Genomic DNA, 144,179 nt, shown 5'->3' with positions numbered 1-144,179 from the left:
GTGGATGATTTGTGAGGAGAATAGGCTCCAATTTATAGATTGGAGGAGGCCAATGGAGGGCCAAGATTGATTTCCTTATGGAGGGTTGAGATTGATTTGAGATAGAAGGCATGGATCAAGGGTGCCTTGGGAAAAAGGGGGGAGAAATTTGAATTTCAAATATGAGGAATTAAAAATTCCAAAATAAGGATGCATTGAGGGATTCAAAGAAATTTGAATTTCTTTGAGAGACTCAATGTTGATGTGACATGAGTGGGAATTAAAAATTGATGGATAATGATAAGCATGATTATGAGAGATTCTAGAAGGATTAATTAGGCTAATGAGATTAGGAAAAGTGATTTGTAGGAATCACATGACTAGGTTAATTAATTAGAATTAATCAACTGAGTGGGTTTAGAGAAAATAATTATTGGAGGGGACTTTAGAAGAATAAGGGAATAATTAACTTATTTGATAAAGTAATTATTGGACAATAGTGATAGGATTAATTAAATTAGATTTAATTGATTTTGAGAGGAATAAGGATAACACAATTAAATTAATTAATTGTGTTGATAGGCTTAAATTAATTAAATATTAATTTTAGGTGTCTACATATAGGTCAATTGATTAGATCATTTTATGGTGTGTGAAATATAGGAGAATGTAATGATGTTTTGTAATGCGAAGATCATGTATATGAGGATATTTATGTAATAGGTTATTCTGGTAAGGGTTAATGGTTTCAGAACTGGAACAATCAGACCTTAACCGGAACTGTATTTAGGCATAGGAGATGTTATCATTGCAGTTCACTCATTTTTCTGGATTGTTGTTTGGATTTGTATGTAGTCAGTGAGACTCCTTTTGTGATGAGCAGTGTGCTCTAGGTTGTAAGCCTTCTTGCATGTGTAGGCACCCATATTAGGTAATATCTTTTCATATGGCCAGTGGATTGATATTGTGGGGCACAAATCCCACCATGGTTTTTCCTCTTTGAGATTTTCCATGTATAATTCTATGCATTATGGTATTCATTTGTGTGATTGGCTTATTGATTGCTTTACTTCTTTCATTTATATGTATCGGTTTACTGGATTGTGAATGCATGTTATAATATGGTTAAAATTGAACATTTTGGTAGAACATTGATTCACCCCCCCCCCCATGCTCTCATTGTTCTTGGATTCCAACACAGGTGACGCAAATGTGAACATTTTAACGGTCACAAGTAACATACCTCTTCCTTATGAAGACAAAATAGATGGAGTCGTCCATCTGAAAAAGAAAGAGGGAACCTTTGCAAGGTGGCCATTAAAATATTTGCAGAAAATGATATAGTTGAATATGTTTATCATGTTTCTTATTGTTTTATGGAGTACTTTGAATATTTTGAAAGAGTTGGAAACTCTTAGACAACTTTTGACATTTTTTTATTATATTTACATATATACCCTTAGACATATTTGACATCTTATAACTTGATTTATATAAAAATATTTGCATTATATTTTTTTATTGCAGATTACCTTGTTTGTCATGATGTTCAATCAATATTTTAATTCTAACATGTAGCTTGTTTGTATATGTAATATTTTTATTTTCTTTAATGATCTAGTTTGAGTTTAATGTTATATTATTTTTGCATTATAAATGTTGGCCATTTGGTGGAATTGATTATGTGTTGCATTGATGTTTTTTCATTGATGTCAACACTAGCTATTTGGATTCTTTACCAGTACCCTTCTGGTCCTGGTAGGTTAAGTGGTTTCTGGTTAACTTGGATCTAGTATGATCCAATAGGCTCTGGTATAGTCTGGTGATAGAATTGGCTTGTTCATGATACTTATACTCATATTTGGTTAGTTGGTTTTGGTCTGGTGATTGGATGCTATTCTGCTTACTTAGAAGATTGGTTTCTAGTTCTGGTGAGGGTTTCTGGTTTCGGTGAGGCTTTTGGTGGAGATCTTTGATGAATTGCATAAGTGGTGTTGGTGCAACTTCTGATGGAGTTTTAGGATGTTGTTGGTGATCATGTTTGAGACTTGGCGGTTGAAGATCATTGCTAAAGCGTGTGGACCTATACTTGGTCCCGATTGATCTAGGTTATGGACCGGCTTTAATGTAACATGTGGATAGGACCTGTTGTTGTATTTCTGGGAAGTCTTATGTGTTGATATTACTTGTTTGGTCTAAGGTCGACATGGTTTGTAATTATGTAATCAGTTTATTGTCTGGTGGCTGACCTGATTGTTTATGGTCAAGGGTTTGTATAAATAAGATGTAAGATCTCATTGTAGATCATCATGGTTAATGTAAAAGTTCATGGTCAAGGAATATAATGTGCAAATAATGTAATATCATTTAGGCAGAGGATTTGGTCAATCATTGGAGATTGAATTGGGTTTATGTAAGAGGATTTAGTCCTTTGGTATTGAGCTTAACCAGAACTGTACTCTGGCATAGGAGATGCTATCTTTTGCAGTTCATCACTTCTCTGGATTATTGTCTAGATTTATATGTAGTTAGTGAGGCTCCTTTTGTGATGAGCAGTGTGCTCTAGGTTGTTGGCCTTCCTGCAAGTGCAGGCCCCTTCATTGTAATTCACATACTTACTATAGAAGTATTATCTGACTGTGGGTAGGCTTCCCACCGTGGTTTTTCCCTTTACTAGGTTTTCCATGTACAAATCTTGGTGTTGTGTGGATGGATTTATTCTATGATTATTGCTTATGCTTAATTGATTAATTGCTATTCTGGTATTATTGTTTTGGGTTCTCGTATTAAAGTTTAATGGTTGAATATTCCTGTAATCTATGACAATTGATTCACTCCCCCCCTCTCAGTTGTCTTTCGGTTATCTGAATTGTCTAACAATAAAATGATTAAATATACTACCAATAAATAAAAATGATTAAATATACTACCAATGGATGTAAATATATGACTAAAATAAAGACTAAATATATGACTAAAATAATGACTATGATGACTAAATAAATGACCATTTAACAACAATCAAAGATTAAATTAATGACTCAATATATAACTAAATTAATGACTAAATAAATCACTAATATGACTAAATAAATGACCAGAAAACAAAAATCAATGACTAAATTAATGATTAAATATATGAATAAATTAGTGACTAAATTAGTGACTATCATGACTAAATAAATGACCAGATAAAAACAATCAATGACTAAATTAATGATTAAATATATGACTAAATTAGTGACTATCATGACTAAATAAATGACCAGATAACAACAATCAATGAATAAATTAGTGATTAATTATATGAGTAAATTAGTGACTAAATATATGACTAAATCAATGACCAAATTTATCAATCAAAATAACCAGTGGTCACGTGACCAAATTGATTTATGACTGGCAATAAACTACCAATGGTCACGTGATCAAATTTAGTCATTTATCTATAATTTTTGGTAGTTTTTTTAGTCATATATTTATGTTTTTGTCCTAGTGGTTTGAGCCTAGAAATCATCCCAAGTACCTACATTATAGCCAAATCCATATCCATCACTTACTCATTTCATCCATCCATCTTGCATCGATCAATCAATTTCCCACTCACCATTATTGTGCAATTTTGGAGAGCCATCCACAACCAAGCAAAGGAGCCCATCCAATCAAGTCGAGCAATAGGGCGTATTCCACTTCATCATTCGCTCAATCGGAGGAACAAGAGAGATCTTCTCTTGCAAGGTATAAGTTAGTTTATTTCTTTCATTTGGTCTTATATGCTTATTTGTGTTTAAACTAACCCTCTAACACCTTGCTCGATTTACCTTGGTTCATTTTGTATCCTTGATTGGTCAGGACCAAAGCATTGGCACCCTAGTCCTCAAGGACCAAAGTGCCCGTAGCTAGTCCTCCTAATCAAGGCCCATTTTGGGGCCTATTAATGGTCATTTCAAATGAGCGGGAATCTTGATCTCATGTTGACTCATGTTGGAAAATTAAACTATTTTTCGACCAAGCATGTATAAAAGGAGGTCTACCCCTCTCATTTTGATGTACACATCCACTAATTCAATCTGATCAATCTAGAATTCATTCAAATTCAAGTGAGCAAGCAATCAGTCTTCTTTCAAGTATTGGACCAGAAGTGAAGTCAAGATTCAAGAATTGGAGATGGCATTCATGTTCTATGTCTTATGAAGACCACATCAAACCCTAATTCCTTGTGAAGACAAACAAGGCTTCATAAAAAGGTATAACGTTAGTATTTTAGACATTTTTAGCATTTCCCTCAAAAGGAAATTGTTTTCATTATAGTACTTCATTTACATTTCAATTTTATTTCATGGATAATTCCAAAATCGAGGTTTGACATAAGGCAAACCCCTATTCCCAGCCATTTTCCCTTCTCTACTGTGTGTAGGAACATGTACAAAGCTGCAATTCTCAGAATTAGCATTATTTATAGAGATGGACAGATTCCCCTTTGGACAACCAAAAGTGTGGAGGACCAGAGTGACGGGCAATCATATCCCAACAATTTAGGATGATCTTTTGGGAACAAATCTGTACACTCACATATTGCTCAGATCTAGGTTTGTGGCTTTGTTCGACAACTATAGCTCATTGTTTATGCATAATTGCTTCAATTTACACACATTTACCCTAATTTTAGCATTATCAATTAAATCAATTCAACTTAAAGGGAAAGAAGAGGTATATCTAGATGATTGTGGCTCATTGTTTATGCATAATTGCTTCAATTTACACACATTTACCCTAATTTTAGCATTATCAATTAAATCAATTCAACTTAAAGGGAAAGAAGAGGTATATCTAAAAACCCTAGAATTTGATCAGAATTTAGATCTATCAAATTCCTCTTTCCCCAATGAAGTGGTCCCTAAGCAAAAATTAATGGTTTTACTTCATCATTGGATGAAACCCTAATTTTCACCATCTACATTTTTGGTGAACCAAGCATCTTACATCATAATTTCTTATTTATTTTTTTAAATCTGAGTGTTTATGCATTTTCAAATTCAAATTTACATTTACAAGTTTAATTTTCCATTGAATTAAAAAAAATTAGATGTTAGATTCACAAAAACCCCTAATTTTTAATTCTAAAATTGAGCTTGTGGGTTGTCTAATTTAGATTCATTATTTCAAATCTGATTATTTCTACAATTTAAAATTCAAATTTACACTCATAGATCTCATTTTCAATTGAAATACATAAATTTAGTGGTTAAATTTACAAAAACCCTAATTTATAATTATAAAATTTATTTGTGGGTTGCATAATTTATCAAATCTATTTTCAAATATGATCTTTATATGCTATGCTATGATTTAGATGCATTTATCTTTAAAAATCACAAATCAACTTTCTTAATGAATTGGTTAATCAATCATTTTAACAAAATTGTTTAATCACAATTTTTAAATTTCAAATTCAAATTTCCCTCCTTTGTGCATGAGTTTTACTACCATTAGTCCTAGTTATAATATTCTTGTGAGAATAAGTTATAGAATTAAGTCTTCCAAAGGTTTAATTACTAAGGATATGGAGCCTAATTTGCATAACTTATTTCATGAGAATGTTTGTGGATCCTCTGATCCAACAAATGATGTCATTTATCCACATTCTTTTCATAATTCTATGATGTGTATGAATCACTAATTGGGGTTTTCGTTGATCAATTGGAGAAGATTGACAATGAATTTGAAAAATCTTCAACAATGGATGAGTTAATAATATGCAAAAAGTGGGGCAATCCCATTGATTGAAGGATTAAAAATAATCGTTTAAAGTGATAAAATTGGTGTTGATTTGTTTTGTGGCCTTTCTCATATTGCTAGCACAAATATCATGCCTATGAAAATTTGTGTCGAAGTACTTGGTTATACTCAAGCTACTAGTCAAGTCAATCATTATATTTCTATGCCTACATCCTTGCCTAGTGTTCCTACTTTCACATCTTCTATCATGACTACTTCCACACAAAATGTTAATAATACACGTGTTAGTCAAGGACACAATTTTGTTAATCAAAATTATTTTATACCTCCTTCCATGAGTCTTCCATTAGTGACCCAATCATCTCTCATACCCAAATATCACAGTGTTCCACCTCCTTACTCTCAACCTCAACCTACATACAAAAATGTTACTCCTCCATCACAATCCAATATGTCTAATTTCAATTCATCCACTGAAGCAACCTAGCCCAAACCGTTTCATCCTTACAACAACTAGCTTCCATTACCGATCCAAGTTTAATGTGCCCACATTTGATATAGCGAGCCCATTATCTGATGATATTGTCAATTTTATACCTCATAAACATATGGAAACCCCTCAATTGGAGCTTTACAATGGAAAAAGTGATCCCCTAACTCATGTGAAAACATTCCAAACTTTGTGTAGTGACTTTTCTCATGACCAAATACTTATTCCTAAATTGTTTACTCAAGACTTTAGGGATAAAGCTTTGCAATGTTAGTGTTCTTATTCTATTACATCATTTCAAAAATTAGCTAATTATTTCATTCAAAAATACCAAAATAACATTGGTCCTAAGGCTTTTTTGACTAATTTGATTCATTGTAAGCAAGGTGTTAAAGAAAAAGTGACTAATTTTATTGGTAGATATAAACATTTGTATTCTCAAATTGCTTATCAAGTGCCTAATCATGATGTTAAAATAATTTTTATTTCTAATTAAAAAAAATACATTAGGGATAAGCTTCTCTTTTCTAAGTTACTTCCTTTATGCAGTTGTGCGGAGTGCTTCATAATTATCAGCTTCAAGTGGGTCAATTTGAGTCATCTTCTTCAATGGCTCTGATTGATAAGAATGCAAGCCCTCAAAAATATTTTGTGAAGTTTAAACAGAACAAGGGATACATCAAGTTCAATGACAACGTCAATACTCAAGTGATAGCCACAACATCAGGTGTGGCCCCTTTGTCCAAATACTTTAGAAAAGAATTTACTCCTCTTTCTGAGTCTTTACATAGCATAAAGACACAATTATTAAACAAAAAAATGTTGAAACTTCCTCCCATTAGGTCAAATGATACATCCAAACCTTTTCCACCTTATCATAATCCCAAAGCCTTTTGTAAATATCATCGTCAACCTGGAAAAAATACTGAAAAGTGTTATACCTTAAGGAGTAGGATTCAAGACTTTATTGATAAGAATACCATATCAGTAGCTGGTGTGAATGACACAAGAAACAAATATGTAGCTCCTCCTAATCAAAATCTTTACTAATCCTTTGTCTTCTCATTCTACTAATGTGGTTGAGTCTAAGCCTCTTACATATTCTCCCAATGACCTTGGCCTTGATTCTAATAATGTGGTGAATCTTGTTGATAAATCTAGGTGCCTCCAAAGGACCTATGCATTACCGTTTATCCTAGTGAGACTATTGATGCACTTGATGGCCCACTATATATCACTATGAAGATCAAAGACAAACTCTCATGAGGAGTTCTCATTGATCCAATGTGTATGGTGAATGTAATAACTAAATAATATCTTTATACTTTACAATTGCATCAAGTAAAATATGATAAATCTGATATAGTGGTTAAGGTATATGATAGTATCTCTTGCCCTACTATTGGTTCTATTACTCTTCCCATTAAGGTTGGTACTAAGTTCTTAGATGTTATTTTTTCTATCATTCTTACATCAGATCAATTTCGTGGGAAGTTGGGACATCCTTATCTCTCTTCCATGAAAGCAATCCCTTCTATTATTCATAAAATGTTTATAATTACCTCATAATGAAAAAATCATAACAACCAATCATAACATCTATCATCCCATGGTGAAGCATGGAGATGTTAACCTTGATTACATTTGGCCTAAATAATTTGAGCCTCTTAATCCTTGAAGTGGTGCTCTTTTTGTATCTTATAAAAAATGGAAGAATGAGATGATCTTATCTTTGAGTAAGCCTAGAGATCCTAGACCTATTCCTCCTCCTCATGATGGACCTGGTCTCCTTCCTACACCTTCTATTTCTCCCATATATGTTGCATTTGTTCCTCCTACATCTTACAAATGGAAGCACTTGGCATCTCCTATCATTGAACCAAGTAGACCTTCTCCCATTCATCCTTCTTTAGAGGAAGATAAGAAGTCCATGTCTATTGATCTTAAACCTCCACAACCCTCGGCTAACACTAAAAGAAGTTGTCGTGGGAGAATACATCGACAAAGATGTCGTGCTAAGGCTCATGAACTCACTTCTCAACTATTTCCTCCCCAAAGACAAAAAAATGTTGACTTAGTTCCATGTGTCCAGCCTTCACCTAATCCTAGGGAGGAAGTTCAACCTAATTCATCAAGATTAAAAATGCTTAAGAAAGATGACAGTTCATGTTCTATTCGTATTAGAGATCCTATTTTTATTAATCTTGATGGTGAAATGGATGAAAATGATGTTCATGTTAATGATTCCAATGATGAATATGAACTTGTTGGTGTTGACAATGATTTATCTAAACAATTTTTAAAATCATTAACCCTAGCTCCTAGTGATAAACAAAGTGACTCGTCATTAGAGAATGGTCCTTGTTTGGACCTTGCAATAGATCCATCTACCATGCTCAAATTTTCTCCTCTTGCATCTTGTCCACCTTGTCAAAATAATGTTCAGTAAGATTGGGAGGTGGATGACTTGCTTCATTAGCTTCATTTGTATCGTAGACTCTCTCTCTCATCTGTTTCTTGTGACATTCCTCTATTTGTATCTCCCTTCTTCTATTTGTTGTCCCTTGTGTTGTCTACTTGGGGATGGTGCAAAGCATCAGGATCTCTTTTGATCTCTTCCATATTGACTCAAAAGATAGATATTCCCTTCCTCCATTGTGGTTCTACTTCCTTTGGGGAATGAGGTCAATTCAATGCAAATATATTTCATGATATACATTATTTATCATAAAATCATACTAACCATAGAGTTAGTAGAACCCTTATGTGTTTTGTGACCATTATCCTTTGATTTGTCCTTTCTTGGGAGCATATCATTGTGTTAATGTGCTTTTATTTGGATGCATGCTACCTTAAGAAATTTCTCCTAATAAGGCATATGCAATTGCTTTAACATGGGGGCATATACTTCGCTAAATGTTTCACTTTGTGCACACACTTTCACATGTCTTGATACTCAAGTTACTTTGCAAACTAAGTCTTTTTCTTGTATTTTTTTTTCATGACTCATAGTAAGCAAACCTTACTAGGCTAGAAGTCATGATTCTCTCTCTCTATTCTCTCGTATGATGTCCCTTTTATCTTGATGTTGAACTAGTGAGATCCTAAAGTCCCTTGGGGGCTTGGTGTATCTTGCCTCTTTGATGACTTGATAAAAGTTTTTCAATGCAAACCTTTGTACTTTACCAAGAGAATTCTTAGTCTCATACTCTTGCTAAAGTGAGGGCTAAATGTGGCATTCTAAATTGCACTCCCTTACAATTGTGTCCTTGTTTGGACTCTCACCTTGACATTCATCTCCCGAGGCTTGATTGGATCCTTGATTCTACTCACATCATGCACCAAACTCATTTTTTTCAACATGCACACTCTTTCCCCCAATTTTTTGTGTTTCTAATTGGTCAAGACCAGAGCATTGGTGCCCTAGTCCTCAGGGGCTAGAGCACCCACATCGTGGTCCTCCCAATCAAAGCCCATTTTGGGGCCTCTTTATGGTCAGTTGAAATGAGTGGGAATCTTGATCCCGTGTCGGCTCATGTCAGAAAATTTGTTTTTCAACCAAGCATGTATAAAAGGAAATCTACCCCTCTCATTTTGACATACACATCCACTAACTCAATCCGGTCAATCAAGCATTCATTCAAATTCAAGTGAGCAAGAAATCAATCTTCTTGCAAGCATTGGAGTAGAAGTGAAGTCAAGGTTCAAGGATTGGAGATGACATTCATGTTCTATATTTTATGAAGACCACATGAAACCCTAATTCCTTGTGAAGACAAACAAAACTTCATAAAAATGTATAATGGTAGTGTTTCATACATTTTCAACATTTCCCTCAAAAGGAAATCATTTTCATTCCAGTAATTCATTTACATTTCAATTCTATGTCATGGTTAATTCCAAAACCGAGGTTTGACCTAAGGAAAACTCATATTCCCAACCATTTTCCCTTCTCTACTATGTACAAGAACAGATATTGAGTTGCATTCTCAGAATCAACATTATTTATAGAGATGAACATATTTCCCTTTGGACGGAAAAAAGTGAAAAGGACGAGAGCAACGGGCATTCTACTCCCAATTATTCAGGATGACCTTTTGGGAACATATCCAAACACTCACATATTGCTCAAATCTAGGTTTGTGGCTCTATTTGATGACTGTAGCTCACTGTTTATGCATGATTGCTTCAATTTAAACACTTGTACCCTAATTCCAACATTATCGATTAACTTAAAGGGAAAGAACAGACATATCTAAAAACCCTAGAATTTGATCAGAATTTAGATCTATTAAGATTAGATCTATCAAATTCCTCTTTCCCTAATGTAGTGGTCCCTAAGCAAAAATTAGTAGTTTTACTTCATCCGTGGATGAAACCCTAATTTTTCACCCTCTACAAGTTCTTGCTCCACTATGCAATAATAAATTCACCTTAAAAATGGCTATCCTCGTTAAACACACCCCAAGACTGAGAGGGGGTTGAATTAGTCTTGCTCAGTCACTTAAACTTGATTACACAATTCAATACCAGCTTAATCCCAATCTTATCAATAGAAATGAAAGATTAAACAATGAACACCATACACAAGATAACACCAAATTTATATGGAAAACACAAGAAAGGAAAAACCACAGTGAGAGTTAACTCACATATATGAATAAGATTAAAATATGTGTTTTAGGCACATTGGCAAGGAAGCTCACTACTCTTGAAAGGACTTGCAGGTTGAGGTGATCTACCTCAAGGCAAGATACAACGAACTTGCGAGTGGACACTCATTGCCTCAAGGAAAGATACAAAGAACTTTCTAAGGAGACTCACTATCTCTGAGCATGATACATGAATATATGAATCAAGATGAATAAGCCATCAACAACTCTTCTTCCATCAATCTCCTTTGAATGTAGTTTCTCACACAAGAAACCATTATGCAAATTAGCACTGATACTTTTTATAGCATCCTAAATTGTACTCACCTACAATTTTGTCCTCACATAGGCCTCACTTTCACATTTCAGTCTCCAAGGCCTGATTGCAATGTTGATTTTTCTCACATCATTTATTTATCCTCAATTTTCCTCATCTTCCCAATTCTCCCCCCATTCGGGAGTCCTGATTTCTAAGACCGGGGTGTACCTTACCCTAGGCCTCTTAATTAGGCCCCAGATTAAAGCCTCATAATGGTATTACTAATGAGTGGGAATTTGGATCCTATGTCAGCCTACTCCAAAAATTTAATTGAATTTTTGGACAAACAACTATAAAAGGAGGTCTACCCCTCTCATTTGAAGCTAACAAAATCAAGATCTTAGTTACACTCTAGCAAATCCAAGTGAGCCAGCAATCAGTCATTCATCAAGCATTGGAGCATAAGTGAAGTCAAATTCAAGCATCGATGGCATTCATGATCAATGTTTTATGAAGACATCCTACATGAAACCCTAAAATCTTTGTGTGAAAAAAAAAACTTCATCAACGTAAATATTATGGTTTCAAGCAATACATTTCAGATTTAGTCTTTCCCTCAAAATAAAAGTACTTTATTTCAGTGTTTCATTACATTTTTCAATTCAATTTCATGGTTAATTCCAAAATCAAGGTTTGACCAAAGGAAAACCCCTATTCCCAACATATTTCCCTTTCTTTCTTTCTTTCTATGTGCAAGAAATAGGTGTGGAGTTGTACTTGGGAATTCTAGTAGAGTCAATAGTGATGAACAGGTTCAGCTTTCAACGACTAAAAATTCAAAGGACTAGAGTAGATCTATGCTACCTAGTCCAAAAAAATTAGGCTGAACTTTTGAGAATAGGTTCTAGACATCTCCTTTTTCCTAGATCCAAGTTTGTGGCTCAGTGAGATATTTGTAGCTTACTATTTCTATCATTTACTTCAATAATTCATATTTTTTTCCCTAATTTCACAATTACATTACAAATTCAATTAAGAAAGAAGATAGTTAACCCTAACCAGTTAAATCCAATCAAAATCTCAGGCCTTTCCCCATTAGGTTTGAGCCTAGATCTATTGGGTTATTTACTTGTTGGAATCCAAGAACACTAAGAGGGGGGGTGAATCAATGTTCTACTAGTATAATTAATTTTAACCTTATTAACAATGCAATTCAGTAACTGGTAAACATTAAAGAATATAAAAGCAAATAGAAATGAAGCAACCACACAAGCATACACCATAACACAGAGATTTATACATGGAAAACCTCAAAGAGGAAAAACCACGGCGGGATTGGAGACCCACAATATCTATCCACTGGCCAGATGAATAAATATTACAATAGGGGCCTGCACATGCAGGAAGGCCAATAGCCTAGAGCACACTTCTCATCACAAAAGGAGCCTCACTGACTACACACACCACATATGGAGTTACAAACAAAATTTTGAACTCTAAGAGTGCATCTGCTATGCTAGATGAGTTCTGGTTAAAGAACAGTCTATACCGCTTTACAATGTGTCCTTCCTTACCGGTACCTTTCTTTACTTCCCAAACCTCTAAACCAAAATCCAAGATCGACTACAGAATATTACATTCACATTCTGTCGATCAAGATTTCTCATACAACATCACATTACTATATCCCATTAACTTCTTATGCATCCTTTTTTATTACCAAAATAACCTAACTGGACTGACTTAAATACCCTTCCCAAACACAAACATAAATACCTTATGTCGGCTTACAAAGATGTTACAATTTATTTGCATGTCAGTCTCAGCAAAAATAAATTCATTAAACTTCAAGATCGATGCCTTTGATCGTTGTCATGTAGACCTGCCGAATCAATCTCCTATGTCGGCCTCATATATCGGTTCCTAGATTGTTGGTTTCCCTTTCCTACTCATGTCAGTTTCTTGTGTGTCCGATGACTGTATGTCGGTTGCCAAACAATGAATACCGGTATCGGTTAAGTGACCAACCAAAAATGGTGTGTGTTGCCATCAATGACAACACAACTAAGCCAGATGAGTGTAAATTGCCAACAATCTCCCCCTTTGGCTTTGATGGCAACACTCATGTGAAAAATGGATCACTGAAGTGTTGTTTCGGTTCCCTACCAAAAACTTCAAAACTGATCTCAAAAACTGTTGGAAGATTGCTCCCCATGAGCTATACATTACTTCTCATGTCCCTAGACATTTTTCACATCAAACTCTCCCCCTTTGACAACAATGCCAAAGTCGGGGCAAATGAATGAAAGAAATGAAATTATGTACAAACCAAAATGTGATTACTGGATCTAGATGTACTTGAAAATATCTGGGTAAGAATTCTGCAAAAATCCTAAATATGCATCCCAACCCATCTTCAATATGCTCAAAATAGATACAAAACCATTAAGACTATATGCATGAAGCTCTACTTCTAATAGGTTTGTCAGAGTAGGTTTATTCATTAACCCTATGCTTTCCCTCTTGTGAAGTAACAGAGTGTTCAACTGAGGACTCACCAAACCTCTTAATTCTCTTGCATTCCATATTAGCCTATCCATGTCCTTCTCTAATCCATAAATCACAAACTCTGTAATCAAAATATGACCATCAATGGTACTAGTCAGTGTCTGAGTACCATCAAAACTATTAGCCAAAAGATCTAACCGAGCGTTTTTTGCCTTCAATTTCACTTCAAGGTCCGTTGTTAGTTTGTCGGTATTAGTACATAACCTATATATGTTGCTAAACTCATTTAGAGCCACATCAATCTTTGATATCTCATTTGTCAGCTTGTCCTTGTCAAATGAAATAATGTTGTCACAAATGACTTTCCAGGCTGCATTATACCGCTCAATCAACTGCCGGTTTGATACATGTTGAAGAGTTTTAAACTCTTTGGAAATATGCTTAGTCAAACCTTTCAGTTTACCAAATGGACTACCAATCTGATCTACCTTATATTCTGATGCAAGTTGCTGCAAAACCGGAATGAGCTGCTCAATAACTTGCTTGTATTGAGTCCCTTCCTTCCCTAACTTCTAAGCTGCAACATACATCAACTCAAAACTGCTCATCTTCTAAATATTCTTTTGTGCAAAATCAACTTGACCGGATGATTCAAGTGCCAACAATGAATGACTATCCAAAATCTTCCAAGAAGATTCAACCTCAAGACTTGCATCGGTGGCTTCTCCACTTGGTGCAGTAATCTTTTCAATCTTAACCTCTTCAGTATGTACATTTGGTGTCGAAGGTTCAATATCCTCAACTTGCTTATTTTATGTTTCCACATCAATGATCTCTATATCCTGAATGATCTGTTCTGGTGTATCCTGCTTATCTTGTACAGTATCAATGTTATCTACAGGTATCTCTATATTAGGTACAAGTGGTTCTATCAAAGGAATATCCTCAGTTAGTTTTTGATCCAAAACCGGTGTATTCATTCCCAATATACCTTTCCCCTTATCATCTACTGGGATATCTGCAGTGTTAGACATTTGAGAGACTTCCGGTGATATAAAGAATCCTGGTTTATCTACAAAGAATTTTACCCAAGCCTCATGTGTCTCCTTAACTATCTCATTCACTCTACCTACCATGAGACTCACATGTCAGTGTTTGCTTCAGAAAATTGATTTATTAGAAAACTCTAAACACTGTTGCATCTCTTCATCAGTTATAGCACCACACACAATTAACAATTTATGTATCTTTATATGTCTATCCTCTTCAACTGCAAATAACCTTCTAGCATCTAGTTTACTATACAAATCTGTCGGTATCTGGTTTTTTCAATCTCTAAAAGTGCCTTCTTATATATATCTAAGTATAACAAAATTGGTTCCTCTATCTCCTTTTGTTCCTTATCATCCATATGTACATAGTAATGTTGTATATTACTCAAAATTCTATCTATAGTGATTTGATCAATCAACTCAGCAACTGAAAGAGGTGACTTCAATACTCTTATCGGATTCGAGAGCAATATCTACATCTGATTTATTCTTCTTGTCGGGAGTAGAAGTAGACTCCTTAACCGATTTACTCTTCTTTGTGGGCTTCCTCTCCTTTGAGATTTTCTTTGGTGTTGTCGGAGGGGTAACCTTCACTTTTTGCTTCTTTATTTCCTCAGCCTTCTTCCTTAGTATCCTGATAAAAAATTTAGGAATCTGTGAGGGCACAACATCAGTGTCAGAACCAAATGTAATAGGAGAAATATAAGTCTATGGTTTCTTCCTCTTTACTACACCCTTGTTGGTTGTTGCTACCAGTGAAGCCTGCAGTGTTGTCGGAGATGACCCTTCAGCTAGTCCAATAATCTACTTTATCTCAGTGGACATCTTTTGCATAGCTTCCCCAACTTTCTTGATCTTTTCTTTCCCTTTTCTTCTTACTGAATCCAATTTCAACTTCAGTTTCTTTTTTCTTAGCAGTACCAAAGGCTTTCTCTACTTCATCTACCAAGGCATCAATAAGAGTCTTGGCATACAAGTCCAAGATCTCAGCATCTACCTCATAGCCCATTTCAGATATCTAGATCTTCCTAGGTTGTACTACCTCCATCACTGTTTCATCCTTTTTCACCATAAAACAGATTTCAGTTGAGTACATATCTACAATATGTTTTGGAAATCTTTCTCTCTTCTTCATTGCCTTCTAGAATGATTTGAAATAACCCCAAAGAATGGAGTCCCTATCCTTTTCATGTCCCATATTCCTTATAGAATCTTTGATTTATTTTGCTACCGGTATATCAAATGCCCATTGATTCTTACCGGTTCTAGGTAACTCATTTAGAAAGAAAAGCATTAAACAGACAACAAGGTTGTAATACTAGAAAGTACCCTTCTTCTCACCCTTAATCTTCCCTAACTTTATTATCAACTCATCACACATCCATTGACATGGATCTAGCTTTTCATTCTCCTTAATCATTTTGTGAGCATAGAAAATGCATGAACTGGAAACAGATTTCAACCGATTTGATTGGGTTACCTTGTAACTGATGATCATGCTTGCAAATTGAACTACTTTGTCTCTGATAGTACTGATTCTCATGGACCGGTTGTCAAATGTTGCACCAGTTAACATTTCCACCTCATTGTTAGATATCTTCTTCCTTCCAAGGGTTGGACTGGTCTGGGGTAAACCGATGATCACACAAATAGCCTCCTTGGTGATCTTGTGGGGTCGGTCTAGCCATATGAATTCACCATGGACTCGGCTCAGTGCATACCGGATCAATTCATCCTCAAATTATGACATCTCCAAAATGTCGGTAAAACCCTGATCCTTCATAATTTGAAATTTTGGTTTCATCGACCCATCTTGGTTCACCAAAGTGCCAATATACATGTTCTTGATCTTAGCAGAACCCAAATCCTCCAAAGTACGATGAATGTATGCACGAACATCTTTGACATACAAAACTCCTTCAAGATCCCTAGAAAATGCGCCAACCAAATCATTGACCTTTGCAATCTAAGGGCATTGCTTGAAAATAGGGTGTGGACGGTCCTTAATGTTGACAACAATAGGAGTAGCCAAACCTACCAGAGTGGAAGATTATCCAAAAGCCGTTGTAAACAAGGATAGCTCAAAAAATTGATAAAATACCTCACAACCTTCATCAGTGAAAGCTCTTGAAAATCTACTTGAGAATGCACTGGAATGATTTTGATCACCTTGAACTCGCTTTGTTTTGCTCTGAATGCAGTGTGATAGAAAATGAATCAATATTTCCCTTTTCTTCTACGAAAACCCTAATTTCTCATTGACATTAATGCATGTCGACATATCATATCGGATTCAAAATCCATTATCTCAAGGTCAGTGAATCTCTAGACTATCTTTACCAAGATCTGAAGCAAGCTTTCAGACCTCTATCGGGGCCAATGCAATATCTGTCAATAATTTGCCTCCCCCTAAGGTTAATGCCTTACATACCAGATAAGTTTCCTGCCAGTACAGGAACATTCTGCTCTGCCAGTTGAGTAATCGGGTTGATTGTCTCTATCAGTTGATCTTCATATTTCCTAACCCATTTCCTCTCATGCTCCTTTTAGATATCTTCAACCTTTTGTTTTCCTTTCTCATCATTTCCTACCAAATTGTTCTTGCTTCTACAATATTTGGCAATATGTCATATTTTGTTGCATGAATAGCAAGTGACATTACTTCTTTGAATTTCCTTGTTGAGTCCTTGACCATTCTTTGACCTACATTGATTAGCCATATGCCCAAAATTTCCACATGCATGACATCTAACATTCATTCTGAAATCTTTTGTCCTATGACCATACATATTACATTTTGAACATTGATCGGGAACTACATTGTTATTCTGATTTGCTCTATTTCTACATTGACTTTCTCTATGACCAAACTTATTACAAACAAAACATCTACCATTAAATTTATGTGCATTAGGTTGCCTTACCGGTGATTTCCGATTCTGATTGTTTGGTGGATTTCCCTGATTTGTCGTATCAGAGCTTTCTCCATGCTCAAATCCAAGATCTCTAGTGTCTCCAATGTCTCTTTGATCCTTCAATAATTCATCAAGCCTTGCAAAACCGAACTTGAACTTTTCTTTGTATTCATTTGCAGCACCCAGATCACTTCTTAGGATTGACATCATTCTTTCCAGCTCTTGCTCATTGTTCTGTGATTGTACCAACTCAGTCCTCAACACATCATTCTCATGCACCAACCTAATATATTCCTTAGATCTATCTTTCAGATATCTGCTAAGATTTTCTTCATTCTTCTTTTGGTCTTCAATCTCCTTGGACATCCTCATAGTCATGGCTTGCATTTCATTCTTCATCACACCATTCTCCTAACTCAGTTTCTAAAATTGTTCATTAAGGGCATCCTTCTCTTCATCATCTGGATTTTGCAAAAGTTCCTTCCTTTTAGCTTGAACAGATGACAACCTCTCTTGTAGGGTAAGAATGAATTCCTTTGCAGAGTTCAATTCATCTTACAACTTCAAGTTCTTCATCCTTTCAGCATCATAGTCCTCAAGTGCTACTTCAAGTTGTTTATGTAGACTCATCTCCATGGATTCCGGATTCAGGATCTTCCTCAATTTGTTAGACTTACTCCAAGGCACCAAGATCTGATACCAATTGTTGGAATCCAAGAACACTGAGAAGGGGGGTGAATCAGTGTTCTACTAGTATAATCAATTTTAACCTTATTAACAATGCAATTCAGTAACCGGTAAACATGAAAGAATATAACAACAAATAGAAATTAAGCTGCCACAAGAGCATACACCATAACACAGAGATTTATACGTGGAAAACCTCAAAGAGGAAAAACCACAGTGGGATTGGAGACCCACAATATCTATCCACTGTCCAGATGAATAAATATTACAACAGGGGCCTGCACATGTAGAAAGGCCAACAACCTAGAGCACACTGCTCATCACAAAAGGAGCCTCACTGACTACATACACCACATATGGAGTTAAAAACAAAATTTTGAACTCTAAGAGTGCATCTACTATGTTGGATGAGTTCCAGTTAAAGCACCGTCTATACTAGTTTACACTATGTCCTTCCTTATCGGTATCTTGCTTCACTTCCCAAACCTCTAAGCCAAAATCAAAGACTAACTATAGAATATTACATTCACATTTTGTCGATCAAGATTGCTCATACAACATTACATTACTATATCCCATTACCTTCTTATGCATACTTTTTTATTACCAAAATAACCTAACCAGACTAACTTAAATACCCTTCCCAAACACAAACATAAATGCCTTATGTCGTCTTACAAAGATGTTACAATTTATTTACATGTTGGCCTAAGAAAAATTAAATTCATTAAACTTCAAGACCGATGCCTTTGATTGTTGCCATGTAGACCTATCGGATCAATCTCCTGTGTCGGCCTCATATACCGGTTTCTAGATTGTTGGTTTCCCTATCCTACAGGTGTCGGTTCTTTGTGTGTCGAGTGATTGAATGTCGGTTGCCAAACAATGAATACCGATGAGTATTGGTTAAGTGACCAACCCAAAATGGTGTGTGTTGCCATCAATGACAACACAACTAAGCCAGATGAGTGTCAATTGCCAACAAGACCCTCTTTTAATGTAATTTGGTTAATTGGGCTATTTAGTGGATTTACTTAGTGAAACCCTAATTCCTAATTTTCTATCCATTACACTTTCACCACACACTTCTACGACCTCAACTTTGCGTCTGCTTCTATTCACTCTAATCAACACACTCATGCCACACATTCACACTACTTTGATCTTCTATAAATATTATCCTCTTCATCACAAAACGAAAACAAGGTTGGCCAAAATAGGGGACAAGCATAAGTCATATCAAGTCGTCCATCAGACACAACTGTGGTGAAAGTTATCTAATCCATGAGATAGAGAGGACCTAAAACATCAGTTTACAAATTTCTAAGTGGTCCCAAACATCACACATCCTCCAAAGTCAACAACAAGGTAACATTTAGATAAACCATGTAACACATAACCAGTTGGCTAAAAAACAAATCTTCCAAATAAATTAATTCAATGCAGATCCCCATAACCCAAGGTAGGAACAAAATACATCTTAACAAGGTCTCTAATGTTGGCACATACCCCCAAGAACATAGTGCAAGCAAGAGAACAACCTTTGTTGGTCAAACCACAACAATTACCTTGAACAACATCAAACACAATGCAGTACCAAACCGATCATTCCACATCAGTGGAGCACATAAGGACATTCCTCAAACATCCAACAACATTCTCAAATACTTCCTTCTCATTGTCACATCAAAACATGCTAGTGCAACACAAACAAATACAAAATACTTCATTCTAGAAGGCCAAAAGTCACAGTTATGAACAAAACATCATTATATATTCTTGTTGAACACTTCAACACTTGAAACTTGAACTAAGACACAACACCACCATTACAAGAATTTCCTCAAAGCCACAACAATAGAAACATTAATGCAAAGAAATGCGGAGCATTTTTCAGACCAATTTTGATAGACAATTAGACTGCCAACAAATTGCAATTACCAACCACATCAATTTCAACACTAGGGACCTAAAAAGATAGGAATGCGACATCCATACAACACTCATATATGCATCTAGAATCTAAATTTTCACTATGCAACCTTCTATCATATGCAACATCGCTTGAATCTTCCTTTTGTTTTGTTTTATTCAAGATCCTACCTCCTTATTTTCATCCTTACCTTAATCATCTCTTGAATATAACTAGAATTGTTAGCTTCAAAAAGAAGCCTTGACACCTAGGGGGATAAAATATATGCAATAAATAACTCCCCCTGACTCTATGCTTCCTTTTCAATTCTAGAGGACACTTCTACACTAGGTAGCAGCTCAAATCCTTTAACTACTTTATCTAATTTCTTCTAATCTACTTCATCTTCTTCTTTTCTTGTTCTATTTCAATCTTATTTTGAGTATAAAAATGCATATTCTTCCTTCTATTGGACTTAGGAATGTGTCTTGGTTTATTGCAATTGTAGTATGTAGTATCATTTCTCCTTATATTAGATTTTGTAATACCCCTACCCTAGTTAGCTTTGTAAAACCGGTTTGACCTTGGTTGACTTTTTTTTATGTGGCATTCTTGAATGGTTGAATTACCATGAGGTAATGTTGTAGTCAGATATTATGATTATTGTGTGTACCTGTTAATGTGCTTTTGCATCGATTCTTATGTAAGTTTAATTGTCCTCCTTATTCTTGTAATTAATCTCGAGCTAACATCTTCATTATTTATATATATATATATATATATATATATATATATATATATATATATATATATATATATATATATATATATATATATATATATATGCTTGTGTGACTCTTGGTTGCAGGAGATTACAGGTACAATACCGCCTAAGTGCGAGGTTCGTCTTCACCTCGATTCGCAGGGTTGAGTATACCTCTTTCATCCTTAGAATTTTTGGTTAGGTGGTCGTAAAACCCTCAGTTTACCCTAGTCGTACTCAAGGGAGTATCGCCTGTGTTCCGTCAGTTTCCTTTTCATTTAGGTTTGCGGGTCGAGTAATTGGTTGGTTTACTTGGTTTGTGTGCTTGGCGTGTGGTTAAACTGAGTATTTAATTCTAAGTAGTTATTTTGATTTAATGTGTTCATTTATGCATTAGTAATTAAGAAACTAAAGTAAATAGGTTTCTTTTATATAATTAATCATTTATTTAAAAATTGCCCTATTCATGTTAGTAGCAAGTTTAATTTAACGGTTAATTTTAAATCATGAGTTTATTTAGTTATGCATTTTGAAAGAGAAGATTTAAATTATTTGAAATAAAAATAATTTAATCCCTTTTGTTTTGTTTTTTGGGATAGACAGGTTAATTTTAATTATTTAAGAAAATCAATTTGATTAGAAAAGTGAGTTTTATTCATATTTATTTTATATAGTGTGTAAGATTGATTTTGAGAATTTAATTTAATTAAAAATAGTTTACCCTCATTAATATTGTGAAATGCAACTATTAGCTTTGTTAATTAAAAATTAAATGAGGGAGAAAAGCATTTCTTTTAATTAACTAAATTTATAATCCCAATGCATAAACAATTCAACTATGAGATAATTCCATAAACTTAATTAATTAATTAATTAAATTAAGTTGCAAGCTGCATGATATTAGAAATATATTTTTATTTAAATTTTAGTGGAAAAATAAATTAGATTAATTATATTTATTGTTCCTAGAATTTTAAATAAATAAATAAAAGAATAAATAAATAAAAGAATAAAAAAAATTAAAATGAATAAAATAATTAATTGGAATTAAAGTATTGTTTTAATTCTTTATTTAGAAAATTAATTAATTTGCATGAGAAAAGAAAAGAAAGAATAATTATTTTTAATTATTGCATGTTAGCTTATCTTTTGTTATAAAATTAGAAAATAAAATAAAATTACTTTTATTCTAAATTTAGGTTTTTGAGAAAAAGCTATTGAACCTAGAATTTTAGTTTAAATAGGGAATAGGTCTTTATTACCAGGTTGGATGACTTCTTAATTGTGGATTTTTTTAGAAAATATTTCTATTTTTCTCTGAATGATGTGTGTGTAAATTATTTGTCAGTTTCAAAACCCTCTTCTGGTTAAATCAGGTTTTGAATTAAGATTCTTGCCTAATGTTAATTTTCTAGTGTATGGGAGTAATTTAACTTTGAGAGCATTGGGAAAATTATTATGAAAAAATTATTCTCTGCTTTGATTTGTTCTGATAGTCCTTTAAATAAATCTTTGTGAAATAAAATTATGTGAATGAATTTTATTGTATAGGAAAAATTTAATTCTATGTAAATTTTGTTAAATGATTTTTATGGATTTGGAAATTATTTTTATGTTTAAAATAAATTAATTAATTAAAAAGAATATATATATATATATATATATATATATATATATATATATATATATATAAAATTCTATGTAAATTTTGTTAAATGATTTTTATGGATTTGGAAATTATTTTTATGTTTAAAATAAATTAATTAATTAAAAAGAATATATATATATATATTTTAGGTGTGTTTTCATTATGGTGGGTATTATATTATTTTACTGTTATTTAAATACTGGTTAAGAGTTGATATATATATTTGTAATATAATTATAAGTATATTATATATATACGATGTATATATATGTATGCATACAATTATATTATAGTTATAAAATCAGTTTATAGTTTGAATGTTTCAGAAAAGCTTATAATTTTTATAATTGATAATTATGTTAAAATACATTAGAAGAATTATTTCTATGAGATCTTATTTAACTTATTGGACAAATGGCAAATTGATTTCTTTGTATTAAATAGTTGTACTTTCTTATTGTCTGGAAAATCTTTGATTGCAAGTTATTTATGCTTTTGGTTGTTTTAAGAAAAGATTGCATGTATTAGGATCTTGTGTAAATGGTGTTTGCGGTCAAGCTTAATTTCATTGCAATTCTGATTGAGTTGTCATTGTGTCCTATGTTGATATTTTTGTTTGGACCCCATTGTTTGGATGATTTGGGGTACCTGTTTATGTCTGCGGTTTCTAGTTTGGTTGTTGCCTTGTGATGGTGTTTTAACTGGTCTTGTCCTTTATGCGGGTGTCGAGTGTTGATTTGTGTTTGACCATAGCGGGTCAGGTCTTTAGTTAGAGTATTGTCGGGAAATGGACCTTGTATTAGCTTTTAATATGTTCAGTTGGATCCGTTTCTATGTAAGAATCATTTATGTATTTATTGACCAATGTGGTCGGTTGTTTATTGGTATGATTCGCCTCGATGGCAGGAATGTAAATGATGTGGAACTTATGTACCCTAAACTTGTTTAATTATCAGAGGGGTCTTGCAGTTGAGCAGACTCGGAGATGTAGCCCTCTAGGGGTGAACTTCGAGATCATTTTGGTGTCATGTGTTGCTTTTGTTCTTATGTTTCATGTTTTAGTTTTAGTATGTATGGATGGCATTTTGATACAATGTGTAAGTGGTTTAGATGAAATTAATTGTAAATGCATGTATGCAATCATCTTTTAAATATAGTAAATTGGATCATGAAAGAATGTAGATTAGAATAATGGAATATATTTAGTTATTGTTAAGGAAATTAAGTATGCATGGGAAGATCTCGTTAGTTTATGATGAAATTCAAGTGTGTTATTAAATTAGATGCATGACTCAAATTTTAATGAAAGTATAAACGAAAGGTATGAATAAACCTTAATAGGTGAACTTTATCTGGTGATCTATATTTTGTCCTAATGAAAGAAACTAACCTTGTTTAAGAATTGTCTTGTTATTAAGACAATCGGCTTATTGGATTAATTAGTGTGATTTAAGTTAATTGTGTAATTAAGTAATCACGTTGGGAAACTCTTTAGGTGTTAGTTGATGTCTTTTGCTGTGTAATCTGAACTTGTATATCTTGTTGTATCTTAATGTTGTGTTTAACTTCTAAAAAAAAATTATTGCACTCTATTCTTGTGTTTTAGCTTAATCCCTTCGTGGTTTCCTGGTGGGGCATTACAGATTTGCACATAGCAACATTGTGACCAAACATGTTGCATGTGTAGCAATACCCATTCAAGAAATGAGAGGTCATAACATTGTTGTTACTCATGTAATTGTTCCTAATCCTACTTCTGCAATTAATAGCCTTATGACCAAACTTGTTACAAACATAGCATTGACAATGGAATGGTTGAGAATTCATAACATTATATCTTAGAGATCTAATTCAATCCATACCCATTTTTCTTCTACATTCAACAGCCTTATGCCCAAACTAAAGGCAAGAATAATAGTTCCCATTAAATGATTGAAAGTGTCTGGTTGGAGCAACCTAATTAGGAGTAGGTTTTTTGAAGTTGTTCTTCTAGTTATGAACCTGTCTAAACTTATTTTTTGCATTTGTCTTCTCAAATTCATTATGTGTTTTCTCTTCCTTCTTCTCACACTTTCCTTCATCTGCATCCTTTTTAGAATTCTTTAACAACCTCCTCCTCAAGATTTGTGCATTCAACAATTTTGTCATGAATCTTGAATCCAAATAGTCAACAATCACCTTATCTCCTTCAATTTGAATCTTTAAATTTATAAATTCATCCCTTTTGAATTTGTCTTTACAATCTTTTATTTCTTCAATCTTAGCTTTTAGATTAGTGACTTCATCTTCTGTATTTTTTAGTTGAGTTTTCAATTTGAGAATTGTCCTTTCCACCTTAAATTTCATCATGTATTCTTCACATTTTTCCCTTGCAGCATCTAGGTCATCAAGAGAAGATAGGAATTCTCCTTCAAAGTTTACTTCACAATTATCTAGATTGATATCAAACATATCATCAACATCCTAAACATCATCTTTGCAATCATCCTTTTGATAAACTATCACTTTAGTTCCCATATGATTAAGTGCAGAATCTTCATCAATTGTTATATTCAAAGCCATGAAAGGATTGGCCTCTTTTAGATGATAAACATTTCTTCTTGCCCTTGTTCCTTCTACTACCAGTCTTTCAGTGCCTACTTTCCAATTTTACATCCTTTGTCATGAAAAGTAAGACAGTATCCTTTGTTACACATCTAACTAACATTGAAAAAATTATTTTTCAATTCGTTGACATAAAGAACATGTTTTGTTTTGTGCTTTCCATCAATTGTGATATTTCATTTTCCAAAGATTTGAGCTACCTCTTCACCACCAAACTTAATGGATCCACCATTCCACTGATTAACACTAATGAACTTACTTCTATCACTGACCATGTGATTGGAGCATCCATTGTCAATCACCCAAACATCTGGTTCTTTTGCATGAAGACTAGTCCACACAATCAATGATATTTAATTATTTTTATCAGTGTGTAGAGTTTCAGACTCCTTACATTTTTCAACATCATCAACTTTTACAGCCATGAATAGTCTTTCATCATTTTAATCATCACAATCCTCATCTTTAGATGAGTAGCTACTTTCTTTGGATTAGAAACTTATTTTAGTCTTATCTCTCTTATTTCTCCTCTTTTGTTTCTATCATGTCCTCTTTAATCGATATCTTCTTTCAAAGTGCATTTAGATGCAAAATGACCAATTCTTCCACAATTAAAATATTTCAAGGGTAACTTACATTTGTATTTATTGGTACCTTTCTTCAATCTTCTCACAAAGTTTACATCTGCATCATCAAGGTTATAATCTTGATCAACATCATCCAATTCCTTATTGGCTTTGAATGCAGCTTCCTTCTTAGAGTTATCTATTTCAAATTCTCTCATCTTAAAGGCAATGAGCAACATATAGTTGATCCATAGTATATTTATCCAAATCCCTACTGTCCTCAATAGCAGATACCTTAGAGCTACTATATTTGGGAAGAGATCTAAGTACCCTTTTCACTACTTCATCTTCATCCAATTTTCCACCAATACCTTTGATTTCATTTACTACTATTACCCAGAGTTTGTAATTTTCAATATTTTCTTCTTTTGACATTCTTAGATTCTCATATTCATATTAGAAACTCTACTTTTTGATTTAGCTTACCTTGTCATCTCCCTCATAGATACTATTAAGCTTCTTCTAAACATATTTAGTAAACTTACAGTGCATCAACTTCACAAGTTTTGAATATGCTAAACCATTTATGATTGCATCCATCACCTTGCCATTGTTCTCATGGAATCTAATCTCATCTAGAGTAGTTGGAGTAGAAGTAGTGCAACCATCTATGACAAAGTTCCAGATTCCAAACCCCATATAGTTCAAACATGATTCCATCCTTAGCTTCCAAAAGGTGTAGTTTGTACCATCGAACTTAGGTATCTTGCAAGATCCATATTGTGCCATCTTAGACCTTCCTCACCTAGTTAAGCTTCTTCTAGAGGAACTCGACTCTGATACCAATTGTTAAACACACCCCAAGACTAAGAGGGGGTGAATAAGTCTTGATCAATCATTTAAAATTTATTCCACAAATCAATACCAACTTAATCTAAATATTATCAACAACAATGAAAGATAAAACAATGAACACCATACACAAGAGAACACCAAATTTACATGGAAAACCCAAGAAGGGAAAACCCACGATAAGAGTTAACTCACAATACATGAACAAGATTACAATATTCTTATAGTCACACTACCAAGGAAGTTCGCTTCTCTTGGAAGGACTTGCAGGCTGAGCTACACTACCTCAAGGCAAGATACAAGGATCTTGTGGGCTAAGACTCGTTGCCTAAAGAAAGATACAAAGAACTTGCTAAGGAAAATCACTATCTCCAAGCGAGGTACATAAATATATGAATCAATATTATTAAGCCTTCAATAACTCTACTTCCAACAATCTCCTCTAAATGAAGTTGCTCACATAAGAAACCATTATGCAAATCAACATTAATACTTTCACCACACACTTTTGCTACCTCAACTTTGCATCTTTTGATATTACTCTAATCTGCATGCTCTAGCCACACATATTTGATCTTCTATATATATCATCATCTTCATCACAAAATGTAAATTAGGTCTACTAGAATAGGAGATTAGCATAAGTCCTATCAAGTTTTCCACCAAACACAATTGCAGTAAAAGTGGTACAATCTAGGAGATAGAGAGGACCTAAAACATCATTTTACAAACTTTCTAAGCGGTCCCAAACATCACATGTGCTGGCACACATCCTCCAAATTAGATAAGGTAATGTGTAGATAAACCATGTAGCACATAACCAGACATCCCAAAAACATATCTTCCAAATGTGTTAACTCAATGCAGATACCCACAACCCAAGGTAGGACCCAAATACATCTTTATATAGTCTCCAATGTTGTCATGGACCCCCAAGAACATAGTGCAAGCAAGAGAACAACCTTTGTTGGCCAAACCACTACAATTGCCTTAAAAACCAACATCGAACACAATGCAACACCAAATAGATCATTCCATGTCATACAGGGCACATAAGGACGGTCACATCAAAACATATTGGCATGACACAAATAGACACAAAGTACTTCATTTTGGAAGGCCAATAGTCACAGTTATGAACAAAACATCATTATTTGTCTTTACAAAACACTTAAGCACCTGAAACTTGGACTGAGATGCAACACCACCATTACAAGTATGTCCTCCAAGCTGCAGCAATAGAAACATCAATGCAAAGAAATGCAAAGCATTTTCCGAACCAATCTTGACAAACTAGACTGCCAACAAACTATAATTGCCAACCACATTAGCTACAACACCAAGGACCTAAATAGATAGGAGTGCAACATCCATAGAGCATACATATTATGTTCAAATATGCAATACCATGTCATCAAATGTGAAGTAATGCAAAGCATTCTTCTAAACTATCTTCAACATACTTTCCTGCAAAATTACGTATTCCATCAATCTTCCAGACACCAAAATATCTTGGAAACATCATAAACCATCATCCTATAGCATACACAAGATCATCAAAATAATATCCACATTATTGTCATGCTTATAATCCTCATCTTAATGCATCTAATACTCATCTTAAGACTTCTAATCATCATCTTAATATACTATCATTGTACCATCTTTGCAACCAGTCAAGAGAATCAACACCAATACTATCATAAACATTAGCATGCAAGGGAAAGCCTCATATAAACATCTTTATTATCATAGTTCTTTAATGCATCATTATCATCATCACTTCTCCACGCCATCATTCCTTAGGTATCAAGATCATGCCACAATTCCTTAGGTATAGACATCTAACCAGGAACATCTCTACCCCATTGTATATAGAACATCAATGACATCGCATATCCATTTCAACATATTGAGTTTACACATCTGACCAAACCAAGACCATCATATTTGATCAACATTATCAAGTAATCCAATTAAGGATTTCATCAACTATCATACATAAGATGGAATAAATATCAATAGCATCATCAAAAGTGAGCACCAACACAAATTGTCTTCATAACACACATCTATCATAGCAACACTCAATCGCTGTCATTTGAAAAAACTTATTAGCATCAATATTGTCAATCATGAGACCACATGTTGGGTACCAAAAGAGTGGACATCAAACATAAAATATCTACTCAACTCTCATCTACATTCTTCGTTAATGTCAACACAATCTACAACAAGAACATCAACCATCTACACAATCATCTGAATCCACCATATCAGTACTTGAGATATCAATCTGCACAATAACCAACAATCATAGTATCATTTTCAACAAAGAGCACATGATCAACTGCCAACAACATATATTCCATCAACAATAGACCCAAACAACATCAACAATAACATCGACATGTATTTCCATCATTAGTAGCATCAGCAATACAAGCCAACAACATCAACATATCAACAATAATAACATCTAGTCATAAATGACAATAATCTCCATCATCATATATTTGCACTCAATTGCACCATGTGACATTAATGGAAACACTACGCTAAGGGTTGACATCAATGACAATGATTGCCAACAATCCCAACCACTCCATAAGACTCTTTTGTTAATCTGAGAGGATCCGGTTAATACTGAGAGGGGGGGTGAATCGGTATTAACAACAATTCAAAACTTAAACTTATAAAACTTCACCAAATCAATCACAAACCAGTAATAAACTATTTACCAGTATCGATAATCACTGATATCCAACTATTAAACTGATTTATCAGAACTGCTCATTAAGTGTTCATCAACATGCATAAACTGAAAGTAAATCAAAACAACACATCAGAAACATTCACCACATGAACACCGAAATTTTCATGTGGAAACCCAAATAGGGAAAAACCACGATGGGAATTAGTACCCAAAACAATTGTGCACTCTTTCGGAATGCGCCCTGTTAGGAGCTTAGCCCGGTTAGGAGCTTACAATGATGCCCTGTTAGAGCAGAGCCTGTTAGGAGTCACCCGATTAAGGGATTGCTATGATGAACCCTATTAGGAGCTTTTCCTTATTAGAAGAAACCTTGCAAGAGGATTTAAGGCTTAGATGATGAGCTACCCGGTTAAGGGATTTACAATTTAAGGCTTGTTAGAACCTACTCGGTTAAGGGATTTTGACTGCCGCAACTGTTAGGGAACAACAGATGAATGATCTGGAAATAGCACTAATTTCTTGCTTGTTCAGATCCAATTTATTAGCTCCAATCTGCTACACTCTTGCAAACACACAACACTGGTTCGGCTTCACACTCTTTCCTCAAATCATCGACACAACAAACATCAACTATACCAACCTAAATAACCTTTACAACTTAGTCGATTTACAAAACCCTAAGACTTTCAACATAGATCATCACAGATCTTTACAACTCATTACAGATCATTAAATGGATCATTACAATCAATTACAAATCAATTGCAGTCGTTGAATGATCACCGCACCTCGATCTAATACACTTTCAAACCCTTAGCTCATTCCGCTAATCACTTCGCACATTCCCAAGAAATTCGCTCTTTGATCATGCCAAAACATCATTCAAACACTTCACGTGGTTTCAGCCACGTCATCACCAACTTATAAACATAATGTAATACACTGTTGAACTCAAAATCATTATCGGTTATGAGAATTGAATATCGGTTCTTAAATCCTTCTTAAACCCTACAGAAAATACAACAAAAATCATAAACATGATTTTTGGTAATCAAAGCATGATGTGGTTCTGGTCAAAGATACATTACAATGATACAAATACATGTTCCAAACCTCAACTTTTGACTCATCACCAATCTCCAGAACCAATCAAAACAATTCCACGTTTACCGATTAAGGTCCTAATTCCCAGTTCACTGTCTTCATTACCAGTAAGGCATTTCTGGTAGACCAAAAAGACTTAGGTGAAAAAATAAACATGAAAAACATAGTTGCCACATAGTTTGCCATCAATGACAACATAAATAACTGATTAAAGTCATTAAGCCAATAATCTCAATCTCTTCATCACTATATCATTACCAACGGTCCTTTATCGGTTCATAAACATTTTCCATCAACATCAATTATGCCAATCATGCTGATAATCTCCCCCTTTGGCATTGATGGCAACACCAACATATTCAACTGTCAACTATGAACTTCTCTGCTGCCTTCACTCGCTCTTCTTCTACTGCACTTCATCTGTTGGTTGAACTACTTCACTTGCTCTAATTCTTCTCCTCTGGATCATATTACTTCTCCCCCTTTCTATTACAGTTCTTCTCCCCCTTTGACAACAATGCCAAAGGTGCAAATGCATCGTCGGGCTTCATTTATGTTGCTGTTGTCTCTGACATCTCTGCAAATCTCAACTAAGTTGTCCCCCCTGCGGAGTAGCCAACATTTCATCAATCCATAGTGAAAAATATTCATTAAGCCCATTGGATCGTTGCATCTCTTGCATCTTAGTTGAACTTATGTAGGGGTCTGACCCCTAATTTACCTCTGAGGTACTCAAAGGTTGTCTTCAGCAAAGGTTTAGTGAAGATGTCTGCTAACTACTCTTTGCTAGACACATATTCCATTCTGACTTGCTTCTCTTGTACTCTCTCCCTCAGAATGTGATATTTTAGTTCTATATGCTTTGTCCTTGCATGTAACACGAGATTTTTTGAAATATTAATAGCACTAGTATTGTCAAAATAAATAATCATCGGTTCAGACATATCTTGCTTAAAACCTTCCAACACATGTCTCATCTAGATTGCTTGTGTACAATTCATAGATGTTGCAGCATATTTTGCTTCATTTGTTGACTGTGATACACATGTTTTCTTTTTACTTGTCCAAGCAACCACCCTACCTCCAAGAAGAAAAGATCCACCGGTAGTGCTTTTCCGGTCATCAACATTGCCTGCCCAATCTACATCAGTAAACACTTTCAAAGAAAAGTCATCTTTATAAGGATACCATAATCCATAATCCACTATGCCTTTCAGATATCTGAATATCCTTTTCACTGCTACCAAGTGAGTCTCCTTGGGATCTTTATGAAATCTAGCAACCAATCCAACAACATGTGCAATATCTGGTCTATTGTGAACAACACAATGCAACTTACCAATCATGGACCTGTATTCCGTTCCATCTATAGAAGGGTGAATCATCATGTTTAGACAACTTGCAACCTGTCACCATCGGTGTGCCAACTGGTTTGCAATCTTCCATGCCAAAAGTTTTCAATACTTCTTTTACATATTTAGTTTGACAGATAAATATTCCACCATCTAATTGCTGCACCTGCAACCTAATGAAAAATTTAATCTCACCAATAAGAGACATTTCAAATTCTTTCTTCATTTCCTCAGCAAAAAGCCATACATTGATCATCATCACCATCAAAAATTATATCATCAACAAAAACTTATGCTATCAACATTCTGTCTCCATCAGTCTTTAAATATATGTTACTATCCTCACTGGTACGCTGGAATCTTATCTTGATCAAATGTGTATGTAATCTTTCAAACCATGCTCTCGATGCTTGCTTCAAACCATATAGAGCCTTGTGTAACTTGCAAACCATATTTTCATCTTCACTTAATGCAAATCCATCTAGTTGTTCTATATATACTTCTTCTAAGATACCATTCAAAAAAGTTGATTTAATGTCCATCTGATATACCTTAAATCCTGTAAAAGCAGCAAAGGCAAGTAACATTCTTACATCTTCCAATCTTGCCATTGGTGCAAAGGTTTCACCATAGTCTTCTCCTTCTTCTTGTGCATAGCCTTTGCATACAAGTCTTGCTTTATTCCTTACAACCTTGCCATCTTTGTTTAACTTGTTTCTAAAAACCCATTTTGTACCTATAACATTTTTGTCTTCCAATCTAGGAACAAGTGTCCAGGTCTTGTTTTCCTCTATCTGATCCAATTCTTCACTCATAACATTAATCCAATCATCATCCTTCAACGCTTCTCTTATTGTTTTAGGCTCAATAGTAGAAATCAGACAAGAGTTTTCTCTTATTTTCCTTCTAGTCTATACACCAACATTCTTATCTCCTATAATTTGGTCTTTTGTATGATTTAATCTAACATACCTTGGTATTACCAATTTCGGTGTTGTGTCTTCTGCTTCATGTTCATCATGTTCATTGCTTTCTTCATTTACTAGTTGAGCACCTATTTTTGCATTGTTTTGTTCATCATTCTTTTGCACTTCCGGTTCTATAAACACAAGGTTTTCTTAACCATTTTCAGGCTCAGATCTTCTAGTCTCATCAGATTTCTCAGACAATTCATCAACCTTAACATTTACACTTTCAACTACCTTCTTAGTTCTCTTGTTATAACATTTGAATGCTTTACTCTTGGTAGAGTGTCTAATAAATATCCCTTCATCACACTTAGCATCAAATTTTCCAATAACATCATCTCTCTTAATAAAACATTTACTCCCAAAAATTTTTAAGTAGCTGACATTAGGAATCTTACCATTCCAAAGTTCATAAGGTGTTTTATCATTACCTTTCTTGACAAGTACCCGGTTCAAAGTATAAACAACTGTACTAACTGCTTCCCTCCAAAACATCTTAGGTAATGCACCTTGTATCAACATTGTTCTAGTAGCTTCCACAATTCCCATGTTCCTTCTCTCAACAATTCCATTTTGTTGTGGAGTTTTGGGTGTTGACATTTGCCTCTTAATTCCCTATTCATCACAAAACTTCATAAACTCATCAGAAGTGAACTCACCTCCCCGGTCAGATCTCAAACATTTCAAACTCCTCCCGGTTTCCTTTTCAACTAAAGCTTTAAATGCCTTGAATTTACTGAAAGCCTCCGACTTTTCTCTTAGAAAAGTTAGCCATGTCATCTTTGAAAAATCATCAGTAAAAATCATAATGTACTTATCACCATAATAGCTTCTAGCCCTCATAGGACCACATAGATCAATGTGAACTAAATCAAGGATATGCTCTGAAGAAAAAGTTTCTCTTAAAAGATACAGATGTCATCTTACCCATTTGATAGTCCTTACATAACACATTGTCCGATTTCACAAGCTGGGGCATACCTCTCACAATACTTGATTTGCTAACCTTTATCAAATTGTCAAAGTTCACACTGATCTATGTGGTCCTATGAAGACTAGAAGCTATTATGGTGATAAGTACTTTATGATTTTTATTGAAGAGTTTTCAAAGATGATGTGGGTAACTTTTTCAAGAGAAAAGTTTGAGGCTTTCAGTAAATTCAAGACATTTAAAGCTTTAGTTGAAAAGGAAACCAAGAGGAGTTTGAAATGTCTGATATCTGGCCGAGGAGGTGAGTTCACTTTTGATGAGTTTGTGAAGTTTTGTGATGAACAGGGAATTAAGAGGCAAATGTCAGCACCCAGAACTCCACAACAAATCAAAACATTTCCACATTTACCGGTTAAGGTCCTAATTCCCAATTCACTGTCTTCATTACCGGTAAGGCATTTCCAGTAGATCAAAAAGACTTAGGTGACAAAATAAACATGAAAAACATAGTTGCCAACACAAATAACTAATCAAAGTCATTAAGCCAATAATCTCAATCTCTTCATTACTATATCATTACCAACAGTCCTTTACCGATTCATCAACATTCTACATCAACATCAGTTATGTCAATCATGCCAACATCTTTGTGAGTCATTCTAACAATACAACTCCTTAACAAACAAAACTACCATTTTTTAAAGAGAAAAACTCTTAAATGACCAACAACAACAATTATAAACCCTAATAATAAAATAATAAAATAAACATGGCATAGACTAAGCATAACCTCATGAATAATTGCAAGCAAACAATTATTATGTTTTATCAAGTTTATTAGACAAAAAAGGATGAATTGTTGAATTAAAAAAAAAAAGAATAATAACATGTAAAACCTAATAATAATCCCATTAATAATTGCAAGCAAACCCTAAACCTATTGGGGGTGTGAAGAAGCATGTTGAACATCATTGAAAGGTAATAACATTATTAGACCATAACAAACAACTTAAAAATATTATCGACAAACAATAAAATTATTGAAAACCTATTCACATAACAAGTTCATTGAACTATAATCTTAAATTTGTAACTTGATTGGTATGTCAAAATGATCTTGTATCAGAAGATTATAATTCTCATGAATATTAAATGTGTTTATGAACACAAAACACAACTGTGTTCATAAGCACCTTCAACCAACACCTTTAAAACCATTATTGAAAGAAGTGCGCACAAAACAACAGAACCTTTAAATTTGAAAATACAGATAAAGACAAAAAAAAAGCCAAAAAATCATAATGAAAGAAGTACCCACAATAGATGTCTTATGTTTCATTGCCTCAGTGAGGAAAAAAATGTCACCTAAGTCAAAAAGCACTCTATGATAGCATAGGAGAGCAATGGTGATCAACACATCTTTGGCAACCATTCCATTCTATTAAACCTACAAAAATGATAAACGGGGAAGTAAATACTGCACCGAAATGGAAAATCCTACCTTAGCAAACAACATTACTATGAAGAGGAGCAATGAAAAATGACAAACAAGGAAGCAAATGTTGTAGCCAAATGATAAACAAGGAAACAAATGTTGTATTCTAATGAAGTTACCTTTGTAGACATATCACTATGAAGAGAAGCAACAAGAATGAATCAACCATAGTCAACCATTTCTTTAATAGAAGACTGGTGAAATATAGAGAAGAGCCATTAATGCTTTGGTCCCTATTGAAATGAAAACTCAAGAAGAAACATCTCATTTGTGGGATGGCAATGAATGAGATAAGCAAGGTTCTACAACATTTAATGCTCAAATGCATCGAAAGTTGATGTCATTTGAAACAAGTGGGAAGGGATTCAAAGTTATTATGGTTGGCTAGAAGGGAAAGAAGAGAATGTGTTAAATGCAGGTAGGTGTTTTTGGTGACACTATACTTGCTCGTCACATGACATGGCAAACACATACCGCTACCATGCCATGCAACCATCAGGGGTGGTCCTAACTCATGATCAATCACCCATCCAACATGCAACTAATTTGACCACTCCACCTATCATTGGCATACACATGAAATTACATCCACATAAGCGAAATGTACTTTTTTGGGTCCAACATAGAAATGTTGAGCTAGCAAACAATTTTTATTATTTTTCAATCCATGTGAACCCCTTAAGGTAGATTGCTCCTCTAGGAGCCCCTTTCTCCTAACATGTGTCGAACACATCAAAAATCTATAATCAAAATCAATTACATGTAGATTATCTTTGTGGAGCCAAAAATATGAAATCAATACTCTTCAATTCTACTCAAAATCGCTTCAACAATCTAATCTAAGAAAGTGTGTATTGGACAAGATATGATAAAAATTTACTATTTGAAAGCTATTAAATGAGTTGCAAGACCATTGAATCTATCCTCACCATGCTAGTAACAAATTTTCGAGTTCACTAAAGTATCAAATTTGATTTTTATCTACATAATTCTCCTTTATTACTATTTTTGAACTTTCAAAAGCAATTAAAAAAAGGAAACAACCATTATCTAGAAAGCATTGGCTATTAACTCTGAGTATGATTGATGGTCATCATCTATGCATCACACCTAAAATAATGTCATTCTACAACAAATGGAAAAATATAGACAATACAAAAACTTGTACAAATTTCAAAGCTAAAATATGTGGGAGCGATATGAAATTCAATATTAACAAATAAAATTTAAATAAATAACAATGAAACAAGAAATAGTGAAAATTTGCCTTTAAATTCAAAAATACAATATAAAAAATAAAACCATAAAATTAATTGACATTGTTCATCTTATAGAGGCCCCCACGATCTTTAACTCCTTATGTAATTTATTGGATGACACATCATATTATTCAATCTCTTAAATTGCTTTTATAGAAAATAAGTTTTTATTTTTAAAGGAATATAGATGTTAGAAGATAACATGTCAAATTGGTCCGTTTATAGATGCTAGATGTTTCTATTTCTTTTGTGATAATAGTTGTTATTACATTATTATAGTGTCCAGCAGAAATTGGATATCTTTTCCAAAATTTTGAAAACAAAAGTTAAAATAGATTAACCTTTGCAAATTTTGAAAATAAAAGTAAATAAAAAATATATATATCAAAATAGAAACAAATAAATTAAATGTTTTTGTGACATGTAAAACACTTTTGAATTCACCCCCTCTTCGAACAGTCACCTAGAAGGACACGCTATTGAGACTTGAGCGTTACCTTATTCAAGATGTTTTCATTCTTTATGAGGGTTACTTGTGTTCAATGGTTAAGGTGTTCAGTAAAATTTCAATGCATTGTAGTCTACAAAATTAAGGTTGGCACAATAAATTTAATGGACCATCAACTCCTTGTGAACTTGGTAGTTTATAATTCTAAAGACTCTAAAACAAAAAGTTTAATATTCATCTTCTATTGATATAATATTCAATGTATAAAAAATATACTTTGAGAACAATCCATAATAAATTGTTTTATTAAGATTCTCAAAAGTTCGAATTAAACAACTTTCAAAAGCCATCAGGGTCTTTGAGAAGAAAGCATTGCATGTTAAAACAATCTGAGGACAAAATATTTGAAAAAAAGTTACTCAAAATACACCAACTAAACCATTCGAGTGAAATTGAACAAGATGATGTCGTGCGTTCCCAAGAAAATGATGTTTAGTTTGGAAGTTGCATTCGCAATTTATAAGGATGTAATTCAGTATAACTCATTTTGAGTAGCTATGGTAAGTAAAAATCACTCGGTTATGACTTCTCATCCACTTTATATAAATATATATTCTACATAGATCATTTCCTTTAAGGTTTCCACATTTTTAGAAAGAACTCAGCTAGTGCATGGTCTTTGGTTCAGATCTCAGCCCAACTATGTTATCTAACATGGTATCAAAGTCAACGTTTGGCTTAGAGGAAGTACAGCATCAATGGGAGTATGATGTAATAAGAAGTGTGAAGATAAACACACTCCTAGAGAGAAATCCAGGAAAAGACAGATAATCGAAGTGGCAAATGGGCTATCATATTCCTAGGTCTGAATTCCAATATGAATCAGAAGTAGCGTTTGTTGGAAGAGAGAAGTGCGTGGCTCAAGGAGAGGTTTGGCGGCTTTAGATTCGATTAAATTAATATATGCTTGTAACCACAGTAAGGAAAAAAATCCCCTTCAAATAAATGATGACATGTGAGCCCCACAATCTATAGAAGTTGATTGATAGGTTATGAGATAAACTCATACTCTCAGTAAATCATTTTGGAATTTTGACAATGGTATTCTATGAATTACTAATATATAAAAATAACAAATCAGAAAAACTATACAATCATCTTGCCGAAGAAAGCTCAATGGCCTCCTGGTTATATGTAGAATCCTCAGTCCACTGAAATCTTCGAGGCAATACTGTGTATTCTTGCCAGCGAGTCACTTCAAGTTGCTGCCATTCCTCCCAGCGCTCTGCCAGGCCTTCTCCTTCCAACATTCGTACAACTTCTGTCATCTTGGGCCGGTCCTCAGGTGAGGTTTGTGTGCATAATAATGCGACTTGGATTACTGCTTCAACTTCTTTTGGATCATAGTTCTGCTTCAGATTTCTGTCTAAAATAACATCCAGCCTCTTCTCTCTTTGCAACTTTTTGACCTGTCCACAACAATGCCCTTTAAACAGTATTTTGTGATTTCATAAAAGACCTATGAAATGTGATTGACAATGTAATTACAATCTAACCATGTAAGATGATTTGAATTTCAACGCTACTAAACTCTTAATTCTTTTAGATCCCTCTGTAACCTGGAAATGGCTGCCTCATGTAAACAGACAGCATATCCTGTGACAGCTGTTTCAGAAGCGAAGTTGCAGTCGCCATTCCAAATGATCACTACAACTCAGTCTTAAAAAAGGGCACAATAGGAATGCTAACACACCGAAAAATCAATAATATAAAAATTCAAGCATACTGTGCTTTTTAGAACATAAAACGATAACCATCTTCAATAATGTCAACCATCCTTTATCTTGAATGAGTTGTAAAGGATGACTTGAGATTCATCAATTATAACTAGTCATGGCCGTGGCCCATAATTAACAGAAATGACTGAAGTTCTTAAAATGCTATCCATCTTTCCCTGATGTCTGCATTTTTCCTGTTCATGTGAAATCTATCATCAAGGTATCATTTCAGCTAAGAGAAGACCAGAAGATAAGAGCTGCTATTTCTAAACAAAACCAGGCGTGCTTTCCTAAATCTTGGAAGTGATTTTCAGGGAAACTACTCATGACATTCAACATCAGTCTATCAGGTCTCACTCTCAAATAGGTCATTGAAATAGACTAATTTTCATTGGACTACCATTTTGTTTTATACTGATTTCCAATTTGTTGTGGAGCTTGTCTGAAGAAACACATTACGGATAATCCAAAATAAGATTAACAATTTAACACATCATATTAAACTTTAAAAATTGAAATCATGCATGACAAATATACAAGGATTATATTCCCCTAAGCACATTAAGTTGCAATGATGATGTTTCTTACATGATCAAGTAGTAACACATCATCTTCTTCTTCAAGGCGCGAAAAGTCTATAGCACGCTGTCCTGTGACAAGTTCCAAAAGCATAATGCCATACCCAAATACATCTGTCTTCTCTGATGACTTTCCAGTTGATAAGTACTCTGGAGCAATGTGACCCATGGTCCCACGAACTTGTGTCGTAACATGAGTTTTTTTAGTATCAACCAGCTTTGCTAGTCCAAAATCACCAACTACTGCTTCAAAGTCTTCATCTAGCAAAATGTTGGCAGCCTTTAAATCTCGGTGAATAATCTTTGGATTGCAATGCTCGTGAAGGTACTCCAAACCACGTGCTGCACCAAAAGCTACATGTTTCCGAGTGGGCCAGTCCAGTCCCTTCTCCCCAGGTTTAAGCTCTGAATTTACATGATAGATATCACCTTAGAATAAGTCATTTGTAAATTCAAGCTGCAGAATTATTTAGCAATAAACTTACAGATAGAGCAAACTGCATGCACACGCACAGGCATTCAAACAATGCAAGTTGCAGAATTATTTAGCAATAATTACAGATAGAGCAAGGATTGTGCAATAGCTTTGTAGCAATAATAACTCACAGCAGGAGAAACAATAAAATTTTAGAATGTCATAATAGAAATATAAAATCGAAATCTCATACTGGTCTGGCGAAAGCCAGAGAACGGGCTATAAGGAAATCCTGAAAGAAAGGAGGAATTCACAGACAAGAACACAATAATACAGATGTTCACTCTAGGCATTACAGTCAATGAGATGTATATCATAGAAACATCATTAGCTGTTTATTTTATTCTACGAAGCCATTTAATATGATTGCAGAAGAAATGATCCTACGAAGAAGAATCACAAATGACCTTCCCCAAAGTCAAGACCACATTAGAATAATGCAAGAGAATTTAAATATTCTGGCATAAAATAAAGAGAGCAATAAAGTGCCCTGCATTTTAAAATTACTTCTACTGCACACAGTTAATTTAGAATAACATCTAAGAAAAAAATTATGGTTGAAAGGTAAGCATTATTGAGTTGGATAGGAAGGTTACTTAAACATCTAGACAACATGTTCTACGTGAAAACTAATGCAAACCCTAAGTTTAAGGGAATGCATAAAAAATCCTTCACGGTAATGTCTTCCTTAAAAGACAAGCATTGCCTGCACAAACATCAATGTATTTCCAACAAAAAGGTGGTTATACTGAAAAATTCCAGAGAATGCAAGCTTGAGTTAAACAGTTTGAGATACTAAGAAATTTCTTCTCCAAAAAATTGGATAGAGCTGAAACCTGGAAGCTTCCCTTTGCATTAATGACCAAGGAGCATCTGGGCCCATAAACATCCCTGTATCACCCAAAAAATATGTACTAGTAGCATTTAATTTCTTGAAATTTTTGTGCACGTTTGTAATAAAACTGAAATGCTCCCCCTTGCATTTGGCGATTTGAAGCTGGCCACAATTGCTTACAACTAATGAAATTAATAAGGGTAGTGAATTACACATTGACTTTGGCATATTCACAAATGGTAGGCCAAATAAATTGTTGAACTTTAAACAAACAGGGAATGGACCATTGCAGTCTTTATTCACTTTAGTGCCAAATATGACAGCCGTTACAACTCAGGTTTAGCTTGCAAATGTTGGCCATTGGCAGTTTCAAAGTGGATGCAGCACTAATATTAATTGTTAAACTGTTACATCTTCTTGAAACCTAGCTGCAGCTGTCACTCGCTGATGCCAGCAGTTACAAACCATAAAAAAAGTTGTTACACATGAATGACTCACTGTCACATAGGCCACAACAGTTACCTATATACCCCCACTTGAGATTTATGCACACAAAACCTATATAGGGATGACTAGATAAGCAGAAAAGGGGAGAGGACAAAGTGCAAGATAGAGAGAAGTATAGTTCTGTGTGGAGCAGTGTTGAACATGGACAGAAACAGAGTTTATTAGATGATTTCCTGATTTACAGATAAGTTATAGCAAGCCACCAAGCTGAGAAAGCCTAAGTCAGAAGGGCGGTCTTTATAATAACATCTCTAATTTAGTGGCTGAATATAGCCCATTATAATTTGGAAGTATCTAATTTTCAAGGGATTGTAGTAGACTTTTCTGAACAACTAAAATCCATATATTTTGATGTGTTTTTTCATTTCTGTTCACACTAAAATTATTCTCCTAATTGTTGAACATTAATTGTCATCATAACATTAAATAACATTTATCACATCATTCATTAATTAATAATTTATTACCATTAATCACTTATAGTTTATCATTTATTTATTATTAATTAATAATTTAATTATTACCATTTACCACATCATTTAATTATTTATCATTTATCATCAATTATCATTTAATAATTTATTAATCATTCATAACTATTTAGCATTTTTCATATTTTATCCATTTGTTAAAATAAAAAAAGAATTTTGAGAGCTAATCATTCATTTTTTGAATAAAAAATTCATAATTCACCTCACAAGTTATTCTTCAAATTAGCATCTTCCTCATCGAAAAATGCATTAAATAAAAATAGATCCATAAATATCTCGTCACTAGTTAACTGTCTTTAAATAGAAAATTCTTCTTTTCATTTATCCATTTATTAAATTAAATATTTCATTATTATCCTCCTGAAAGTTCAAAATGGCAAATTTTCAATTTCTCTCAAGTTGACTCCACAATCAGTTCAGTTAACTCAGGTTTTCAATCGTATCCTCATCCTTCCATATGATTTTTCCTAATCAAATCTATAAATAACCTCATTCCTTCATCATTTTCATACCTCAATTCTTTATGCAAATCCATTCTATTGAAATCCATTATCAATTAAAAACAGTGTTATGTTGTTAAGTTGCATCCACATTCCTAAATGACCAAGCCTACAGCAAGCTTGATTCGAGGTTTACACAAAGTTGGAATATTGTCTTTGTTTCTATTGTTTTAAGTGTTCTATTTCCTTAAATCCAATTTCATGCTTACCGTTTCCATTTTGCAATTTATTACTCGTTGGGCACCTGGGTCTTGACTACATCAAGTGAGTATCAAAGCTAGTTAGCTCACTAAGCTGTTGAGATTTCTAAAGTAATTGTCTTGGAGAAGCTCTAGATTTTTGTTTTAGATGTGTGGAATCTTTGCAACTATATAGAATTGGAGTAGGAGGCACAACACACAAAGGAAGATCAAGAGGTCAAATAAATGTCGATAAAGTAGAGATGCTAAGAGCAATAAATCCTGATCCTTCAAAGCACCGATCTGGTCTAAAAGCATACTTCTTTTGATCCCTTGGTGACTGATCTGTACACAAAAGGCTGTTTGAAGGTTAATGGTTAATAATGTTTTGATAATCTTGTAGCAACGAAAAGAGCTTAGGTGAATGGAACAAGACTCTTGAAGATTTCTTTAACTTGATGCAAATACAACCTTTTCTTTGATAATGAAAGATTGGCATGAAGATTGACTGAGTTAAAGAAGATTGGTAAACAGTGAGCTGGAAATGGTGATCCTGAGAGCTACTTCCTTTGCTCCAAGTTAAAGTTAAAGTGAAAGTGTGAATTTCGCTCCTCACCCTTCCAAAGGTACAGGAGCGAATTTTCTTAGAACACCTTCTTGCTCCTTACTTGGATCCAAACTCACGCTTTCAGGGCTTGATTGAAAGAAAGTTAGAGTTATTTGTGCCTTTAGAAGTGAATTCAAACCAAGTTGAATGATGAAGTATGGAGAATTTGAACAATATTGTCAATTTCGCTCCTGACCCTTCCAAAGGTACAAGAGCGAATTTTTCTTAGAACCCTCCATTGCTTCTAAGTTGGATCAAAACCTTGCTCCTATGGCGTGATTGAAGAGGAAATAATGTATGCATGCCTTGAAAGTGAATTGAAACAAGTTTGAATAGCAAAACATGAGGAATTTGAGCCAAGAAGCAAAATTCGCTCCTGACCCTTCCAAAGGTACAGGAGCAAAATCCTTAAAAGGCCTAATTTCTCACCAAACGCATTGAATGGACATCACTTGAGCAATAATGGAAGCTAATCCAATTAATTATGATGGAAGAAGCATTCAAAAGTTGAGTTCAAGGTGAAGTAATAAAGAATGGTGAACGAATTGAATGAAAGAAGAATTTCGCTCCTAACCCTTCCAAAGGTACAAGAGCGAAATCCTTAGAAAGGCCTAATTTCTCACCAAAAGCATTGAATGGACATCACTTTGAACAATAATGGAAGCTAATCCACTTGATTATGATGGAAGAAGCATTCAAAAGTTGAGTTCAAGGTGAAGTAATAAAGAATGGTGAACAAATTGAATGAAAAGAAGAATTTTGCTCCTGACCCTTCCAAAGGTACAAGAGCGAAATCCTCAAAAGGCCTTAATTGCTCACTCAAACAATTAAATGGATCCTATCATGAGCTAGGTTGAGGGCAAATGGACTTGATCGAGGTGGAAGAAGGACCCAAAAGCTAAGTTTAAGAGCAAAGTTGAAGGAATATGAAGTGTTAGAATCAAAAAGAAGAATTTTGCTCCTGACCCTTCCAAAGGTACAGGAGCAAAATCCTTGAAAGGACCTCCTATCTCACCTAAAGCACTAAGAGGATCTTGTTTTAAGCAAAGTTGGGAGCAAATTGACTTGAGCACGATGAGAAGAGAATCTGGAAAATCAAGTCTAAGGCAAAGTGAAAAGAATTGAGCAAAGAGAGGAATTTCGCTCCTGACCCTTCCAAAGGTACAGGAGCGAATTATCCTAAGGGTCCTGTCCCTCTCTAAGGTACCAGAGCGAAATTGTTTTCAAGGACATGTACCTCTTGAAGGTACAAGAGCGAAGTTTGTTGAGAGTAAAGTGCTTTGTGATAAACCGAAAAGATCAAGAGAAGACTAAGTGCAAGTCAACCTAGAAACATTTGATGCATTAATAAACCAATCTCACTTTGGTGGCAAAAGAAAATTCAAATTTTCAAATAGAAGTCGGCCAGCTGAAGGGAAATACAATTGATTTATTCATCCAAACAAAGTCAGCTTTCATCAAAGAGGTGCATTCTCCCATAAAGGCGCCTATATAAGGGAGGTTGATTCTTAAATTATTCATCATTCATTTCAAACATTCTTCTTCAAGGAGCGAACCTAAAGCAGATTTAAGAAGAGAATTTCAAGTACTGAAAGTGAATTCCAAATCTTATGAAGGTGAGATAATAATCTTCACTAGACATATTTCAAGCCTAGACCTGGTTAAATGAGAGCGAACTTGAAGAGTGAAATCCTTCAGCAATTAAGAAGCAAATTCCAAATTTGTCAACAATCTTCACAAGCCGAATTCAACAAGAGCAAATTTGAGGTGCTACTGAATTCATCAAGGCGAATTTCAAAAGAAGATTTCATTAGACAGATTGGTAATTGAGGAGGCAAATTTCAGGTCTTATAGAGGCAGGTCAAGACAAAATCAACACTTTTAATCTCAGACCTGATTCTCTAAAGGGCAAGTTTGAAGATCAGTGATCCTCCTAAGAAGATTTTTTTTATATACTCAAAGCAGATCAGTCACTTTAAGGGGCGGACTACAACCTAACAGCAGCAAAATTCAACAAAGGAAGGACTGAATTCATCATAGCAAGAGAAAATTTGCTCAAGCAAAAGGACAATCTCCCCTAAACCTGCACCTATCAGACCTGCAAATCACATAAAACCAGAGATTATATCAAATTAAGAGATTGTATAAGCTATATATCATATGTGTTTGATGTTCATTTGTTTGTTTTGCAGCAGGAAAAGAAAGAGATCAGAAGGACCAGGTTGGAGGGAGATCAGAACGAGGACCTCAAGAAGAATATTTCAACATCAAGGTGAAAGGAAGACCTCTTCAAGAGGATCTCATAGGCAAACACAAGGGAGTCAAGGAAAGGTACACCATTCATCAAGTATATCAAGGACGAAGGAGGATCAACCAAGGTCAATGCAAGGGTACGTTGAAGAAGCAGATAGTTTCAAAAGAGTTAATCAAAGTCCTCTTCTCATCATCATCACTTTGAGTATCAAGAGATATTGCTCAGCGTTCCTTAACCAAGCACAAGTGCCAAACAAGGTGGCATCCCAATCACTATTCCTTCAGTCAGAAAGGTCCACATCAACATGCCCAGATTCGGTGAACCATGCTCATGCATGAAGGCACAAACTCCGATGTACCTACCCTTGTTTCCTATTGGTTCTCATGCATTGAATGTAATTTTCTCATTGGCTAAAGGAGTTTGTTGTAACAAACCCTAATTAGGGTTTTCATCTTGTAATCCTAGCCATTGATTGTAAATCAATCCGAGCCATTGAAATGTAAAGAGCTCTCTATATAAGGCTCTGACTCTTCATTTGTAAAGGTTAATAGTTGGTTAATAGTTAATAGTGAATAGCTAATAGCAGTAGTTAATAGATAGTCTAAAAAGAATAGAATAGCAATTAGAGTAGAGTAGGAGGAGAAGGCAAGAGATTGTTGCCCAAAATTATAAATAAACTTCATTTTTCATTGAAGTTATGGTGAAATGTGTTGTTTCTTGCAATACGCATGGTTTCTTGTTGGATCTTCATGTTAAATGGTAAATAATTAGATTGAATGGAGAAAATTGTTGAATGCACTCGTGTGGAATCCGCCTAGTCCATACAACTAGCCTCTTACTGATTGTAAGTGCGCCCTGCGTGGTCAACTGGCATTGAATGAGCTTAACTTCAAATTGTTATGCGTCCATTGTTTATGCATTAACTTGAATGGTGATGTGTTTGATGGTGATGATTTGAACATCTTTAAAACGTCCTTAGAAGATTGCACTGAGCTGGTGTCGAATTGTTCGATCTGATGGTGAGACCTAGCCCAGTAGGACTCCACCTAGTCATTCATCTATCTTCTTGCATTCTAGGTCTTGGAGTAGACTTCTTGAACCCTCAATCTTTTGCCATTTATTTATCTCCCAGTGAGTAGTTAGGACTCAAGTTCCAACTAATCAAGCATTCAGGCATTCGAATGTAAGTCCCCTTGTGAATCCAGCAAAATCACATCACACCAACAGAGCTTATCCACACGTAGAGACCCTACATATAAGAACCTTGGAGTTATTTCAATTGATCCTTAGGCAAATCTTCAGAATTCGAATAAGTTTGTTCAAGAGAGGATAAGATACTTATGGTATTTTATTTTGTGTTCGCATTTGCATAAAAGACACATCAACAGGTTGTCAAGAACCCAAAGAGGTAATGATTCCATTTATTTTGTTGTAGATAGATTTTCCAAAATGGCACATTTTATTCCATCTAATAAGTCAAGTGATGCCACCCATGTTGCCACATTATTCTTTAGGAAGGTAGTTAGATTCCATGGATTACCAAAAATTATGGTCTTGGATAGAGATACTAGATTTGTGAATTACTTTTGACATCCTCTATGGAAGAAATTAGAACCAAATTGAATTTCAATTCAGTCTATCATCCCCATATTGATGAGCAAATGGAAATTGTCAACACAAGTCTAGGTAATCTATTGAAATGTTTGGTTTGGGAGCACTCAATGGGATTTGATTTTTGGAACAGACAAAATTTGCTTATGATAACTCATTTAACAAGAGCACAACCAAAAGCCCTTTCCAAATTGTGTATTGGTAAAACCCAAGGAGAGTAGATGACTTGAGAAATACTATTTATTTGGGTAGGAAAAGTGTTGAAGTGAACAATTTCGCTAGTTATATAGATCAGTTGCACCAAGAAGTTAAGAAGAACTTACAGAAGAATTCCATGAAGTATAAGCAGTATGCAGATCTCAAGAGAAGGAAGCAAAAATTTCAAATTGGAGACTTGGTTTTGGCTCATTTGCAAAAGGAGAGATTTCCCCCAGGAAGCTACAATAAGCTGAAATGGAAGAAAATTGGACCATGTAAAGTCTTACAAAAGTTCACATCAAATGCTTACTAGATACAGCTTCTTTAAGGTATAAACATTTCACCCATTTTGAATATTACTGATTTGTACCATTATCATGAAGGACCGACTAGCGAAGAAGAAGGGGCACTTTCTAATTTGAAAAGGAAGAATGGGTACAAGTTTGCAACAATTGCTAGAAACAGGACAAGATGACATAGAGGCCATTCTTGATTTCTATGTGATCAAGAAGACCAAGAGATAGAAATACAAAGAATAATTGGTTAAACTGAAGAATAGAACAGTAGAGGAAGCAACATGGATTAGTGAATCTAAGGTTGCTAGAAATGGAGTTCAAATTCTCAGATTTTGAAATGTTCACTAGTCTCAAGCTCATGGAAAATCTCAGTTACCTAGCATGTCTGATGTGGGAACATCCAAGCCCACAAACAATTTTGTACCACCCAAAACACATGTAGTGGTAGTATTTTGATTTCTTGAAGTTTTTGGGTATGCTTGCTATAAAAGTGAAACACTCCCACTTTCACTTGGTGATTGAAGTTGGCAACAATTGTTTAGAACTGGTGAAATTAATAAGGGTGACAACTTACACATTAACTTTAGTATATTCCAAGAGAAAAGGCCGAATTAATTGTTGAAGGTCGAATAAATAGGGAATGGACCTTTACAGTCATATTCACTTTAGTGCCTTTTGTTACAGTAATTACAACTCAGATTTATGATGCAGTAAGACTGGCTGCCAGCTATTACAAAGTGGGTGCAGAACTCATAGTAATTGTTAAATTGTTACACCTTCTTGAAAACATGGCTGCAGCGGTTACAAACCATAAAAGAGACATTGCATATGGATGACTCAATGTCACATGGGCCGCAGCAGTTATGTATATACCCCGCTTGAGACTACACACACAAAACCTATATAGGGATGCCTCTATAAGCAAAAAGGGGAGAGGACGAATTGCAAAACAGAGGGAAGTATAGTTCTGTGGAGTGCAGTGTAGACAAGGATAGAAATGGAGTATATTACTGATTTCCGATTTACAGTTAAGCTATAGCAGGCCACCAGGCTGAGAAAATCTGAGTTAAGAGGCAAGTCTCTGTACAAGCTAAAAGCTCTAATTAGTAATTTTCAAGTGTTTGTAATAGACTTTTCTGAACAACTAAAATCCAAATATTTTTGGTGTGTGTTTTTATTTCAATTTTGCAATTCATTACTTGTATGGTTGGCTGCAATGTTGAAATATGTAGCTAGAATCGGATTCTAGTTTAAGTTATTTATGTAATCATGGACGGCAGCATGTAACTTGTGTAACTTGTAAAGCAATTAGGTCTGACCCTAAATGGGCAAACCCCTTGTGCAATTATGTAACTTGTAATTAGGGCCGACCTATATGTAACTTGTAATTAAAGGTCTGATCCTATTCTTGGTGCCAAAACTACAAGGCCAACTATGATCTATTGGAGGCATTAATTCATATATATAAGATGATTTGTGATCATTCTACAATCAATATACAATCAGCGAATTACCTATCTCAGCAATCAGCAAATCACCAAGGGTTCCTAAAGCTGTTTAAAGGCTGGCGAACTTGTATTCCAAACTGAGCGAACATCCTTCAGTGCTGCCGAATGAAGTTACAGTGACAGCGATCTGCATTTGAAGGATTGTCAAGGTCATAGCATTTCAGATAAGTCTGCCCTAGCATGGGAATGTGTATTGCGTTTATTGTTTTATGTTCTTTGTTATCAGTCTGATCATAAAATCAACATGCAAGACCTTGGCTACCTTTCAATGGGCACCCAGGTGTTAACTGTGTCAATTAGGGACAGTCATGTCATCAGATTGGTTAAAAAAAATCAATTTGAAAAGTTAGCAATTCCCCTACTAACACATTCAAATAACTTGAGTAGGCCTAATGCTACAGTTGTGAATACTTCATAAAAGAGAAACAAGTTAAACTGTTAAAGCATTCAGGGGAATAGGATTGTACATCTTGTTGAATGATATTATACAAGGTAAGTGGAAAAGAAAAAAAAATATTGTGGGCTTCCACAAGGGTTCTCTTACTCCAAATTGGTGTCTTCCTTGGTAGTGACCTAAAAACAACCATCATCCTTTACCTTTACCATTTAACATAAACATTAAGTACAAATAAACTAGATGATATCTCCAACATTCAAATAAACTTTTTGCCATTATAAAGAAAAATACCTACAAAGCAAAACTGATTATAAAGCCAATTTAGAATGGAAACCTCCATTAGCAGCCACAACCAAATTCATTCTATAAGGTATGAAGAGTTTTGTTGGAGAAATATACCACATTAACCCATAATAATGAGCCTACTAAAAAGCCTCAATCACAAAGAGGACTCGTTTAAGCCTCAATCACAAAGAGGACTTGTTTGTAGTAGAGCAAGCCAACATTTAGATGGGAGAGCACCAAAGTGTGGCTTAAGGGTAGGTGTTGAAGAAATGAGTCACACCTGAACCATAATAAGGAGCCGACCAAAAGTCCCTAGTCACAAAGTAGACTAGTAGCTCAATGTTTAATCAAAAAAGCATGGTATATGTAAACCCTATATTTTCAGCTTCAATGGCAGCGCCCAGATTTCCCATAAAAAACATTTTCATCTATAGCTGTCTTCCTTTGCTTCTAGGAAAAAATATATGGGGTTTTTCTTTTTTTATTTACTTTGGTAAAAATAAATGTGTACTATAGTTTGCAGCCTGTGAAACTATACAAACAAATGGAATCATCGATAAGGAGACCAAGCCCTCCCTCACTAGTGTGACCATTGGAGTAGGGTACAGCGCAACAGGGTGCTGCCCTCACCCCTCCTTAAACCTTTGCAGAGTTTTACAGGCATTAGTGGCACCCAACTGGAATGATGTGTCCAAAAATGATTTAGTTTTATTTTTAATTTTCTCTATTTGTGCCCATTTTTAACAGATTTGGCCCTTTGGGCACACATGGTTGAAGATTAGAAGTGATACATTGATTATAGGGGCAGTCATGTACATAGAATTTACCTAAAAGATTGAATGTTTATTTCATGCCAAATCAAAGACAGGGAAGGAAATTTTACAGTACATTCAATGGCGCCAGCATTTGAGAAAATTAACTGAAAAAGCATGATCTATGTAGAGTTCCAAAAAACCTATAACCTCAGCATCTCACTAGGAAGGTGTACAAATCCAAGCCATGAGAAATATATGTAACTCTTTATATTTGGTTCCACAATCTAAAAAGGAACAATAATTTTGACGGATAAGAAATTCATCAGACAATCAGCTAAGGTGCAGAGATAAATTTACATCACCAATTTAGATTAGAATTGGAAATTACATAAGTAACAACAGAGGTGAACATAAACTCACCACGTAGACGGTATGCAACACTGAGGTTTTGCATGAAAGGATAAACAAGAAGCCTTTCAGAAGAAGCAATACAAAATCCTATCAATCTTAGAAGGTTACGGTGAACTGCCACGCTAATCATCTCAACTTCCCGCAAAAATGCAGCTTCTCCACCAGGGCTGTTATAGTCAGTCAATCGTTTAATTGCAACCTTGGTGTTATCTCCAAGTACTCCTTTATATACTTTACCGAAACCTCCCTGTCCAAGCACATTCTTCTCACTAAAATCATCTGTTGCAAGCTGCAATTCACGCCATGAAAACCTCTTCAACTGCCCAAAAGAAATCTTTCTGTCATCCTCACCTGCATGCATGAATATTTAAATAAATGTAGGATACTTGGGATTTGAAGGGGAGAAAATGATATTCATGAGACAAAAAAAACATGCAAGAGATCAAGTCATGCTACGACTTTAAAATAAAAATCGTTGCCAAGTTTTTCACTGATTTTTTATTGAAAAGCACTTACTTATTGTCAAAGGCCCAAATCTCTCTCTCTATACATGCACACACATATAAATGTATGTGTGTGTATGTATATATTTCAATCTGTCTTCCTATCTATATTATATACACACATACATACACATGTGTTTATGTATATATTTTGATCTATGTCTCTATCTATATTATATATTATCTAGATGGTGCATTAAGAATATTTGATTTACTAATTTTGCAGAGATAGTATAAAGCGGATGCTATACACAGCACAATCCTTTCCAGAATGCCAAATCATTGTAATCTCTTTCCTTCCCTGCTCACCCGCCCCTCGTTCCTTTATTTGACTATCTTATCTCCTAGATGCAAAGAATTTCTGATTTTCCATTTTATGCATATATTAGTTATTCTATCCATTCACACATAGAGCTATACACACACAGAGATCAAGAGAGAGAAAGAGAGAGACCAGAAACATCAACAAAAATCTCTTTCCTGTAGCGCAACCACCAACACTTCCACAAAAGGAAGATAAAGCATGTCAAAACTACAACTGTCCCTCCAATACTTCCAATCAGGACTCCAACTATTGATTTGGAACCACCTGCCAATTAAAATAGGATTAGATTCACAGACCAGAGTCCAGAAGCGAAAAGAATGACAAATCACACGACACTACATGGTGGAAGCTAGTAGAAACCTGAATTTGAATTGAGAGTAGAAGCACATGGGTGCTGTAAATTTGAACCACAATTAAGTTTATTACCCGAGAAACTGCCAACATGACAACTCTAAAAAAAGTTAATTGCTACTCAAAGTTTTATGTCATAATTTAAAAAAGTTATTCAGCTGAAAAAAATGATTTCTTGAGCAGTTTCTTAACTTGTATTCAGGTCTTTGAAATAGGGCTTCTGGGATTTGTCCAGTGAGATCATTAAAAGACAAGTCCCTAAACATCACACGTGTCCCAATGTCAATTGATAAGATATAAGGGAGCCACAAACATCCATACATCGAACTTCAAATAAGGTTTTAGTAAACACAACTTATTTGAAACAACCGAATGCCAAAAATAAAATATATGTTCACTAAAATACTGTAAACTCTTACACTTCTATCAAAGTTGAAATCTTTGTTATTGAAGATGGTATCTCTCCTGTGAGATTGTTGTTTTTTAGCACTCTGACATTTAGCAAAGACACACAAAATTAAAAATAAGATTAAAATATCAAGCGTAAAATGTGAACCATAAGTAATGTGTAAGAGAATACATAACAAGGGATGTGAAATTACTGCAATCTTCAACAATTTCCATAACATCTTCAAAGAGTTAGCTAAACTCAATGCTATACCATAATCAACAGGGTAGAGTAAAAAAATTGATGGTTAATTTTGTAGAGATGCCAATAATCATTTCCTTACAAGTACTGAAGATAAGACAGCCGACCCAATGAGCTAGGGATATCTCCAGTGAAATCATTGTTTGACAGATTCAAATTTTGTAGATTTGTCATGTTACCAAGTTCTGGTGGTAGGCTACCAGATATGTGATTATCCTCTAGTCCTCTGCAATCATGTGAAACAGAATTAAGTTTGTATTTCATTGGCAAGATTTCTTCTGTTTCTGTAAACATTTTCAAGGTCAAAAGTACGTTTTTTATAACAACAATGTTGAATGATATATTATGCAGAATTTAACAGTCCAGAAATTAAATGAATATAGACATAAATATCAGATATAATGCACCGACATAAAAGGTAATCTATTGCATGAAAACTGATGATTGATATGAGAGTAAGGTCTACATATAAAATGTCATCAAAGGATATCTTCAAGAGTAGCACTGTGCTGAAACACCTTAAAGGTACTTTTTTCATGACTAAGTCTTCAATTAACAATAATGAATAATCAAATACTGCCTTACCAAAGTTAGCCAATGTCTTTAAAAAACCATATAAATAAAAGAAATAGCCCAGCCCAAATAATAATATAGTAATGAAGCCTTATCAGCCTAACACCATCCCACTGAAAAGAATAGTAAGTCTATTAACTGGTTTTACTCTTCATATAAGGCAAATCTTCTGGATCAAGTTATATGTTGAGTGATGGCTGCTGCATTATATGCTCACTGCTGATCATCCTTTCATACGGATCCTGCTATGGTGTTTTGTTCCTCAGTATGGCTGGAAACTGATTCTTAGGGATGAGAATGAGAAGCGGCCTCATACCATGTTGAATGCCTTATAATTCTGGAAGCTTAAAAATACCATGGAAGGGTTGCTCACTAGCAAACACCTCATCTACAAGTTGAGGTACCGTCCTCCTGTCATTTTCTTGTTGACTTCAACACCCTTTTGTTTTTTATTTAATTCTATGTTTTCCTTTGTAATATTTTCCTTGAGCTAACAGGTTATTTTCCAAAATTCAGATTTGATGATTTTTTTTCTGTTTCTTCTTTAGTAACTCTGTATATGAACTAGAGCCCATTTGAAGTAAGTAGGAGGGTCCTTGACCAACTCTTTCATCTGCAAGACGACCAAGCTAGTCTCTTAGCAGGATTAAGAATGAACAGGTGCTTCAATCTCATACATGATCTCCAAAGAATTCCAGAGAGTAGAAGATTCTACTTGTACATATCCTTAAACCTTGCAGCCTTCTCAATTTTTTCACAAATTAAGTCTCCAATAATATGTTTAATAATTTTAGTTTGGAATCTCAACCCCTTCCATCCTGAGAGCGAACTTATTCAATTTGTGAGCCTCTTACCACATTCTCATTTTGCAAATGCATTTTTTGATGCTCCACCTTAAAACCCAGATATTCTTCAACCACCTCCTCAATATGAAATTCCATTGATGGTTACCTTGAGTGTGTCTGCCATGTAGGACTGCAATCTCCTTAGTTTTCCAACCCTACTATCTTCTTTTTTGTTATACAATAATACTAAAGTGTCTTCAGTGAGTTTCCACTGACTCGCTTTGTACATTTAAGGCACATTACTCACCCTCTCAAAACTCCTCTGCACAACCCTCAGCAAAATTGGGAAATATAAGGTGGTTGAAAACTTGAAACAGTTCCAACACCTCTAGTCTGAAACCTTTACATGTGTTCCTTCATTTTCTCATTTATAAAATATACTAATTAAAGAATGTACCTTTTACAATGTCAAACAGAATTTCTCACAGGGACAATTCTGTGTTTCTATTTGCATAGGTCAGCAAGCTAACAAAAATTCAGTTACAGGGTTAATATTCCATCATGATTATATATTGTATCCACTACATTATTTTTCCATCCAAACCCATTGTATTCTTTTGAACAATGCATGCACCTGCATTTTGGAGATCAAAAGCCCTATGTAGCACAACTGGAGAAACTCACTTCCTTTATCCAGACATTGACACCAAATTCCTATCAGGTTTGAATTGTCTACAAGTTGCAGTAGAAATTTGAATTTCCCATCCAATCACAGTGCAGCGATATTCACTGGCCCAAATGCTTTAAGTTTAGCTTCTTCAATTTTGCAAATAAGACACAATTCAACATATCCATCCACATGGTTAACAGCTAAGTTGAGTCCTCGTATTGTCATTCCACCATTTTGTTTTCTCACTACCCCTTGTTGGATCTTCCAGCTTCTTACTTCTTTGAGCATCTTGTCAAGTTTGCTTCAACCTTCACCTTGGGCAACATGGTTAACCATTGTAAAAAATTTCCTTGGTTCTACATATTGACTGGGTTAGGGTGTGTTCATTAAGGCAAACCTAGTAAATGTCTGAATTTTGATGAAGGGTAGTGCAGTGCTTTTATCATGTCTGGTGTGCCAGATGTCCATTGCATATAAATGTTCCTTAAGAATCTGTACATACTAGCAAAATTTCCTTATATAAATAGTTGGGCTATACTTCTTCAGTATTTCCATTTACTTCAGTATTTTCATTTTCAATTTACTTCAGTACTTCCATTTACTTCAGTATTTCCATTTTCAATTTCAATTCAATTCAAGGGTTAATTCCAAACCCGGGGTTTGACTTGGCAAACCCCTATAAACAACACCATATCCCTTCTTTCTATGTGCAGGTGACAAATTCAGAAGCAACGAATGAAGATTCTGGCAAAGAATACGACAACAATTAGATTCATCTTTTGCAGGAGCAAAAAGCAGAGGACCAAGTTGCCTAGAGCATCCTGTTCCCACAAATTTTCGACAAAATTCCGGGAACCGATTCTAAGCAATGTTTTGATTCTGAAAATTTTCCTATTTGTCCGCATTTGATAGCTGGAGGACTAGGACACCCAGAGCATTCTAGTCTTGTACTTTTGGGCCGAACTTCCAGACACAAGTGCCCCTTTGTTCCTTTTGCTCAGATTTAACTCCATGTCTGCATATTGCATTTGTAGCTAATTGTTAATGTCATTTTACATCAATTTTGCATCATTTACCCTAGATCTAGCATTCAAATTACATCCTTTCAATTACATTTTCAACTCAATCAAAAGGGATAGAATTCAATCTGCATTCAAACCTCTTCCTAATAGAATTGAGGTTGAATCTATTGAGTTCATTCTCCTTTTAATGTAATGTGTATGAAATAGGTTATTTACATAGCTAAACTTGTGAGCTCCTATTCCCATACCTTACTTCTTGCTTGACCATTAAGCAACACTAATGAGGAAATTACCTCTGCTCTTCCTGTTCATGTAGTGCATCACAAATCTGCTTCATGTTTTTTAGAAGTTAGGCATTTTTTTGTGTTTAAACTGGCCATATCAAAAATGAAATATCATTTGTGAAGTTAAGGTAATGGATATGGCGAATGCATTATCTAATGTAAATGGTAATGATGAAATCAAGCAGTTTACTACTGATACTTTAATCTCAATAGTTCTTCAAGGTTTTTAGTCATCACAAGCAGCAATAGCAATGACTATTACCAGTGGGTTGAGAGGAAGGGAAAAAGATGAGAGCATCCTTTTCCAATGTAATTTTGATGTATACCTTTGGAAGATCAGATTGCCTGATTTTGTCTTCTTATGCATCTTAATGTTGTAGCCAGCATGTTCTTCTTTATATGATACAAAATTTTACCCTTGTTCCAGAAAAAAAAGGCTGACAAAAAAGTCATTTTTTTTAGTAGTGCATAAAGATATACAACTACAGAGTTCCAAGTTTCAGCTACTTTAGAAGTGGCCCAAAAGAGTTTCAAACTAGGAATGCAGAATGTCCTTGTGATGAAAATGTAACATGCCTTAAACATACTCTCCTCTGAAAATGATGAATTAGTTATAATTACTGTCAGTCTGTCACATTCCCTTGGTGCTTGAATAGCAATGCCCTCATGTCAAACCTTTAATCTTTCTTGTGTTTAACTTTCTGCTGCAGATTTGAGGAAAGATTATTGAGTAAGAGGAAAAATGATATTTTCAAGTTTCCTTGACACCATGTAGAAATAGATGAGATAGAAAGTACATTTGTATCATTGACAATATTATTCAGAACTTGTTGTCCACAGATTACATGTGGCTTCCGATGGGTAAGTTGAACTTCTGTTGAAAATCATAAGGATTAACAAATAAAATGATCAAACAGGTAAGGAGAAAATCCTTTTTTATATGAATCTTGTCAAGTCTCCAAGTTGACAATTAAGCTAATATTGATAAGGAGGCACTTAACCAGAATATTAATAATTTTTGTTGGTTTTTGAGGGAAGGTTTCTGGCCTGTTCATAGCAGTACCTTGCCCTTTTTTGACATCAATAGGAATTACAATGGTTTGGCATAGAGAAGTCTTTTCCAACATCGCATGTAGTACACTCATCTTCAATGTTCTCTTAGTAAAGAAACAAGCTAAATAATAAAGGATATCTGTTAGATGAAATTCTAACCATAATTCACTTAGTATAAGAAAATGAAGGTTTGGAGGAAAAACGTACAGGATATTGAGGTACGTCAGCTCGCCAATACGAGGGGATAAGGTACCTGAAAATCCCATAGATTCCAAGTGCCTACATATGTAATTGTATTTTAGTCCTTTGAAATCATGGTTTACAACCAATTATCAGCACAAGATTTTGCAGCATGCATGTATTATGAGTGATAGAAACCTAAGAGGAGATGAAATCTTATAAAGTAAAATAAAGGACTGGAAAAAATCCCTCAACACCAAGCCTAACAATGAAGACATAAACTTAAAAGGAAACACTCACACAGCTGTAACATGTCCTCCACTGCAGGTGATGTGAGACCAACTAGTGCAGGGTTCCACTAAATTTGGATCCCAAGTTCCAAGTAAGTCTGTAGATTCCTTTAGTCCTGCTTTGAGTTCAAGTAATGCTTGACCTGGCAAACATGACAATGACATATGAAAGCCATTACTATCAACTAATCCAATAAGATGTTCCCCAAACCAGATTGCACATTTATTGCAGAAAACTGCTCATGCACGAATCACATTACATAAATGACCTGCACATTTTCTTTGTTCTTCTCAGGTGGAGGATGGGGGCAGACGATAGAACTAAAATACATGTAGAAAATTAGAAGGCATAGACAATCATCTGTGATTAACAGTCTAGAGAATTTCATTGTGTTGGACTCCTAAGCTAAGTAAACTCATCAAATAATATTTAAAAAAATATGTTACACTAAAACGTGATGTTCCCTCATGTAATAAAAGATGTAATTCTTCAAACAAATAAATAAAATCAAGGTGCTGAAGCAGGTCCATGCTTCTATACAGAGACAATCATGCTAGAAGTTGGGCATAACATTTCCGTCATTTCGTATCATTGATATATTATTTATAATTATTAGCTCTTAACAAGTATAATAGACACAATATTGTAGCAACATTCTTGGTTATAACTTAATTTTCCTTGATTAAGATATGTATAAATTGGGGAATCAAGAAGTTGATGAAAACCTCACACTAATGACACATTGGCATGACAAGTTAATGAACTAGATGAACACATTTTATGTATAAAGTGATATGTTGTCAAGTCAGTGAAACACTCACACTAATGACATATTGACTTGCCAAGGTAGAGAACTAGATGAACAGATTTTTATGTATATTACTATATAGTGACAATTGACAAATCATCAAGTTAATGAAACATTTACGAGTGCACTTAGTGAATTAGATGAACACATCAGTACAAATAAGTATATAATGCATAATTTTAATTAGTCTTATGCATAGATACAGGTGAGTGGTTGCTCCAAGACGATTCTATATGATATCCCCAATTCAATTTTTTCATTTATGGTCAGGGTAAGACAGATTATTTGAGCAATATCTCGCTGGCATCTATTTCTCTAGTTGTCTTTAGGCATTTGTAAATGCTATTCAAATTTATATTCAAATCTAAGTTGTAGGATTTTTTGTATTCTTTTACTGTTATTGACTGTTGCTTTTATGTTTCAGATTGCTGTGGACAACATTGATTAATTTCTATATCATCTACAGCACTTCACACAGCATCTACTTATATGTGATGCCCACCGATCAAGGCATGCCTTGACCGGACATATCTCTTGACATGTCTTGATCAGTTCATAGGCATCGCTTCAATGAAGCGCTTTACCGATAACTATTGGGTTTAAAGCAAGTGCTATATAATGTTTAATAACCGATACCAATTCGGTTCACGTTAAGTGCAATTAACAATATCAAACGATAACAGATCAATTCATGACAAATCTTATTACATTAACAACCCATAACTAATCGGTTCATGACAAATGCAATTATATTAACAACCGATAGCAAATCGGTATGATGAGATTAATACGATAACTATTTATAGTTATCATATGATAACATCAATCGATGCTATCATATGATAACTATGATAGTTATCATAAATTCGATCTGTTCTATTGCAATCACAGCATATGAAATATGGTCATGGCACGATCGATTAATGATGTTCACATATTGAACTGTGCAATCCGATGTTTGGATTGTGGAATGCATATAATCATGAAGTCTACCATTAGCTTGTAGTTATATCGATAAGGTAGATGATTGAATGAGAGATAAATGAAGTCTCTCATTCAATCATTTATCTTACCGAAGCTACTTAGTTTCAACAGCATTAAACATCCATGTTTTAGTGATTTATAATTGAAGTTACTACTTTTAATGAGATGAAGAAAGATAGAAATTATATTAATGTCCACGAATGACCAAGAACAGATCAAAGAGGCTTAAATGTAGATAAGTACAATAGAAAGAACTGGGGAAAAGGGGCCATAGACTCGAAGCAAATACAATAAAACAAGAAAACAAAGAAGTACACAAGTTAGGGTTAACCCACAAACTAGTGCAAGTATAAATTATAGTATGAGAGGAGACCTGCAAAGCAATGGAGTTAAATGAAGACCACCCAGGTAGGGAACCAAAAACCTTAAGTTCAGGTAGTTTGAGACATGTTGGAGAAGTAAACAATATTAGCATAGACCGGTACAGAAGTACCAATGCAGAGTATGAAAATGCTCGTCAAGGAAAATCTAGGGCTAAGGTGGTTGGGCTAGACAATCCCCAAAGACTGTCAATTATACATAGAACCTCTGCTAACATTCAGAGCAGAAGAATTGGTAGTGGATAGAGAAGAAATTGGTAATGTGAGGCTGCCCCTAAGATCTATGCTCTGAAAGAGAGGTATTAGAGGGTTCCCAACATTGAGAAGAGACATAGTAGATTGCAACAATGATCGATGTATCACTGATCTATCTCCATCTATATGTGAATCATTGTATCCAAAAGTTGCTTTATGCACATCTATGACAGGTTGAAAGAATGAAATAATCAATTTGGTAGATCTTGGATCAACACAAAGAGATATATGCCTAAAAATGGTGAACACATTATAAGAAACAAGACCAAGCATCTTTGATCAAGGTAGCAGAAGAAAGTGGATAAAGAACCACAAAATATTATAGACAATGGTATCTCCCACAAATTTCTGAGTATATCAAATACCAAAAAATAATATTCTCCTTAGACTCAAACCTTCAAGAGAGAACAAAGACAATAAACTTTTTCATTCTAAAAAATATGGTGGTCTATGTCAACACAAAGCTGATAGGATTGTTGAAATATAATGCTACAACAGTTAAACAGAACTGTATTTATCATCAGCATGGAAAAAAAGAATTATTTATGTGTTATCAGAATTCGAATAGGAATCAAATAAGAATTGTAGATCTGTTCCAATTAGCTGTCAAGAGTCTCCAGTTATTAGCCAATCATATTTAGTTTGCTGTCGATCTCTTTAGCAGAATTATAGCTTGACCAAAAAAGGTATTGTATCTATATATTTGTATCCTCTGATGAATTAAACTTACCAAGCCTTATGTTGTTTCAATATTTCTTTCTGCGGTCTTATTTCTCATTTTGGTATCAAAGCAGCTCGATTTGCTACAGCTGTTGTAGTCATAGTCAGAGTGGTGGAAGAGAAAGGAGGAGCTTTGCCTGCAAGAAAAGCAGCATTGATTTAGAGAAGAAGCTGCTGCCAGTATTTGATCTCCATGTTTTGTTTGTGCCCAATCTGAATGTGAAAGGAGCTCTACTTAGAGTGTATAATGAGGCCTGCAGAAGAGCCACTTATGCATGCTGGCTGCTAGAGGAAAAAACAGAGTATAAAGTGCAAGAAGGTCGCTTAAGCCTCTGCTGCTGCTGCAAATCCTTTTATTGAAATATATTTATAAAGGGGTTTTCTTTTTTTTTGTTTTCCATCACAAAAGTATCTGAAAATGGAAACACCTCTAGAAAAATTTAATGGTCATAATTTTCACACATGGAAGGTAAAAATACAGATGCAATTGATGAACAAAAATTTATGGGGTATAGGGTATAGTGAATGGCACTGAAATAGTACCTACAAATGCTAAAAAGAAGATTGATTGAGAAAGTAGAGATGAAAAAGCCAAATTCCATTATAGGCCTTGCTCTTTCAGATTTGGAACCTAAGTTACAAGGTTCGAATTCGAGTTTGAGTTTGACAACAATAAAATTCGGATGAAGTTTGACAAGAGCAAAAATTCAACATCATATTCGCGTTATACAAATTTAATTTTTTTAAGATATGACAGTATAATTTATTATATGTAATATTAAAAAAATAAAACTATAAAAATAAAATAAAAGACTATTAAATTTAATTAAAAAATCAATATTAATAAGATTAAAAATTTTATTATGCTGAAGGCGTATTACACTCACATAATGGATGCACAAATATGTGTTAATAAAAACTAGAAGCATTAAATTTGATGTGTTTGTGACACTTAAATGCATGAAAAACTAACAAAATATTTTATTTATTTTCTCCTCTCAACTACCACTCACTCCAAGTTTAACAATTCTATCTATCTCCATCACACTAATAGTTAACTTAGTCAATCTAATATTACTATAATAATATAAAGATAGGATAATAATAAGTAGTCTTAATATTTTTTTTTGCTTTAGTGAAGAGTTTGATAGAAATATTAAAATATAGTAATATATTTATAATAATCTAATATTGATTACAATATCATTATATAATAATAATTTAATAATAATCATAATAGAATTATTTTTTAAGTGGAATAGTGACCAAATATGATATCTTTCGGCGTACTTTACCTATATTTCTCTAAAAATAGGTATACTAGTTATATATTTAAATCTGCTAATTTTAAAATAAAACCATATCATATTAAATATAATATATTTGTTAAATTTTTCATATAAATAATTTGAAATCTAAATTGAATATTTTAAAATATGACAGTTTTATTTATTAAATGAATATTAAAAAATAAAAAACTATAAAAATAAAATAAAACAACATTAAATTTAATTGTAACTTTTAAATTTTTAATAGCAATTTAATTTAAATAAATAAAATTTAGCATTTGTAATGTTAAAAACATATAATATTAAAGATTTTAATATATATGATTAAATTTTATAGATAAAAATAACTAAACAATAAAGAATTGATGTAAATAAAAAAATATTTAACATTTGTAATTTTATACACATTATTAAAAATTTAAAATACTTGATAAAATTTTATGGAGAAACAAACATAAAAAGTAAATAAATAACCAAAAAAACCCTAAAACACTCACAACTCAACTACAGACAAGGTCCCAACTCACATGGAACTCGAAGAAAACATTGGTAGGGCAACCATAGAAGAATAGGAATCGCACAATTGGAAGGGAAGGAATCACGCAACAAAAAATGGAAGGAACCGCACAGCAAATGTAGCTTGACAATTCTTTGCTCTAAATAGTGGCTCAATATTCCTTGCTCAAAGTCAACAGGACTATTAGTTCAAAACTTTGAAGTATGGTTGTCTGCTATTGTTTCAACCAATCAGCTCTCAAACAAACTCAAACGACATCAAATTCATATCAAGAATCTTTAACAATCACCTTTCTAGATGTTGGTGGACAAATACGTGCTTAGATTGACGATTAGCAATGTTTTAAAAGAAAAATAGGTCAAATATCCTAAAACTGCTTTACAAAAACCATAAAAAACTTATCTGACATTTTTTGTATGAATTAGATGGCGAATTTCAATGAATTATATAATTAAGTTTCATGTTCGCCAAAACATATCTGACATTTGCACATCGACTTACCTAAAAGAATTTACAGGATAGTAGTAAATAATAATGGATGCATATTAGAAATTATTGTGCCGAGAAAATTAAATTAAAATATGCTCTGCTCTAAATAATACAAAAATGCAACAAAAAAGACAAAATCAAAACAGGGTTTCTTCATTTCCGACAACTTCAGCTTAGCGATCAAGCAGAAATGGGAAACTCTTACAGACGTCGATTCTCCCCAAAAATGTAGTGTCGAGGGCAAACTGTGTCCCTGTGTCTCCCCCTCGACATGCTACAAGTCCCAATTTGCTAGGATTCTAGGGTATGTTAATGCATGGTAGCTTATGCAAGATAAGATCTTCCTAACCTTCCTTGTTCTGTTATTTATCTACATGCTTCATGTCTGATTTATATTGCATATGATTATCGGATTGTACAAACATTGCTTATCATTATGCTATCGGGCTAACAACCCGATAGCATATTAATGTCAATTGTTAATTGGCATTAATATGCTATCGGGGTATTAACCCAATAGCATATTAAATGCTATAAGTTATCGGGTTGAATTCGCCGATACATACTTGCTATCGGATGCATAAGCATTAGCACCGATTCACATCTGTTATCGGGCTTAATTATATCGAGCATATTTGTTATCGGGTTTAATGAATACACCACTTCATTTGGCATTAACATTGGTTAACAAATGCACCGGTTGGATTATATTCATCGTGCACTTTGAATCATCGGTGTTTATATGAACCGATTCATTAAATTGATCAGTCATTATATTATGATATTACAATATGCTATCGGGGGTTTTTGAACCGATAATCAGCATTGTGTTAATGGTATAATTGTAAAGGCACCGATCAATGGGTGCATTGATCGGTCATGCCTAAAAGGCATGACCGGTCAATACACCAATTGATCGGTTGCCTAAATGATATATATGCCAATTGAATTCATTTGGAGAAGACATAGAAAATATTAAATGATCTCTCTCCTTCAGACCTACAGATAAAAATCAGAATTATTAGACATTGATATAATTCCTCATATCCATATATAGCATTCATAGTTCATAACTTGTTCTTTAATTAAAATTGAAATAACTTTACATGGTATCAGAGCCAAGGTAATCGAACCTAAGGCTATTCAATTTTGATAAAATTCAAGGACTAAGTTACAAACTACATCACATTTCCATAATGGCCAACGCTATCAGATTCGAAGATAGACTCGGAGGTAGCAAAGATTTTTCAGCTTGGAAGTTTAGAATCAAAATGATTTTAAGAGAAAACAAAGTTGATTCATATGTCCAAATTGAAAGTGCACAACCAGAAGATGAAACCGAGAAATCCACATGGATCAAGGGAAATGATAAGGCTATTAAAATAATAGTGGATGGGGTAAGAAATAATATAATGCCCATCATTAGAAAAGGAGACGGCTTATAAAATGTTCAAGGCACTTGAAAGGACATTTGAGATATCAAATGCAAGTCGTACTCTGGCATTAAAACGAGAGATCAACCATATCAGTATGAACAAAGGGGAGACAATTAACTCCTACTTCATGAGGATATCAAGCCTAAGAGATGACCTAGCTTCCCTTGGATACGACATCCACTCATTGCTCTAGATGGATTGCCTAGTGGATGGAACACATTCGTCCAAGGCATCAGTGCTAGGTCCAAATATCCTAAGTTTGAAAGACTAAGAGATGACTGTCTACAAGAAGAATCCAGATTGAACAAGGTAGGAATAAAACAGAAGAATATAGATGAAGACTTGCAAGTCCTAAATACAAACATCAATAAGAAGTACAAAAAGAAGCAATTCAGGAAAAGAAGAGCTAAACAAGGCAAGAACACTTCTAAGAAAGACCTATCACATGTTCAATGTTATAGGTGTGACAAATTCGGACACTATGTTGCAAACTGTCCAGAGAAAGGGAAGCAAGCCACATTTGCAAAAGTGAGGAAATCTAGAAGAGAAAATGACTCCGAGAACTATGTCCTCTACTCAGCACTTACAAGCCATGCTTCAAACAAATCTAACTCATTGGTGATCAACAGTGGTTCATCCAGACACATCACCGGCTTTAGAGAAATACTAGACTCCATGATAGAGAAAGATGATGAGGAAGTAACCATCGGAGACGATTCTTCACATCCAGTCAGAGGAATTGGAACCTGCACCATCAAACTGAAGACAGGCATGTCACTACGACTTGAAGAAGTACTATATGTTCCAGGCATCAAAAGAAATCTAATCTCCATATCAGCACTAGAAGATCAAGGATACAGAGTGACCTTCATGGAAAACAAGGTGTTGGCTTGGCCAAAGAGATCCTCCATCAAAGACGCTAAGGTCATTGGTCGAAGACAAGGCTATATGTATGAGCTATGTACAGAGCCCAATCTAGCATTGATCCATGAAGCAACTAATGCAAATGAAGTATGGCACAGGAGATTAGGCCATTTGAATTATAGAGCTTTGTCAACCATGGGAAACCTTGTCATAGGTCTACCTAAGTTGAAGCAATATCATTCAGAGGCATGCAAAGGGTGTGCCTTAGGTAAAAATACCAAAAATGCATTTCAGAATAGTACTAGGAAAACTAGCAAAGTTTTGGAGTTAATTCATTCTGATATATGTGGACCTATGTCCGTACCCTCGCTAGGGGGATTTTTGCACTATGTAATTTTTGTTGATGACTACTCTAGGAAGACGTGGATCTACTTTCTGAAATGTAAAGAATCAGAAGAGATCCTAAGTAGGTTTAAAGAGTTTAAAACATTAACAGAAAATCTCTCTGAAAACAAAATTAAAACCTTAAGAACTGACAATGGGGGGGAATACACATCAGGACTATTTAAAGACTTTTGTAAAAATTCTGGGATTAAGAGGGAGTTGACAATACCTTATAATCCACAACAAAATGGAGTAGTTGAAAGGAAAAATAGGACCATAGTAGAAGCTGCCAAAGCCATGATACTAGATCAAAATCTAAACTTGAACCTTTGGGCAGAAGCAACTAACACTGCTGTGTACATACAAAATAGATGTCCTCATTCACACCTTGAAGATAAAACTCCTGAGGAAGTCTTTACCAAGACAAAACCAGATATCAGCCATCTTAGGATATTTGGGTGTCCGGTCTATATTCATGTACCTAAAGAGAAAAGACTAAAACTAGAACCCTCTGGAAAAAGGGGAATACTTGTAGGATATAGTGAAACTTCTAAAGCCTACAGAATCTATGTACAAGGGCAGAGAAATATTGAACTCAATAGGGATGTAATCTTCGAAGAAGATTTAGCCTTCAAAAGGGCCCAAAATACAATAGAACCTGAAATTCATAATCCTACTCCTAACCTAGAAGAAGAACCTACTCCTGAGCTTCAGAGGGAGTATCTTGAGGAAACTATAAGTGAAACACAAGACCCACCTATAGATAATCGCAAGAAAAGACCACTATGGGCCACCAAAACTATAGCAGAAGCTCAGAAGTTCGCTGCTCCTTCAGGAACCTTCAGGGAAAGCAAGAGGCCTAATAAATTCATCAACTATGTTGCACTTATGAATGATCTCTCTAAAGCTGAACCTAACAATGTTTCAGATGCACTCAAACATCAAGTATGGATAGATGCCATGACTGAAGAATATCAGTCCATTATGAAGAATGATGTTTGGGAGATTGTTCCTAGGCCAACCAAGAAGTCTGTCGTGTCTTCTAAATGGTTGTTTAAAATCAAGCATGCTGCAGATGGCAGTATTGAAAAACACAAGGCCAGATTTGTAGCTAGAGGGTTCTCACAGAAGGAAGGAATAGATTACGAAGAAACATTTGCACCTGTTGCCAGGTACACATCAGTAAGAGTTGTCCTAGCCATTGCAACAGCAAAGGGGTGGAAGGTACATCAGATGGATGTTAAGACAGCATTCCTAAATGGCGAGATCGTGGAAGAAGTCTACTTAGAGCAACCTGAAGGGTTTGAAATTCATGATGCAAAGTCTCATGTGTGTAGACTCAAGAAAGCTCTTTATGGGCTCAAACAGGCTCCCAGAGTTTGGTATGAAAGAATTGACACCTATCTCTCAAAGCTGGGTTTCTCTAAGAATGATGCAGATCCTAATCTCTACCTCAAAAGAAATAAAGGTGATATGTTAATATTAATTTTATATGTTGATGACTTATTAATTACAGGAGATGATCACCTAATAGATCAATGCAAGAAAGATCTATCCACAGAATTTGATATGAAAGACTTGGGGCTTCTTCATTACTTCCTAAGATTGGAAGTATGGCAGAATTCTGATAATATTGTACTGAACCAAGGGAAGTACACCTTGGACATATTGACAAGATTTGGAATGCTAAACTGCAAACCCATGACCTCTCCTATGGAAACCAACTTCCATAAACTTAAAGAAGCAGCAACAGAATCAAGACCTACTGACCCCACTCAATACAGGCAGATGATTGGGTCCCTGATGTATCTAGTAAATACAAGGCCAGATATCTGCTATGCTATTAATGCCTTAAGTCAGTTCATGTGTGAACCTAAGGAGATACACCTGGTTGCAGTAAAGCATATAATGAGATATCTACAAGGTACCCTAAAGCTTGGTCTTAAATATGAAAAGGTTGACATAGATCTACATGGATTTACAGATTCAAATTGGGCTGGCAGTGTGACTGACAGAAAGAGCACTTTAGGGTGCTGCTTCAGTTTAGGGTCAGCCATGATATCTTGGATCAACAGAAAACAATCTTCAGTAGCTCAGAGTTCCACAGAGGCTGAATATATTGCAGCTTCAATGGCTGCCCGAGAAGCAGTATGGCTAAGGAAATTGCTCGTGGGATTATTTGGAGAACCTATGAAACCTACAGTCATTCAGTGTGATAATCAAAGTTGTATAAAACTCTCTATAAATCCAGTATTTCATGACAGGTCCAAATATATTGAGATTCCATATCACTATGTACGAGATATGGTTGACAGGAATGTGATAAAGTTAGAATATGTGTGTACAGGAGATCAGACTGCAGATATTCTGACCAAACCTCTTTCCAGAGTGAAGGTTGATCACTTCAGAAAGGGTTTAGGTATGATAGAAAGGTAATCTGCTTTGTAATCTATACTTACATATATTTAAGATGTTTAAGGTGTAAACTTCTTTGTCATGTTTGGACTATCTCTTGGCTTCTTGCCACCTGTTTCATATCTAAGAGGTGACGATCTCTCAGATACTGAACACTTGTATGTAGACATCATAAGGTGACGATCTTATGATAGTCAAACCAGTAATCATGTTGGATCACTGGTAAGTCATGGATGTGCCATGACTATGTTGTGATACAACATTTGTACAAATGTTATTGCATTATCACAACTTGGATATGATGAGAACTTAAGCACTTCTCATTTGGTTATCCTTGTATTGCGTGTTAGGCAATACTGACATCACGTGTAGGTGATATCTCAACCATTGATCATGTTGGATCTCTGGTAAGTCATGGATGTGCCATGACTATGTTGTGATAAACATTTATAAATGTTATTGCACTTATCACAACTTGGATATGATGAGAAACTAACCTTTCTCATAGACTTATCCTTAAGTATTGCGTGTTAGGCAATACTGATATCATGTGTTAGGTGATATCTTGATGAATCTTACAGATCACATGTTTTGGTGATTTCTCACATGATCAGGTGATGATTCTCTTACTTTTATCACATGATAATACTTTATGTCACATGCTCAAGTGATGTTCTTCTATTTTGTATCATATGTCTTGATGGTACTTCTCATGTATAAATGATTTTTGCTGACTGACATTATCTTAGTTATGAAAAGGAAATGTGATGCAAGTTGCCTTATCTATCTTCCAAAGCCAAGAGGGAGTGTTAATGCATGGTAGCTTATGCAAGATAAGATCTTCCTAACCTTCCTTGTTCTGTTATTTATCTACATGCTTCATGTCTGATTTATATTGCATATGATTATCTGATTGTACAAACATTGCTTATCATTATGCTATCGGGCTAACAACCCGATAGCATATTAATGTCAATTGTTAATTGGCATTAATATGCTATCAGGGTATTAACCCAATAGCATATTAAATGATATAAGTTATCGGGTTAAATTCGCCGATACATACTTGCTATCGGATGCATAAACATTGGCACCGATTCACATCTGTTATCAGGCTTAATTATATCGAGCATATTTGTTATCAGGTTTAATGAATACACCGCTTCATTTGGCATTAACATTGGTTAACAAATGCACCGGTTGGATTATATTCATTGTGCACTTTGAATCATCGGTGTTTATATGAACCGATTCATTAAATTGATCAGTCATTATATTATGATATTACAATATGCTATTGGGGGTTTTTGAACCGATAATCAGCATTGTGTTAATGGTATAATTGTAAAGGCACCGATCAATGGGTGCATTGATCGGTCATGCCTTAAAGGCATGACCGGTCAATACACCAATTGACCGGTTGCCTAAATGATATATATGCCAATTGAATTCATTTGGAGAAGACATAGAAAATATTAAATGATCTCTCTCCTTCAGACCTGCAAATAAAAATCAGAATTATTAGACATTGACATAATTCCTCATATCCATATATAGCATTCATAGTTCATAACTTGTTCTTTAATTAAAATTGAAATAACTTTACAGGGTATAATAGATGGGACACAACAGAATTTGGATAAAACCATAGAAACGGGACTCGGACTCGGCGAGGCTGACTTGGCAAAAAAAACTTGTTCAGACTCGACAAAGTTATTGTGTCGGCGAAAAAACCAATTGAAAACATATTGTAAGTTGTTTTCTTTTTAAACTTAAAATGTCATTGCCACTGGCCAAGTTTGGGCGAGTCTAGCCGAGTCCACACAAGTCTGGCCGAGTCCAGACGATTTTGGGACCCAGACTTGATCGAGTCCAAGTCCGGGCCCCCTAGACTCGCCAAGGCCGACTCGACTCTGAAATTGCCCAAACTCAGCAATTTCTGGCAATTCTCGTTTCTCTGGATAAAATAGGGCACCATCCGCAATGGGTGTTTGAAAATGGTGGTTGGGTGGATAAATGTAGTAGTCAGACCCAATTCAATGCCCTATAGAAGACGGGCAATAGGAATTTTTTGGCCAAACGGGAAAAGCATCTCAATGATCGTACCAATGCAGATTCTAGTAGTGGTTGGCAAATTGTTAAATCGAAGAAAACAAAAAAAAATGAAAAACTAGCTCAAAACCGTCTTGGCCCTGCGCCTAGGGCAAAATGCTTCAGAGCTATTCCTCGAACAACTGCGGCAAGCAATTCAAGCCAGAATAGGTTGGATCAAACATCTAGGTTTTATAGAGTAAAGAGAAGCAATTCAAAAGCAGGCTTCAAGAATGTAATAAATATGAAACAAAGCAATTATAAACAATTTGCTAAAAACCCATACTCTCAGGGGAAGCCGCATCCCAAATCCAATTAGAAAATGAATGATTGGCACCATGGATTTCGAAGTCAGCAATTTTATAAGGGAGCCAAGCATAAGAACGACATGCCACAACTCAAAAGGAAGGACTATAAAGCTTCTATCATCCACAGAAATACTATGGAGGAGAGGTGGAATCATTGCAAGAAGTATGGACTTTTTGCAAAATGGAGTGGATTAGGGCAACCCATTCAACAAATTGTGAATTGGTGGAAAGGGGCATATCTGAATTAGGTAAGTATAACTATCCTTTCAAATGACTTTCTTTTTCATAGATTGCAAAAAAGAATCTTTAAAAGATGCATTATTGTCTGGTAAACCTATATTTTATAAAGGATTCAGTTTTCATTTCTTAGACAGGCAAAGAAATTTTAACCCATCAACTTATAAACCAATAAACTTTCCTAGATGGATCAGAATCCCTTTCTTGCCAGTAGAATTGTTAAACCTAGATATTTTAACAGAGATCGGCAATGCTCTGGCATATCTGAATTAGGTAAGTATAACTATCCTTTCAAATGACTTTCTTTTCATAGATTGCAAAAAAGAATCTTTAAAAGATGCATTATTGTCTGGTAAACCTATATTTTATAAAGGATTCAGTTTTCATTTCTTAGACAGGCAAAGAAATTTTAACCCATCAACTTATAAACCAATAAACTTTCCTAGATGGATCAGAATCCCTTTCTTGCCAGTAGAATTGTTAAACCTAGATATTTTAACAGAGATCGGCAATGCTCTGGGCTCCTTTATTGGGGTGGAAGAGAACTTTTCTAAAGCGATAGAGATTAAAATCTTGGTAGATATGGATAGTAGGGCTTAGAATCCAGACCCTTTCGAAATTTTAACAGCTCAGTAAGCCTACTATGGCAACATAATTTCAACCAAAGATCGGGTAGAAAACCCAGTTGAGCCAAACTTTGAACTTCTGAAGCCTATGGGTATTGATATTAAGTTTAATAATGACATGGGGGGTTTTATCATTGAAGATATGGGGATGAAACAATCAATGATTCTGGGAGTTTAAGGAGGAAGAAAGAAAAGAATTAATAGTAGGGGAAGCTAATATCAAGGAAAAGGAGCTACAAGATGATGTCACACATCAAAAGGATGAGGGGGTGGCGATTGCAAGACTGGAGACAGAGGAAATCCTGGAAGTAGTAGAGGTTCAAATTCCAACTGAATTAGAAGTGGTCTATGGTTTGATGGGGATCAATCACCCATTGGAGTTAGAGGATGATACAGAGGAGGACTCTGTGGGTGTAGTGGAGGAAAAGCAAAGGCTTATTAGAGCTATTTTAGAACTAGATGCAAAGGAAATGGCTGAGATTGAAAAGGCAGTTGGTGAAAAACTAGATTTCACTGGGCAGGCTGAGAGAATGAGCATCATAGGAAAGCTGGGATTAGAATGTAACTGTCCTGAAAAAAAAACCTGGAATGTGGGAAGTCAGCAAAAAAAAAGAGGGAGGAAGTCCCTAAATGAGTTAAGGGTATTGGCAGACTCAACAGAAATTCAAACCAAAATTACCTCACTACTAATGTTGGGAAGGGGAAGTGCCTTCCCTAGAAGAAATGAAGGTTATAACTTGGAATGCCCCTAACAAACAGCGCTTAGTAAAGCGCAACTTATCAATATTTAAAGCAGACATAGTCTTACTTCAAGAGACTAAGTTAAACAATGATGATATGAAAAATTTCAATAAGAAGTTAGGGATTTGGAAAGTGGATAATAGCCCAGCAGAAGGAATAGCAGGAGGGTTAGCAGTAATATGGGACCCAAGGAGAGTAAGCATTGAAAATGTTACAAATAGAGCACAACGGCAGGGCTATTGGGTCAAAAGTACCCTCATACTTCTAAGATTTTTTCTTATTAATCTAAGTTACCGGTTCCGGTTCGAGCACGGGTTCGGGTTCGAAGAACCCGGTACGCCGGTACGGCAAAATTTTGAAAAGGGGTTTGGGTTCGTTTGGGTTCGTTAGTACAAAAACATGTAAATTTTATATATATATATATATATATATATATATATATATATATATTGATATTTGTGAAGCCTATAAGGCTATAAGCATGAATTAAAATTTGTATGTCACATAGCATCATATAAACAACAAAACAAACATAAACTTGTAATCATAGCATCTTCAACCTGCTCTCATAAAACTTTTGTTTGCAACACAAATGAGGTGAAATGAGTCAATAAAATGTTTTAGAAGTCAATTTTAGGTTATAATTTTCACTTTTTACAAGGCGGAATTGAAAAAAAAAAAAATTTGCATTGTTTTTTGACTTTACGGGCTGCCCAGCCGCCCAGGTTCGACTGGGTCTGCCCGGGTTCGACTGGGTTCGACTGGGTTTGACCAAGGTTGAACCCACTCTGGGTTTTTCGAACCCTGGTCGAACCCAAGTCGAACCGAACCCGTACCAAGGGGGTCTAGAGGCGAACCTGGTAACCTAGTTATTAATGTATATGGGCCAATCAGCAACACTAGCAAAAGGGTAGTATGGGCTGAAATAGATGCTTATTTGGGTTAGAACCTCGATTCAGCATATATTTTGGAAGGAGACTTCAATGCTATATTGGATCTCTCAAAAAAAAGAGGAGGCATTCAGCAGGAATCACAAGCTCAAAAAGACTTTGGGGAGTGGGTGAGTGACAATAAGATGTTGAATATTAGGACAAACAATGGAATTTTTACTTAGAATAACAGGAGGTTGGGGTCCAGTCACATAGCAGAAAAATTGGATAGGTTTCTATTCAAAGGAGACCTCACGACTTTCGGAAATACTCTTAGCTCATCAATTCTTACGACTGGAGGGTCACGCCATTTCCCTGTTTTGTTGGAAGTGAAAGAAGAGCAAAAACCCATAAATTGTCCTTTCAAGTTTGAAAAAATGTGGTTTCAGGACAAAGATTTCTTAAGTTTATTGGAAAAATGGTGGAAGGAAGAACAGTTTTCTAGATCCAAAATGTTCTGCTTCAATTCGAAATTAAAAAAGCTCAAACAGAAAATGCTACAATGGAATCAAGAACATCTTTATGATAAAAGAAGAAAGAGGCAGAATTAGACAAATTAAATGAAGAGGTCATAAAAAATGGTATGGACCAGGATAAATACTACTAAGAGAAAGAGTTGCTACTCAAATATGAAGATGTTCTGTCAAAAGAAGAAATTTATTGGAAACAAAAACCCAGAGAAAATTGGTTGGGATAAGGAGACAGGAAGTCTAAATTCTTTCACAATAGTACTAAAATTAGAAGAAACATCAATAGAATCAATAGTATAAAAGGAGATAGGAGAATCTTAGTGGAAGATCCTAAAGAGATAGCTCAAGAAGCAGTTAGTTTCTTTATAAACACATTGAATAACTAGAATAGTTCTCATTTATCAGAGTAGCAACAGATGTTAGCAAACATCTTGAAAGTAATAACAAAAGAGCATAACAAGATGCTGAACAGCAAATTCACTTTAGTAGAAATTGAAGTTGTGTTAAATCAGCTTCACCCTGATAAGGCATCTGGGCCGAACGGCTTCCCAGCATGTTTTTTTCCAAAAGTGTTGGCATTTCTTAGGTACAGATATGTTAGAAGCTATAGAAAATATGAGAAATTTTGGAAGGATTTTGAGGGAGATCAACAACACGTTTATTGCACTTATACCTAAGAAAGAGTCAACAATAGAGCTGGATGATTTCAGACCTATATCACTTTGCAATACGATATATAAAGTATTATCTAAAGCTTTAGCCAATATGATCAAGAAAATTCTGCCACTTGTCATTTCTGAAAAACAAACTAGTTTTGTTCCTGGGAAATCTATCCCGGATGGTGTAATTATAGCACAAGAACCATTCATTCAGTCCAACATAATGCAGAACCTTCTATGCTCATCAAACTTGATATTAAGAAGGCATATGATAAAGTCGATTGGAGGTTTTTATGCAAATGTATGGAAGCCTTTGGTTTTGCTAAACAGTATATTAACTTGATCTTTAGCTATATCTCAAGTCCTAGGTTCTCAATATTGGTAAATGGAACCCCAAAGGGGTATTTTGACATATCAAGAGGGCTTAGACAAAGGGATCCGATTGCACCCTTTTTGTTTATTATCATGGCTAAAGCATTTGGCCGCACTATTAACAAGGTGTAGGGTCAAGGAACTATTAGAGGAATTAAAGTAACAGAAGGTATGGCAAACATAACCCATCAATAGTTTGCAGATGACACAATGCTTTTTGGTGAAAGCAAAAAGGTAGAGGTTGTAGAGTTTAGGAAAATATTAGATATATACCTCAAGGCCTCAAGTCAAAAGGTAAATGACAGCAAATCAGAAATCTACTTCCTGAACACCAATAATAGATTAGCAACAGAGATTTGCCAGACACTAGGATTCAATGAAGGCAAGCTCGCCTGCAAATATTTAGGTTTGCCCTTGGATAAGGGAAGTAGAGTAAATAGACTCTGGGAACCAATTGTTAAGAGAATGGACAAAAAAATGGAGTCTTGGAAGGGGAAATGACTATCTAATGCAGGTAGAACAACGATGCTAAAGTCAGTCCTTTTTGCAGTCCCCACATATCAGATGTCTTGTCTACCTTTATCACAAGGTGTGATAGCTAAGCTAGAGTAGAAAATGAGAACTTTTATTGGCAAGGGGTGGTGGAGAATAAAAAACTAGCTTTAATCAGCTGGGATAAAATTTGCAAACTGATTGAGGTAGGTGGATCTGGAATCAAAAAATTAAGTTGGCAAAGCAAAGCATTAGGTGCAAAGTTGGTGTGGAAAATGTATAGAGAGCCGAAGAGAAAATGGGTGAAAATACTTCAAAAAAAGTACTTAAATGGATCTGACCCAAGTAATATTTTTAGAACAGCAAATCCACCTAGAGGGTCTAGGGTATGGAATTTCATTTTAGAATGCAGAAAACTGATCTCAAATAGGATCTCTTGGGATATTGTTGCAGGTAACAAAGCCTTATTTTGGAGTGATTCATGGGGAGGGTATGCGGCCTTGGATAATTGTATAGTATCCCCAAGGACTAAAGTAGTATTAGAAAATCTGTGGGGTAGATATTTCAAAGATTATATAGAAAGCCCCAGCGGGGATCCAACACTTGGGTGGAGATGGAAATCCTTGGATGGGATCCCTCTATCGGAGGAAGAAAAACAAGAACTTAGAAGCATTTTAACAAAAAGACATTACGGTTAAAAGCGGAGAGGATAACTTAATTTGGATAGGCTCTAAAACAGGAGAGTACAAAGTGGGAAATGGCTATGCGGATTTAATCAGTTCACAACACTGGGAAACAATAGATATCCCCATTCATTTGTGTTGGGATAAAGTTTGTCTCCCAAAGGCGGGGATGTTCTTATGGGCTGCATTACAATCTAGAATTCTAACAACTGAGTGGTTTAGGAAAATAGGATTTGAAGGCCCTACAAGGTGCCCCTTATGTGAGACAAATGAAGAAACAATAGATCATTTACTAATGACTTGTCCTTATACTTTGGATTGTTGGAATTGGCTATGTAATAAATTAGGATGGCAAACAGTCTTGCAAACAAACTTATGGATACCTTAAAGAGCTGGCCAAACATACATAAGAATAGCCTTTATAATATAATGTGGAGATTGGCACCTTCTATACTAGTTTGGGAAGTACGGAAAGAGAGGAATAGAAGAATATTTCAAGGCAAGAAAATGGATGTAGATAATCTATTAAATAAAAAAGAGGCAGCTATCGTGGAAACAACCAACAACAGATTAAGAAATGGCAATTTGAAGGAAAATGTATTTTCAAGTTGGGATAGTAAAATTAGAAAGGAATGGTTTGGTCTACAAATCCAAACCATGTATTTAGATGAGACCTAAATATGGCTGGTTTAAACTTAATTTTGACGGGGCATCCAGGGGTAATCCTGAGATAGTTGGGGTAGGATGTATTGTACACTTCTGGAATGGTTCTGTTTGTGCAAAATTGGCAAAGCCATTAGGTATGGCCTCAAACAATAGTGCTGAATTAGAGGCAGTTATTGAAGGTTTACTTTTATGTAAAGATCTTGAGATTAATAAACTAGCTATAGAAGGAGATTCATAGATAATCATTAACGCTATTAGAACTAAGAAGACTCCAAACTGGAAGTTATACTCGAGATTGGGAAGAGCAGTGGAAATTTTAGAGTACTTTGAAGAAATAACAATAAACCATATATATAGAGAAGGGAATATGGAAGCAAATATACTTGCTAATCTAGGGGTTGATGGAGTTACTTTAGAGGTAGTAGGTGGGGAAGAAAGAACTCTGGCCTGAAGCAGTGGGTTGAATGCTTTATATATTTCCCCATTTCTTGGTTGATTACAAATCGAATTAAATAATTTATTGAAATGCTAGTAACGCAAAATTGAAAAATAGCCATTGATTTAAAAGTACTTTAAGTAAATTATAAATTACGGGTTGCGGTTAGAAACATAGTTTGATGGGGCTAAACAAATTTTAGTAATATATCTTTGGCGGGGTTATTGAATAGCTAAACTACGAAATGCCACGTCTTAATAGCTGGGCCCTTTGGAAATATCTAGTAGTAATATTAAAATTTTGAGTAATAATACAAGTTAATGAAGCCACGAAATGCTTGCTTCTCACAGCATGTTGAGAGACACTTCACACATACCAAATCCTACGGAGATGATCTTGCACAATAGTTTCTAGAGAAATCTCGATTTGTAAGGCTTTTTAGGGATTGGCTTCATTTAGACTTTACCATTATTCTGAGAGTATAGCAAAGTTTTACCAGAAAGTAAGAGTATGGAGACGAATTTGAGGTTGTTACCAATCGATGATAGTAGATATATGGCTTTCAGGGGAGAAGTGAAACCTGAAAGGTGGAGCAGGATAACGAATGACCTAGATGATTTGCAAGCAGAGCGGTGAGAGAAATCATGGAGGAAGAACACGTCAACAACGATTTCCGCTTTTGGGTAAATTGAGGCATTCCTGCTACTTCCATTGCTATTCTGTTAGTAATGGGAATTCAAAAGGAACAAGCTAAAAATCTGTGTAGGAAGGTTTTCAAGGGGGATCTTTGGGGAAATCTAGATATTGTTGTTGAATGTGTGGATGAGAATTTGATGATACCATACCCTAAAGATTATCCCTTAGTTGCTGGTATAGGGGAGATTTGAAACCCTCATTCGGTTATAGTTAAGAGACCATTATTAATTGTCAAAGATTCTTCTGCTTTTGAAAGGAGGAAAGAAGGTATTCCCAGAAACATAGATTTTCTCCTCAAATGGTTGCATTTAAGGGCAGCATCTAGTAATAACTAGTGGGTAAACTATCTCATTGCAGAAGGCTATAAGCCTCCAAATTCCCCGTTGGATATACCAATAGAAAAAATCCAGGTTTTACTACTGGTGATTTTAAGGGCATGCAGAGAAAGCGGTCTCGAGGAAGAAAGAGGCAAAAAAGGACATTGCTCCAGAGAAAGAGGTCACAGGGCCTTCTTCTGCTACTACTGTGGATCTGGAAAGCGAATATATGGACAAGAGTCTTATGGAGGAATGCGCTAGGTGCTCTGGGTGGGTCTGTTTTGGGTGTAGGCTTCTGTCACAGGTTAAAGGGCAGATTTTGGTAACAAGAATGTTATAAGTTTTATTATTAAAAATATGGTGTAATACTTTACACGTGATTAGTAACTTGTCTAGATGTTGTTAGGGTTAGGTTCTAAATTCAGATGCAGCTATTGAATGATCTCAGACTTTAGTACTGGCTTAACAGGATTCTCAAATAGTACTTAAATATGTTTAAAAACATCTCTAGTATTGAATATAATACTATTATGGCTTTAGCAGGATCTATGCTTGTTAAGTTGAATATGTATGGTAGTATGGATGAATGAATTATTGGTAAAAATTACAGAATGTAGGGTGTAATGTTGTGTTCAACGTTAAGTTTTTGACACAAATTACTAGTAGATTTCTTTCGTAATACTTACTGATTATGTGCTATTTATCAATGGATTATCAGTCTAAAAGTAGTATGGTTTAAGAACGAATCTTTATTAAAATTACTCATAGCCAGCTATAATCTTTAATTCTATATAGAATGATGGTTTATTACAGCTTGACTATAATCTTCATTTTATTAAATGATGTCATATGACACTTTTTGAAGCACCGTGCAAGTTTTTCAAGGATGTAGGATTCAGATTATCTTTCATTTGTATTATGCTTTTATCTGGCTTTGGCCTGTTATCTATCAAAAAAAAACATATCTGACATTTTTAGTCTGAATTCCATGGCAAATTTTAACGAATTTTATATAAAAGTTTAATGTTAGCCAAAATTTGAATTTCGACCAACCTTGTGACAGTTCGAAACTACATCATGTGATTTAGGAAAATTATCTAAAGAAATTTGGGATGAACTAAATAAATTGTTTAGAGCAAAAGCAACAAATATAAAGTTTTCACTAAAGCTACAATTATTTAGATTCAAGATGTCTGATGAAATTACTAGTGTAACCACATAATCAATCTAAGATCTTTCATTAAACATCTAGCAAAATGGTGTTGTGGTAAATAAAGAGGATGCAAAAGCGATCTTGTTAAATAGTTTGCATTCAAAACATAGCAAAGTCATTTTTACTCTCAGTCAGATGCCTTCATAGACTTTAGAAGCCAATTGTCACTTGGCTAAAAAGACCTATGGAGATTGAAGTTCCACAATCTATGCTTCCTGATACCGTTTTGAAGCAGTTATTAAAAGACCCTATGATAAGCAAATAAAACAAGTTCTTGCTAATGGTAAGAAAGGAACTTTAAATGTAGGAGTTGTTCTTATTTTACCCAAAGGTTTCAAATTAGCTCCTCCGGATCGTATTTATCCTGAGATTGAGGAAAAAGTAGGTGATCTTTATTTAACAGGTGGATACAAAAAAACCTCCTGAATTAACTTGGGTTACGGGTGTAATTCTTGTTGATGTTAGCAGCAGGAGATATCTTTCTCCTGACTGCCGTATTCATCATCAATAATACTTTGTTTAATAACCTACTTATCACTGACCTTCATCTACGATTTCTTTTCTATTTGTTTTTCCTCATGTTAATGTATTAGTTAGTAATAATTTCTTTAACTAATATTTAAGTAGTATTGAAAGAGTGTTGATCGGATTTATTTATCGTTATTGCACCCTTTGGTTGACGGGGTACCCCGATTGGTGTCATGTCCCTTCATTTGTCTTGGATGGGTATATCATTTATTCGATCCAAGCTTTAGAAGATATATCGTGGTCGAAATATATGCTGCATAAAGATTCGTATAATACTCGATAAGAATTTGCTGTATATATTTGTATGATGTTCGTGGAGATATAGCTGTGAATATTTTGTATTATCTTCAGGGGTTATTTGCTGTTCATATACTGTGATCCCTGTGTATCCCTTGCTGTGCACATTCGTGTAATACTGTTGAAACAGATCTACTGTGTGGATCATGAATATATATATATATATATATATACTGTGCACATTCAGATATAACTTGAATATATACGCTGAGGTTATTTTTGCTAGAAGTCAACAGACTGAAAAACTTTCAAACCAATCTACATCCTCAGAATATAAACATATTACTTCAGAATTGATACATTTCAAAGGAATATTCTGAAATTCTGAAAATTAAATTCTGATCCAAAACTTAACATGGTATCAAAGCAGGTTTAATCAAAATCTTGATCAGAATTGTTTAAACAACAGAGAATTCATCTACTCTTCTCATCTAAGGGAGTTTTATCCAAGTCTCGAAAATGGTGAATGGACTCAAGGTTGAAGATAGACTTGATGGTGCCTCTAACTTCACCTCTTGGAAGTTTAGAGTCCTAATTGCATTAGACGAAAACGATATTCTTGAATTTGTTGAGAAAGAAATACCCAAGCCTTTTGATGAGGCTGAGAAAACACAATGGAGAAAGAATGGCATAAAGGCCAAGAAGCTATTAATTGATTCCGTAAAGGATCACCTTGTACCTATTATATCCAAGTTGAAGACGGCCAAAGCCATGTTCGAGACTCTACAAGGCATGTATGAGATAAACAACACCAGCAGAGCTCTTGCATCGAGGCAACAACTTCATCACATTAAAATGGCTAAAGGAGAATCTATCATCTCCTTCTTCATGAAGATCACCGAGTTGAAGGATCAGCTAAGTGCCATAGGAGATGAAGTTGAAAACAGAGACCTGGTTATGTTGGCTTTAAATGGTCTTCCACAATCTTGGGAGCCCTTCATCCAAAGTATCAATGGAAGATCTAAATTGCCAAAGTTTGATCGCCTAAGAGCAGATTGCATTCAAGAAGAATCCAGGTTGGCAGCAAGAGGTATTGGTTGTAGCTCTCACAATGAAGACAACTATATTCTTGCTACCCAAACCTCAAAGAGGAAAAGGAGAGAAGAGAGAAAAGGAAATTTCAAAAGAAATAAAGACAGAAAATCAGATGCTGCTCCTAAATCAAAGAAGAAGGATCTCTCTCATATTCAGTGCTTCAAATGTGACAAATATGGGCACTTTACTAGTGATTGTCCAACAAGACCAAAATCACATGCCTCTACTGCGAATGTGGATGATGTCTATCCTCAAAAGGAACCAAGAGATGACTCAAGTGGATTTCTATTCATTTCAGCTCTTTCAAGCAATATCCCAACCAACAGTAACACTTGGTTGATTGATAGTAGCACTACACAACACATTACAGGATATCGAGAGCATCTTTCTGACTTGGTAGAAAGAGAAACCAACTTGAAAGTAATAATTGGAGGTGATGCTTTCTATTTAGTGAAAGGTGCTGGAACCACCTCTCTACATCTAGACTCCGGCATCCCTCTTCACCTGAGTGATGTCTTGTTCGTATCAGGTATCAAGAGGAACCTTGAATCAATTTCAGCTTTGGAGGACAAAGGATATCAAGTTGCATTCTTAGAAGGAAAAGTTCTTGCTTGGCCAAAGAACTCTAGCATTAAAACAACTAAGGTGATTGGTGTTTGCCAAGAGAGTCTATCTAGACTTTCTACTAGCCCAACTCAAGCATTGATGCATGATTTTACTAGTTCGAGTGAGCTATGGCATAGGAGACTTGCTCACCTTCACTACAGAGTTCTTCCGTCAATGGAGAAGATGGTTACCGGCCTTCCGAAACTCAATCAGGAACATAATGGTACTTGCAAGGATGTGCAATGGGTAAGAATATTAAGGGTCCTTTTCATAGTAGTGAAAGTAGATCAAAATGTATTCTAGATCTTGTTCATTCTGATTTATGTGGTCCAATGTCTATGGCATCCTTAAGTGGTTTTTGGTATTATGTAATTATCATTGATGACTACTCTAGAAAGACTTGGATTTATTTTTTGAAGTCTAAAGAATCTGAAGTACTTGAGAAATTCAAAGAATTTAAGGCTCAAATAGAAAACTTGTCAGGAAAAAGAATCAAGGTTCTAAGATTTGATAATGGAGGAGAATACACCTCTGGAAGCTTCCGTAGTTTATGTATTGAGGCAGGTATTAAGAGGGAGTTTTGTGTTCCTTACCAAGCTTGAAAAACTTGGATTTTGCAATAACTCGGCAAGGCCGGAAAATTTTAAAAACTCGGCGAAAAACTCGGCAAAACTCGGCAACTTTATCGAACATTTGAAAATACATTTTTTTTATATATATAATTCAAAAACACACATTTACACCAAATTTGTATAACATATATGATTTCCATGATATATAAATCAAATTTTTTTGGTAATACACAGCAACAAATGCAAGTATCATAGCATAAACCAAAAACCAAGTGCAACATATGAATAAGAGTTCAATACATATCAACGTATCATAGTGACAGACTCATAGAGTTATAGAGTCATAGACCACAAAACAAGAACCTCTGAAATTCTGATTACATATCAAGTTCAAAGTTTGGTATCAATGAAAATAAGAAATCATAAATTGCGTCTACGACTAAAGCTCAAAACAGATTGTGGCCGCTGGGTGGGTGGTGCTGAAGTAGTGGCAACATCCTCAACACTAACAGGTGCCTCTGCTGCATGATCAACCTCCTGCTCCTCCTCACGTGCTGCCACTTCCGCATCCCATTCCTCTCCTGCCCTCTCCAACTCACTCAGCTGCTCATTAGTAAGGAATGGATCCAAATCATTATCAACATCATCAGGAGAAGCAACCCATTCTGCTGCATATGGATCAATGTCATCCAAGTCAAGTGCTTCATGTGAATCTTGCCCTAGCACCTTCTTCTCATGTAATCGAATGTTGTACCGCACATAGACGAGATCATTCAAGCGTTGTTGAGTCAACCTATTGCGCTTTTTTGTGTGGATGTTCTCAAAAACACTCCAGTTGCGCTCACAACCAGAAGCACTACAAGGCTGTGATAATATGCAGATGGCAAGCTTTTGAAGATTAGGCGTTGTGGCACCATAATCTTCCCACCACAAATCTGCAAGGATACAAAATGTGATTTATAACTTGTAAAGATTTCAATAATCTTAAAGAGAGAAATAAATGGTAAAAATTAAACATATGTTTTTTTTTACCTGGTCGTAAGGTGGCTCTCCTACATTTGCAATCAGGTGAAGAAAACAATTCCCCTAAGGCCTTCTTATAACTTTGCAACTCATCAAGTATCAGGTCTCGAAGGATCTCATCATCAACTAATCTCCGAATGCATGTGTCAAGGCCAATTCTAACCTCTGCATCTGCTCTGAAACTTGGAGAGTAAAAAAACTTGGGATTCAAGAAGTAGGCAGCAACATGAATATGTTGGTGGAGTTGATGGTTCCATCTCCGATCAATTATGCGCCATATGGGTTCATACTTGGTCTTGTTTGACCCATACAAGTGTTGAATCACCTCTTTGGCCTTATCCATGGCCTCATATAGACACCCCATGGAGTTATGATCCCCATCCACTATTCGTAGCACCCTCACCAACGGTTCCGACACCTAGATATAAAAAATCTAACAAAATCAGCAGATTGAAATATTAGAAAATTAAATAATAAATCATCAATTAAAGTTTCAAAACTTACATTGATGATCTCCTCCACTATCTTGGCAAAATTAGTATCAAAAATGGCAATCACAACCTTCTCTGCTTCAGGCTTTGTAGCATAAGGACTCCCCAACCATCTTTCACTCACGAACATCCGCTTCAGGTTGGGCAATGTAGCAAGTATGCTCTGCAAGGTGAGGAAATTGGTAGCAAAGCGTGTGACCCCCGACCGCACAAGATCCTTACCTTCAGTGTGCTCTCTCATAAGATTCAGGACCCATGTGTGATTGTAGATGTATTTGGTGATATTCCTTCCATCTTCAACCACTTTCTTTACCCAACTTAGTTTCCCTATGTCCTCAAGGAGCAAGTCAAGACAATGGGCAGCACAAGGGCTCCAAAGTAATGTCGGATGTCTAGCCATTAGAAGTCTACCGGCTGCCACATATGCAACTGCATTATCAGTCACAACTTGGATGACATTCTGCACTCCCACATCCATCACCACCTCATCCAACATGTTGCACAAGGTCTCCGCATTCTTCACTTCATTGGAGGCATCAATTGATTTTAAAAATACTAACTGTCCTCCTGAAGCAACTAGAAAGTTGATGAGTGTCCTATTCCTACCATCTGTCCATCCATCAGAAAGAATGGTGCAGCCATTCTTTTCCCAAATAGTCCTTTGCTCTTCCACTAATGCATGAGTGTTTTGGACCTCATCCTACAATAACGGTCCACTTACCTCGTAACGGCTTGGGGACTTGAACCCCTTACCTGCCACAGTCAACGCGGTGACCAATTGGTCCCAAGATGGACTAGAAATAGCATTGAACGGAACATCGTTGTAGATAAAAAATCTAGTACACGCCACCTTGGCTTGTTGGTGAGCCTCTTTATTCCATGCAGTGCCAAGCAATCCAGGTTGTGCACCAGGAGTGTTACGTGGAATAAAGAAGTTTTCCATGTTGCTGTCCAAAGTTCCCTTTGCTCATATCCGTGGCCCAAGGGAAGAACCAGATGTCCCCACATCTATATGTGACCCTATGGAACTCAAATCTGCCCTTGGGGCTGCCATTGCCTCTGCTGTCCTCTTTTTTGTTGCCTTCCTTTGATCATATGCTTCAAGCGCTGCTATTGCATCTCTCGTAGCCTCTTCAGTACATTCCGTACAGCTTGTGGTATCTCGGCATTGAATTTTTGCAAGGTGATATTTGAACCTATTAATGCCACCTTTTACAATTTTTTTGCAATGGTTGCAAAAAACATCTCCTCGTTTTGGACCTGGTCTCCCATGTTTCCAACAAGGGTCTCTCTTTTTGCCACCAACTTTAACTGTAGAAGTTGAATCCATTTTCTTTCAAAAAGATGTGGAAAAGAACCTAGCAAAAGAGAGACAACATTTAGAGATAAATAACATTGTTACCCAAAAAAATCACGAACATCCAAAAATTACAATGACTATATAACTGTATTTTATTTACAGTCATCTATTAATAGATGACTATCTATAATTAAAATTTTTAATTGGTTGTGTATTTTTTTAAATTTTTAACTTCAAATTTAAATTTAAATGAAATACTTTAATACACATTGACATTACACAGTTGACAGTCATTTCAAATGACTATGAGTATGTATTACACAGTCATTTCACAATTGACTGTGTAATACACAGTCATTAATTACAATGTACATTAATGATTAATGTATTACACAGTCATCAGTCATTTGAAAATGACTATGTATTACACAGTCATCAGTCATTTGAAAATGACTATGTATTACACAGTCATTTCAAATGACCGTGTATTACACAGTCATCAGTCATTTGAAAATGACTGTGTATTACACAGTCATCAATCATTTGAAATGACTGTAATGACTGTGTATTACACAGTCATTTGAAAATGACTGTGTAATACACAATCATTTCTCATTTGAAATGATTGTAATGACTGTGTATTACACAGTCATTTCAAATGACTGATGACTGTGTAATACACAGTCATTTGAAAATGACTGTGTATTACACAGTCATTTGAAATGACTGTGACTGTGTAATGATGACTGTGTAATACACAGTCATTTGAAATGACTGTGACTGTGTAATGATGACTGTGTAATACACAGTCATTTGAAAATTTGAAATGACTGTGTATTACACAGTCATTTGAAAATTGAAATTTGAAATGACTGTGACTGTGTAAATTTGTAATGATGACTGTGTAATACACAGTCATTTGAAAATTTGAAATGACTATGTATTACACAATCATTTGAAAATTGAAATGACTGTGACAGTGTAATGATGACTGTGTAATACACAGTCATTTGAAAATTTGAAATGACTGTGTATTACACAGTCATTTGAAATGACTGTGACTATGTAATACACAGTCATTTTCAAATGACTGTGACTGTGTATTACACAGTCATTTGAAATGACTGATGACTGTGTAATACACAGTCATTTGAAATGACTGTAATTACTAATGATTGTGTATTACACAGTCATTTGAAATGACTGTGACTGTGTAATACACAGTCATTTTCAAATGACTGTGACTATGTAATGAATCTAATGATGACTGTGTAATAAACAGTCATTTCAAATGACTGTGTATTACACAGTCATTTCAAATGACTGTGTATTACACAGTCATTTCAAATGAAAATGACTGTGTAATACACAGTCATTTCAAATGATTGTGTAATGAATACACAGTCATTCGATTAAAATTTAAAATGACTGTGAATTCAAAATAAAACAATACAAAAAGATCACAAATAAACAAGTAAAAACTTGGTCGCGCGTGCAAATGCAAACCCTACTGGAAATCGCGTGGCGTTTTTTGCGTGCGTTTTTTGCCTTCCGGAGTCGCGCAAAATGGAATAAAGACTTAGGTTTTTTTTTTGCCTGCGACTTAAGTCGCATTTTTCTCGCATTTTGTGCTGCGTTTTCGGGCGGGTTTTGGCGATTAACGGCGAGTATTTGTCAAAAAAATCGCGGCGACTATATGGAAAAATCGCGTCGAGTATTTCCGCGATTAACTCGCACGCCATTAGGGATCGCGATTACTCGCGAGTTTTCTAATGGCTCGCCGAGTTTTGCAAGCCTGTTCCTTACAATCCTCAGCAAAACAAAGTTGCAGAAAGGAAGAATAGATCTATAGTTGAGGCAGCCAAAGCTATGATCCATGATCAAGACTTACCAACCTTTCTTTGGGTAGAAGCATCCAGAACTGCAGTATATGTTCAGAATCGAAGCCCTCATCAAATATTGGAGAGTATGACTCCTGAAGAAGCATTTACAGGTGTGAAACTTGAGGTTAGTCATTTGAGAATCTTTGGTTGTCTTGTTTATATTCATGTGCCTAAAGATAAGAGATCTAAGTTAGAACCATTTGGCAAGAAAGGAATATTTGTGGGTTACAGTGAATCTTCAAAAGCCTACAGGATCTACATTCCAGGACAGAAACAAATAGTGATCAGCAGGGATGTCTCTTTTGAAGAAGATGTTGCATTAAAAAGATCTTAAGGTTCATACATGGAAATAGATAATGAAGACCAAGAGACTCTTTAGGACATGGACATTGATCATACTCCTGAGATTCAGAGGGAGTCTATTGAACCTGAAGAGGCTATTGATCCAGTTGAGCCTTTGGAACCTACAGATGTTCCAAGAGATATTTCTATAGGTCGAAAGAGGCCTTTATGGGCTAGACAGACTATGTAAGATGCAAAAAAGTATGCAGCTCCTAGAGGCACACTCAGAGAAAGCAAAAGATCACACAAGTTTCCAGGATGTGTGGCATCAATGAGTCACATCATTGAATCTGAACCTTCTAGTGTTGAGGAAGTATCAACTCAACAAGTGTGGAAAGATGCTATGACAAAAGAATATCAATCCATTCTCAAGAATGATGTTTGGGATGTTGTTCCTAGACCAGAAGGGAAATCAGTTGTATCTTCCAAGTGGCTTTTCAAGATCAAGCATGCAGCTGATGGGAGCATTGAAAAGTACAAAGCAAGATTTGTGGCTAGAGGACTCTCTTAGAAAGAGGGAATAGATTACGAGGAGACCTTTGCCCCTATTGCTTGCTATACATCCATCAGGACTATTATTGCTATTGCATCAACTAAAGGATGGAAGCTACACCAAATGGACGTAAAGACAACATTCCTTAATGGTGTAATTGAAGAAGTGTACATTGAACAACCAGATAGGTTTGTGATTCATGGAAAGGAATCTCATGTATGCAGATTGAAAAAGGCATTGTATGGCCTTAAACAGGCACCTCGTGCTTGGTATGAGAGGATTGATCGATACTTGATGAGTTTGGGGTTCTCCAAGAATGATGCAGATTCAAATCTCTACTTCAAGGTAATTAATGGTGAGACTCTAATATTGATTCTTTATGTTGATGACTTGTTTCTTACTGGTGAAGATCATCTCATTGTTAAATGCAAGGAGTTAGCTTTTGAATTTGAGATGAAGGATTTAGGTCTTATGCATTACTTTATGGGATTAGAGGTGTGGCAGAGACCCAATGAGATTATTCTAAGTCAAGGAAAAGACACCATAGATATCTTGAAGAGATATGGGATGTTGGATTGCAAATCTATGACTACACCAATGGAAACAAATTTAAAGAAATTGAGTGAGTCTGCAGCTAGTTCAAATCTGGTGGATCCCACCATGTACAGGCAATTGATTGGATCCTTAATGTATCTAGTCAATACTAGACCAGACATTTTCTATGCAGTGAGTGCCCTCAGTGAGTTCATGTGTGAACCAAGGCAAATTCATCTAGTTGCAGCTAAGCATATCTTGAGATACTTGTGTGGGACATTTGGATATGATTTGAGATATTCTTCTAGTGTAGATCTAAAGCTACAAGGCTACTCTGATTCTAATTGGGCCGGGAGTGTAGTTGACAAAAAGAGCACCTTTGGATGTTGCTTCAACTTGGGGTCTGCAATGATTTCTTGGTGCAACAAGAAGTAATCCTCAGTGGCACTAAGTACAGTGGAGGCAGAATACATTGCAGCATGTGTAGCAGCTCGGGAAGCAGTGTAGCTTCGAAAGCTCCTTGCAGGATTGTTTGGACAATCATTGGAGCCGACTGTTATTCATAGTGACAATCAAAGTTGTGTAAAGCTATTTGTCAATCCAGTGTTTCATGACAAAACAAAACATGTTGAGATCATCATCAAATACCATTACATTAGAGATATGGTATTGAGGAGCTATTCAGTTGAGATATATTTGCACTGATGAACAAACGGCTGACATTCTCACCAAGCCTCTCTCTAGAGTGAAGTTTGTGCATTTTCAAGACAAGCTTGGAGTTGTGGAGAATGAAGCCCTTGCTGAGAGGGAGTCTCAGTATCAGTGATCTTTTGTAATTTGCCATAATGCATCTTTCTTTGTGACGGAGAAATTTGAGGTGAAAGCCCTTGTCCATCTCTAAGACAGAGATGTGGTTCTATCCACCCTCTGGGAGTAACCATGGTGGATGTCATGTCGAGTGACTCCATGACAACATCACGTTGAGAGACTCTATGATGATTCTCTTACTTGTGTTTATCCACCCTCTAGGAGTAGCCATGGTGGATGTCATGTTGAGTGACTCCATGATGACATCACGTCGAGTGACTCCATGATGGGCACTTCTGCACATATTCCTTTCCACTCATGGGAGTAGCCATGGTGGACATCATGTTGAGTGACTTCGTGATGAACTCTTTTCCACAAATGGGAGTAGCCATTGTGGATGTCATGTTGAGAAACTCCATGGCATGTATATATGGAAAGATACCTCCCTAGCTAAGAGGGAGTGTTGATGTTAGCAACAGGAGATATCTTTCTCCTGACTGCCGTATTCATCATCAATAATACTTTCTTTAATAACCTACTTATCGCTGACTTTCATCTATGATTTCTTTTCTATTTGTTTTTCCCCATGTTAATGTATTAGTTAGTATTAATTTCTTTAACTAATATTTAAGCAGTATTGAAAGAGTGTTGATCGGATTTATTTATCCTTATTGCACCCTTTGGTTGATGGGGTACCCCGATTGGTGTCATGTCCCTTAATTTGACTTGGACGGGTATATCATTTGTTTGATCCAAGCTTTAGAGGATATACCGCAGTCTAAGTATATGCTGCATAAAGATTCGTATAATACTCGATAAGAATTTGCTGTATATAGGTGTATGATGTTCGTGGAGATATAGCTGTGAATATTCTGTATTATCTTCAGGGGTTATTTGCTGTTCATATACTGCGATCCCTGTGTATCCCTTGCTGTGCACAATCGTGTATACTGTCGAAAAAGATCTACTGTGTGGATCATCAATATATATATATATATATATACTGTGCACATTCAGATATAACTTGAATATATACGCTTAGGTTTTTTTTTTGGTAGAAGTCAACAGACTGAAAAACTTTCAAACCAATCTACATCCTCAGAATATAAACATATTACTTCAGAATTGATATATTTCAAAGGAATATTATTCTGAAATTCTGAAAATTAAATTCTGATCCAAAACTTGACAATTCTATCCATATTAACCATATCTTTTGGTGTATCGGTTATTCTTTGTGTTGTTGGTAATTAGGGCTGGTGGATTCCAATTGCCTTGGGCAACATTGGAATCCGCCTCCATCATATAGGGCCAGGCCCAATACCTCTCGGCTCACCTAAAAAGCTTCCACACTTCACCCAAACCCAACTCGCCTCCTTGATAGGGCCGACCCTATTTCAATTTACTTAAGAGGAATTAAAATAAATAAAATGTTCAATTGCAAAGAAGGCCGACATAATTAAGAAGTAATATGACTCCTATAAATGTATCATATACTTCTCATCATCATCATTCAGTTTTCATATAGATGCAAAATATATTCGGTGAAAGCAAAATTCATAGTAAGGCAGTTAGCAACAGCGAACTTTATTAGATAACAGCAGATCTCCAATTGAAGACAGCGAACTTCATAAGATAGCAGCAGATCTCCAATTGAAGACAGCGAACTTCATAAGATAGCAGCAGATCTCCAATTGAAGACAGCGAACTTCATAAAAGGCAGCAGACCATCTCCAAAATATAGAGAACTCCATTGAAGGACTGTGAGCTACTTGAAAGGTGCTGCTACCCTTGCTACGCACAGAAAAATCCGATGAGGAGGACTGCAAATCATAATCTTCATTAGCAAACTGATTGTGAAGGCTTCTATCTCTTCTTTCTTGTGACTGCAACCTCTATACTCCAGATAAGTGTGTAATGGTCAATTGAATTCAAAATCATAATCAGATCTGAGGATCCTTTGGCTGGGTTTTTCCTCCTAGGAGGTTTTCCCAGGGTAACTGTGCCTTGTCCTTGTGCATTTCATTTCCTTTATTATGCTTAAGTCTGGAAAACAATAAATTAATTAACTAGTCTAAACTAATTCTGATTTTCCGAGTTTTATTCAATCTGAAAGTACTAAAAATAACACTTTGACCTAGGATCAAATTGGTTATTGGGCAGTCAAAATAGTGACTGGTGTGCCTGAGGCCATTCCATTAATAGGAACTCCTTTGGTAGAGTTATTATGCGGAAGTGCCAGTGTGGGTCAAGGTATGTAATTTCAAAGCTCTTCATTGAAGAAAAGAGAGCAACTACAAGAGATTCAAGAGGAGATACTCAACAAAAGCTTGCATTATACTCAAAGAAAAGGATAGGAAAGAGATCATCAGGTAAAAAAGAGATTGAGTGTTACTGCTGTAGGGAAATTGGTCGTACTACAACTAATTGTAAAATTTGTGCAAGTGACCTTCTCATGGGGAAAGTTAAAGAATCTGTAAATATAGATATTGTTGAGGAACCACCAAATGGTGATAAAGATGATAAAATCATTGAAGATGAAGAACTTATTCTATTTTGAAGGGGCCAACACTTTGAATACAAGAAAGTATGCAGTAGAGAATAATTAGATGCCCAATAGTCTATGGTGCTAGTGGGTCAGAGAAACTATACCTCATTAGGGTTATGAGACACACATGTGAGGATTGTTGTCCAATAGTTCAGGGGAGATCCGAAATCTGGAAGTTCAGCATTATGCCTTTATGAGGGTGATGAGACAATTCATGTGCAAATGGTGTCCAATGATGTTGGGAACTTGGATGATAACTAGGTGACCATACCTATAGTTAGAGAGCAGCTTGAAGATGTCTTACTGGTCCAAGAACTGTCTTCAAAGAATAGCTTATGCATAATGTATTTCCTATTATTTTATGTTGCAAGTCTGTTTAATAATGTAGCATTAAGAGGGGGTGTTGGAACATAGCACTCCAACAGCTTACAGAACTATATGCGTCATCAACGTGAAAATAAAGAACTATTTATGTGTCATCAGAATTCAAATAGGAATCAAACAAGAATTGTAGATCTGTTCCAGTTAGCTGTCAAGAGTCTCCACTTGGCTGTCAGTCATATTTAGTTTGTTATAAATCTCTTTAGTAGAATTATAGCATGACTGTTGAAGATATTGCATCTATATTTTTGTATTATCTGATGAATAAAACATACTGAAGCCTTCTATTGTTTCAATATTTCTTTCTGTAGTCTTATTTTCTATTAGGGAGCACACTCGTAGAATATCAAGGGGAATCCTGAAACCATGAAACAATTATGCTAAATATAGTTGGATTGAAGTTTGAACAATGGTTCCATTAGCAATCTATAAGAAGTGCTAAGCGTAGAAAACTACTTTGCAATTTCAAAGGGGAAGTCCAGGTAACTTGGATGCACTGGCAGAAATGTCCCCCCTAATAAATCAATTGAGCACCTTGTTCTGACAAGGAGCATTTAAGAAATTCCTGAAAGGAGGAAGCCTCTCCAAAGAAATGCCAATAGATTGGAAGAGCAAACAGACCTCAGAGAACAAACAGCACTAATGTTTGAAGGGACCCTTTGAAGGGACCCAAAGAGGCAATCTCCTTCAAGGATATAGGTGCCAGAAATAGATGTCACCAAAAAGCCAAAGAAAAACCAACCTTAAGATCTTAGCCTATGTATCAACCAAGTGAGCCTGAAGATACTTTCAAGGCAAAGGAGTTGGGTAGCAATTTTGGCCCAGACAATGTGCAAAGAAAAGTCCATTTTGCACCAGTTATCTGCTCCTTCAACTTCTCTGCTATTGTACGGACTTTCTGTTGCTGCATTAACCAGAGCATGTTGGCAGTTTATTGAGATTCCAGCATTCATTGAAAGTGCAACTAACAAATCTCCCAATAGTTAATAAGGTATGTTGAATTTGTTGACTTTTAATGACTGTTATTAAATTAAAAAATTAAAAAATTAACGGTTGCACTTTAAAGGTAGACTGTTAAAGATATTTATTATTGTTTCTGTATTTCAGGCCAGCTGCTCAGCAAAGAATGATGGGAAAATTTATTGTAAGCAAGTAGGATTGTTTAGGAATCGATTGCCATTAAAACAAAATAATTAGCCAGAGACCCCGCAAGAGATGGTGGCAGCTACTACCCCAACAACCCTGCTAGAAATGGTGGCTGACTTAGCCAACAGTTGTGCAAGGGATGGAAGCTAACTCTTGGTCAACAGTCTCATTAGGTATCATAACCAAATGGAAATCAATTTTGAGAATAACAGAAGTGATAGCAATAAACACTATTTTTTTGTGGAAACCTATTTGTATTGATAAATTTACATAGAGAACTATCCGAGATCTGTTTAGGTTTTATTATATACTCCTGGAAGGAAATTAGCAGAAAGACAAAATACTAGCAATAAAACACACTATTCAATGTGTCAAAATATGAATACCAACAGATCGATTGGGTTAGCTTCTATAAAAGCAAATCCACATTGATATTGTTCTGCAATTTTTCCAGATCTCATTAGATGCAGTGTGTATCTTAATTTTATGTAACTTTTTCTAATTTATTTTAGATGTTGATACTATCATCTAGTCAATTAAGCAGTTGTCAGGTAGATTGATGTAGTAACTTCAAAGCTTTTGCTTTGAAGACAGTGCAATAGACATTTATATTTCTTTGGGAACATTAATTTCTCATTCAATTTTTTGTTGATTGAAAGAATTGAGAAAGGAGATAGAATACCTTCAGCATTTGTTGCAGCTATAAAGCATGGACAGTATAGAAGAATAAGAAATACAAGCCAGTTCGCCATAGAATGCATATTTCAGATAAACCATCAATTTTTCAACAGCTATATATAATCTCCAGAATGTTAGATTATTAGCTGATGAAGTATCCACATTCTTTCCTTGAGAGAATTGTACTTTTCCTCATAGCAATTTCCAGAGTTACTTAAGTTCAAAAGGATCATGCTTGTACTGGTTATCAAGCACACATTCTGTGGAACCTGATACAAAGCAAACTGCATGTCATTTTATAAACAGAAATAAGCTTCATTAAGGAAGATATTAGCAAATAATTTTCATAAATATGGAACAGAAATTGAAAAGTCATAATTGCACAAAGTTGCATTTTCTACTAATGTATTGTGTTTTGTGAATTAGTTTTCCAAAGCACAGATTTTCTAATACATTGCATGAAAATCAATAATACATATAGTACAATAGCTAGTGATTTATTAGCTACAATTAGGTCCCTTCCCAAAAGATCCTCAGTGCCCATTCATGGTAAGAATACATTTATTCAGAAAATTTGTTAACTCACTAGATATTGCATGTAAATATGGTGTGTTAGTGTGCTACAATTTTCTCCCATCCAACTTCAAGTGTGGCATCAGCTCTCCCTTTTATATCATAAAATAGACCACACTTCAAGAAACTGTTGGAATCCTCAAGATTATTTTCTTGCAATTTTTTACATATCCCAAAATGGGTCCTTTCCACTTGCTGTACGGGTGCAAATAATTGTTTATATAGATTTCTCAGGAAGATACTTTCCTTGTATCCCTATTTTTATATTAGTTTAAATTGGTGTTCCCTGAAGTAATGTGAAACAGATTTCCCTAAAATATATGTGTGTGTGTGTATGTATATGTATATGTATATCAGTATATGTATATGTATATAATGTCCTACCTTGAGTGAGCTATGTCATAGTAAAATATTCCTGAGAGTGAAGGTATTTTAGAGCAGCAGAAAAATAAAATTGATGCCTACAGATTATCTAGAAGACAATATAATGCAGAAATTGTGGATGGCTCTCCAACATCTCCGTTGATCTATTATTTGAAAAAGATTTACATTTATAAGTGAAAAAGAAACTGACAAACAAGCAAACTGCCAACTAGCTACTCCCAAAAAGTACCTATTAATTATAAATGTTAATTATTGTTTTGTTCAGCCCATAATGAACATTTGGAAACTACAAAACAAAACTAAAAATGTTCATTATTCTGTCATTTCTCCCCGATAATGAACATTGACAAGAATCATGAGCAAGGGGCTTCGTGAAGATATTGGCAACCTATTCCTCTATAGAGCAATATACAAGCTCAAGCAATTCTTGTTGAACCAACTCTGTGATGTCATGGTGCTGAATTTCAATATACTTAGTCTTGTTGTGAAACACTAGATTCTCACTCATTTATATAGCACTCTGATTATCACAATACAACATTATGGGACCATTTTTATTTGTTGCAAATCCTCTTCAAATTCTCCTCAACTAAATTCCTCGGCAAGCTGCGAAGGTAATAGATTTGTACTCATTATACTAAATTTTTTGGGGGACTTCCAAAAAACTACTACTGAACCAAAACTGAAAGTATAACCAGAAGTAGATTTCCAATCATCAATAGAAACTGCCCAATTTGAATCAGTATATCAAACCAATCTACTCTCCTTTGAATGCTAAAAATGGAAACCATAATTCAATGTCCCTCAAAGATACTTGAGAATCCTCTTAGCGGCACTCCAATGTGTTTCCTCAAGTTCTGACATGAATCTAGATACCAAGTTCTATGTATGTGATATTTGGCTGAGTAGTAGTTAAGCAGATCGAGCAACCAATCAATTGTCTATTAGAAAGTGGAATTCATTAGAGCAAACTTAACATAAGTGGACTTACAATTTAGTGCCAAAAATGCAAGAAGTAAAAGCATTTTGTGCATGATGATCCAAACCAAGCAGGCACTATTCCATACCTCATGCCATTCATATGGGAAAAATTGCATTAATGCAAGAATTTCCCTGACCATTGTTCAATTACGATAAATCTGGTGTAAATGGATGGATAGGAGGCCACTTTGGCAATCACAAGGGAAAAAGTGAGGAAGAGGCAAACCCTTAATTGATGAAAAAGAGACAAATGTTAAATTCTAGGTGATTTGTAATTAGCAAAGATATACCATGTAGCTAATTCATCAACGCAAATCTTATTCAACTCCTTAGAAACACTACTTGGTTGTATAGTTATTCCCTTATAGAGTTAGTTAAGAAAATAATAATTTTGTGCTTAGCAACATGGTGCATAAGTATTGTAAATGGAAAAGATGATAGTATACATGAGATGCAACAAAACATAATTTCAACAGTCTATGACAAATCCTACCCCTATTTGTTCAAGTTTAAACAATATTGACAAACACTTATCAAACACATTGGAATTTTGGACTCATACTTAAATAGCTTCATGTGCACTCATTTTCAGGAATCCTTGCAAAGGTACTTCAATTTTTAATAAATTCAACAAATAATCTACACAGTCACCCCATATTGCCTATGATCTTCATGTATATCTAGTTCTTTTTTTCTATCTTTGCTCATTTGTACTAATCATTGACAGAAATTTTGAAAATCAAACATCACATCTACTCGCTTAACTTTGCACTTGGGGATTTCTAGCGATGATTGAACAATGTATGTGCAATCAGTTACTCAAAGAAGTGAATTATAGCATGTATTGGCTATGAAATCAGAATGTTGGGTTTGTTTAGTGACACATACACACACTTGGCCATCTTGTAGTCCTATGAAGACTAATGGACACCACAAATAGATGGAAAACCTCACACTACCCTATCGCTCAGATCTAGGATGGATTCAAGAGCTCATCCAAAGTACAACACTGCCCAGAGACCCTTACTAGACTATGTTTGTGAGGAAGTGAGGTTTTTGCAATTTCGTGCAAAAGAAGCATGTACTAGAAGTTGTCATTTGTGCATATTTACCTATACTTAGCATAAATTGGTTAATTGGAACGTGTAGTTGTTCAGAATGCTACCATTTAACATAAAGTAGGCACAAAATATATTTCATAATATTCAAATCAGTTTATACATCCAATCCACTATTGCATCACTTTGTCCAAGGGTGCTAATAGTTACAGCTATTTTCCACTACTTCTTTACATCCTCGTGTCTATATCTCCTTTCTAGTTAGGTCCCATTAACTTCAGATCTCACTAACTTCTCTCTTCCTTTTTTTATTAGTCTTTTACTCCTTTTATAGCTTCTCCACCTCTAGTTGCTTGGTTAGGATTTACTCCTAAATCAAGCATCAAAACCTATCCTAATTTTCTCAACTGAGATTAATTTATTTGTGTTAGGCCTCCTTATTGGCAAAACACGGTGGATGCCATTACTATTTGTGGGGCGGGGTTCAAAGCCCCTAATGATGAGGAGATAAGGGGCCCCATTTTGTCTCAAAAGGTGGCTGATGTGAAAATCACAATTGACGAGCAACGAGAGATACGGAGGAAGAAGGGCTGCACCATCATGGCTGATCGTTGACGGATTAAAAAAATAGAACATTTCTAAATTTTCTTGTTTCTTCCTCGGATGATTGTACTTTCTGAAATGCATTGATTTAGTGATTCAGATTTTTTATTTATACTTTATTGAGTCATTGATTTTGTTTCTCTCTTAGGTGGCACAGTGTTCATAAAATCTATTGATGCTTCTCGAAACACCAAAAATGTTGAATTCCTTTGTGAAGTTTTAAAAGGAATCTTCATTTTGGTGGGTGAGGAGAATGTGGTGTTAGTTATAGATAATGCAGCAAATTATGTCGCTACAGGTAGACTACTCATGAATAGCCACACATCATAGTCTACACTCCTTGTGTTGCTCATTGCTTTGACCTCATATTGGAAGATCTTGGCAAGATTTCATGGATCAAAGCATGTATGCAGATAGCAAAAAATGTTTGTAAATACAAGTACAATCATAGATGGATCCTCAATCTGATGAGGCAATTCACAAGAAAGAAGTTGGCTCATCCTAGAATAACCCAATTTGCAATTAATTTTATCATATTACAATCATTGCTTCAAGCAAAGAGAGATTTGAGGCACATGTTTGTTCCATTCCTCGTCATATGCTAAGACCAAGGGGTTGATATGGTTAATTGGATTTTTGATAAGCAAAGCTTCTAGGTACTGACCGTGGAGTTCGTAAAGGTAAACCTGCATTACATATTTAATATATTTGCTTTTTTTTTACACACTTATGTTAATGTTTCACAAAAATGCAGTTCACAAAGCCTTTAGTGGTTCTCTGAGTTTTTGATGGGGAGAAGCCCACAATGCATACACACAATTGCTTATTTACTCAATCTCACATTCCAATTCCACTTTGATTTCAAGGTGGATGGAGAGGTTTTGAGTGGGCTCTACACAATCATAGATCAAAAGATGCCTAATTTTGGTGTTGGATCACTAAAAGTCACCAAGATTAAGATCTTAGACTTGCACAAGGAGATGTCTTTGCACAAGATATGTAAGGCAACTCGGTCAACATTGCAGCCAAGTAAAAATCCATTAAGGGCATTATTTAAGTTTAAAAATTAAAAAATTTCCTTTTTTAAACATTATATTAAATATTGAAAATTAAAGTTGGACAATGAAATCGATTTTTTCTTTTTCTCATCTCAAATGGATGGTGGGAAAGATTTGGTCCTAAGGTACCAAATCTTCTAAGGATTATAGTTCGATTATTGAGCCAACCATGAAGAGCTTCAAGTTGTGAATGCAATTAGAGTATGCTTGAGAACATACAGTCCAAGAAGTGTAATAGACTGTCAATGCAAAGATTGAATGATCTAGTTTATGTTCATTACAACCTTCGCCTTTACCATAGACAGATTTTGGGCAATGACTTATCACCCATCACAATAGAGGAGGTTGATCCACGATCAGATTGGATCACTGAGGTTGAGGATCATGTCTTTAGTAATGAGGACCTTGATTGGGTTGACCAAGTGGATAGAGAGGTCGTGGCAATAGCCATGGTAGAGGAGGATAAAGCACGAGTAGACAGCTTGGATGTTGATGTGAATGTCATTGAGACACAAGCAGATATCATGGCTGCATCATCATACAGAACTTATCTTAGATGCCTATGTAGTAGAGTCAAGTAATACAGGCTCCTCTATGCCATAGACTTCTAGTTTTGTTTTAAACATTTGTTTGAACTTTTGATGCCATGGATTTCATATTCCATGAGTTTTGTATGCATTTGACAATATTAATATATCTAAATCTATTATTTCCTTTAGCTAAAATTTGTGCTTATACGTGTGTGATCAATGCATACTTGTGTATGTGATCAATGTATACTTGTGTATGTGATCATAATAGCTTCTATTTAATGAGTTTATTGTATCATTAAGGTTAATTTATTATAGGATGCATGAAACAAGTTTAAAATCTTTATAAATCTCTGAATTTCATGCATTTTCCAGTTTCTCAAGTCTTTGTTGAGTCTACGTCAAGTTCAAGTCCAGGTCAAAAATCAGCTTGTGGAGTCTTAGGCAAGTCTAGATCTTGTAACACTGATATCAACTATTTCACCCAGCTTTCAGCCGTTGTCTACATCATTTACAGCTGCCACATTTCACATCTTGCCACCATACAACCATTCATTGCTGGTTTTTAGGGTTTCAATTAAAAAAAAAATTGTTGTAAATCTTTTCCAAGTGTTTGACAGAGTTTTTCCTACATTAATTGAAGGTTTTTAGTCCACCATCACTCTCTATTGGAAGCATTGTACAATATCCATGAATATTGACCACTGTATCATCTTGACCTGTTGTTGTCACTGAATTTGAAGAGGATTTCAAACATATTGCTGCTAATGGACGGTTCAATTTATTGTTTCAGACATCTGCTGCTGATTTCCAAGTTTTATTTACTATTGAGTTGTCATATGGCATTCCTTCCAGCCGCTGTCATTTAGGACATTCACTACACCGTTTCAAATAATTTATGACTACTGCAATTTCATTCAAGCTTGTGTACAGTTTGACTTCCACCATTTTATAAGGGTTTCTGCCTACCATATAGTTGTACAGTCTGTTGTAGGTAAAAGTGTTGATTGTTCATGCACTGAAACCAATAAAAACTTACATAACTAATTGCATGCCTATGCACATGCTGATCTATGATTTAATATTGTTGAAAGTGATTTATTTCTAATTATTTTTGCTGTAATCTCTAGTTATTATCATTAGTGATCAAATTTGTCATTTATGATTAAATGAGAGGTGCATTACGGTTTCAAATCTCAGATACCGGTTCTCCCCTATTTTGGCTGGGTCCTGGTCCTGGTCCTGGTCCGGTTCGATCTGGGTCCCACCCGGGTCCTGCCCAGGCGGTTGGGTTCCCTGTGGGTCCTGCCATGCAGGACCCACAGGGAACCCAGCCACCTGGGCAGGACCCGGGTGGGACCCAGGGCGAACCCAGGAGGACCCGGGTGAACCCAAGCCCGTGGGTTCCCAAAAACGGGGCCCACGGGTTAGCAAGCATTTAAAAACAATAAAAAAACAATATTTTTAATCATATTCATAATTTGCAAAAAAGATAATATTCAAGTTTCAAGTTTCAAAATGTGAAAATGTCATGACACAATAAAGTATAAAGTTAAACATTCAAATTACAAGCCATCTATGGGATTTAAATTCCATATTCATCTTCATCTGAAGCATCCAACCCAAGCCATTAATTCAGAATATTTATTGGCATTGGCAATTATGGATTTATGATTTATTGATTTATGATTTATTTGTTATCATCTATGTATCATTGTATGGGAAAGTTACATTGTATGTTTGATGTTTCATATTTGTATGTTTGAACTGTGAACATATATAATTTTGATGTTTGAAGTTTGAACATATATATATATATATATATATATATATATATATATATATATATATATATATATATATATATATATATATAAAAAAATTAAAATATATATATATATATATGTACGGACGAACCCGTACCCGTACCCAAAAAAAATTTTTTTTTGCCGAATCCGCCAACCCGTACCCGAATCCGAACCGGAACCGGTAACTTAGTTTCAAATTTATATCGGATCATATAGAATTCAGAACTTCTGTTACAATTGGTTACTTTTTATTTGAGGCTTTCTAAAATTATACCAACATTGTTGGTTGTTGGATCTGTTGTTCATAGTTAAATATTTCAATTGATAAGGGTTTACTAACTTTGTTGCTGTTCAGTATATATTTCAATGGGATTTCACATCTACTCTAAAAAATTTCATCATTTCAACTGGCACACATTAGAACATTGTATATTTCTTAAGGTTGCTCACTTGGAGACATTACATAAACACGTATTACAAAATTCAAGTTGGCTTTCATTTCCACATTGCTTAAAGAAACTAACCTCATTAGAGTGTTTTAATTCACGTCTTTCAATACAATACAAATTAAAACAAATGTGTGGTAAAATCACTCTGAATTAGAAAGGAAAGCTCACTGCAAATAAACTAAAACTAAACAATATGTATTTACAATTTACAATCTTTACAATAATTTTTGTAGTGGTCCATGTTCATGTTGAATAAATTGTAAATATTTATTTAAATTGCTAAGATGCTTTGTTGACACTAGGTAAATAATTCTACTTTTATTAACTAAAACCTAGCATTGTAGGATACACCACTCTCCAGTCCACTAGTTTCACGGACGTGGGATCCGTGAAACAACCTCCAGGTTTTAAAGAAGTTGGCTCTTGTGATTTTAGACGGGTTTGGAAAGGGAGAGAAATACTTTAAAGAAACTATATTTTAACCAAGATCCTAATCTAAGGCGATGTGCCATAATTTAAATCAATTTTCAATTCCAAGAAGCATAATGTAACTCATAATGATCAAATGGATTCATGTAAATTTTGAAACAATGCACGCATGATTTGAAATCCCAAGTTATAGTGCAGCATTAAGAATCACATAAGCCGAAACTAAGAAATTAGAAAACAAACATTCTAGATGAACTAAGCACAAGGTGCCAACGACTCTTCATTGTTGGGGGGTGAACAAGTTAAAAAACGCCATTAAGGCACAACCTAAAGCATTCTCCTAGAAAACTGTATCGAACCCCTATTACGTTGAATAAAAATCATTTTATAGACAAATTGATTACAATCATGGCGGAAATTATAGGTGCAATTGGAACTTGCTAGAGATGTTGATTTTGGATGGGAATGGTGAGCATGCTGCCTGTTCTACCAACTAGAATTGTTGGTTACTCTTCTACTGATGGTGGCATGCATTGGGTTGAAGCCACTACCCAAAAGAACCAATGGTGCATCTTTAAATATGTGTCACATCCTACCTCGCTCCTAAGAAGTGATGTGACGTTGCATACCTCTCTATGCTTCCTTCCGCACTGATCCCACTGAATGGTCTTGTTTGGTTGCTTTGGCCAATGGTACAACATTAAGATGTACTGTTCACGACAAGATACCAAAACGTATGCCAGTGTGACAAGTGGCACATTTGGAGCGATCATCATTTAAAATCTTTCTCAGCTTTTATTTTTCCTGATAGTGCAGTAGGCTACCATGTGGCTTGTCAACACTGCATGAAGGAAGGTCGAGCATTCTTAATGAAGAGAACACGCGTCAATATGACACACGTCCCACTTGTGAGAGGGACTTAGCCAAAATAAACATGAAGCCGATTGCACCAAAAAGGGAAGTTCTCACCTTGAGTGATATTTACATTGTTTCTATCAATGCCTTGAGCATAGACCCACAAAATGTAGAATGTCTCTAGCTATGGCGACTCACAGGGGATCTTTGCCTACAAAGGTTGAACCCAAAATCTCTGGTTATGCATCAAAATTCAAAAAGGCAAAAAGGGATTTCATCAAATTGCAACTTCGGAACTATAATTTCTTAAGAGCGAGGTAAAGGGATGCCCACTCAACTTCAAAAATTTGTGCCTTGTTTTTTCGAGCTTCAAAGATCCTATCAAAATTAATAATCTCCTTGAAGGAGAAGATGTCTAGACTCTACACCACAAATTACATCTAGAATTCAAGTTGTGCAAGCGGTTGAAGGATTGCTTCCACTTCTTCTACACTCAATGCTTGGCTCAATCCCTAGAAGACGCTTTGATCCTTTTGTTTATTTTCAAGTAACTCTTAGATTTGACTTTCTGAGAGTATTGTGTTGTCAACAAGGAAAGGAGAGGGGAGTACTAACTTGACCAATTGTTCAATGTGTCTCTTCATTTTCTTCACAACCTGCTCTAATGCATCCAGATTGGTCGTGCACTTCAAGTTCGTCTTATTGCAGCTCAAAAATTCATTTGCTATAACAGTTGCTTGTCTTCTATTTTCCACATCGGCCACCTCCATAGTCTCATCAAAAGCAATGTACAACTTTTGCACCAGTGATTGGGAATCAACGACCATAAGTGCAACGAAGAAGAGAGTTCGGTTAACTATCGTGCTAACCTCAATACTCAAGAATTGAGAATCCAAGATGAACTTGAGTGCGAACTTCAAATTGGAGGTTGTCTGCTTGATACATTCCTAGAATGAAGCATAGAGTTGTTGAGGCATTTGGAGAAAATTTGGAGCTTGTGAGCTTTGAGCCAATTCTTGCTTAAGTTGTGCAATTTCCTGATCTTTGGCCTACAACTCTTGTTGCAATTGCTATTGTTGATCCTTAGAGGCTATGAGACTCTTATGAACTTGAGTAGGTTCACTTATCCTTTCTTGTAGCTTTTGGTCAGTAGCCTCCTCTTTCTTTGATGCCTCAACCCGAGCTCGGACCTCTACAATCTCTATCTGCAACTTAACCCTTTGATCATACTCAAGCTTCAGGGCTTCTATGGTCACTCAACCTTGGAAATCCACTTGTAACTTGGTTACCTCAAAATCCTTGGCCTTATTTTTTGCAATAAGCCAGTCCACAATGCTCTTGACCCATGCTAACTAACTCTCTTTTCTCCAAGCGCCAACTAGTCTTGAGAAAGTCTATTGTGACAAACTCCTGCCTTTCCTCCATGTCCTAAGGCCTTGCCTATCCAAGATTTAAACCCACAACATGCATAGAGTAATCTTCTGACTGCATTTGCTCCCGAGGCTTTATTATGGTCGACATCATATAAGCAATCATCAACAATTGTTGAGCAGGGTCACATAAGGACCTCATCTAAGGCACAACAAAGGACGTTCCTACTTTGCTTCTTTGATTATACAAGTAGGCCTCATGAGATTTTCTTGTAGTTTCAATTTGTTGATGGAACTAAGCTAGTGATTGAATAAATCCTCCCACGAAGGGAGATCCTCGTGGCAGGTTGTAGAGAATGGTCACTTGTTGCTACGAAGCAACAGACACTATTTCCGCAACAACTGAGGATTGAATTATGAGGGTAGATAGAGAGAATGGAAGCAAATTGCGAAGTAGATGGGCAAGCAATTGTGCCACATGTAGAAGGAGCAGGTGGAGTGGCAAGTTGTGTTGAGGAAATGGATGCTTGCATAGATGAAAAGAAGGAAGATTGTGTATAGAGGTGAGGAGAGAAATCTACCTATTGAAGTTGTCATTGGTAAAGATTGTGGATGGCACTGCGACTTCTATTTCTTGTTCTGCTTCTCCTCCCAAAGCTTTCACCAATCGTTTCCTCTTCTTCTTTGGCTCTAAAGAAGAAGTAGCTAGTATGGCCTATGTGCCAAATTGCCCCAGTGTTGTCTCAATCTACTCTAGAACAATGTGCTCCTTTTGTTGGCTTATAGCAGGGAGAGATTGTGGCCATGTGTGGGGTCTTTGGAGGTCATACACCTTCGTTGTTTGTTTTATTGTGGCCATGTGTGGGGTCTTTGGAGGTCATACACCTTCGTTGTTTGTTTTATTGTTAGCATCTCTTCTTCTTGTTCTTGTTCCTCCTTGGACTGCTCCTCCACCGCCACTCTTTGTGAATGCAGCTCATATCTAATGGGGATTTCAGTAGTTCATGATATTCATCCCCAAGCCTCTCTCGTTCCTTATCTATCTCAATTTCCCCATAGTTCTTCTCCATTTCAAAAAAAAATCGCCTATATCTCCAATAGGCATCAATTTTCTCCATGCTCAATTCTAACTTGAGGAGTTGTAGCCTAAGACCCTTTGTCATGTGTCTAGACAGGTCAAACTGCCTGACAAGCTTGTAAAAAGACTCTCGTGGCTGCGAGTCTCTGCAGGAATCTACACCGAATCGACATATACAGCTAATGTGTCCTCTAGAGACAACCGTCATTGCTCAAAATAAGGTCAAGGTTCATGAACAAAAATTGACGCTAGCTTCAAGTTAGCCATATGACCCTTCAGATCATAGCTCCATTGATCATTGATCAGATCCAGGCCCAATTCTGCTAATTTTAGGACAAACAATTGCTCTATTGATCTTTTGATCACTGTGATTCCCCTCTTGAACATACTCTAATTGCACTCACATTCATATATGTTGTCATTTAATTGCTAGCTAGTTTTCTTTTTCTTAGATTTGCCTCTTGTTTGGACAGTAATACTCACAACAATGTATTTTAGTTCCATCAACCTACATAGGCCTCTTTAGAGCATTAATCATAATTTCAGTTTCAGATTTGAAATGGCACAACAATTTCTTTCACATTAAGCAATGCACAATTTAAACAATTGTTTAAAGAAAGCTTTATTTGGCTTAAAATATGCATTTATCTTGTCAGCTCATTCAATAAACTTTTCTTATCCAGCTTTTAATTCATCAAAAATACTGCAGATCAGAGGATTCAAATACTTTCACTTTATAGACATCAGAAGTTTCCAAAAGAGGGCTTGTCAACAATAAAATACCCTAAATTAGTCCTGCACTAACTTACAGCTACGATATGTAATAGTTCTCTTTTTGCTTAACTAACCTTACTCTTGCAGTGTGTGTTTAATACTGTCTGCAATATTTCTTGTCTTTATTAGACTTTTCTAGATGACAAAAATTGTCTTATGCATTTATCATTTCTTTGTCAAACATTTAAGAGCTCGAATGTAGACAACTAAACATGTACAACAACACTCAATTAAATTTCACTCTCAATATTATTTATAAACCCAACATTGAAATGCATCATTGATTACAAATTGCACCATCAAAGCTCTAAGGCTACAAACCTTGCCTTACCACATATGATCATTTCTGGTCATTAAACTTTTACACTTTTAGAATTTGTGAACCAGAAAAATAATTTCTAGGTGATACTTGATTGAAACAAATGAAGCTGCTTGAGAGGTAAGAATATTGAGAGCATAAACAGAAAAAAAATCTTGCAAAACAGTGAAAAAACTCACACAGCTCAGCACATTTTTATCCTAGAAACCTCATGAGGGGCAAATCAGCTTTTATAGCAGTGCTAATTGCCTTTCTACCTTGTAACATTACTTTGGTAAGAATAGGACAACCAGTGAGTGCAACAATGAATACTCTCTACTCTTTGTCTTTGTCTATCTCCCTACTGTCAATAGACAATTGAATTCTTGTATTGCTCACTTACAATACTCCTTTCAAACCTTCCATGATCTCAAGCACATGCTTCCACCATTATTTTAGACAACTATTGATGCTAGAACATTATCCTAGACCCTAGAAGAATTCCCATTAATGTTAGAAGTCAAAAATAGCATCAATTTGTTTCAGATTCTCAGTTGCAAATTCATGGGTCACTACCACAAATTGTGGCTCTGTCTTGGACATGCCACAGTTGCAGTTCTGTACTGGACACTATGCGGTTGTGTTGCTGATAGACACTGCTACAGTAGTGGTCTAGTCTTCCAGCTCTATTTTCTGACTAATCCTATTATGTGCTTTAACTTGGTTCTAATACCATTTGGCTTGACTGATCTTCTAGTCTTTAAATCCTATCTTCCATGATTCTTGGACTCTATTTCTAGTTTCATTTTTTTCTTTTTCTAGTATTACATCTTCTGTGAACATGGTTTTTCCTTCCACACCCATGTCTTCTTAAGAGAGTAGCACCTGCTCTGCTTCATCATCTAACATAGAGGACTCACAAAGCTACAAGTACTCACAATTTACCATTGAGTGCGTTTTCATGAAAGAAAGAAGATCAAATTTAAAGGCATTTTCACCTATAGCCTCCAAAAGAAAGAAAGGGTTACCTTAATGGCTTAATTTTCATAGTAGCCCTTGTAGTCTTTCCTAAACAAAGGAAAGCCAAACTTCATTTCCTACCTTTAATTTATGCTCCTTTCTATGTTGATCATGCCTTTTACAAATTTTGAGTTCTTTAAAATTTCTCTTTAACCTTAAGTTGGATTTGTCTAATCCTCTCAACAAATTTTGAAGCTTTAGTCCCCTCATTATCTTGTCCTACTTGTGCTTCTTGCTTATCGAAATCTACACCAAATGGTCTTGAGGGAAAATACCCTATGCATGCCTCAAAGGTGAGTGATTTATAGAAGAATGAATTGCCCTATAATAAGAGTGCTGAATGTAAGAAAGTCACTCATCCCAAGTGTTGGGATACTTACTATATCCCCTTATCAGTTACAACAAGGTCCTATCAACCAGCTTTGTTCAGCCATCTATTTGTGGGTGAAAAGCAATACTCTTTTTGAGCCTTCTATCCATCATACTCCACAAGTGGACTGAGATTTCCCAATAAATCTTGGATCTCTATGTGAAATAGTGAACTAGAGAAGCAAAAAGTGCACCCATACATGAGAAAACAACATCTCAGCAGCTTCTTTAATTGTGATAATCTTTTCCAGAGTTAGAAAACATTTTTCTAAATCTATCAACTACAAATAAATAAGCGTGTGCATGTCTAGTCATAGGCAATTCTCCTACAAAGTCCATAGAAATACATTCTTTCCCATTGCCTTATGGAAATTGGAAGAGGCACATGCATTCTTTCCTTTCTTATCTTAGATTTGCTAGAGCAACACAACTTGTGATTTCTAACAAACCTTGCTGCATTTTGGGCAAAAAGACATACCTTTGCAAGTAAGCCACTATTTTACTACCACCAAACTGACCTGCCACTTTGGAGGTGTGCAGTTCCCTCGTCACTAGAAGCATTTGTGCCATTGGCAAGCATAATTTTCCTACCTTGTAAAGAAAACCCTGATTAAGATAGAAATATTTATTGCTTTTTAGTTTTTACACTTCCTTAAGTTTGAAGTTCTTTGTACTTCTTCCTAGAGTCTATATCATTTTCATATTCTTTTGAATAGGCATCTTCTGTAAAAGTCTCTAAATGTCTAATCATCACCATAGCTGAAACAGGTGATCTAAATAATCTGTCTGCCACCACATTACTACTTCCCTTCCTATCTGATCGCCAAATGAAATTGCTATAAGAATCCCATCCATTTGTAAAGTCTTTCTTTTTATAATTTATTTTATGCCTATAAGTATGATAGAGGTTGATGATCAATGTGCACTACAGTTTCTTTGCCAAACAAGTAAGGCCTCCATTTTTTAATGGCTTGAACTGCTCTATGCAATTCTTTATCATCCACCAGATATTCTTTAACAGCCTAAGTAAAAACCTCTGAATGATAACAAATAATTCTACCACCTTGAAGCAAGATGGCATCCATTGCACTTTCATTAGCATTAGTTTCAACTTCAAAAGGCTTTTGAAAATCAGGAAGAGCAAGCACAAGGAGCATTAATTATTTTGTACTTTAATGTTTCAAAAGCATTATCATGTTCTTTACCCAATGAAAGCCCCTTACCTTAGCTGAAATTTGATGCAAAGGATAGGCTATGGAAAAAACAAAGAAAATAAATTTCCTCATTTATTATGAGACACATACAAAACTTCTAGTTTTAGTAGCAATCTTTGGTGTAGGCCAATTTAAAATTGCTTCAACCTTTGAAAGAACTATTCTTAATAATCCTCCCCCTACCACATGCGCTAACTAAACTAAAGATTTTTTTTCTAAATTTACACTTTTTCATATTATATAGAAATTGTTGATCTTTTAACCTTTCCAAGACTTGTTTAATGTAGATGAGATGTTCTTCCCAGGTAGCATTAAACTTCGAAGATCATCCAAACAGACAATTACACAGCTATCCACGAAATCCCTTAGAACATCATTCATCAATATCATAAAAGTAATTGGTGCATTACCTAGGTCAAAAGGAAGTACTAATCGTTCATAAAGTCCTTGCTTAATTTTGAATGCAATCTTCTAAGTAAATTCTTTCATACGCCTAACCTAAGATTTGACTTAGTAAAATATTTTGAATGCTAAAGTTGGTCTAACAACTCATGTATCCTTGGAAGTAAATATCTATTTTTTTATGGTGATCTTATTTAAAGCTTTGTAGTCGATACAAAACCCCAAGAATGATCCTTCTTTTATACCATCCCTATGGGCAAACCATTAGGTGAAGTACTAAGCCATATAGCCCCTTGCTCAAGAAACTCTTTAAGTTGTTTCTTGACATCAATGCTCTCTAGTCAAATTGTCGATACAATTCAATGTTTAGTAGAGAACATTCAAGCGGGAGTTGAGTCTCAAGTTCCACCTCCCTTCTTGGTTGGTAGCCCCACTTGGCTCCTAGAACACTTCATCCAAACCTTTCAATATTCAGTTACTCTTGGTAGAAAATCACTATCCATCTTTTTTATCTCTCAACAAAAGTAACAATATTGCTTCATTTCTCGAATTAATTTTATTCCTTGACTAGATCTTACCTCGATTCGGTGCTCTCTGATTATGTATTTGATTCCATCCTTGACCCAATTGTACTTGTTAGCCATCATAAATATTGCATCTCTAACACATGAATAAAGCCTCCCAAGAACCATTTCAATTGCATCAAGAGGAATAACATTTGCAACTCTCTCATCTACATTTTGTTCATTCGCTGCAAACTTGAACTTGCACTATTTTGTTACCTATATTTCTACACCTCTTTCACCCATCCCAATGAGTATTGATGAGTTTTCAGTCCAACCCTTTTAACCATATCTTCTGAAATTATATTGCATTGTGAACCAAGTTCTAACAATACATTAACTCTTGGCTTCTTTGCTTGCATTTTCAAAATAAAAAAGTTGTTCATCTCTTCAATTTTGTCCATTTCTTTAGTGTTGGAGGCTACACATGAAAGCCTATCATCTATGTTTAAGCTATCCTCTATTTGAATTTCCTCTTCTTGGATTATTAGCATGAATTTATTTGAGTCCTCCTTTTTAAGGGAGACACAGGGACGCATCCCTAGGGTTTTTAGCCCCTATCCCTACACTAGGGACGTCTTAGAAATAGCGGGCGACTTGGGGACATTTCCCAGTCATCACCAAAAAAAACTTTGCACTAAAATGTCCCCGAACCAAGGGGGCAGCTAGAAAACGAGGTATGGATAGTCAGCCACCCTTAGGACACAAAGGGGATGTCTGGAGGTCCCTCACCTGCCCTGGGGTGGCTAGCCATCCCCACATTTCCAACATGATTTTAAACAATCTTTTTGCCCTTTGTGAACCCCATGCCCCTCTAAGTAGGTCAGTATGTGTACATTCATACATTTCAAACAAATAGCAGTAAGACATTTTAAGAGCAATGCATCAAATAGTTTATGTTGAAACATATGCTCTTCTCTATCCTTGAGAGTCCATTGTTATTCTGCCTTAGAGTATATGTTAATGATAAAACCTATAGTGTAAACAGTTTGATAATTTCCCAAAGTTTTATGCATCTTTTATTTGAGTTTTGTATATATGATTAAGTTCACCTAGTAATAAACCTAAAACACTCAAGGACCAATGAAAAGTTCACCTGTCATCTCCAATCACTACAAAGTTTCCCAAAAAAATTGTCAGAAAAACATGCATGGCTCCCCTGCTTAGTATATTTTTAGGCCCATAAGAATTTTATGGTGTTGGAGAAACAGACAAAAAAATACTTTAATGGCAGTGAAAGGCCTGCAGCTTCTGCAATTAGAGTGACAAGTAGATAAGATCTACTCTACAAGACACAACCATTGGAAACAGAGGAAATAAATAAGTCTATCAATTAGAACACTGCATGCTATTAATATCCAACTAATGGTCAACCAATGTGAAATTGGTGTTGCATGAAAACGAAGAACAATGTCGTATTGATTGAACAAATGTAACTTTGACCTTGAGGTTTAGTATCAAATATATATATAAGGTGTGCCCTTTGCCATCCCTTGTTGTCCCCAAAAATGGTCTAAAGTAATCCCATCCATTCCCCCATCCCAAAAACTTGGTGAAAAATAGCTCTTTCCTTTCTCCACGAATGTAATCTAGGATGAAGTTTCCAACACTTGGAATTGATTATATCCATCTATTTTGCAATGGCTAAAATGATTTTGTATGTCTTTCTTTTTTTAGTTTTGCAAAATTTGATTTCTTAACTTTCCAATTATTTTTATAGCTTTTACCTTTGTGCTTAGCAGGCTCACCTTCGTACCTCTTTTTCTCCTCCACATAATATGCTTGGACACATTTTTCATGCAATTCCTTACAATTGGTGGTACTTACCCTCCTTTGGATGTAAGAATGGAGCCCCACAAGATATTTCATCGACATATCCTTATTCAAGTCCATGCCATTCATTGCCTCCTGAATTTCATCATGTAATCTTATACACTTTTCTTGCTTAGTTGTTTATAGTACATGCATTGAATCTTTTGACCAGTTTTATGCCCAATGTGATAAAAATTCCTATGAACTAGTTCCTTGAATTCATCCCAACTATTTATTGTGGGCTTCTTTCTCTTTTCACAGTTGATTAATAGTTTCCCCACCACTCAATAGTATGCCCTTCCATTTTGAGGCATGCAAAGGAAATTCTTTGTGCATCATCTATTTTACTATGTTACCCCAAGTTTTCTGTAATGTCCCCTACTAGGAGGCTGCCAATTCCTGTAACTTAATAATAGTTCTGATTTGATCTGATCCATGATCTTGAGATAAGTCTGATATTCATATAACTCTAAAGGTATACGTATGATGTGTAAATAAGGATTTCAATAACTTTATTTGATCATATGAATTGTCTTCAAATATTTATAATAAAAATCCACTCAGTTATAATGATACATTGGCCTGATTACACATTAAATTCCTGATTTTGAATATGGATTATTGATTGCAATCCCTAGATTGCTGTCTCTGTTCCAATACTTGTCTATACTCTTCCCTATCTCTTCCAGCGCTCTCTTTTTTTTTCCCTCATTATATAACTTGCAACCTCAAATGGTTGCAATCACTCCATAAGCAACTAGTTGTATCATATCTCTTCATAAATAATTACTATTGTCTAACCGCACTTGTACATGCGTATTAGTTACTTGTTCTAATCGCACTATTTCCATGAGTATTGGTTATTAACACAAATCAATTTGTATGTCAATTCGCTGCTTTGTTTATTGATTGTTTACGTTACTTTTAATCCTCCGTAACCTTTCACTAGTCACTGCAATTCCTTTCATCATATTACTGTTCGTACTCATCACTCAATAATCTATGGTTTATTAATTCTTCCCCACGGCACTACCTTAATTGATGCTTATCTATAATCACCTTCATTATATGCCTCAGCCGATCTGAGGTAATTAATTTCAGGCTCGTCTATTGCCGCTTGCTTATTGTCAAACGTCTGACTCTTGACTCTGCAACTTGTGTTCTTTCCAAGTCGCTGACATACCATTCATTCGCTAGTTCCCAGCTACATCACCTTTTCTCAGTATCATTGTATGATCGTTTTTCCTCCAACCAACTAGTCAATATCTTCACTGCTCACTTTGACCATAGACTCAAATGCTTTGTCGTGAGTTGGCTATAAACATATATTGTTGTCCATATTTATATGTGTCTTCATATCTATAATCTTTATTAATCATAGAGTCATCTTTAATGAGACTATCTTAATTGTTTCCTCCTTCATGTCTTTGTATGAGTTCCTTGATGCCTTTTATTATCTATAAAGGAGCTTTCCTTTAGTTGTTAGGTTCTAGAGTTCTAGCATCTGGATATGGACATCACACTTGTTTATAGATAAGAATATATAAATTATGTTTATAATTTAATATTTCAAAAATATTATTAGTAATAAATATTAATAAATAATAATATTTAATAAATAGATAAGTTTCAAATAATCCTTCTTTGATTATTATTAAATTAATTAATAATAATAATTATTTCATTTAGGATATATATAATGATCAAGGAGGGACATGACAGTCTGCCCTTCCCAAAATTGCTTGTCCTCAAGCAATTGACAATTTTCTCACACTCAGTCATTACATAATAAACACAAAGTATATAGACACGAAGTATACACACAATACATGTAAGACATGAAGTCTACATGTCACATGGAGGTGCAAAGCATGTATATGAAACACACATAGAATAATCACTCTATATACAAACCCAATACATCAAGCATACACAAGAATACATGAGTCATACATACGAATACACATAAGGTGTAAATCCAAAGCATATCTCCATAAAACATGGAGTATACACATGAATATACACAAGGTGTGAAGCAAGCACATAGAGCAGAGAAACGAAAATCGCCAGAAAATCGCAAGACTTGGCGAGTCCGAGTCCGAGACATGCTCGCCGAGTCTCTGGGACTCGAACTCGGATGAGACTCGGCGAGTCCGAGTCTGGCAAGCTCGCCGAGTTGGCGAGTTTGGCAAAAACTAGCCAAACTCGGCGAGTCCAGTGCCTGAAACTCGGCTACTGGCTGGGTTACGTAAAATGACAAAAAAAAAACATTTTAAAAAGTTTTTTTAAAAATGAATGGTCTCGTCTTTGTTCACTACAACCTCCGCCTGAGAATGAGAAAAATTAGAGTTACAACATGTTAGCCAATAGAAAAATAACACCCAACGCCTTTATTAAATAATAAGTTTTTTTGGCCTCGCGGGGCGCTGCCCCTCAACCCCGCCCTGTATCGCGACAAGGAGCGCGCAAGGGGCGATGCCCCTTGACCCCACCTTGGGGGCGCTGCCCCCAAACCCCCGTCGAAAAATATGGGGGGAAACTGCGTCAATAGAAGTAGGGAAAATTTACACTCCGAGTCTGACACTGATTGGATCAACCAGGTAGATATAGAGCCTAAGACTATAGCCATGGCAAAGGAGGAGCAAAGAGCACGAGCACAGATAGGAGATTTAGAGGCAGATAGTGACACGGATGTTCTTGATGTTGGTGAGCATGGCATGGTGTCACGGGGAGCGCCTATGGCTGTCGAATCATCCAAGACCTACCTTCGACGCCTTCGCAGGGGGCCGGGGCCGAAGGGTGCAGCCGTGCTAACTCCTCTAAGCCATAGGCTTGTAGTTGTATTTACCTTTGGTATTTGTATGAAACATTTGATGATGATCATATGATGACATGGATTTTTTATTCCATGAGTTTTGTAATATTGTATACATTTGACAATATTTATATATCTATGTTTGTTATTTCCTTCAGCTACAATTTGTGTTTATGCTTATGTGATTGATGTATACTTGTGTATGTAATCAAATGAGCCAAGTTTGATGATGTTATTGTGTCTTTAAGGTGTATTCAATAAAGGGTGCCTGAAACAAGTTTTAAATCTTTAAAAATCTCTAAATTTCTTGAGTTTTTCACTTTCCCAAGTCCAGCCGAGTCTGACTCCGAGTCTCGAGTACGAGTCCCGTTCGGCCTTGCCGAGTCCGAGCCGAGTCTATGTCCCGTTTCTTTGACATAGAGTATGAAGCATGCACATAAATTATCTTTAAGTCACGAAGCATATATGTGAGTGTAGGTGCTTATGAGAGGCACTTATGTAGAACAAGCATAAGTTAGATAGGAAGCAATCCATGTAAAGCATACATGATAGATACTTTTGGAAAATGCACATGGGGTAAGCATTCTAAAAACAAAGCAGTCTTGAAGTAACCATGTTTAAGATACGTGACATTTGAGGAAGGCATATAAATGCAAATGGAATAAGACATTTCAATCATGAGGCAAAGCATAAAGCATACGTTAGGAAGATGTGTGTGATACAGTCATGCTGAAAATGTGACAAACATGGAGCAATCACATAATTATACAATGCAAGTTTACATGTACACGTATAAAACGTACAATGGAGCAAACATATTGAAGATACAGTAAAACACATAATTATCCACAAATTATGAAGTGTATATACTTTTAAGAAAAACATGCATAAGAAACGCAAATACACTTAAAGCATGAAGCAATTCACTTGAATGCATATCAGACACGTAGCTCAAATCCATAAGTATATACACGAAGTATGAAATAGCACACGTGCAAACATAAGACATAGAGCATAGATGGAGTATTCATGTAAAATACAACATAATATACCAATACACTGAAGTATGCACAAAAGACATGTAAAGCCTGAAACAATACACAAATGTATGTAAGGTACAAAGCACATATAAGAAAGGCACTCATAAAAAGGACATGCTGAAGACACATCAGTCATGAAGCAACACATAAAGACACGAGGCATACATGCTGAAAATCATATTAGACATGAAGCAATCACATGAATACAAGTAGTATATATACAAAGAATACATGAAGCATACATTAGGAAGGTGTATGATGTACTTATGTCGAAATCATGACAGCATTAAGAAATCACATAAGCATTCATAAAACATACATATATAATGGAGCAATCTGGTTGAAGACACATCAGGCATATAGTAAGCACGTAATCATAAATCATTTACATATGCAACAATTATTGTTTACAAAATCCTAAGGTAATTCATTCTATTATAAGAATTTGAAACAAGAATACAATCAGGTTTGCCAACTGCCCCATATTGAGCCCAAAAGCGGTCACATGCCCTTCTGGTCCCCTATGGCATGGGTCTTGTCCCCTAGCTCATACCTTGTTCCTTAGTTAATCATTAACTTGGCCGAAGGGCCAATGGACGATAGAGGTGGTTTTATCATTTAAGTTAGGGAGTCAAAGTATGACCAGGTTTGCCCAACTGTCCCATATTGAACCAAAAGCAGTCACATGCCCTTCTGGCCCCCTATGGCATGGGTCTTGTCCCCTAGCTCATACTTTGTTCCATAATTGTAGTTTCCTTATGCCAGAGAGTCAGTGGATGGTAGTGGTGGCTGAATTCTGCCAAACCCAAGCTCAGAAGTAGTCATGTGCCCTCCTAGCCTACTGCTTCATTAACATTCAGTTGGTGTCTCACTTGGGTGGGCAGTGTCTCCCCACTACAAATCTCTTTTACTTCCCTGGATCATATTAAGTGCAGACTAATAAGTTTATATACATGTTACTGGTTGTCAAATATGTATATTTGAAATGTGATTTCCATATAAGTGCGGATTAGAACATATACCAGAAATAATACGGGTGGTCATTTACCTTTCCTTGGGACTCGTGCGTATTCCTTTATTTCCTCTTCTATGCATTAACTGACTCCTACAAGATGGCAGGAAAGTTGCTCTGATACCACTGTAATGTCCCCTACTAGGAGGCTGCCAATTCCTGTAACTTAATAATAGTTCTGATCTGATCTGATCCATGATCTTGAGACAAGTCTGATATTCATATAACTCTAATGGTATACGTATGATGTGTAAATAAGGCTTTCAATAACTTTATTTGATCATATGAATTGTCTTCAAATATTTATAATAAAAATCCACTGTCAGAAATAATGATACATTGCCCTGATTACACATTATATTCCTGATTTTGAATATGGATTATTGATATTGTTGTCCATATTTATATGTGTCTTCATATCTATAATCTTTATTAATCATAGAGTCATCTTCAATGAGACTATCTTAATTGTTTCCTCCTTCATATGTCTTTGTAGGAGTTCCTTGATGCCTTTTATTATCTATAAAGGAGCTTTCCTTTAGTTGTTAGGTTTTAGAGTTCTAGCATCCGGATATGGACATCACACTTGTTTATAGATAAGAATATATAAATTATGTTTATAATTTATAATATATAAATTATGTTTATAATATAATATTTCAAAAATATTATTAGTAATAAATAATAATATTTAATAAATAAATAAGTTTCAAATAATCCTTCTTTGATAATTATTATATTAATTAATAGTAATAATTATTTCATTTAGGATATATATAACGATCAAGGAGAGACATGACATTTTCGAGACATGGGAACCGAGGGACTGGGGGACGGGGGGATGGGTTTCCGGGACGCATTTTTTTATGCCCATTTTTGGGGACAGCAAAGGTTGGCTATTTAAATAGTAGGGAAAATTTAAAATTTCCCTAATATTCATATGATAACATTGATAAATCATTTATCATATACATTATACATAGCAATTGAGTTGAGTTGAGAGTTCAAATGACAGTTGAAATTCATAAATTCATATACATGATGTAACTTAATAGTTAATACATGAGGGGTCGTCCCCCTATCCCCGAGATGCCTAGTTTTTACCCAGGAAACACGTCCTCGAGTAAAACTGCTATTTTATGAACACTAAAATAAAATTCAAGCTGTTTAACCTAAAAATCTAATAGTTTTGTATTAGCTGGTTCATCAAAAGCTTTAGTTTCTAGTTTCTAGTTTCTACTTTAAATGGACTTTGAATCCTCCACTTTCATACCTTTCTCATTGTCTTCCCCAATAGCAAATTTCTTGGCAAGGGACTTGACCTAGTCTCCAACGAAAGATTGTTCTTGCGTCATATTTAATTGTTGTCTTGATATATGCTTGTGTTGTTGGCCAAACCATTGTTGGTTCTTTGATATTCCCTTCATGTGGCTTTCTAGTGCAGTCACCCATGCTTTCAACTCCTCTGTTTGAACCTTCTATGCTCTCGTAGTCACTATCATACACAAAACTTTCACAAACACAAAAGAGGAAGGGCACAAGTGTTAATAGGTTATTTTAGGTTGATGGGATTTGATGTACAATTGTGAGAAAGGATGCATGTGTGAGTAGCAACAAATCTTAAAAGGAGAGTGAATTGACCAAACTTTTTCCTATTCAGATCAAAGACAGAAAAGTAGATGCACTTTTTTGACACTTGTTCTAAAGCAAATTTCATTTCTCAAAAACTAGTCAATAAGCTTGTTTTGCAAACAAAGAGGCACTTGAATCCATACTCGTTGGGATGAATGAAGTAGGGTTTTAAAACCTCGGTCAATAACCAATGTGTGAACAAATCTAGACTCTCCTAGAGTTTGTAGATGAGGTAGTTTTGGATGTCATGCCATTGGATGTTTGTTGGACTGTGTTTGGTAGTCCTTTCCACTATCTTTGAGATGTTGCTTTCGGAAAGCAAACAAAATATAGGCCAAGCAAAAATGGCAAAGGATTTAATATCAGGTCATACATAGGGAAATTCAAGGTTTCAATGGTAAGTACTGTAATAGGAATTTGAAAAATGCAAATGGAAATTTTGCATTGCTCATGTTGAGCGAAATACAAGAATAGCAAGTGGCTGAGGTAAAATCAGTCCACGGGCTGAATACCAGCAAAGAAAAGATGTCCATGGATCAGCTCATAAGGCAGTTCAGTCAGACCTTTGAAGAGCCAAAAGGACTGCCCTCACATAGAACAATTCAACACAAAATCCAGTTGTTACCCAATTTCCCACTTCCAAACACAGGTCCATATTGGCAAAGCATATTGAAGGCTAATGAAGTTTAAATCTCAGTTAAACAAGCTGTTGGAATAAGCAGTGATCAGACCTAGCACCTCTCAATGTGGTTCTCCCAAAGTGGTAATACTCAAGAAAGATGGTACTTGGTGCATGTGCATAGACTACGGGGCTTCGAACAACTATACCATCAAAAATAGGTATCTACTGCCCTGGATTGATGATCTTTTGGATCAATTGCAAAATACCAAATACTTTTTCAAGTTGGATCTCAAATCCAGATACCATCAAGTAAGAATCAGAGACGAAGATGTAGACAAAACAACTTTTAAGACAAAAAAGGGATCTACAAGTGGCTACTGCTCCAATTTGGATTATGCACCATACCAGCAACCTTCACATGGCTGATGAATGTGATATTAAGAGTACCCATAGATATGTGTCATAGTTTAATTGGATGATCTCCTAGTTTTAAACAAGATTTATGAAGAGTGTGTGAAGCGTCTTGAACAAGTCTCACAAGTTTTGAGGGAAAATAAGCATTTGTTGAATGGCAAGAAATGTGAGTTTGCACAGCAGTCAGTTGTCTATCTTGCAGATGTGGATGGAGATGGAGAAATAAAGATTGATCCAGAGAAAGTGGAGGCCATAGTCCAGAGAAAGTGGAGGCCATAGTGTAATGGCCAAGGCCTTCCAACACCATGGAAACTAGAAGCTTTGTGGGAGCAAGCTATGCAATACTTAAGAAAGTTTGTCAAGGTTTTCTCAACCATAACAGCACCTCTCCAGGCCATTGCCTGGAATAGCAAATTTTTCAAATGGAGCAGTAGGCAAAAAAAGGCCTTTGACGAGCTGAAGCGCAAAATCAGTCATGCCCCCATATTGGTGTTACCTAATTTGCAACAACAGTTTGAGGTGGAAACAATGGTAGTCACTATTCTGTGGGGGTTACCCTAATGCAAGGAGGTAAACCACTTTGTTACCACTAAGAACATTTTCATGGATTAGTCCCAAATCATTGCACCTATTACAAGGAGTTGTACACATTAGATCAACCGGTGAAAAAAATGAAAACAGTACTTGATGGGCGAGGAAACAGTTGCCCATATGGATCACCAACCGTTCCAATATTTGCAAGCTACATTCAAACTTCAGCAAGCTAGACACTACAAGTGTATGGAGTTCCTACAACAATTCCACTTGATTATTAAGTACAAGAGGGGTGTGACAAACAAAGTTGACGATATGTTGTCTAGATCACCATTACACTTAATTGCAAGCATGCTTTCTCAACCAGAACCCTCCATGAAAGAAGTGTATGCAGAGGATTATAAAAATAATAAGGATTTTGGAGATACATACAAACAAGCACAAAAGGATAAGGGGGCTCAATTTGTACCAAATCTGGATTATCTCCAAGATATAATGGGAAAGTTGTGTGTTCCAACAGAAAGAAAATTGTTGTTCTTGAGGGAAGCTCATACCTCCAAGGTGGCTGGGCATGTTAGAATCTCCAAGATCATTGCTAACCTTCAGCAGTATGTATATTGGCCTACTATGCAAAATTATCTCTCTGAATTCATAAAAGGGTCCAAATCGTGTGATATAAGCAAGCATACTAATCAAAAGTTGGTGCTTTATCAGCCCCTACCTGTACCTTTATGTCCATAGGAAAACATTTCCATAGATTTTGTGGGAGGTCTACCCATGTCCAAGAACCGCATGATGATGTTTTCATGGTAGTTGAGTGGGTTAGCAAGATGGCATTCTTATTCAGTGAAAGAAGACACTTTCAGATAAAGATGCAACTGAGTTATTCTTTACAAATGTTCAGATACATTTTGGTTTGCCAGAAAGTATTGTTTCAGATTGAGATTAAAGGTTTCGGGGGGGATTTTGGTTTGCAGTGTGGAAAAGAATGGACACTTGGTTGAAAAGATCAACTGCATTCCATCCCCAAACCAATGGACAAATGTGGCTGGTAAACCGAACATTGGCACAGCTGCTGAGAGGGTATAATCAGAGGCATATTAAAACTTGGGATGAGAGCTTGACCTATATTCAACACTCCTATAGCTGTGCAGTTCATGCTTCTACAAATTTGTCACCATATGTTCTAGGTATCTACCTTCTGATCAACTGGATTTCGTTGCAGGGAGGTCACACAGCTGTGGAGAACATTTGGGTTCAGAGGTTCCCAAGGCTGAAAATTTCACTGAAAACTTTGAGCAAATTCATTTCCATGTTCATAAGGAGTTGAAAGACAAGAATAAGAAATGTCCAGCACAATGTGGAACATGAGTTTAGTGTAGGAGATAGAATTTGGTTGTACTTGGGCAAGGAGAGACTTGAAGAGCAGGAAAAGAAACTTCCCTTTTGTTATGGCCTATTTTTATCACGGAATATAAAATATCCATTGACACAATGTTAACACAAGCTAAACCTCAAAAGCATAGTGATTTACTTCCTTCTTTATAGGTACTAATCAATAGCCACTAAAATCCATCCGGTGCTATCTTTAAATTCAGAACCTTTTCAACACTTTTCATTTTTCATTATTAATATTAGACATGAAGCCTATCTTTAGCCAATATTTACAGAAGATAACCTTCAAAAGCATCATGATTTACTAGCACATAAATGTGCTATAAAGGCAATTCGTTTGACAGAACCTTTAATACTTCTCATTTCTCTATATAGCTAGCCTTCAAGGGCATTTATCATTTACTGGCATACAAGGTGAGGCCATAGGTGCGTTAAAGGCAATAAATTAATAATCCCTCATTTCTGGCCAGTACTATCTTTAAGGCCAGAATCTTTTAGAACTTTTAAGCCTATCAATAGCCTTCAATGTGAGTTTTTAGCACATCCTGCAATTTCTCCTCAAAAATGTAACATTGCATGATCCAGCTAAGACTCCAGCATAAAACCTGAAGGCAAACTGAGCTAATCTTCCTCAAACGAGCTATGAACTAGCTAGGACTCCAACTTAAGACCTGCTCTGGGTTACCACTAAGCTACTCTCCCTCAAAAATGTTATTTGCCACGAATTAGCTATGACTCAAACCTAAGACTTCAGGATTACATCTGAGTTATTCTTCCTATTGTCAATGAACCAGCTAGAACGTGAATCCGAAACCTCAGGTACCTACCTTAAGCCAGTCTCCCTCAAACATTCAATTCTCTGTCAACCAACTACAACTCAAACCTAAGACCTCAGGCTACCCTTTGCTCTTCCACAGAGCTACTCTCCCCTTCCTCTAGATCGTTCTTCCAACAGAACACTTCAAACTCTCAAGCAACCATCTACTCGCATCATTCAATTCACTTCCATTTTCACATTACTTCCATCAAAAAAGCCTCAAAAGCAAAATCCAGTCCAAATTGCATCGGTCTTCACATCAAATAACAAAAGCAAGGCACACAAATGCAGCCAGCCATTTCTGTGCCAAAATCATTAAAGGTTCTCGATTACTCACCGATGAAGCGTCCTCGAGGTTGTATTCAGCCTAGACTAGAAAACAGCCAGCAGCAGTGTTACAGTAGAACAGCGCAAAAGAGTCACCGTCAAAGCCACGCACTGTGCTCTTTGCGCTCTGCTGGCCTAAATGGACAGAAAGAATAGAGAATTCAGCAAATAAATACCCCCACTGTGAGAATCCTCCACTGCCGAAAGTGTCCCTGACGTGATGGGACAACGAGCGACCCCGCTGCTCCGCTCCGCTCTTGTTCCGCTCCGCCACCACCACTCCGCCGCCGCCGAAGACGACGAAGGAAATGCTGGTCAACATTCATCGTTACACGCCATTTTTTCTTTAATCTTTGTTTGATTGTTCTTTACTAGTGACTTGTACCTTATTTTAACCGTTATCCAGAAGCAGCCACGTGGGCATGCGTCAGTGGTCAAGGCGGCTGCCGAGACATCTCACTATTAGATAACGTGGCAAAGATGGAAGAAGGCTGTGTGGGCCCGAAGGAAATCTGGTCCGTCGATTCGGATTCACGTGAGTATTATTAGGCATACTAAAGGTGTGTGGAGTCGTTGGTGATAATGCTTTGGGGGAGAATGTAAATAGAAATAGAAAAAGGAACAAACCTTGTCTGTTGCGTTGTCATACAAGAAGAGCACATTACGGCGGATTTGTCAACTATGTGATTAGTGTGTAGGTCCCAATTGTATCAGCTATGAGTGTGATTGGATTGATTGGTTGCATGCAAGATTATAATGCTTTAAACTATAGTAGGAGTTTGCCCACAAGTGAGTTGTGTTAATTGACAAGAAACAAATCGTTAAGATAAGGGAGGTTGGTGGTTATTCTTAGTTTTCAAGTGTATATAAAAGTCCATGGTTTTTAATTGTTTTTGAACTTTTTAGTAAGGAGTGAGATGTAAGGACTCTATTGAAGGAAAGAGAAGGTTGGAGACTTGCTATTTTACTTAAATGGTTTATAATGTTAGTTTTTTTTTAATATGGTTCAACATTGAACCAAGATCTTTTGGGATCAAAGTAGGAGATTTGGTTGTCAAGTTCAAGGATAAGCTCAAACAAGTAGCAAGAATCAAGTATAATATTCTATTTCAAACATAGAATAAAAGTTATTGTCCAAACACTATAAACATTCAGTTTTGTTATTATTATTCATTATAGTTCGGGGAAATATTCCTTTTACATGGTACTAGAGTTCTCTTTTTTCTGCAATCTTCTCCACACCTTCATATGAGATTATGAGATTATGAGCCACTACTGTTGTCCATTCATTTTGTTCTCTTCTCTTCTTCTTTGTCCCTCCTCTCAGTTTACATTCTACAATTTATATCATTCAAAAGGAAGTTGAACCACCGTGTGTTTTAATTCAATCAAAATCATCCATTTTGCAACACTTGATTTTAGGTTTGTTGGTCTTCAACCCAATCAAGATTATCCATGTTGAAATACTTCATTTTAAGTTTGTTGTGTTATGCAAGTGGATATACTGAGAGGGGGGGTGAATCAGTATATGCCAATTTTAACTTCAACACTTAAAGCGATATCAATAACATTACCATATCTCACATTATCATTAGAACAACTATGCAAATGATAAGCACAACCACACATCAACACAAGAGAACACTAGATTCGCATGGAACCCCAAAAGGGAAAAACCACTGTGAGAAAAGTTACTTGGATCTACTACCCAAATCCAACCTCACAGAATAATAAAGAACTTGCAATGATTACATGGATTTCAATCTATGAAAGGAGACACCAATCCCCAATCTGATTTGTAGGCACCAACCTATAGGAGAAATTAATCACCTGATCCAAATAACTAAGCACTAACTCAAATACTGAGACACCAACCTCAAATACATATAACATATAGGAAATACAAAAGATGTATCATGTGTAACTACAAAACACAAGCTTCATCATCTATTTGATATGAGCTACTTCAAAACACTCTCACTGTATGTAAAGGGTTTGCATCTTAGTTCATACACCTCACAATATATATACTTCTCTTTATTGAGTATAGAGCTTGCACAACTTTCATCGCAGCTACTACATATTGGAATGGAACTGATTGGCATTATTTATGCATTCCAATATTAATTACACTTTCATGTTAGCCTAGAACTTATTTATAATGTTTGCAATTTAATCAGGGGTGAATTCCTTAAACTAAACATGTAGTTGGATCAATCTTAAAGCCAATATTTTACACTAGGATTAAGATCACACTATGTGTTAACCAACATGAACTCAATTGGTCTCAAACTTCCTCCAGATGGCGCATGTTACCTTCCTCTAGTGCATCCAACAAAATCTTCTACATAGTGAACTAGCACTATGAACACTCTATCATCTCTAACTTCTTGAATATATGAACAATTACCTCTTAAGCTCTTGAATATTTATCTTTGTGTATAGCCTTACTTATTGTAGACACCCTAAATTTGACTACTCAAATTTATTAAATAAACGTTTTAAATTAATTTGAGTTTATACTAACCTTCATTCTTCTCACTATAATAATTAACTAAATTATATTTAATTAATTATTACCTTCTCCATCATTAATGTTAAAATTTATTATGTTTAGAATTGTTTTTTTAAAGTTTGATTAATTTTAATTAATCAAACTCAACCTTAGCCAAAAATCCTAAATTCTTCTAATCTGGACTAGTAAATTAATTCTTTAATTTATTAACTAATCCCTTGATTCCTACATTAACACTTCTTCTTATTTAAAATTAATCTCAAAACTCCTAAATTTGCATGTGACAAGTGTCCTCCAAGCCTTCATAAATTCTTTCATGCACATGTCACTTTCCCACTTTCAAGTCACCTTTTAACCAAATATTTTTTTTGACACTTTCACATGTGTGAGAGTGTTCTTCTGAAAACTCTTTCACTTTTTCTCCATTTGTCACCTTTCCTCTCTTACAATTCTTCCACTTTGCCACTTTTGTTTACACTTGTCATCTCCTTATTCTTCCTAAGGTATGCTCACACATGTGTGAGAACACATTGCCCTCTTCCCCATGACAAGTGTCAAGGCTAAGCCTTCAATCCATGTTACTTCCTCTCATGCAATCTCATCCCTTCATGCCACTTTGCATCTTGACCCTCCATTCTTCCTTTAACATTTCTATAAATTGGAGCCTTCTCCCTTCACTAATCATCACTTGCAATTATAATATCATTATGCTAAAATTTTCATCTTAGAATCCATATTGTATGCTACTTGGAGAGCAATCCACATTTCTAAAATCAAGAAGATCAAATCAAGTGAGATGGATGTCTCACTTTAGCTCAATTATGGAGATATGAAGGTATAAGTTATGCTTTTCTGTTTTGAATTATTGTTTTATGTATTAGCTAACTGTGTATTTTCATTTTCTTCATTTTGGCATGCTAGACGAGAGCCACGTCCCTTTGAATCTAACTTTTATTTTAAGTTTTCCTGGAGTTTTTTGTTCCAAGTAGCAAATTGACGCCTACTTCCGCAATTCGGTGCACACGCTTTTCGTTTGATTACAAGGTTGTTAGAGTTGCATTTGGCTTTCACATATTTCATCTGGCTTTTATAAGTCTAATTAGATTTTCATTAAATAATGATTTTTGCTTACAATTCTAATTGATTTTTGCAGGAACTATGCTTCGGCACATGCACTTGCAATTCGGCACACAGTTTTCAACGTGTCGCTTATGTTTTGGTGCCTACTCTGACATTTAAATTTGTTGTCCTAGCATTAGTGGTGTTTGCTGGTTTTAACTATGTATTGCAAGTCTACAAATCGGCGCCTTCGCCAATGCCTATGGTTCAGCACTTGCGCCCTATTTTATTTTTTATTTTATTACTTCTACTTATATCTCAAAAATCTTAAAAAACTAAAAAAATGAGGAAAACTCTAAAAAAAATTTAAAACAAAGGAAAAAAGAAATATATTTAGTTTGTTGTTTTTTTGTTCCTATCATTTTTTTAGCTTCTTGTTTTCTACTAACCCCTGTTTTGGTGCACCTTCCTATGGATTGGTGCATGTGCTTTTAGGTGCCTACATCTATACTAATTATTTTTTGATTTGTCGGTCACTAATAGTTTGTGCAAATTGTTTATGTTGGTCAAAGTCTCATTTGGCAACTATTGACTTGTGGTTTTACTGTTGGCAATTGACACTCATCTGGTTTAGTTGTGTTTTCATTTATGGCAACACACATCATTTTGGGTTGGACACTTAACCGGTACTCACCGGTATTCATGATTCGACAACTGGCATTCAAGTCATCCGAAAGACAAGGGAAACTGGTAAACTAGGAACCGGTATATGAGGCCGACATAGGAGATTGATCCAGCAAGTCTACACAACAACAATCAGCGGCGTTGGTCACAAAGTTTAATGTATTTATTTTTGTCTAGGCCGACATGTAAATAAATTGTAATATTATTGTAAGCTGACATAAGACATTCATGTTTATATTTGGGAAGGGTATTTAAGTCAGTCCGGTTAGGTTATTTTGGACATACATACAAGGAGAAGGAATATATAGTGTTGTGATATTGTGCGAGCAATGTTGATCAACTAAATGCTAATATAATATTTTGTAGTCAGTCTTGGTTATTGGTTTAGAGGTTTGGGATGCGAAGTAAGTTACCGGTAAAGGAGGACACAATGAAACCGGTACAGACAGTTCCTGAACTCATCCAACATAGCAGATGCATTCTCTAAGTTCAAAATTTTGTTTGTAAACCAATATTTGGTGTTTGTAGTCACTGAGGCTCATTGGTCTTCATGCATGTGCAAGCCCCTATTGTAATATTTATTCATTTGGCCAGTGGATAGATATTGTGGGTCACCAATCCCACCGTGGTTTTTCCTCTTTGAGGTTTTCCACATATAAATCTTTGTGTTATGGTGTATGTTCTTGTGGTGGCATAATTTCTACTTACTGTTATATTCTTTTATGGTTACCGTTTACTGAATTACTTTGTTAATAAGGTTAAAATTGATCTCGTCGGTAGAACACTGATTCACCCTCCCTCCCCCTCTCAGTGTTCTTGGATTCCAAATTGGTAGCAGAGCTTGGTTCCTTGGAGTAAGTCTAACAACTTAAGGAAGATCCTGAATCCGGAATCCATGGAGATGAGTTTGGAGAAACAACTTGAAGTAGCACTTGAAGATTATGATGTTGAAAGGATGAAGAACTTGAAGTTGCAAGATGAGCTAAACTCTACAAAGGAATTCATTCTTATCCTACAGGAGAGGTTGTCATCTGCTCAAGCTAGAAGGAAGGAACTTTTACAAAATCAGGATGATGAAGAATGTTAGAGTATTCAGGTATTTACTTGATTAATTAAACAATATTTGTTTAATTATTTAGGTTCCCTTTATCTCTTTTACACTTAAGCTAACTTTAGGTGCATATAATTAATTATTATTTTATTTTTCTTTTCTTACGACAGGTATTTGCATGCAGGTGTTCTTGGGATCTCTCAAGTTGTATTTTCTCAACTTCTTCATGGTATCAGAGCCTACATTTGTTGCTGCTTATTCCTGATTTTTCAGAAGATTTTTTGGAGAAGGGTTTCAAGCTTTTTCAAAGTTTTTTATTGGATTTGGGGTAGCTGTTTTGTTTTTGATTATTTTGAGCTCAAATGAATCTCATCGTTGAGCTCAGAATGCCCAGAAACCCCCCATTTCCACATAAAATTTGTCAAATTTTGACAAATTTGGGTTCTGGACAATTTTTGGCATGAATTTCAAAAAATTCATTTGAAAAACCTTTTTAAAAAAAATCAAAGCAATTTGGGCCCAAAAAAGACCTCACCATTGGCTTCCGAAGGGCGTTTCCAGTCATTTTGATATATAATTTGACCTATTTCGATGACAAGGGCATCTAGGCCATGATTTTTCATTGGCACGCTTTACAAGGCACAAAAATCCGTACGGTTCTACCTACAAATGTGTCATAAAATTTTCGTCAAAAAAAAAAAAGATTAATTAATTTTATTTTTTCCCCTTTTTATGCCCTAAAAGAGGGGTTTTTTTTCTTTTGGCCATAACTTGGTCATACAGAGGCGCTTTTTCAAAAACCTTATATCATCGGAAAGCTCTTTCCAAGCTCTCTTCAGATCTGGAGGTTTGATCTTCTGATTTTTTTGTTTTTGATGGTGTTTTTTTTTGTCAAATTCAGAAGTTCTTTTTTGCACTCCGGGAGACATAACTTGAGCATCCGAACTCCTTTTTTTGAAAACTTTATATAGTTCGAAAGCTTGTTCTATGCACTTTCCAGCCATGTGATTTTTCTTTCCAGATTCTACTCCAGGTACATTTTATTCAGTTTTTGCTTTTCAGCACTCTGGTGAATATCTTGGATGTTTTAGGTCCTGGGATCTCTTTCTCTGAGTAGGATGTCTCATTTTTTGGTTCTTTTTCCTATTTCCAGTCTTCTAATCATTGTAGCTTCATTTATGCAAATACACTAAGATAAAGTGCCATCATGTATTGTTTACTTGGGATCTTGCACATCTTGTGCCTTGTTGTACATGCACTATTGATAAAGTGCCATGAGAGGGTTGATGTTTGTCTGTTGTTTGCCATCTTCCTTTGTCCAATGAGTGTCCCTTCCATGACATTTGCCTAATGATGTGTGTCAAGTGAGTGTTCCTTCCATGACACCATGTATTTTTCTCAGCACCTTTGATGTTCCTGGTTCTTCGTCATGCAGTTATTCTTGGTTGTTCTTTTCAGTGTTCTTGTCCCTCTCCCTCTTCAGCATTATGGGGAGGTTTATCCTGTTGGTTCTAATGCTTCTGTGGTTCGATTGATCAGCTCTTTAGGCTTTGGTTTCTCATGCTATCTGTATCTTCAAGATCAGTGTTTGCCTTGTTTGCCATCTGATTCGAGTAGTGTCATTTGAGGGCACTCATATAGATTACAGTCTTCTCTACGTGGTCATGTTCTATTTCAGTGGAGGTTCTTTAGATCAGCAGTTATTCTTCGACAGAGTTTGCAGGTTCTTCATGCTTCAATGGTGTTCTTTTCCATCTCTTTTTGGAGTAGAGTTTTGTTCCCATGTGGCTTTCTCTATTTCTCCAATTCATAGAGATTTCATTGTATTTGGGTACCTGATTAGGCCTTGTTGTCGGGACCCATCTTTTCTGCTTTCAATAGCTATTCTAGGTTTTAGCTTCTCCCTAAGTCTAGCTTAAAGGTGGGTGTTAGAGTATTTGGGTATTTACTTGATTAATTAAACAATAATTGTTTAATTATTTAAGTTCCCTTTATCTCTTTTACACTTAAGCTAACTTTAGGTGCATATAATTAATTATTTTAATCAATTATTATTTTATTTTTCTTTTCTTGTGACAGGTATTTGCATGCAGGTGTTCTTGGGATCTCTGAAGTTGTATTTTCTCAACTTCTTCAGATTCCAAATTGGTATCAGAGCTTGGTTCCTTGGAGTAAGTCTAACACCTTAAGGAAGATTCTGAATCCGAAATCCATGGAGATGAGTTTGGAGAAACAACTTGAAGTAGCACTTGAAGATTATGATGTTGAAAGGATGAAGAACTTGAAGTTGCAAGATGAGTTGAACTCTACAAAGGAATTCATTCTTATCCTACAGGAGAGGTTGTCATCTACTCAAGCTAGAAGGAAGGAACTTTTACAAAATCAAGATGATGAAGAAAAGAATGCCCTTAAAGAACAATGTCAGAAGTCGAGTCAGGAGAATATTATCATGAAGAATGAAATGCAAGCCCTAACCATGAGGATATCCAAGGATATTGAAGACTGAAAGATGAATGCAAAAAATCTTGGCAAATCACTGAAAGACAAATCTGAGGAATGCAGTAGGCTGGCACATGAGAATGATATGTTGAGAACTGAGCTAGTGCAAACCCAGAATAATGAGCATGAGTTGGAAAGATTGATAACAGTCCTAAGGGGAGATCTGAATACTTCAATTGAATACAAAGACAAGTTTAAGGACAGTTTTGCAAAGCTTGATGAGCTATTTAAGGATCAAAGGCGCAAGGGAGACACTAGAGGTCTTGGATTTGAGCATGGATAAAGCTCTGATACCGCAAATGAAGTTGAAGCAATCGATCAGAAGGAGAACCCACCTGTTAACCGGAACCAGAAATCACCGATAAGGCAACCCAATGCACATAAATTCAATGATAGATATTTTATTTGCAATAAACTTTGTCATATGGCAAGATATTGTAGAAATAGAGCAAATCAAGACAATAATGTAGTTCTCGGTCAGTGTTCAAATTGTAATAAATATGCTCATATGACAAAAGATTGTAGAATGAATGTGAAATGTCATGCATGTGGAAAGTTTGGACATATGGCTAATCAATGCAGGTCAAGGAATGATCAAGGATATAGTAAAGCAATTCAGAAAAATAATGTCACTTGCTGTGCATGCAACAAAATAGGACATATTGTTAAATTCTACAGAAGCAAGAAAAATCTGGTAGGAAATGATGAGAAAGGAAAACCGAAGGTTGATGATATCTGGAAGGAGCATGAGAGGAAATGGGTTACGAAATTTGAAGATCAATCGATAGAGACAAACAACTCGGTTACTCAACCGACAAAGCAGAATGTTTTTGCACCAATAGGAAACTCATCTGGTAACTAAGGCATTAGCCTTAGGGGGAGGAAAATTAATGGTAGATCTTGAATTACCCCTAGTAACGGTCTGAAATCTTGTTTTAGATCTTGGAGAGGTCAGTCTGAAGGTTTTCCTATATTGATCTTATGGATTTTGAATCTGGTATGATAAGCCGACATGCATTTATGTCAATGTGAAATTAGGGTTTTCGCAGAATAAGAGGGAAATGGTTCATTTCTGATCACACAACATTCAGAGAAAAGTAGAGCGAGTTTAAAGTTATTCAAGGCGATCAAGAGCATTTTCAAGTGAATTTTAGTGCATTTAGAGTAGATTTTCAAGAGCTTTCACCGACGAAGGTTGTGAGGTATTTTATCAGTTTTCTGAGCTATCTTTTGTTTGCAATGGCTTCTGGATCAGCTCCCACTCTGGTAGGTTTGGATACCCCAGTTGTTGTTGACATCAAGGCTCGTCCACACCCGGTTTTCAAGCAATGCCCTCAGATTGCGAAGGTCAATGATTCAGTCAACCCGTTTTCTAGGGTTCTAGATGGAATTTTGTATATTGAAGATGTTTGTGCATATATCCACTACATTTTGGAGGATTTAGGTTCTGTTGTGTTGGCGGCATTATTGTACACGGGAATAAGATTAGTTAATTGTGTAATTGTTTTGGTTAGTCGGCAATCAAGGGGTGGTAGTTGCGATGCGACGGTTGGTGCTCACACCCCCTCGGTACCCTTATATACTTCGGAATGTAACTTGTAACATATACTTATTATGAATAGAACATCTGATATACTTTGTCTGATATTTATGGCATTATTCTGCATTATGTTCTTTATGCCTTAAGTTATTCACCTGAGAGGGCAAACATTTGGCACCGTTGCCTAGACGTACTCAGGAATGAAAGCCACGGATGGCGCACAGACACAATGGGCCTACCCGTTGGTGAAATAAACCCAAAGGCCGACGACGCGCAGACAAAACTTTACACAGGAGAAGACACAGCAATGCGAGAATTTTCAATTTTGCTCCAGGTAGCCATTTAGACCTACGTCTGATGAGAGGCGGCGGAGGCAGAAATCCCACCAAGTGTTGTGTGGACAGCGCTGGAGGTTAGCCCAGCAGTAAATCGGTTGATGAACCACCTCCCCCGGCTGCTTGCACAAGCATCGCTGGCACAACAGGCCCGCCTGGAGGAGATTGCCCAGGAAGAGTGACGATAACAAATCCTACAATGCTACGAAGAGAACAGCCGACGGGAAACGGAACGAGATGGCACTAGGCCAGGAGGGAATTGAACCGTGAACTTCTTATTTTCAAATAAAAGTGTCATTGACACGAGTTGTATTTGAGCAGATGAATTAATAAAAGACATATTTCGATTTATGAATTATGAGTTATGGGAATGTGCGATAATTAATGCCAAACCTATTGAATAAAGATAGAAATAAAAAACCAGAAATGAACGAGTGGGAGGCCGCGCAGAGGGCCTTGATTCTGGAGCAGCAAGTAGAATGTAGATGGAGGCTGAGGCAACTGGCTGAAGGACGACCTACCAAAGGGTGGCCCAAGGGGAACCAAGGAGGTGTCACGGAGGGAGCAAAAGCCGATGGAAATTTCTATGCGTCACCAGAACATCGTAGGACGCGGAGCCATGAAGAGTTTCTGGAAGAAACAAGGATACGGCAAAACCTAGTTGAGGAGACGCGGGATCAGTTTAGAAACTTATCCATTACACCACGGAGTGAAGATCACCAACGGGAACCAGGAGTGGGCACGGGTGATAGCGAAGGGGAGGGCAACCGTACGGCTGTAGGTGCGATGCACGGTAGGCAGAACACGGTACCCCCAGTCACCCACTCAGGACACACCACAGGCATTGGAGGAAGCGGCGTAGGGGCTCAATGACAGCCACCGCAGGGGAGACGACCCCCATCAATGGCAGGTAAACAGAAACTACCGAAGTTTAATGGCGACGGGAAGGAGGATCCCATTCGCCATTGTCGAACGTGCAAAACCATATGGTCGGCAAACGGTGTTACGGATCAAGATGAATGGGTAACACAATTCCCAACACCTTGAGGGGAGTGGCCATAGACTGGTACTCAGATATGGACAAAGCTAAAGTCGACACATGGCCCGACCTGAAGAAGGAGTTTGGGATAGAGTTCCGTCTCCTGAGGGATGACAACGAAATAGTCATCGAGATCTATGGAATGAAACAGAATAAGAATGAGACAGTGCGAGCTTATAGTCGGCGGCTAAAGGAACTACTGGGAAAGATGGAGAGTCAACCAGCAGATGGGTTGAAAAAGCGATGGTTCATGGAGGGATTAAAGCATTCCCTCCGAAAGAAGATGAAAATTGTTCCACCTACATTGTACGAAGATGCATATAATAGAGCGATGGATCTCGAGAGTGAGACCAAGACATCGAAGAAAAAGAAGAAGGAGAGCTCATTCGAAGAGGATGACTCATCACAGGAAAGCAGCAGCGACAACGAGGCTGCCAAATGGGTGCAAGCGCTCTAGAAAGACATGGAGCGAATGAGAAAGGAATTCAAAACAATGAGGAGCACTAGTCGGACCGAAGGGGATATATGGTGCACTGAGTGCAAAGAGGAGGGGCACACAAAGGGTACTTGCCCGAAGAAGGCATTCTGCGAGATTTGCCAAGTGATGGGACAATCCACCAAGGAGTGCCCATACAACATGAAAACCCAAAGCACGAACCAGGTGTTGTTCACGGAGCAGGCCACAACATCCGCACCAATGGGTACGGGCCAACAGACTAACATAATGGCATCATCTGGAGGATATCGGGATAATAGACGTGGCGACAGAAGAAATAATAACAATAACAACAACAGAAACTAGATCCAGTATGATGCCAAGGGCCGGCCAATGATTCAATGTAGGGCCTGCAATCAGTGGGGACACTTTGCCCGTGATTGCACGAAGGAAGCCAACCCTCAGCACCTCTGCCAATGGTGCGGGCAAGGCGACCATGAGGATGTAAATTGCCTGAAGCCTGGTGTAAACCTTCTAAACATAGAACCTACGAAGGCAGAAGTGTTGGCAATCACAAGGGCGCAGGCTAAAAAGATTGCCTACCCAAATCCCCACACGAAGACCAAGAGAGTGCGGGAGGCCAAAGACGAGATCACAAAGGAAATGGCCGCACAAGGACAGAACAGTCACCAGACAGCAAGTCCACCACGGACGAAGGGAGAAGAGGAAATCTTATGACAAATATTGCAGGTAGAAGTACCCGTGAGAATTCAAGACCTCCTGGAGACCATGCCGCAGCTAAAAACGGCTATTTTAAACTCTGTACCCCCACAAGTAAAAACGAGGGAGGTCGTGAGCCCCACAACCAACCCCATGTTTAGGGAGGTCGTGAGCCCCGCGGTCGACCCCATGTTGTTGGTAGTCAACAGCGGACGCCACCCAGTGGTGGTAGAAATGGGTATACTGGGGACTACCTTAACAGACACTATTGTGGACGGAGGGTTAGGAGTAAATGTACTCCCAGAAGCGACATGGAAAAAATTGGGAAAGCCTATGTTGTGGCCCCCTACGTTCAACCTGCTAGGGGCAGACCAACATGGGATTAAACCCCTTGGTACCCTCATGGGCCAGCAGGTGATGGTCGGCACGCAGCCATTCGTGCTGGATTTTGTGGTAATCCCCCTGAAGTAGAAAGGATATGACGCCATTCTTGGGCGGGGGTGGCTCATTGCAGCAAAAGCGAACCATAACTGGAAGTGGAATACCCTTTCTTTGGAAAATGTCGGGAGGAAGTACGTGATCGATCTCTGTACGTAGATGGTGAGTGAGGAGTTAGCCTCCTCCACCGACTCGGAATCTGAGGGAGACCAGTTAGCGGAGGGTGGAGATGGATGTCGCATGGAGCCTAGTGACAAAGGGAAGTTAGAACTGGAGGCATGCTCAGGGGATGACGGGGACTCCTTGAATGACCTCTTCCATTGGCAAATGGGAGATTATGAACTATTTACACCCTCGTGCAACGTATTGAGCATCGAAGAACCAGATATATTTCCCCCAGAATATGGCGAGTACAAGGAAGGGGAGGCAACAGTGAATGAGACGTCGGCACACCAATTCCTGAAGGGGGAGCCCATTAAGTATCAGGAAGCCAATTTAAAGGAAATGAATCTCAGGGAGACAAGTGACCCCAAGATCATCCTTGTCGGAGATGACTGGAATCCAGTGTTGAAGGCCGCAGCCTTCAAAATTTTCCTTGAATACAAGGATGTCTTTGCATGGACATACAAGGACTTGAACGGCGTGCCCCCAGAGTTATGTGTGCACCGAATAACATTGGTACCGGGAGCCCAGCCAGTCAGGAAGCGGCCTTACTGAATGAACAAAAATTATGTTGTACGAGTGAACGACGAAATTGAGCAGATGTTGGAAGCGGGCATAATCTTCAGAGTGCATACAAGCGAATGAGTGTCTCCCATTGTGATTTCCCTCAAGAAAGAGGCCAATCAGATCCGGATCTGTGTAGACTTCCGGTGCCTGAACGTTGTCACTATTAAAGACCCGTTTCCCATACCCTTCACCGACAACATCTTGGAGGAAGTAGCTGGACATGAAATCTATTCCTTCATGGATGGGTTCTCTGGTTACAACCAGATATCCATCGCAAAGGAAGATAAGCTGAAAACAACCTTTGTGGTGGAGGACAGTGTGTACGCATACAACCAAATGCCCTTCGGTCTATGCAATGCGCCTGCCACCTTTCAGCGCATCATCTTGCACATCTTCAACAAGATGTCGGTGGGGAACTTCAAAGCATTCCTGGATGATTGGTCTATTTACAGCGAATAGGACATCCACTTAAAAACTCTCGGGGAGTGCCTAGAGAGGTGTCGGAGGGCACGGTTGGCCCTCAACCCGAAGAAATGTAGATTCATGGTACCACAGGGAAGATTGATGGGACACATTATGTGTAAAGAAGGATTGAAAACAGACCCGGACAAGATTCAGGTAATAGTAGAAATGGAACCTCCTACAAATGTCACGGGGATAAAGTCCTTCCTTGGTCATGTGGGGTACTACAGGAGGTTCATCAAGAACTTCGCTGAGGTGTCCCACCTGTTGGATAAGTTGACAAGGAAAGGGAAACCGTACATTTGGGCAGAGCCACAGAGCAAGGCCTTTGAAGAGCTGAAGACAAGGTTGATGGGAGCACCCATATTGGCATACCCGAATTGGGATAAGGAATTCCACGTTCACGTGGATGCCTCAAACTATGCCATCGGGGCTATGTTAGCCCAAGTAGGAGGACACAAGCTAGAACACCCCATTTATTTTGCCATCAGGTTGCTCTCGAAGGCGAAAAAGAACTACAGTACCACAGAACGTGAAGCCCTCGATATGGTCTATGCCGTACAGAAATTTCGTCATTACCTCCTGGCCATACCATTTACATTTTACATAGACCACCAGGCACTCATGTATTTGGTAAACAAGCCCATTATCCAGGGGAGGATAAGTCGTTGGCTATTGCTACTACAAGAGTTCACATTTTTAATTGTGGTAAGACCAGGGCGAAGCCATGTCATAGCCGACCAGCTGTCCCAGATTAAGTCGGGGGAACCTTCAGAGGGAGTAAATGACAATTTTTCGGATGCACACTTGTTCCAAATAGCCGTACTCCCTTCGTGGTACAGGAAGATTGGAGAGTACCTATCGACGTCCCGATTTCCGGAGGGTATGCCTCCAGGGGAACAAAGAAAGCTCGTATTAAGGAGCAGGATTTTTTCGCTCATCAACGGGTTACTCTACAAAATGGGGTCGGACCAGATATTAAGGCGTTGTGTCATGGAGGAAGAAGTCTCAAGTGTATTAAGGGAGGCAAATGAAGGGCTCGCAGGTGGACATATGGGCCCAGACACTATAGCCCGCAAGGTGCTTCTTGCAGGACTGTAGTGGCCAACGGTACATCACGACGCCAGGGAGTGGGTCGTGGAGTGCAACACTTGCCAACGTGCAGGCAAACCTTTGAAGTGGGACTTCTTGCCCCTCAACCCGTCGCATGCACAGGAACTCTTTGAACGATGGGGACTCGACTTTGTGGGTCCTCTTAAGGCTAGCCGCACACGATGGTGCCGGTACATTGTAGTTGTGACAGAATACTTAACCAAGTGGGTGGAGGCAAGAGCTCTCCTAGATAATTCGGTAGTAAGCACAGCGAAATTTATTTATGAACAAATCATTACACGATATGGTATACCTATTCAGTTGACTAATGACCAAGGGGCCACTTCGTGAACCATGTCATACGACTGTTAACATCAGAGTTCAAGATTTTTCACTCATTATCGAGCCCGTACTACCCACGTGCCAATGGCCAGGTGGAGGCCACAAACAAAATATTGGTATCAGTAATTTACAAGTCCTGCGAGGTAGAAAAGGAAGATTGGGAGGAGAGGTTACCCTCTGTACTATGGGCCTACAGAACGACTTACAAAGTGACCATGGGTCAGACCCCGTTCCAACTCATGTACGGACAGGAGGCGGTGGTGCCAATGGAATTCATGGTGCCAAGCCTTCACATTGTAGTAGAGAACAAACTCGGGGATATGGAGAGTCTAAGGGAGAGATTGTATGCCTTAGGTAAGTTGGACCAAAAAAGAATGCTGACACAATGGGCCACAGAGGTAGCCCAGCAAAGATGAAAGGTGTGGCATGACAAGCACCTGCGGCGAATGAAGTTTACTCCCGGATAGCTGGTGTTGAAATTCAACGAGAAGAACAAAATAAAACCTAGGAAATTCAAAGTCTGATGGTTAGGGCTCTTCCATATACATGAGGTCAATACAAACGAGGCGATAAAGTTGTGGACAATGGACGGGAAGGAGATACCAGACGTAGTCAACGGGTTGAAATTAAAGATCTATCATGAACGGAGGGAACCGGGACCCTCCAGTCAGTCGGCCCACTAAAAATTGAAAAAATTGGAGAGAAAAAAAAAAGAAGTTAAATTAAAAAAAAAAAAAGTGGCCACCGTACAATGATCCCACCGTGCGGTGGAACCACTGACGGTGGGACCACCGAAGGTGGTCACACTGACAATGGGGCCACCGAAGGTGGTCACCGCAAGCAGCCCGCGGAAGATTAACACACCGCCGATGAACAATAAAACACCTCCCCGCCTTGGCAATAAAATCCCTCGCCCAACAAGAAGACACCGCACACCGCACAGCCGACCACCACGCGACGTGAGGGAAGAAGAAGACACCGCACACACCGCACAACCCGACCACCACGCGACACGAGGGAAGAGGAAGACGCACACGCCGCACAACGCCACACGCCCGCACTCGCGTAACACTAAAACGCACAGCAAGGTTTATGCACAACAAGGTTTACGCACATCAAGGAAAAGGAAGCGCGCCGCATAGCAAGGGAAGAGAAACACCACGCAGGCCACGCACAGGGGAAGAAGCAGCCCGCACAGCGGCAGCCATACACAAAAGAAGAGGGTCGTTACAAAGGTGTACGATTTTTTATTTTAATAGGCAATCAATTATACAGAGATTGATGGATTCAGCAGGGAAAAGAAGTTGGAAGAAACAGTTGCACGCTTCTTCTAGTAGCAGCCAGAGGGATAGGGATAGCAATATCAGAATTTTAGCGTCAGGAGTACGTGTTGCAGGCAACACCATGGATGCCAGCGCTCAACAAAAACAAAAACAGAAGGCACCACAGGCTGCCATAAGTGCGAAAAACACAGTGACGCCACATAATGTTACTTTTGAAGGCCTGAATGGATTGGAATGTCGGAAATGGTGGCAGGACACCCTCGACAATGACCTGGTAAAACAAAACCTCTATAAGGCACAAGTAGAGTGGGTTGTTCGGATGCCCGTGTTCCCTATCCGAGAGTACGAGGGTGCCCTACGCTTCATGGTGGACACCTTCGACAAGCACACATGCACCAGCACGTTTGAATACCTCCGGAGGGATGTTACTATATCTTTCAAAGTAGGGGATTTCATGAGGGTAGTCGGCATTCCAGGCAGCCAGGGCAAGAAAATAGACTTGAAGCCCAAAAAGATGACGCAGGAGGAGAAGGAGCGGTGGATTAAATTAATCTCCCGGAACTTGACAACAGCAGAGTTGGACAGCGTGGTTAGAGCCACGAAGGGTCGTGGAAGCCGTAAGACTTTTGTTGTGGAGGGCCATTGGAGATGAATTATGGATGTCATCAAGAGCAGATTGACAGGGTCGAGTAGGGTGTCAAACATTGCCCTCCCTCAGATTATGTTGATGAATGGCATCGTGTACGATTGGGCCGCGTTACTGGCAGAGCGTATGTATGAGTTTTTGACGCTCCAGCATCGCACATTCTATATGCCTCACTACGCTATAGGGTTATTCTTGGAGGCCACGCGGGAAGCAGTGCCGGAGGACGAGTTGGAGGTACGGCCGTAGGGACCTTTGACAACAGGAGAGCCTCCAATAATGTATTGGAGGCACTCTTTCGCGAAGCAAAAATGGGCGGTAGATAGGGCCTCGGACTCAGGGGAGCCTGACAGCGGGAGGGATTCCAGCAGCGCGGAGGATTTAGAGGTGGAAGATGAGGAGGACGATAGCAGCCAAGCAACGGAGGAGCCTGTACGAGTCCTATTTGCCCCACCCCTATTACCGATGGGCACGCCTGTGCCAGCATCTGGAGTGGACGACACCTGTATTCCGGCCTTTGGGCAGAGCCATACGCCTATTACACTTGGTCCCCTCCAGCACGAGCACCAGGGCACATCATCGGGCCCAACCATGGCGGCACTTACCGAGGACATGGCAGAGTCAGGGACGGAGGAGTCATTGCATCGGGTAGTGGTCGCTGAGGAGCAGGGGCTGATGAAGGTGGAGGATACCGAGCCTCACATACGGTTGGATGTCATGGGTAGTGACGCTGTGGTGACTGTTTCTGCTTCGTTGTTGGAGGAGCCGACGACAACGAACCATCCCCCGATCACGGAGATGCGTGCTGACCTCGAGGCTATGCAGAGCTGGCTCACATAGCGGTTTCAGATGACACTGGCATAGCCTGAGGGAGCTATTGTATTCTCACCGTGTCAAGAGACTAGAGCAGAGGTAGTCGACTTGGATGACTCGTCAAGGGAGGCACATGGACTCACAGTTGGGAACGAGGCGGGGGAGGTCGCCTCTGCTGGGCAGGCACCATGAGATGGTGCACCTTCGGTGGCAGAGGCGGTACCTTCACAATAGGATACAGTAGTGGTCGTTCCACCAAGGACTTCACAGCCTTCGGCACAGACGGGGGAGGATGTTGAGACCTATCTAGCTGACATGGCTGATATGGTGATGAGGGGTAGGCAGGTGGTGGCCGCTGCCCAAACGCAAGCATTGCAGTAGGTGGTGGTGGAGCTAGAGTAGGTCTTACAGTTTATGCGAGTGGGCTACCCAACAGCCTTTGCTACCTGCTTTGAGTCTCAGGGGTGGCCGACTGCGGAGACAGAGGAGATGCTCCAGGCTTGGGAACTACGTCAGCCCATTGTGGAGAGTCGGGTGATGGCAGTTGTCCGCGAGATCGAGCAGGTCTACCGGGATGCCTATTATACATTGAGGCGTACACAGCAGGAGTCTGCAGTCGGGGAGGCTGCCCGAGTAACGTTGGAGAAGGAGGTGGCCAGTCAGCAGGCCTCATGGGCAGCCGAGAGGGCGCAGTTGTTGGCACAGCTAGAGATGGCCCGCACAGAGACGGCTGAGACTCGGGCAACGAAGGCTGAGGTAGAGACTCGTCTGGCAGCCGAGCAGACTCGGTTGGTCTGCGCGACGGAGGCAGTGGATACAAAAGAGAAGGAGTTGCTGGAAGCCGCACAAATGGTGAAGACAGCTTTAGAGAAAGTATTGGTGGCGGAGCGGGATGTGACTGCATGCACTCAGCAGGTGTATGAGCTCCGCGCCCGCTTGGCGGCCCAGACACCGACATCTCACCCTTCTACTTCAGGGACGCTTCCTCAGCCCCCTCCCTAGTTTTTCAGATATGTATATTGTATAGGTTGCATTATCTCCATTTTTGTAAGTCGCCTGGAGATGACTTTTCTTTTTGGGGGGGATGATGTTGGCGGCATTATTATACATGCGAATAAGATTAGTTAATTGTGTAATTGTTTTGGTTAGTCAGCAACCGAGGGGTGGTAGTTGCGGTGCGACGGTTGGCGCTCGCACCCCCTCGGTACCCTTATATACTTCAGAATGTAACTTGTAACATACACTTATTATGAATAGAACATCTGATATACTTTGTTTGATATTTATGACATTATTCTGCATTATGTTCTTTATGCCTTAAGTTATTCACCCGAGAGGGCAAACATGCTGAAATCAAAACAATGTACATGACAAATATGTTGGATAGGAAGGGATCGATGAAACCAAAATTCCAAATTCTGAAGGATCAAGGTTTCACAGACATTTTGGAGATGCCAGAATTTGAAGATGAAATGATCCGGTATGTGTTGAGTCGTATCCACGGGGAATTCATGTGGCTAGACCGACCTTACAAAATCACCAAGGAGGCTATTCGTGCAATCACCGGTTTGCCCCAAACTGGTCAGACTCCCGAAAAGAAGAAAATATCTAACAATGAGGTGGAGACGTTAACTGGTGCAACTTTTGACAACTGGTCAATGAGGATAAGCACTATTAGAGTAGTGGGTTAATTTATTTGTTTTCCATGTTTTGAAAGTGGTGATTGGTGTAGGCTTTCCCCTTGTGCAAACTTGGGTGATCAAATGCTTCATTCACCTTCATTTTTTGTTTGGATTGGATCCTAAGGTGTTGTGTATGTATCCTCTCCCTCACCTTTGTGGATCTTGGGTGTAAGAGAAATACCAGCACCTTTTTTTTATAGAGGCATTCTTGGGGATTTCATCACCCTAAGGGATGACCTCAACCACATGAAAAGGAGAGGTACATAAAGGAGTGAGAATGAAATTTGTAGCCCAATCTATGTCACATCATGTTTAACAAAATCATGAAGCTTGTGTTGATACTGAGATAGGGGTGCAAGTTTAGTCCGAGTGGCTTAACTGACATTCTTGACCCACGCTTGTGATGAACTAGTCTTCATAGTTTGTGCCTCATGTACCTTGAATATATAGAGGACTTCCTAGAGAACTTGTATAAGCCTAGAGACTTCACTCATTTTTCTCATGGTGCTCTGTTGTTGGGAAGGAAAAGTGCTCACATTGTGTCTTTGTGTGATTGAGATAGAGATTACTTTGGGAAAGGTTTGGCCTCCAAGGTAAGAGGCGTACGGTGGTCCATGACCATACATTCTTTAGCTATCTTTCACATGGTAATATGGCACTAACGGGATGGATGTCACCATTCTTCTAGAGTGGGGGTGAATATTAGCCTTGTGAGTTTGCAAGAATATGTATACCTACTTGATCTTTGGAAATGTGCAAAGTGTTTGGCGTGTCTTCATGTGTAAAAATAATATAAGCCACCTAGCCTTACCCTTTAAAGCAATCAAAAGTTGGTCATTGTGTCTATTGTTTGATATCTCTTGCCAAGAGAAGCTAAATTTTTCATCAAAAATAGACCACAGTCCTAAGTCTACAATTTGACATCTATGCTTGCACCTATAAAACCTTGTATGTTCTTTTCAACACAAGCAACTAGGATTTGGTGCGTGTGCATCTGATTTTTGACATTTGTGCTCTATTAAACTCAATGAATACTTTTTGTCCAAACTTTCAAAAAGTTATAGTCCCTAACACCAGTTCAACCATGAGTGACCCTAGGAAGATCGATCAAACCTGTTGTTATATGGAGCCAAATCATACTTGGAGGTTAAATTTTCCCCTCTTCTATTGGTGTAATTTCCCCCCAAATTATTTAACGGGGATTTGGGGGTAGTGCTCCCAAAGCGAGGTCAAGGGGAAACACGCCTTGCAGGGTCTAGGGGCAACGCCCCTTGTGGGCTCCCTATCGTGGTACAGGGTGGGGTCGAGGGGTAGCACCTTGTGGGCCCGAAATGACTTATTATTTAATAAAGACGTTGGGAGTTATTTTTCTATTGGCTGACATATTCTAACCCTATTTTCGTAATTGACATAAGTCTTGATAAATGGCTAAGGGTTAGGGTTTTTTGCAGAGAATTTTGTAGCATTTTGGAGCAGTATTGAGTTGCAAGGGATTACTGGTTGTAATTTGTTTGATTTGCTAGATGATAATATTGGACTCTTTGTTTGGTGGATGTAGCCTGAGTTTGGGTGAACCATGTTAAAAATTGTCTCCTCGTTATTATTATTTTTGTGTTTTTCATTCCTCTGTTTAATCTTTATTTGCATATAATTGATATTTTTCGTGTGCAATTCCTAATAAGACCTGCATGCCTAAAACCTTGGGATAAACCCTCATTAAACCAAATCCCCAAAATTATCCTCTAGCCTTAATCTTTATAATCCCTTCAAATCCTTTATACATCCTTGGAAATCCACAATCCCATCCCCAAAAAAGCCCCTTTTTCCCAACCTTCATTTTGGACTTAGAAATACAAATCACACCAAAACCAATCAATCTTCCAAAATTCTAAACCCAACAAGGTCAAGTTTTAACAAAAGTTTTGTTAGATCCTTATCCTTTGTGATCTCTAGCTAATATAGTGCTTGATAACTTGCCTATCTTAAGTATTATATTTAGTTAGCCCTAATCATTTGGTTCAATTAGCTTAGGAATTTGTCTCTCCTAAGTTAGTGACATCCAAATATCCCCATCTTATTTTTCTTAGAAACTTGTCGATCCCAAGTATAATAAGATAAAATCCAAAAACAAATGCCTTTATGAAGGATATAGACACTACCAAGCGTATTTTGACCTTAGTTTATCCAAATCCAAAAATATAATCCCAAAACCAAACATCCATCCAAAAATCCCAAATCCACAAGACATTCCTAGTTCAAGAGTTTAGGGTGTCAACAAACACCTAATCCTTTCAACATCCATCCATACTCAAACTAACCTTAGTTAATACCCAACCTCAACCAAACCAACCTTAATCCATCATTTAACTCATACTCACCCCACCTTGACTTAGATATATCCCAACCTTTCCAAACACTCCAACATCAACCTTAGACCAAGCCAACCTGTTGTCATATCCATATCCAATCAAGACAAACCTCTTACATATCTCAACTTGCCAAAAATTTTGACCAACCATCAAACATACTTAACCAAACACACCCTCTAAACCATAACACTCTAGGGTCACCATTATATCATATGCACAAGGGCTCAATTAAAAAGGCTAATGGAATTTAACACGATGAGCTCCCTTGTTGGATGCCCAACATTCCAAGCCCACCACAATCACCACATGGGGACCAAACTTTTGTATATCTACCCAAAGTCTGCCCTATATTAGCCATATTCCTAAAAGATGCCCATATAACCAAGAAATGATAGAAAATCCATAAAGATCAACCAAGATGCACTCCTCTTAGAACTCATCCAAAATGGGGCTAGACTTCCACAAGGTTTTGACATGTCACGACTCACCAACACATCCCATACCTCCAACATGGAAGGTACATCCACAAACCCCCGCCCATTAACTCATAACACAATTTGTAACATCCTCAACTAAGCTTTGCATAGAAACACACATTCTAACACCACACATACAAGTACTCAGTGAATCATGCTTTCTACACCCACAAACAACACAACGAACTTCATTCACACTAATCTATCCCAATGTAAAACTTATCAAGCAAAAGCTATGGAAAAATGCATCCACAAATAGCTCTATTGGTCAAAGCAAATATTCAAAAATTATTGGATGTAGGATTCATACGCCCTATTGACTATCCAGAATGGGTCTCTAATATT

The 144,179-nt window shown here is 36.5% G+C and overlaps 1 protein-coding gene across 4 annotated transcripts; it reads right to left on the bottom strand.

Annotated features, from left to right (window-relative positions):
* Nucleotides 1-37,878: 37,878 nt before the first annotated feature.
* LOC131048331 (LRR receptor kinase SERK2) lies at nucleotides 37,879-122,203 on the bottom strand. Of its 4 annotated transcripts, none has more exons than XM_057982244.1 (12): nucleotides 121,638-122,203; nucleotides 93,396-93,660; nucleotides 57,260-57,392; nucleotides 56,987-57,058; nucleotides 52,475-52,618; nucleotides 52,163-52,234; nucleotides 51,936-52,001; nucleotides 51,753-51,826; nucleotides 51,522-51,656; nucleotides 50,574-50,915; nucleotides 39,266-39,660; nucleotides 37,879-38,368 (listed from the first exon to the last, which is right to left on the bottom strand). In XM_057982244.1, exons 2-12 carry the CDS (start codon nucleotides 93,472-93,474, stop codon nucleotides 38,054-38,056), a joined length of 1,827 nt encoding a protein of 608 aa, XP_057838227.1. In that variant the 5' UTR covers nucleotides 93,475-93,660; nucleotides 121,638-122,203; the 3' UTR covers nucleotides 37,879-38,053. The 4 variants fall into 4 exon arrangements, with proteins under 4 accessions (XP_057838227.1, XP_057838229.1, XP_057838228.1 ...); XM_057982246.2 differs by lacking the exon at nucleotides 121,638-122,203 and adding an exon at nucleotides 60,408-60,534; XM_057982245.1 differs by lacking the exon at nucleotides 56,987-57,058.
* Nucleotides 122,204-144,179: the final 21,976 nt, after the last annotated feature.

This window comes from Cryptomeria japonica, chromosome 8, assembly GCF_030272615.1.
Source record: "Cryptomeria japonica chromosome 8, Sugi_1.0, whole genome shotgun sequence".
NCBI classification, from domain to species: domain Eukaryota; kingdom Viridiplantae; phylum Streptophyta; class Pinopsida; order Cupressales; family Cupressaceae; genus Cryptomeria; species Cryptomeria japonica.
This window is presented reverse-complemented; position numbering and strand designations above follow the sequence as displayed.

Bases quoted from the DNA above. Each gene is read 5' to 3' on its own strand.
- LOC131048331 (XM_057982244.1), bottom strand. From the start codon at position 93,474: ATGCATTCTATGGCGAACTGGCTTGTATTTCTTATTCTTCTATACTGT. The intron at 57,059-57,259 runs GTGAGTGTTTCC...TTACATATGTAG, and splicing joins GGAGGACATGTTACAGCTGT to GCACTTGGAATCTATGGGAT. The intron at 52,235-52,474 runs GTAAGGAAATGA...GCTAAATGTCAG, and splicing joins CTGTCTTATCTTCAGTACTT to AGTGCTAAAAAACAACAATC.